Raw genomic sequence first — 115,532 nt, 5'->3', positions numbered from 1 at the left:
CAGACGCTCACTTAAGGGGGGCGTCTACACTTGCATTCCCCTGTCCAAAGAGGCGTGCAAACGAGGGAAATCGAAAATGCAAATGAAGTTTAGATTTACATCTGGCACTTCATTTGCATATTCCTCTTTCAAAAGAGGAGTAGTGCAGCCCCTACTCTTTAAAGAGTAAACCCTGTCTTCAAAAGAGCAGTGTCTACAGTGGTTTCCTTCTTTTGAAAGTATGCAAATGAGGTGCCAGGTATGTAAATCTGAACTTCATTTGCATGCCCCTTTCAAAAGAGGAATGCAAGCGTAGATGCAGCCTTAGGCTGTGTCTACACAAGCCCCCCGCCCCCTTTCAGAAGAGGCATGTTAATGAGGGAGTTTGAAAGATGCTAATGAGGCGCTGCCCCTTCCAAAAGGAGGGGGCTTGTGTAGACACAGTCTAAGGTAGCTGCATTTCCTCCAGCTTACTACAGGACCAAGAGCCTGGTGTGGCATTGGGGGCATTATGTCAAGTAAGGTGCAGTTTTTTTCAGGTATGTACTACAGCAACCTCCTTGAGCCCGTGTTATAAAAAAGTCCCACTATACCTGCCAATGTTAGATTAAAACCCATTTCAAATTCTGGGTCAAGCGTTTAATCAGCCTTCCTAAAACTCCTTACAGTTTACAGCACGGAAGGTCTTCTTCACTTTCCTTCTTTGATACCCCAGAACGGCTTTTTCCCCCCAGTACCAGTTAGTCTGTACCTCCAAAAACAAGCCCTATCACACCTTAGAGACTAACATATTTTGGAACATAAGCTTTTGTGGGCAGAGAACCGCTTCATCAGACTTCTCACAACTTCTTGGACAGATGACTTCTTTTGTTATTGAACACTTTGGCGGTCATCTCATCTCAAAAGAGATGTTAGCATTGGAAAAGGTTATGAAAAGGACAACAAAAATGGTTAGGGGTTTGGAACAGGTGCCATATGAAAAGAGATTAGAAAGACTGGGACTTTTCAGCTTAGAAAAGCAGAGACTAACAGGGATACTACAAGAGCTATGAAACCATGACAGGTGTGGAGACAATAAGGTATTGTACCATAAGAACTAGGGGAAACCAACTGAAATTAATAGCTAGCAGCTTTAAAGCCAACAAAAGGAAGTATTTCTTCGTGCAGCACATAGCCAATCCGTGGATTTCCTTGGCAGAGGACATTGAGAAGACCAGAACTTTAACAGGGTTCAGAAAGAACTAGGTCAGTTGATAGAGATTAGGTGCATCAAGGTCTATTAGCCAGGATGGGTAGGAATGGTGTCCCTGGCCTCTGTTAGTCTGGAAAGGGTGACAGGAGGGATCACTTGATTTCTGTTCTGTTCACTCCCTCTGGGGCATCTAGCACTGGCCAGGACACCGGGCTAGATAGACCTTTGGCCTGACCCAGTATGGCCTTTCTTAGGGTCTCAGTTATCTTACGTTTTAATCCCTGCAGCAACAGCCACATGCTCGGAGCTGAGAAGATAAGGGAAGTGGAAATGTAGCCAGTCCTCGCTCACTATTTGACAAGCTGCAGTACTGTGCTGATTGGTTAGTTTCTACATGGCATTGCATCACATGCACACACCACACTAGTTAGTAAGGACAAGCGTCAACATTACTTCATTTGCTTAGTAAAGCATTTGAAGTGCCAGTAGTTCTCTCCTTTTATGTGTGGGTAAGGTACGATGCACTAGGCCTGTATTTTCCGAAGTGCCGCATGGTGGTACACGAAAGGTACGGGGCAGGAAGTGACTAAAATCAGGAACTAGGCACTGAGAGGGGGTACGCCAAGACGACCCAAGTCCCGAAAGCGGTACGGGAATGTTTAAAGTTTGGGAAACACTGCCCTGGGTGAGTATGTTGGGGCTGAAAATTCAATGGAAAGCTGTCCCAACACGCCGTACGCAGGCATAGTAATAACCCTTTTGGATGGGCTGAGAGCAGCAGGTTTGGCCCCCTCCCCTGAAACATAGGTCCTTGCAGAGCATCTAACCAGAGTGCTCACTGGAGTCTGCAGTAACTCAGTCAGCAAAGGAGGGAGGTGAACTCCCTGCCTGTGCTACAGCTTGCTTCTCGCTAGTACCATTTTTCACACGTTTAAATATCAAAGCAGCAACCGTGTGTGTACATAAAAGCCATTGTTTTTCCAGGGCATGGAGCAGAACTGCTGTTAGTGCTGGCCTCAGAGTGCTTATAGAATGATTTTTCCCAAATGTAGTGTGACCCAGTAATCTGCAGAACTCAGAAATGGGGGAGAAGACTTGGGGCCCATGTCACTGCAACGTGAGGCGGTTACAAATACTAGACTAACAAGAAAAGCCAGAGAACCACTCCAGGCCACAAACATAAATCTTTAATGTGATTAAGACTGGCAAGAGAACAGCATATTTTACTTACATTTTTATACTTAGACCAAAACTCCTCAGAAGCAAAAGTGCTATAAAGAACAAAACGTTCCAAAGCGATAAACTGCAACATACAACCAATCAACGCATGCTGGAGACCCTTCCAACACTTCATTACACTTGTGTGATCAGCTTTAGAGTTTTGTTATTAGGTCCTTTGTGTTCCTGGAAAGGAAATACGCTGAGTCAGGCCCGACCCTCGGCAACATGTACACCCTCCTATTGGTTTCACTGGGAGCTGCAGGTGTAACTGAAGACAAGAGGTGGGCCCAGCATCTCTATCAACTGCCAATCTGTGTGATGTTCCCTCATCACAAATTAATTTATTCTAATGATGACGTTGCAAATAAGAACCCTGAAAACCAGGAGCTCACTGACCGTGATACACAGATTACAAAGCAGTAATTAAAATGCCTATTAGTTGTAAAGAAAAAAAAAACTAGATTCCCCCAATATCTAAACATGCATCTAGAAGGCTAACACACCAAGGACAACTTCTGCACCTCTGCAGAAAACAAAATCCCACTGTCCCCTCAAACTAAAGGAAATCAGAGAACTACGTGAATTATCAGAGGCTCAGCAAGGAAAAAAGGCTGGAAAAATCCCAAAACGCTGGCCACAATAATGCAAGTGTATTTACAAATACCTTATGTTTCCACTAGGGGAAAATGTAAGTTTTAACTGTTAATTTCAGATACCTGCCTATCAAATTAATCAGCAGGCTGAGAAGTCAGAACTGGACAGGAGTGTCTAGAGTTACGTTGCTTTAGTTCCTGATTCTGCACATACTAACTGCTGCAGCTAGCTCATTCTGTGAGCAGTTTCATAACAGCGCGATCCTTGTGGCCACCACTGTGGCTGGCACAGTGAACCGAGAAGTCTTTCCTCCCTCATTTTAAAATTCACCGAGACCAGGTTCCATTTGCTTCAGTTGTAAGCACCGGTAAGTCCGTTCAGTGTAAACTGATATACACAGAAACTAGGCCAAGCACCCACCCTTACTAGGCAACCCCCTGTCTTAAAAGGCCACAGCTCAAGGTGCCGTCACATGTACCAAGTACAATTCTGCTCCACCCTGACTGGAAGGCTACCTGCACCAAGCGTGACTGAACTCTGCTATAAAGAGATCGAGCCGGATATTCTGTTTCGCTTAACATGGTCTTTTTATACTAGGTGGCTGTAAATATTGCTGGGCATAGGCCCAAGTACTTTGATCATCACCAGGAAGATGACTCGGAGTTGTTTAAGAGGGAAAATAGGGAGTGAATTTGTTTGTACTAAATTAGCTGGAATACTGAGATGTTTCTCAAACACTGGCAACACAAAATGAGCTGCTAAGCACTTTTAAAAAAAAAAACAACTTTTAAATTACTCCAAATGTGCACAAGCTGAAGGGAAAATGTGAACTGAGGCGGCACCAGTGCTACAGCTGTTCTCAAATTCCAATTGCGTGACGGGCCAAGTGAATATTCCAAAAGGGCATAAGTGTTACATTTCCAACCACAGCCGTAGCTCTAGCTCCTGCGTTCGTTGGGTTATGTCAACCAACACGTATGTAAATCACTGACCTGTGCTGAAGTCAGTTTAGCAGATTTATTTCTTCCTACTAAAACAAAATCCTGGTAAACAGTACATAACTGTGTCTCTACAAACTCCCAGCTATCTGCCAAATAATAAAAATTCAAAACTACAAAAGATGAACTGTATTCAGTAAATATAAATGGGAAATTTAGGCTTTGTGTAGAATGTTTATCAGACTATTTACAGTGCAATACAGATCATTTGAGTTCAGATCTCGCCAGCTTCTCTCTTCTGATCTCTTGCAACAAGATTTGCCATTTGCGCTCTCATGCCGTCTTTCAGAAGAGCTCTTCTCTTTCCTTTCTCTGTCTTGTGACTTCCCTTGAAGATCGGTCTCTAGAGGATCTGAAGTACAAACCAAACCATCAGTGTAAAACATTGCCTCTAAAAGCATTCACGAACGTGCACTTGATGGCAAAGAGCCATTCCTATCAGGAAACAAAGTACACTGCCTCAGGAGGCACATGCAAAGATAATACAAGGTCAGCACCACAAGTCACCCTGCAGTGAACTGAAAGATCAGACAGTCTCTCTTGGTGAGCGTTGGGTAACAGCGTCACCAAGAGCTGACTGCTGCACAAGTAACATTTCTCAAGCGGAAGAGCAGTATGTAGTTATTCTCACCCTGCCCTTAAACAGCTTGTGATTCCCTAAAGTCTGCTCGGCAACTGTTGAAATGTGTGTGGTCCCTCTAACTACAGCTCTATTTCTGTGTCTGTTAGCACTTCTGGGAATTCCGTCAGACAGTAGCTTCCTGCCCGGAGTGCGCCTTTAAGTTAAACTGACTTTCCTTGGACTCAAATACTTGTTCAGTCCAGGGTGTTTGGTACTTTGCCTCTTGAGAAACGTCTGTCTTGCCAGCATCCTCTATTCAAAATAGTGCTGCAATTTTGGACTCAGGGACCACTCTGCTGGCACACATGATCACAGGGTAATGAGGATTTTAATCAAGGCTCAACTACTTCAGGCTATGCAGAATTAAGCATACTGGCTTAATCTGCCCAATTTTAAGAGCCTGTCTTCCAGTAGTGACTATGCTGACTGCTAAGAGCCAGCTAGTCATCAAGCACCCTATTCCCCATCAGGTTCTGACACCCCTGCTACCTTTAGAGCACAGGGGAAGCATTTTATTCCAGAGCTCCAAGGGTACAGAACCATTTCCTTTGCAGCCAAAGGGTTTCACTTAATGCAAAGTGGCTTTTGCCCACAATTCCAGTTGTCTCCAGGTGCCTCGAGAACTCTGCTTTGCTAAGGGGAGAAATCAGCCCGAGGAAACGGTAATTGTCAGGCCACTGATTCCTGTTTAGAAATGGGAATACCACCAGCTTTTCGCCTAGCTTCTGGAACCGCCCCACTTCACGAGCTGTAAGAAATGCTCATCATTGGAACGGCAGATGAGTCAGACAACTCCTGAGGGCACATGTTACCCAACGGGGGGCTGGTTTGGATGCGTTCAGGTGTTCCGAAGTATTCCCTTACCTGCTCTTTAGCAATAGTTATTACAGGGTCTTCCTCACTTCCTAATTGTCCAAACTTCTTTTCTTTAGTTTTCATGTTCAAGACAAATTTAAAAAAGGATTTTAGTATCTCAACCATTTGAGAGTCAACATTATTGTCACTCCCTCCCCTTGTGTCTTAACAGACCTACTTTCTTTTTGGGGCTTCTTTCCCTCCCCCTCACAGATCTGCACAAACCCCTCTTATTCCTTTTAGCACCCAGGCTTGCAGTTACACAAAGCCCGATGTGCATGGAATGCTCTGTAATGTGTATTGTGCTCAGGTGGGTGCAAGAAGGGGATGCACTACCAAACGCAGCTTCCTCAAAGCTGTCCAGAGCGCCGTTCAAGCCTGCTGAGGCAAAAAGCCCGGTGGTGTGCGCACACACAGCATTCAGTGCAAGGGATCACGCTCTTCCCTTGAGGTGCAAAGTATTAATGTTCCTCTTAGATGCCTGTTCCCTCCCAAACTAGGGACTGTTTCAGGGTCAGCTCAAGCTCTTCTGTAATATGGGACATTAAGAATAAAGGGGAAATGCCTGAGCTGCTGCATGTCCGCTAGCCCTCCCAAAACACGGGTTTCCTAGAGAACCTTGCGTCCCTCCTGCCAGAGACTGAGCAGGATGTATCTCCGGCCCCAGCAAACAGTGTACCCCTTTCCCAATGACTGCCCTCCGGAAGACAACGGGTCTGGATCCCCTTAAATGCTGAGATGACACAGACCCAGCCCATGGCACGTGGAGGCCCAACAGCCCTCTTTTAATTGCTTTTAGCAGCCAAGAGGGAAGTTCCGGATTCACCCTAGCAGACTCTCCGGCTGGTTCCTACGTGAGGGAGAGTTTCCTCAACAGCCGGCCACCAAATTGTGCTTCAAGCAGGAAAGCAGATGTTCTCCTTTAGATACACATCCCTATGCTGGGACTTCATTACATGAGTCATGCCTCAACTTGCTCTCTGGCGCTGCAGCTACGGCGACCCTGTGGAAGAACTTCCCAGGCTGGGGAGATGGTCACAGTTTTCACAGACCAGTAGCTTTCAACCTGGGGTTTGTGGATTACGTCTAAGATTTCCAAAGGGGTCCACGGCTCCATTCCAACTTTGTTATGGATCCACAAATAAAAACGTCTGAAAACCAGTGTCATAGATGCTTTCCTTCCCAGCTCTAAAGTCAGCCCTGCTCTCCACATGCCTGTGTGGAGAAGCCATTCACACCAAGCTCTCCCCATGGAAGGAGACCTCCCCCGCCCCGTGGTGCGGTGTGAAGGGAATACATACTTGTGTTTTGAACTCCTGTCTCTGGAACCCCGACGGTGACCTCTGCTGTGGCTGCGTGAGCGGCTCCGGTGGCGTCTGTGTCTGTCTCGCTCTCGGGACCTGGAGCGGGACTTCCGTCTCTCACGGGAAGTAGATCGCGAGCGCCTTCGCCTCCTGTCCCGAGATCGCGATCTGAGAGAACACACAAGCGGTTTCAAACCCTGCAGTTCTGTCCACGAGACACCTCCCTGCCAACGCGGTCAAGACAGGCATTTCCGTGTAACAGAGCATCCGATGAGGCAGCAGCAGCAAATTTCAGCTATGCTTCCGTCACACATCCTTTGTAACGCAGAAAGCAGCCCGGCCTAGAAGGGGCCCATCACCCCGGCACAGAATGTGGTCAAGAACTCAAAGCCGGCAAATTCCAAATGCGGAATTAACTGGCAAGCTCCTAACTTCAATGCCCCTTCGAGCCCCGGCAGCACTCAGAAACGGGATCCGCTCAAAGGCAGGGGAACTGTAGAATAAATGGCCATGGGCAGCACCATGCGAGATCTTTGGAAGGGCTGAAAACGGACTCTTTCCCATGACAATGCTGGTTTTTAAAAAGTAAACTCATTTCGATCTGTCCTAAAACAAGCAGCCAAGATGCCAATACACTTCAGAAGGGGGGTTAAGTGGTCACCAAATTGTTCCTGGTATAGAATGCCATTGTGTGGAAGCCAGATGTCCCTGGCACATCCACCTCGAGTTGCTGGAATCCCAACAACTTTGTACTTCCAAGTGCGTTCCCATCAGAGACAGCAAAGCCTTGTACGCACAAATGATGCGGACATTCTACTGCAGTCGCGTGTTAAAATGCTGGAATTAGTGTGCAGAATGGCCCGTTCCCTGGCAGCCTGGAGTAGTCAGCACTCCTTCGCTCTCAAGTTCCTGCCCTCCTCTGCCCACACCAGATCGTATTTAAAGACTAAGGAGGTGTAGGGTCCGGAAAGTGACTGTTCCCGCTTTCGTTCAATGAGGGCATCAAGTGGGTCGTTGCCGTTATGGCAGTTTGCACAACTATATCCAGCAACCATACAAATTAAATTAGCCAAGAACAAGCACATGCTACACTTGAAGCCTTTGCAGGATTTACATCCTCACCTTCTGCGATCTCTATTTCGGGAGCCAGACCTAGAGAGAGAAGCAAAGATTATTTCGGAGTTAACGACAGAGAAAACTTATGACAGCACTATGGGACAGCACTTGCACCCTTTCTAGAACAGAGCTATTTGCAGGGACACTGCAGCATATCAAGTAACTTGGCCCCTCAACTGGGGCCACTAGCACAGTGGAAATGAGACGTCTATCAACGGCTCGTTCAACTTCCAAAAACCACATTGGTTCAATTGGTTTTGGGTGCTCCATGAAACAATTAAAATGCAAAACCAACAAGCCCCATTTGCTCAGTGCTGAGTATACATGCTGCCTTCTGTCATGTGGATGAACACCTCAGTTTGTCTAACCCCTTAGACCAGCGGGTTTCAGTCTGTGGTCACGGACCCCTAAGGGCTGCAGACTACCTCAGGGGTCCATAAAAGGTTGTCATTAGTATAATAGGGTGATTCTGAACCTGGGGTCCACAGACTATATCTAAGATTTCCAACTGTATCCATTAGAAAATTTTTAGGGATTTGCAAATGAAAAAGGCTGAAAACCCCCGCTCCAGACACAGGCAGCAGTGATTTCTTGGGACTGGGAATTTGTAAAGCTATCATAAGGAGCTGCATAGCAGCTCACGCTTAAGACTACAAGTTCTCCCTTTTGGCAGGTTAACCTTGCACCCATTTATTCACCGGAAATGACATGGAAGAAGTGCTGAAAGCTGAAAAGTCTGGTTTTAAATGGACATTATTAAGCACCCAGTACTTGGACAGAACCTGGTTCCAAGGAACAGCAACGAAGGGTCCTGTGGCACGTTATAGACTAACAGAAAAGTTTTGAGCATGAGCTTTCGTGAGCACAGACTCACTTCATCACTCACGAAAGCTCATGCTCAAAACTTTTCTGTTAGCCTGTAAGGTGCCACAGGACCCTTCGTTGCTGTTACAGATCCAGACTAACACGGCTACCCCTCTGATACTCGGTTCCAAGGAAGGGGCTCAGAGGGAGTATTTTACTGAGGGCAGTATGTCTCATAACTCCTTCACAAGGCAATGCTTTCATTCAATTATAGCACTGAAAGATACAAAGGGGATTCAGCTCACAGAACAGTAACAAGGTTGGAACCGAGCTTGGAGCTAGACAGGTTTAGCACATGCTGAGCTGGTATTGACAAGTTGGGCTCACAGTGCAGAGGGTACATAAGGAAATGGTAAAAATCAATGCTGTCTTACTCCCGTCATCTAACAACCTGAGAGATGGAACAGCAGCACCTTCCTACAGGCGGGCAATGTTTATCATCATAATTGGTGTTTCCTCCTGTATCTTCAAATAAAAAGTGTCACACTAACAGGTCTGAAATCTGACAGCTTTAGGGAGCAATGTTTTTGAAGGGATCATCATCAGACTCCACAAGAGGCCTGATGGGTGGGTACGTATGCTTCTAAGGGTCAAAGCCTGAAGAAGGGCTGTGGTAATTGCTCAGGCAGAGCAACATGGGCAGCCTGCTGGTAGCAAGCCAGGTTCTAGGAATACTTTAGGCAATTGGCACAGGTAGTGTAAAGCTCAGAAGCACCACGCTCAGCTGCCCCAGTGTGGGGTCCAGCACTCAGCTGGCACATGAGCAATCCCACACAGAAGAAAACTATTAACCGGTCTCTCTTGGCCCTCAGGAACCAGGCTTTTGGAAGGATGTAAGCCAGGAGGAGCACAGAGGAGACTGAACCTCTTGGGAAACTGAGCCAACACAGCGGGACAGTGACCAAAGAAACTGAGCATTTTCTCACGGAGAGGATCATGGCCCAGGGTGCGTCAGAGGGAGAGGTTCGCAGGAGGCAGCTTGACTATAAGCCGTGTAGGGCTTTGTTTTAGGACCCAGCACCTTGCATTTCAATGGGTACGTTCCTGGCACCCAGCACACTGACCTCCTCTCCTAGGCAGGCCCTCTGATCGGCCCGAGGAAAGCGCTCTGCAGCTGTGCTTCCTCGGTACCACAGAAGCAGGCCAACTGCAGCAAAGTTTTTGATGAGAGCCCAGCACTCTATTTCTTGGCACCCAAAGACAACGAAAGGGTTTTCTGGACCCAACGGGGGTCCTGATGCGGAAGCACCCTGAGACTGCAGACCATTACAGGCTGCTCACTGACAGGGCAATCAGATGTTGCCACTTGACCCAGAGGCTGCCACCTGCATACAGACACCGTCACTCTGTCCAGGCTGTGCTTAAGCCACATGGTTTCATATCCTAACCTGTCAATCGTACTGGCAGAAGCAGAAAAAGAGCCTCTTCTGGGGTCAGAAGACAGCAGGCAGAGGCGAGTGGTACTAGCATACGAACTCAACAGCCCACCTTGTCTCGCTCCCCCCTAGAGCATTTACAGCCCTTCTGAACAGCAGAGCGAACACCCTCTGGGTTTCCCCTGCTGTGTCCCAAAGGCAAGTCCCTGAATGGCAAGGTACGACAGGCTGATGAATCCGTGAAGACCACTGCCGTCTGTTCACTGCCTTGCCAGCTTCACGCAAAGACAAGTGCCATGTCCTAACCTGAACTCTGCCCACGGAACTTGCGCATGGCAGGAACTACCTGAGCAGACCCAGCAGCACCATCTTAGCAATTTAAGAATGTTAGGCTGTCAACACCGGAGAGTTTTGCTGACAGAACCCATGGAGTGTCCAGATTCCCAAGGCGTTCTGTCGACAGTTAAATCGGTGGAATGTGGTCCTTTTGTCGACAGCGGTCTGCTGTTCCCACGAGGCAGAATGCCTCTGTCGGCAGAGCTCTGTCGCCAGAAAGCCAGCTGGACGTTCCAGGGGGCCCTCTGTCAACAGACAGGGCTTCCGGGATGCCAGCAGCCCTGTATGCTGTGCTTCCGGTCGGCCATTTTGTAGAAAGTGCGGCCAGGCAGTCTGGCTGCGATCTGTTGACAGAAGTTTTGTCGGAAGAAACCTTCTGATAAAAACTTCTATTGACAAATCCCTGTAACCTGGACGCAGCCTGAGATACTGGGCCATAGTTAAAGCCTATGTTCAGAGTTGATTTCTTAAGCACGGGATAAGTCACACAGGCCTGAAACTTCCCAGGAGCCTCTAACCTCTCTGTGATGCAGCCAACATATTTCGCATATTTTTATCAAGTGCACTCCTAGCAGCTCACATAAGGATGTTAACACAGCGCCAGGAATGAGCCCAACACAAGGCTGACCTGCTTTATTGTGGTTATTTCCCATTGCCTATGCTACAGCAGATCGCTTTCAACCCCTAGCGACAGTATTACTTGTGAAAGGATCGGTCTGTCGTATACAGGGCTCTAGTCTTAACAGCCGCGTCCGTGAGATCTGTACACTTTTACAGCCCAGCCCTTGCAGAGGGGCTCACTCGTTTTCACTCACCGTCTGCCCATTCTCTCCTCTCTCTCCCTCTCTTCCCTCCGCCGCAGGCGATCTTGGTTTCTCTTCTCCTGTTTTTCTGCCACCATTTTCTAAGTTGAGAAGGAATTCACATGCTGCATTAGACACGCAATAAGGGAGCTAATGAAGAGGACGGAAAGCTCTTGCAGTTGGAGGCAAAATGAAATGCCAAAGATTTGTGCAACACTTGTTTTTTTCCAACATGTTGTATGGCTCTTCATTGGCCTGAAAAGGGTTCAGATTCTAAGGCCAAAGAAGAGCATTGTGACCATTCTGTCTGACCTCCTGCATAACCCAGGGCAATGACCCTCTCCACAGAGGTCCTTTTCAAGTAGACCCCATTTTAAAAAACACACGAACAATCTAATCTTGTATGATTGCTAGTGATGGAGACTCCCCTACAATCCTTGGTAGACTGTTCTGGAGCTTACATACCCTCACCGATAAAAATGTATGCCTAATTCACACTTGGCTTTTTCAACTTGTGCCCAACAGCTCGTTAGATTGCTGTTTGCTGGACTGAGGAGCCAATTAAATAGACGCTAGGGATGGTGCTCGGTCCTGTCGAGAGGGCAGGGGACTGGACTAGATGACCTCCTGAGGTACCTTCCGGTTCTAGGAGACATGTATCTCCAATTATAAGTATTTGTAGACTGGGGTCTAACGATACCCTTCATCTTCTCTACATTAGACCACAGAGGCCAGCCGATTTGGCTTATCGCGCTAAAGGTATGCTTTTACTCTTCCTCACTCTCATGGCTGTTCTGTTCAACCCTCTCCAATTGGTCAACATCTTTCTTGAACCATGGACACTAAAACCGGCCACCCTTCCAGCCACAGTCAGACCACTTCCAGACAGAGGTAAAATAACCTCTCTGCCTTTGACATTCCCCCGCTCCCGTAGCCAAGCATTGTATCAGCCTTTTGGCCACACAGTTGCATTGCCAGTTCATGTTCAGAATCTGTTCAGAAATACCTGGGAAGTTCACATTTGGCCCTCAGGCAGCCTACTGACTACCCCGGCGCACAGCCGTGAACCAATGCCCCCACTAGAAACACCCCTTTTAACGAGCCTCTTCAGTCACAATTTCACTTAGAAACCAATCAGCTGGCCCTGTTAATGTAATCGTTTGAGGGGTTTTTTAATCAAAATGCGTTGTGTGGCATCATGTCAAACAACTCCCTGAAGTCTCACTATAACATCAACTTCCTTTATCAAACACACCTGTGATCTCAAGAGAGACATCAAGTAAGTTTTATATATCTAATTTCCATAAACCCATCCTGACTGGCATCAATTAATTACCTTCCCCTAATTTCACTAACAGGGTGGTGAAGCTCTGGAATGCGTTATGTAGGGAGGTGGTGGAATCTCCATCCCTAGAGGTTCTTAAGTCCAGGCTTGACGAAGTCCTGGCTGGGAAGATTTAGTTATGGCTGGTCTCAATGACCTCCTAAGATCTCTTCCAGCCCTAGGATTCTAATTCCTTATTAATCAAGTCTTGTTTGTGCCCCGGTACTATGGACTCCAGTTCAGAACAAACCAAGAGCTCTGTTTATGGGTTACAGTAATTCTTTGCCCGGTTCTCTATGGGTACCGCTACGTGGGCATTGTAGAACAGAACAAGTGAGGCAAACCTCCATTTGGAAATTTCATCGATCTTGAATTCAGAGTGCTGCAGAATAAAGACTGTAGTTTCCATACAAGCCAAAGACAGCAGGTTACAAAGCCACTTAAATGAACAAGCAGAGAGCTGGCCAAGACAGAGGGATGGAGTTTAAAATATAACTAGATTACCCTCAGCTGGTCCAATTTTTCACGGATCTGAATGAAGCCCAAGTGTAATTTGCCGCCAAAGTGATCAGCGAGACGCCGGTCATTGTCATGGAGCCCAAGATATGCTGAGCAGACCTCACAGACGCGCAGCTTCTGCTGCTGGAAACTGGATGCAGGCATGGAATTGCGGTATTCTTCCTGCAGAGAGGCAGAGACAGCTCAAACCTGGGGAAAACCACCACCAACACCCCTAGAACACGTGCCACCCTCAGAGCTTGGAGGGAGCGTTTTAAATTTAAACAGAAATCTCATTCTCAAAGGCTGAACCACTTCTAATGCGACAGTGAAATCTGTGCAACAAATTACTATTGCTATGCAACCTCTTCCTTATTTTAAAAAAAAGTAAGAGAGACGCTAATAAGCACCTACAAATAAACACACAGGAACTGCCAGACTGAATCAGCCCAAAGGGCCATCTGGCCCAGTAACCACTCTGATCAGGGCTAGTACCAGCTGCTTTACACAAAGAAACCCTGCAGCACACATTGTTAGATGGATGAAAGCTTCCAGAGAACATTTCATCGCCTTTCATTCTTTGAAACCAATCACTTGCCAACCCACTGTGCAGAAGGAGATGGGAAGCTGCCCAGCTGGGTGCTATGTGCTCCGTTTAATAAGTCAGTTCACCATTCCATAAGCCATAGGAAGTGAGGATATTGGCAAACCTCTGCTTCTTTCTTCTTTGCTCGGACCTTCTCCACTTCCATCAGGATCTTTTGGGATTCATCCACATTGCCTTCAGCTCCCAACTGTTCAGCTTTAGCCAGCAGTTTTCCTATGTCTTCATTCAGCTCATGAACTTTTTCTGCCTAAAGAGAGGAGTTTGCTTTTAGTAAGACAAAGAACCTCTTAAAGCTGGTGGGATTTGCAAGTGAATCCTTTACTTGCACTTACAATTACAGATCCACGGGCCCTACATTTAACTCCTCCACTGCAATCATGCCCCAGGGCTGGTTCCAATGGCCTGCAGTCCCCGCATCCCAGAGAGGGAGAGAGAAAACTGTCCTTTCCTTGCAGGTCCCAATCTCTCCCGCTTCTCTTTCCACCTGTCTTCCACTGCTATCCGGGTCTTTAAACAAGACTGGAGCTTCCCCCCCACATGGACGACAGCTCCCTTGGGGGACTCCCGCCCCCCCTGCTACTAACACCCCAGCCCAAAGTTTTAATTAGTGGGATACAACAAATGATTACGATGAGACGAGCCTAACATCCAGGTCTTTGAACCAGCCCTGCAAGTTGCACTGACTTTTATATTAACCTGGAGCTGGTTTAAATGCACTTCCTGCTTCAAGCAGCAGGGCAAGCTTACGTTGCTCTCTGCATCAGTATTTGTGCAGGAGAGTGCCAACTGGCAGAGCCTTTACTTTTAGAACACAAAGTCCTTTGTCACGCTCCAGTACAAGGCATGCCACCTACTCAGACTGATCACACTTTCAGTGAGCTGGGCTATCGTTAACCCCACATACAGAGAGAAAAACCACTCTCACCCTCTCCACAGGAATCACCTGCATTTTCAATTACACTAACTAATCAAATGCTGTTAGAATGAGTTTGTCTTTATGGCGGTGTTTCCCAAACTACGTGAATAGGTGTTCCATGAACAAATGGCCTGTGCTAGTGATATTTTTCCTTCTAAAATATAAAATAAGAAATTATGTGCATATCAAAAACATAAGAACGGCCATTACTGGGTCAGACCAAAGGTCCATCTACCCCAGCATCCTGGCTGCCGACAGTGGCCAGTGCCAACTGCCCCAGAGGGCGTGGACCGAAGACAATGATCAAGAAACTTGTCTCCTGCCATCCATCTCCAGCCTCTAACAGAGGCCAGGGACGCTGTTCCTACCCCCTGGCTAATAGCCTTTTATGGACTTAACCTCCGTGAATTTATCTAGCTCTTCTTTGAGCTCTCTTATAGTCCTGGCCTTCACAGCCTCCTCTGGCAAGGACTTCCACAGCTTGACTGTGTGCTATGTGAAAAAGTACTTTCTTTTATTAGTTTTAAACCTGCTACCCGTTAATTTCATTTGGTTTCCTCTAGTTCTTATATTATGGAAACAAGTAAATTATTTTTCTTTACTTGTTCCCATAATTTAAGAACTAGAGGACACCAAATTAAATTAAAAATACACTGAGGTATATTTATAATGCATTCATAATATAGTTATGTGACTTGTGCAAAACAGACATGCAAAAACACTCTTCCCATTAAAAACTATCAAATGTTTTTATTATTTTTCCAGTACATTTCTGTAAAAATAAATTGATAAAAATCACAAAATTTAAAAATATTTTTCCATACCTAATTTATTTTGCATTTCCTTTTCACAAAAAAATGTTTTTTGTGCTTTAAAAACAGTCTTTTTTTTTAAACTATATTGTCCTTTCTATTTTTGTACAAAAGACCGATACTAGCTATCCTTCTTTTAGCTGTTATACTGATGTCTTGGTTTGAGTTTGTACTTCATTTTCAATTTTTATACTTAATTATAACTGTTATATCAGAAGGACATTAGTTAATTCTGATGATTTTCTCTTTTTTTCCTTAGCAAAATAAAAGACAACTAAAAAAACTCTTTCAAATCAACTTTTGAGCATTATGTGCAACAATTTTTGGGTATGAGACCCTCCCCACCCCAACATGTGTGTGTTCTGTCAATATATTCCAAGCCCGGAAGTGCTCCACAGCCAAATTAGTTTGGGAAACGCTGCTCTATGGTATTCTGGCTTCACTGGAGCGGATGCCTATTCCCAATCTATTAGGAAAGCCAGTTTTTCTGTGATCGAATGCTCTAGAGAACTGGGTCAGCAAACACAATAGCAGCATCCTTATTTCTTCTTCACCCCACCTAAAGGTGGTTTATCACTATCTACAGTAAACTAATCAAAGCTTTCAAACGAGTCCTACACTCGCTCGCGGGATTCCAAGAGGGAGAGTAACTGGCTGGTTACAAATTTAAGCAGCCCTGGAACGGAGTTGAGGAACCAGACACCTCAGGTTTTCTGCCTCAGAACACATCTTCCCAAGAACCACAAATGGTGTGGGTTGAAATCAAAAATACTAATAATCAGGGTGGTTAATGGGGATGGGAAGCTCGGACCATTGCTGGTTCTTGGACAGCACTGGCAGACCAAGATCCCAGGACATCTGCAGCCTGAATGCCTCAGGCTTGTAGGGCTGGATAGGGTAGTCTCGAGCTTTGTTAAAATACAGCACTAATATTTATACATCGTATATTAAATGCAAGATGCTTTGGCATATTGGGTTGATTAACACGACTTTAGCGCATTACTCACTAGCAGCGAAGCCAAAAGCAAGTTATGCAAGTCACTTTGAGCACCTGTCAGCCACCTCACCCCAGAGGCATTCAGTATCTATTTGGCGGGTGTTACAGGAAAAAGGGGAGACAAAAATATGCCCAATGTACTAAAGCACTCTAATGTTTTTAACCCTCTACTTATAAAGACAACTGTCCCAGTTACCTGGCGTCCAAGTGACAGGGCTCAGAGGAAGACACAGCAACCGCAACATTTTAAAATATGAATATTTTAGGATCTGATAATCAAGACTTTCCAGGGCTGGAAGCAGATGTCATGTATCCCAAGTGAAAGGTGGAAACATCCCTGTTCTGCCTTGGTACACTAAGCCCCTGCGCTCACCATGAAGGGAGAAACTATGAAGGCACATCCACCCGGACTACAGAAGAGACCAAGCAGCAAAATATACACTCTACAAACTCCAGGCCAGAGGGGTGGGAGAATGGGCCAGGTATGCATGTGTACCTGTAAAGATCTCCTGTCTAACGACGGACAATGGAAAGTTAATGGTCACAGGGAGTGTATCTAGGAGCCATACGATGAATAAGGAAACAGGGATCTTCTAACATGGATTAGAGGTGGCAAGAAATCACTGCTTAAATTGCCACTAGCGCAGGCTGTTTCAGGAATGTTCATGCCACATTCCACTAGAAGACCCCCACCTCAGCCAGTCAACATCCCAAAGGAGCAGGAGACAGCACGGAGTCACCTCAGAGCTTCGGGACCCAAGGGCATACCCAACTGTGAGGGTCGGCAATAATCAAGAGAGCTCTTGCCCTGCTGAGTAGCAAAGGGAAAATGGTGTCATGTAGAAAAACTATGCTGGGCAGAGTCACCAAGCCGAAAAGCCAAGTCACTCAGCCCAGACAAGAGAGGGGCAACCCTGTCCACTCCGCACTAGTAACTCTTTACATGGTTGTGAGACAGGACAGCAGCCCAAACAAAACTAGTTTTCTGTGTGTGGAAGGAAAAAGGTTAATGCAGCAATTTTCATCTTCAGCTTTATCCTCAACACGGTTTTCTTGTCCGTGCAGGTAAGAAACCCACCGCCACCATCACAGAAGGCCGAGAGCCACGTTTCAGTACTATGGCTCGCTTACAGTCTCCTGGTTCAGCAACCACCTTTCGACACAGAGAAGCCCTCCCCACAGGCCCTTGGAACACGTGCTGAAGAGCGATACCTTTGCAGACACTTCAGCACTGATCTCCTCCTGAGTTTCAGCCAGGCGTTTCTTAGCTAGCTCGGTTCTCCGGTCACACTCGGCGATGAAGGACTCCAGGTGATCCATAGCCTGTGCACGTTCAAACCAAGAACAGGCGGTTTTTCCTGCGCTTTGGCTCTCTGACTACTGAGCGCGAGCCAGAGGGATTCCTTTACAAATCACAACTCACCACACAGCTCCCTTTTTTACCTGAGTGGATGCAGGGCAACACTCTCACACTGGTAGGCTGGCCCACTGACCTGATCCAATACAGCAATTCCTACTTTCCACATATTAGCAGCGCCCACTCTGGGGAGCGCACAATTCTAAATGGATGGCAGAGGTCAGCCTGTCCTTTTCCCTTCATCTGCTTGTCTTGTGAAGCAGCGAGACGGGGCGCTTTTAGCTACTGCCCCACAAAAAAGGCTGTGTTCAGCCTTAAGCCACCCATCTGTCCCCATCTCCCCTGCCCCCCAACATAGTGTCGGTCACCTCTCTAAGGGGCCAGGATGCCATGTTTTCTTCACTTAGTGCATACTATCGCTCACTGTGACATAACTTAAATGGCTTGAAGTGTGAATAAGCTGCCTCCCCAACCCTTGGGCATCACTGGGTTATGCTAATCTAAGTGTCGGTGGGACAGCTGCTTCTGCTGACATTCTTGCCACTGACAGCAGGGCCTGGAGTAAGTCACTCGATGGGAGAGCTCTCTCTTGTTGGCTTAGAGCAGTGGCACTAGCAGTTCTTCGGTGGTGCAACTGCATGTGCTGCTATAAGCAGAGACTGTAAAAATTGGATTTTTGCAGACACAGGTACAAGTTTTGTAGCCAGAACCCTGCAAATTTGCAGATATCTGCTTTACATCCATGGGTATCGGTATCCACAGACGCAGACACGGGTATCTGTAGGTCATTGTTGCAGATGCAGATATAAATTTTGTATCCACCCAGGGCTCTGGATGTTAAACTCTGCTGCGTAGCCATGGCATAAGTGTGAGGGAAGACTGACAGGATGCAAAAGCAATGGTAACTGTGATATCAGTGATCTCAAAAGGGGGCAGAGGGAATGGGAGGGTGCCAGTCATTAACGAACTGGTTGAGAAGACCAATTTACAGGTTTAGCTAGGAAAATAATGAATTAAGGAGAAGGAGATAGAAAATGGCTCCGTTATTTCAACAGAAATTAAAACTCAGTCAGTTGCTTGTCTGGTTAAGGAAGGGAATTTCACTGACACCACCCTGCCCTGCCCTTCCCTACCTTTCCCAGGTCAGTAACCACAGCAGGCTCAATATACCTTATTTTGACCATATAAGCGTGCAAAGAGAATGAAGAGTGCCCTGAACAGTTTCTGACCTGTCCCTAACTTGACGTGGTCTCCCCATTGAGATCTAGCGGGGATTCACAGCTGAAACATCAGCACATGGACAACAGGGGCATGCAGACAGCAAAGCAACCAGGAGGGAAGGTTAGCATTGCTTTTACACTATCCCTCAGCTCTAATGGTGTAGAAACGCACACTGGCAAAGGTACGATTACCCAGAGCAGGTTTTTTATATAAGAATTTACCATGTTTGCAGCCCATCAGAGCGTATTTCCAGCTTCGCTGAAGAGCAGCGAGGAATACAGCCAGTTTCCAAAATCTTCCCAAGTTTTGCAAATGCCCTAATTATTTTTAACTCTTCTATTCAGCATCAGGGTGATATGGGGAAAGGGACTACAGATTAGCCAACAGTACAGCAGACAGAGGGGCAGACGTGTCAGCCGGACTTCAATGCTCAGTCTTAAAAAGTTACACTCAGCTGTTTATACCCAAATTAAAATAAAAATTAAAAAAAAAAATCACACTACTTACATCCAGCTCAAAAAACAGGTCTCTCTCTTTACTCGCAATCTCATAATCTGCTCTCAGTGCCAAGTCATGGATCTTCGTACATTCTCCCAGGTCCATGCGCTGTAGGGAAATCAAGAGAAGGTCGACGTAAGAAGCTTCTGCTGCTGCCACAAATACTGATATTTAACTCCTGACTACTATGTAAACGCTCATTTCACCACAGGCCTTCAAAAGCAACAGGAGACGTGCCCACAAGACGTGCCCGGCTGCACCGCTCTGCCGCGTGCTTGTAGAGAACCGCTAATTTCATTAAATTTAAGCAAAATGTGCCACATAACAGTCAGAGGAAGGTAGGAGGAACTAGTCATGACTCCCAACATTTAAGGGGAAAAGAAAAAATGCATCCACGTGGGGATAACTGAAAAACCATCTAGGGAAACCAGGTACAGCCCCAGAGCACTCGAGTGCTGTTCTTGGTTAACAGCCTGGAAGAAGCAAGCATGGGAGCAGTGACCAGTATTGCCCATGTACCTTCTAGCAGCCCCACTGAAAACGCCTGTGCTCAGGGTGAGCCATTCTAACGCAACTGTGGATTTTAAGTCCCACTGGACCAATGGAGGGGCCTCTTTTGCACAAGCCCATATGAGTGACCTGACTAGCAAGCAGGGGTCACACAAATTAAAAAAAACATTTAAATAAAAAAAATCCCATCTGCATTTCAATTACAAGTTTATTTAAAAAATAAACCTATTTACAATTCGAAACGGATGAACTATGTTAAGACCAAGTCAAACCTCTGAACTGATGGAATCACTGGCTAAGCACTTGGAACCAGGGTTTGTTACAATGGTAAGTTAGTTTTGAAAAGAGCACCACCTTCTGCAAGCGGGCAGAGTATTTTCTTCCCTTCAGTTCATTCAACTACTTCAGACCAATAACTAGCTTATTCAAAGAAAACTCGAATTCGAAAAGGCAGGAACGCTTGTTCTCTTCCAATCTATAAATAAAACTAGGTGAAAGAGGCTGAAAGCTACTTGTTCTAAAATCTCAAAGGACATGATGACCAGGAACAATAAGGTAAACTCACTAATTACAACTTCCTTTTGTTTATCAAAACGTATTTGAATGTCAAATCTCTCTCTTCTTATGTAACCAGAATACTTAAAGGCAGCCTTAAGCAATAAAACTTAAAATGTTGTTTGCGTGTTTAGTTGCATTTGCATTTCAATCCAAAGAGACCTTGATGCAACAAACAGAAGTTAGTCCAGTAAATACAAAATCCATCAGTCACCATCTTCTAACATAACAAACGGTAGTCTATAAGGTGCCACGGGACTTCTTGTCGCTTAAACAGAAGTGTATCAAACTAGCACACCCTTCTGGTTAGCAAAAAGGAAGCATCGAATTTAGCATAAAGGGGATGCATTGGAACAGGTAAAGCAAAGAGCAATGACGATGATTAGGGGGCTGGAGCACATGACCTACCAGGAGCAGCTGCGGGATTCGGGCTTATTTAGTTTGCAAAAGAGAAGAGTAAGGGGTGATTTGATAGCAGCCTTCAACTTCCTGAAGGTTGGGGGGGGGGGCTCTAAAGAGGATGGAGAGAAACTGTTTTCAGAGGTGTCAGATGGCAGAACCAGGAGCAATGGTCTGAAGCTACAGAGGGGGAGGTGTAGGTTGGATATTAAGAAAAAACTATTTCAGCAGGAGAGCGGTGAACGGCTGGAATTTATTACCTAAAAAGTGGTGGAATCTCCGTCCCTAGAGGTTTTTAAGTCTCGGCGTGACAAAGTCCTGGCCTGAATGATATAGTTGGGGTTGATCCTGCTTGAGGCAGGGGGCTGGACTAGCTGAACTCCTGAGGTCCCTTCCAGTCTTAGGATTCTATGAGTGCAAGGGACTGAACTCAATGACCTCTTGAGATCTCTTCCAGTTCCATGAGATATTTATCTCTTATGTTTATGTTAGCTGAAGAAGTGGGTCTGCACCACAATAGCTCATCACCTAATAAATGATTTTGTTAGTCTTTTAAGTGCTACATGACTGCTGGTTTGTTTTGTGAAGATACAGACTAACACAGCTACCGTCTCTGCAACTTATGTTTACGTTATGTGCACACATTTATATTAACAGTTACCAACCAAGGGGAAGTCAGTGTTTCTTTTGGAAACTAACTAAAAAAAATAGAAACAAAACTCATAACATGGAATCTGCAATCATTGATTTAATTTCTCTTGCCACCCAAAGACTAAGTAGGACTGTCCCTTTGCTGCAAGATGCTTCAATTGCTGCAACCATCTGCTCCTCATTTTTAAATCTATTTCCCGTTATCAACCAAAAAATTCAGCAGCTTTAAGGTTTTAATTAAAATGTTAACAACGGACCGGACCCCTCTGGTTTCATCCCTGCATTTATCAACGTCTTCTGGCAAGATTCTGAAGTGGCTTTTTTTTCTTTTTTAAATGAAAAAGTATATTTACTACCTGGAGCGCTCTAGCGCCAATGGCCCATGTATGAGTGGCGAACACATTCCAAGCGAGCCGTCAGAGTCACACTGCAGAGATGTCTAACCATGACTCTGTACACCATGATGATTAAGGGGTTAAGCAGACTAAGATTAAAACTAAATCTCTCTAAATTAGCTAGCCAGTACCTGAGGGAAAAACCTGGAGAACTGTCTACAAACGTTTGATCTCCAGGGAATACTCCTGCAGCAGCAGCCGCTGTCGCCCTATCGCGTTGGAGGACAGTCCCGATTTCTGTTATTTGCAAAGGAGAGTAGCAGACGTCACACACACTACCACACACAGGGTTGGGCAATAATTTTTGATGGGGGCCAGTTCAAGGATTTATAATCAGTCAAACACTGCCCTCTTCCATTATAGTAATGGAGGAGGTGAAGGGTCTGGGATAGAGGTGGGTGCAGAAGAGAGCTCTGAGTAGGGACTGGGTGAAGAAGGGGTTTAGGATCTGGGAGGGAGTTCAGTAAAGGAGAGGGCTGTGACTGGAGGTAATGGATGAGGGTGCTGGGTCTGCAAGGGGGTTAGCTAGGGCAAGAATGCACAGGTAAATGAAAATATCTTGAATCAAACAACCACAGAATCTATATGGATAGAAATTCCATGCTTGAATACTAAGATTACAGCAGTAGGAACACACTACCGACTCTGTGGCCAGGAAACTAGAAAACTCAAAAGGTAATGGGGGGTTCGACCATCCGCATATTGACTGGGAACATGTCACCTAAGGAGAGAGAGAAAATTTCTAGACACCAATAACTACTGCTTCTTGGAACAGCTAATCCTGGCACCCAAGGAGGAGACCCAAGTCTTGACAGTCTGAAGTGGCACACAGGATCTGAGCCATGAAGTGACGAAAGAGACCATAATGTAATTAAACGTAAAATGCTTGTGATGCAAAAAAATACCAAAGAACCCTATCACAGCAACATTTAACTTCAAAAAGGAATACACAAAAAGACTAGTCAAATGTTAATGAAAAGGAACAGTCATATGAGTGAAATGCGTGGAAGCTACATTGCAACTTGTTCAACATTATAATAGAGGCTCAAAATAAACGTATACCCCCAAGTTAAAAACAAACAAAAAAAAAAAAAAACTAGAAGACCAGAGAAAAATCCACGATTGATAAACAGAGCAGAGAGACTGATATAGACAAAAAGACATCCAATAGTATTGGGAAGTCAAATCCTACTGAGGAAACCAGAAAAGAGCACAAACTCAAGCAAGGAGGCCTAATTGTGTAATTAAGCAAGCCAAAAAAGAATCTGAAGAGCAATTAGCAACTGACACACAAACCAGCAGCATTTTTAAAGGACATCAGAAGCAGGAAGGCTACTAAACAATCAGAGGGGCCACTGGATGACTGAGGTGGTAAAGAGGCCTCTAGGAAAACAAGGCCTTATGGGACAAGCTAAATTAGTTCTTTTCATCATTTACTCCCGGGGGAATTCTGCACCAGGACAGAATTCAGGTCCCTTCCATACTTGGATCCTGCTGGGCTGAGCCTGCTTGAGCCATACCTAGATTGAAGAGGCGGAAAAGAGCAAGGCTGAGGATGTATGCGAGACCGTCTCTCGCTCCCTGCAGAGCCACAAAGTTGTGCTAATGCACCTAGCGAAGAATCTGTCAAAAAACATTCCCTGAACTCATTTTTTTGCTTGTATTGCTACAGATATATTTGCTGACAGGTATGCTGGTAATTTGTTTCAACAGAATTGAAAATGGCATGATTATATTGTGTTATTGCAACAGCTAAAACATACGTCGTTCTAAAATACCGTCTGCAGGTTTTACAATATTTTGGCACAGAATTCCCCCAGGATTACGTAAAAATCCACCTTTCAAACTCCCCGGGGGTATCTGGGTGGTTACAAACTCCTAACACCTATTCCTCCAAACGAGGACACCCAGAATTCTGAGAATTACCCCTTTATACCATTTGGGCCACTGACCTTGTTCCCATGGAAAAAGCGAGCAGAGGACAAAAGGTCTCTCTTCTGGGCTAAATTTCTGCATGACCAGAGGGGGTACCCTTTGCATTCACCTTCCGCTAGGAAACTTTATAAATTCATTCTTGTCTGGCACACTGTTTCAACTATTTCTCTGAAGTTGAGGCCACTTTCCCCACATCAGCCACATGTCTCCACCTCCCCTCCCTGAAATATTACGATCCCACAAGAACACACAAACATTTGTATTCAAAGCACAATGAATTCCTAAAATACTTGTGCTAGATCCAATAAGATTAGACTTAATGCAGGAAGGCATGCCCCCGATACTGCAAGAAATTGCCATATTTGTCACAAGTGCCAAAACAGCCTTTGCTACAATTGTTCCGACTAACAAAATTATGGTCTCTGAGTTGTACAAACTAAAGATTAAATACACTTGACCTTCCTGAACCCAAAAACCTTGGGAAAGGGCCTATACTAAATTAGGGAATTTTCTGGGCCCTAGGTGCTCATGTATATATGCTTTTTTGTTCTGAAGGTGAAAAAAACATTTTGCAAAGTACTGAATTTTAATTTCACAAGTCACATATACAGAACTACATACAGAGAGGGTGGGTGAGTGAGTGGGGTGGGGCGCTTACCTGGCATCCCACTCTGGGGCAGGAAGGGAGGACACCTGGCTTCAGGGCGCCCCCCTGCCTCCAGGCACTGCCCCCTGCAACTCTGGACAAGCACTATGCTGTGCTGCCACTCCCCCAGCTGCAGGTGGGAAGGGGCAGTGCACAGAGCCACTTCCTCCCTCCCCTGCCAGGGTCCCAACGACGCATGCTCGCTGATCAGGGACCCCTGGATGAGGGAGGTTCAAGTGTACTGAACTTTCCTCTGTTAGGACCAAGCATGCCAATACAGCCCCCTCATAACAAAAGGAAAGGCATTTTAAGCAGCCTAGCTTGACTACAGAAATACAAAATAACTGGTTTTATAACCATTTAATATTTACTGTCAGAAAGCAGGCCTCCAGGAAGATTTCAAATGTTTGGAATCATCCCTAACATGCAGCAATCTAGCTCCTGTGTAGCGATGACGGGAGACAGGCTGCATTTTCTTTTGAACGTTTGTCTCTGGTACCCGTAATGCATAACTCTCTCTGGTGGTGTCCCTCTTCCACAATTAACCTTCCCCCTGCTCCCCCCCGTTTTTTTTTTAAATTCAGACACCTCAAATTAAGATACTTCTAAATGCATAAATCTCTTAATCATCACCAAATTCCTACATCCTCATTTTTTCTCCTACAGAATACATTTGAACTGAACACCCAGCTTCTTCCCAGGAGCAGAGGGAAAATCTAGAAAAGTAGAGAGGCGAATAGGGTTCCTCCTTTCATGTGAAGATTAAACAAAATCTTTGACACGCATTCTCACGCTCTCTAGTCAAACTAGCCCCAACAATAAGATTATAGTGAACTACAAATTGCCATTAATATTTTAATAAATTCCTCATTAAAAGAAAGCTGTTCCCTGGAGAGTTCATTAGGATAGCCCCTGATGCAGTAAGACACCTCAGAGTTACATAGATGGGCTTTGATCCGGTCTGCTACGAATAGCAGATGGGCTGGAAGAGGCTGCGGTCTTGTGTTCCATTTAAAATTCATATAGCGCAAAGCCAGAAGGGACCACTGTAACCCTCTACATCTGACCTACTCTAGAACAAAGGCCTGAGACTTGCCCCACAATAATTTCTAAAGCAGGTCTTTTAGAAAAAAACATCCAAGTTTGATTTAAAAATAGTCTATGCCGAAGAATCCCCCATGATTTTTGGTCAATTATGTCAATGGTTAATTACTCTTGCAGTTAAAAAGTACTAATTTCCAGTTTGAATAGTCTAGTTTCAACTTCCAAGCCACTGAATCAACTTCGAAATTTCTCTGCTAGACTGAAAAATCCATGTTCAAACATTCATTCCCCAGACAGACTGATCATCATCTTAACCTTCTCTTTGTGAAGCTAGAGCGCCTTGAAGTCTATCACCACATGGCGTGTTTCTATTCCTTTAATCAGTTTCATGGCTCTTTTCTGAACCACCTCCAATCAACACACTCCATGAATTATGGACAGCTAAACTGGACACGGTATTCCAGCAGCGGTCACACCAACGTTCCCCATAAGATGAGAGCTTGGGCGCGGGCCACCCACGACAGATTTAGGTGCCACCCACCTGACTGCCCACAGCAACCCACTGTGAGCAACAGGTGTTTTTATGGTAGTGCACATCAGGACTTGCTTTTTTTTTCAACCCATGGATGGAAAACAGAGGGATCACTGTCTATTACTGCTAGATATACTCCTATTTTATGTATCCACTGATCTCATTAGCCTTTTTAGCTGCATCGTCATACCAAGCGTGCGTCCCCACTAGAACTAACTTCGAAGTGAGGCACTACATTCAAGTAGCCAGCAGAGAGTCTACCCTCATCTTCCCTTTCTTGGAAGTTAACTTCAAAGTAGGGAGCCCAACTTCAAAGTCCTTACGCCACTCCTGAGAATGGAGCAGTGCCCTACTTCAAAGTTTAACTGTGAAGCAGGGTGCGTGTAGAAGTCATAATTCCAAGTTGCGTCCTGAAGTTATTTTTGTAATATGGACACAGCCTTGGTGAATAATCACCTGAACGCCAACTCCACGACACCTGAATCTTTTTCAAATCCTGCTCCTCAGGAGACAGATGGCTCTGTCAATGACCTGTGCTCTTTAATATTTACTCCTCCTCCAATCTGTGGGTCACCTGGGAACTTCAGTGATGGCTTCGTGTATTCTTCCAGTGCAGAGGTTAAATATGGGCCAAGAACCAACTCCTGTGGGATCCCACTGGAAACACACCTGTGCACCTCACAAAGCGGGTCTTTGCCCACAAAGCTTATGCTCCAAAATATCCGTTAGTCAATAAGGTGCCACAGGACTTCTTGGTGTTCTGTTCAGTGATGACTCCCCAGTTAGCTACATTTCGAAACCAATCAGTTAGCCAGATTTTAACTCATTCAACGTTTGGCATGTTAATTTTATGGCTTTCTAGGTTTTTAATCAAAATATCACATAGTATCAAGTGAAACATCTCTCAGAGTCAAATACATCACATAAACAATAATACTTTTATTTGCAAACTCATCAACAGGTAAGTTTGAAAGGATCTATTTTTCCTAAATCCTTGTTCACTTAAAGATTTAAATGGGGATAATTACTGTATCTGATATGAGACTTGATTAATAAAGAACACCTGGGTGCTCCATTTTAGCACCGGATACAGGATTACTTTTGACCACTTCCACATAATTCTACAGTCAGACTTTTTCCACCAGCAACGTACACGTGTCACAGAGATCTGTACCGAACCTGACGCATCAGTACGTTCGATATGTGGAGCGACACTCAGCAGATGCCAGTTAGGAAAGATCAAGAGCGTACGTGGCAGGTAGAGGGACATGATATGAACTTCCACGGCCTTTTATTTCACCCTATCTTGGTAATATCAAGAAAGACACTTACTGTTCCTGCCAGGATATCATGAGGGCAGCAGTCCAGAAGATGGCTCTTGCAAACACGATCATCTGTAAACTTCACCCTTTGCCTGGTTTCATCTCCTGAAATTCATGTGTGGGTTTAAATAAGAGTGCATTAGAATGCTGATAAAGCACGAAGGTGCTGGTAGATCATTTCGGCTCAATATGCAGATTAAAAATACTTCCTGTTCCCCAAGATTGTTTGGAAAAGCTTAGAGAAGAATACATTATTCTGGAATTTTCATAACTGGCAATTGAAATATTAATGCTGCATTTAGATGACCAGAGCACCACATATTAAATATGGTGCTGGAATGGCAAACAGTGCCCACGGCCTGTTATCTATGCAAAGAGGCAGCACAGCCAGAGCAAAACAAGACAACCTGGCTGACAGCCATGACAATTTTCTTATTTCCTCATTTAAACATACAAAGGCTAGGGGCAGGAGATGCTGAACCCATGCTATCGGAGGGCCACGAATCACACAACAGGACTGTGCCTGGCAATTTCTACAGGCAACTGCTATTTGCTAATCCAATAAGCTAATGCATCAGTCCCATTGGTACAGACAGCCAAATATGCAATGTGCTTTCCAAGGCCATGAAAGGAAGGAAACACTTTAAATGCTGGCCTGGGACACAAAACATGTCCTTCCCACCCCACTATCCCACCCCCCAGAAAACATTTTACACTTGGGAGCCACTTAAACAAGACAATATCAGAAAAGCAAAAATAAATAAATAAAAAGAAAGGAAGTTAGTCAATACACACTGCGAGCTCCAACACATACTATACCCTTCTGCATTCTTCAAGACCTCAGCTGCAGAATTTTATGCCCACTGTTGAAAAGTTTTAAAGGAAAAGTTTTCTTGCCCACACCTGCAGTAAGGAAGTCAGGGGAATGATACATAAAAGTAAAGGCAAAGTGGCAATGGTATGTGACAATTTTATAGCTAATCTGTGTATATGACACAGGTATGTGTAATACTAAAGTATGAATATAGCTTAGGATTTTCAAAGCATCCAGGATTAATGTAGTGTCTACTGAAAATGGTTCTCTCTCTCTCGCTCTCTCTCTTTTTCGTTCTCTTTTTTCTTTCTAAGCTACACTCTTAAAATTACTTGTGAAAAAAGCAAACACTTTTTTTTGTTATAACAGCTTTAAAAATTGGTTGTGACTCACGGCTCGATGAACATGAGGCTTTTCTGCAACTCCCTTGCAGATTGATGTAGGCAGGCAAAGATACACTGAACCTTTATAAATAAAAGAGGGGCCACAATTGTTCAGTTTGTATGAAATAAAAATATGGGAAGCAATTCAAAAGCAACTCAATACACAAAGAAAGTAAAGGCACTTAATTCACTTACGAAACAAAGTGCAAAGTACCAGGACAGCCCTGCTAATGTGCCAGAGTGAGTTTAAATATTCAGTAGCTCAGCAGAAAAGAAAATACAAACCATAGCAGGAAAATGTTTTGCAAAAGATGCAACATTCCTGTCCTTGGCAACCGGTATGAAGGGCAGTGTCTATGTACACACCTACCTAACATGCATCTGTGTGAAAATATTATGGCTGGAAAGTCTCTCCCTCGAAATATTAAGTCAGGAAAGTTAGACTTTCAGCTCACCTTGCAGTGCAATGGCAGAGGCTTTCAAGGCTGGTTTTAGGGGAGGCTTAGATTGGTCGTGTCACAGAACTGCATGCTAAGCATGTCCTCCGGAGTCCCAGAGAAAGGCTGCACGGGGCTACTCCTAGCCTACTCTGGTGAATAAGGCTACAGGAAGAGGCTGGCAAGGGGCTCCCCGTTCTCGAGCCCAGGCTCCCTAGAATAACGAGTCAGCCAAATCCCGCACGTGGGCTCTCAAGTTGACCCAGAGACCAGCGAGTCCCGCACCGAGCTGCCCGGCGGGCCCCCCCGCGCGAGGCGGGTCTGAGCCGCGAGGCGCCCCCCAAGCCCCCGACGCGGGCTCGGCCTCGGGCACGTGGCCTCCAGCTGCCGGGGCTTCACGCGGACCAGGACAGACCACACAGCCGGCGGCGCCCTGCAGGCGGAGGCGGGGCGCGTCGGCAAAGCCTCGGGCGCTGGGTCCGGAGGCTCCAGCGGGGGCCAGCGAGAGCCCCGGGCTCTGCCCGGCTCGGGCCCGGCGCCAGGCCCCTGCGGGGACGGAAGCGAGCGACGATCAGTCCCGGGAAGCGGCCTCGGGCTCGAGGGGGCTGCCCGGATCGGGCCCCGCCCGGAGCCGGCGCTGCGCTGCCCGGGCCCGGGCCCAGCGCGGCCGGTGCCGGCCCCAGCCAGGCCGCGGCGCTTCCGGCAGGCCCCGCCCGCCCCTACTCACCGTCCCTGGCCGTGCCCATGAGCTGGTCCAGCAGCGCCCGCATCTGGGCCTGGGCCGACATGGCGGGCGGCGCGCGGCTGCTCGCGGCGGAGACCGGGCGGGCGGGCGGGCGAGGGGCGCTGGCAACGGCTCCGGCGTCGCGTCGCGTCGCGTCCGGCCGCGACGGCCCGCGCGCAGCACGCCGGGCGGAAACAGCCCCGCCCGCGCGGGGCATGCTGGGAGGTGTAGTCCTGCCCGACCGGGCTGGGAGGAAGGGGGCGTGTCCCCTACTCCGCCCCCCCCCCCGCCCTTCCCCGGGACCGCCGCAGCCAGTGCCCCGCCCCTCCTCCCACTCACCCGTCTGGACTAGGGGCGCAGTGCGCGGGGGGCTCCCCGGAGCGCCCCACAACGCTGGGGCCTCCCTGGAGATGCGTGTCCCCTCTGTCCCCGCCCGAGGCCTCCCTTCTAACCCCTTCTGTCCCCCTCCAGGGGCTCCCTTCTAACTCCACCTCTGCCCCCCGCCAAGGGTTCCCTCTGCCCCCCCTCAGGGGCTCCCTTCTAACCCCAGGGGTCCCCTCTGCCCACCCACCAGGGGCTCCCTTCTAACTCCACCTCTGCCCCCCGCCAAGGGTTCCCTCTGCCCCCCCCCAAGGGCTCCCTTCTAACCCCAGGGGTCCCCTCTGCCCCCCCTCCAGGGGCTCCCTTCTAACTCCACCTCTGCCCCCCGCCAAGGGTTCCCTCTGCCCCCCCCCCAGGGGCTCCCTTCTAACCCCAGGGGTCCCCTCTGCCCACCCACCAGGGGCTCCCTTCTAACTCCACCTCTGCCCCCCACCAAGGGTTCCCTCTGCCCCCCCTCATGGGCTCCCTTCTAACCCCAGGGGTCCCCTCTGCCCCCCCTCCAGGGGCTCCCTTCTAACTCCACCTCTGCCCCCCGCCAAGGGTTCCCTCTGCCCCCCCTCAGGGGCTCCCTTCTAACCCCAGGGGTCCCCTCTGCCCACCCACCAGGGGCTCTCTTCTAACTCCACCTCTGCCCCCCGCCAAGGGTTCCCTCTGCCCCCCCCCAGGGGCTCCCTTCTAACCCCAGGGGTTCCCTCTGCCCCCCGTCCAGGGGCTCCCTTCTAACCCCACCTCTGCCCCCCAACAAAGGGCTCCCTTCTAACCCCAGGAGTCCCTCTTGCACCCCCCACCAGGGGCCTCCCTTCTAAACGCAGGGTTTCCCCTGCCTACACACACCAGGGGCCCCCTTATAACCCCAGGGATCCCCTCTGCCTCCCGGTGCCCGCCCCCAGGGCCTCCCTTCTAACCCTAGGGGTCCCTAGACAAAACACCTCACGTTACATACTGATTTTCATGGTACAGCCTGTGGAATGCGCGTGTTCTGTTTTTGTGCCTGTACCGTTCTTGTAGGTGAAGTTAGAGATACGAGCGTGGAGCTGGTTATTCAGCCGTGGGCTGCTGCGGCACACCAGGGTCAAGGATGCCCAATTGTGCAGGCCACTCAGCATCCCTGGTTGCCCGTCATTGACTTAAATCCTAATTTTTACACTTAATAAAAGCACTTTTGTTTACTACCAAGTCCAGCGGAAATAATTGTTATTCGTGAAGTCACTGTTTCTCTCTCTTTCCTTGATAAAGAAGGCAGACAGCCCTATCGCCTTTCTCTGTGCAAAGCTTTTACACAGTCAGATGGATTCGATTGCATCCGTTTGGGGGCTTGGTTTCCTGGGTGCTGCTCCCTTTTAGCTGAGCCCTCCTGGAGCTGAACTGGCCCAGCGTCTGTGCAGCTCTGCTGGGGTGCAGGGGCAGGTGCCTCAACCCTGTGGTTTGGCTGAGGGAGCCGGGAGGTTCTGGCCCAGCCGGTCAGGGTGGCGGAGAGCCCCACCCAGCAGGAAGGAGCACACTGGGGGGACAACCCGAAGGGGAGTTCAGTGATTCACCCCGTCACATCTGCATTCTGCCTTTTGACTGGGCTTATGAAACTGTAGGCTGAGGTCAGCAGGCTGGGCAGAACCTGGCTGATGGACATTCCCGTCAGCTGTAGGCTGGCTGTTGAATGTGCAGGTGGCAAATTGCAACCCAGCAGGAAATGGCTGCAGACCAGTTTGGATTCCAGTGCTTTCAGCGCTGCAAGCACTTCCGCCAGGCCGGCAGCGAACCGTTTCCCCTGGATGGGCCTAGGACAGCGATGGGCTGCTGAATTACGACAGCAGTGCGCTGTTATGAACAGCCACGCAGTGCACCCGCTACGGCTGAAGGTAGATGCGTGCGGGCAAGAGAAATCCCCCGCCTCTATTTCCTGAGAGCACCAGCGCCAGGCAGAGGAAAAGGACAAGCAGAAGGAAGCGCCATGGAAAACCCAGCTTGTTTGTACCCGTGGGGCAGCACCCCCCAACCTGTAAGCTCTTAAGCTGTCACGGGGGACTGGTTGCAAGAGCTTGCCTCCGTGGCCGACTCATGGCACCATACATCTGTGGAGCAGAAGCCATGTGCCCGCTAATATTTTCCATCCGTATGTGGAATAAATTTTGTGCACCGAGGCATGTGCGGGTGTGCACCACCAGAACACACGCTGCTGACTGTGGGCGCTCTGCCAATCAGCTGGGCGGCAGCTGAGTCTCTGGCACTAGCAGAGCTTGCTTAGCTGGGAGGGTTGTGTCCTGCCCTAGGCTGAGCAGCTGTAATGCTTGTGTCACCAAATGAGAACAAGAAGTCCTGTGACACCTTATAGACAGGGTTTCTTGTTGTTCTCAACGCTACAGACTAACACGGCTACCTCTCTGATGTGTGTCACCAAATGATCGCTAGATGTCACCCTCGTCCCACCTCACCCCACGGTTTACAGGCCGTGGCAGGTGGGCTTTTTCTCCTGGGGGTGGTAGCGTCACCCATTCCTACAGTCGCTGCTGCTTTTGGCCGTTTCAGTTTCGAACTGCCTCAGGTGGAGCCCTGCAGCCGGACACTCAGCAACTGTCCTGCTCCGGCTGAAGGGCTGGGCTGCCAGCCCCAGTGAGCTTTGTGCTTTCTGGTCTGTTACATAGAGCCCAGATTCCTGCCGGGGTGGGGGGGTGAGTGACCAGTCCGGTTTTCCTTGGCAGGAGCCAGTTTCAAGCCCCCTTGCTGTGGGGAGAAGCCTCACCCAGGGGCCTGCATCAGCACAGCAGACAACAGGACACAACTCTCCGCAGCCGAGCAAGCTCATCCCATGATGCCTGCTGTCCACCTGTGGGCACCAGCAGCATTCCCTGTAAGCTGTGCGTACAGACACAGCTCAGAGTCCCCTGATGCTCAGGTGATTAGCAGATCACCCCCTTCAGGCAGCATGTGTTTTTAGTGGTGGTGCACGTGTCACGTCGCACACAACAAAATTTATTCCGCCCATGGCTGAAAAAAAAAAAAGTTAGCAGGAACACTAGGTGCCGCAGAGTCAAGCTCTTGCAGCCCATCACCAGTGGTGTTTGAGAGCTCCCCGGGGAGGCAGAGGGGCTGCCCCACAGGGCAGATGATGGATACATCTGCCAGGGCATGAGACACTGTCTGTGAGCACAGGAGATTGGCAATGGCAAGCCGGGGCGGCAGCAGGTGCTCAGTGGCTCTGAAAGCCCCCACAGCTGGGTGCCCACAGGCTGCCCAGCTGAGGGGCTGCTCCTGGACTTCATCTTGCACAGAGGACCCAAGAAAGAGTGTTCAATTCAGCTGCCCTTGGCAAGCCAGCTGCGAAGCCTCTCTCTGCCATGGCCATACGCTCCCATAGCTCACCAGGCAGACACCTGCTCCTTTTGCGGCATGAGGGAGCCCCTGGCACGCATCTACCTCGAGTGCGCATGGTTACAGCCCCTCCTCCAGCACCTCCGGCTGGGGTTCTGGCTGCACGTCTCCCCGCACCTTCTGCTCCTGGCACACCCCATCCGTGGCCCCCACAAAGTCACAGGACCTCCTCGTCAGCCTCCTCCTGGCCGCGGCCAAGGTGGCCATCTACGACACAGGGGAGAGGTGGCTGGCCAAGGAGGGAACTGTGGGGCTACTTCTGTTCCACCCTCCGTTCACGAATCCGGCTGCAGCGCCCCTGGGCAGCATCCGCTGGCTCCTTTGAGGAGCGGTGGGCGTTGTCCGGGGCTCTCTGCTCCGTATCCTCTTCTGGCTCCCTTATTTTGGCCCTGTGACCCCCACACCCATTCCTGTTTTTTTCTTTAGTGGACCCCCCTGATTATTTTGGGAACCCATGTCCTTTTAATGGACCCCGCCCCTTAAGGGGACCTTTTAGTTGTGGGCTGGCTGAACCCGCCCACTCCCTCAGTTAGCCCATTAGGCGCTCACCAGGCAGGGGCCTGTATCTCACCCCTCCCCGCTAGAAGCTGTAAATAAAGCTGTAGCGAGCTGGCGGTTGGAAGGGGGCATCTCTGCACTGGAAGCACCCCAGCATGGCTGGCTCGGGGGCACCAGGTCAAGCACCCCTTTCCACACAGCACTGGGGGTGCTCTCTCATGGAGACTCAGCCCCTGGCCTGCTCACTGCACATGCTCCTGAGTTATGTTGATACCCTGGAAGGGGAAGCTCCCTGGCTGCTGTCTCCAGGCCGGTGTCAATTCCCAGGGGCCAGTAGGGAACCTAGGGCCAGCTGCTACTTCAGCTCCCGGCCCACGGACGCTGCAAGCAGCAGCCACAGTCTGCAGAATCTCGCAGCTCTTATCTTCCTGCTCTGCCTTCTCCAGGGCTCCTGCTCCACAGCTAAACCCCTCCTGCGGGGCTGGATTCCAGGCCTCTTGTTCCCAGCTCACTATACCCGGCACAGCCCCTCTGCCTGCTGTTCACAGCCACCTGGCTTTATCCCAGCTCAGCCTGCCCCGTCCAGCTGGGTTTCATCCCCAACGAGCCACAACAATCCAGCCTGGCTCTCCCCCGAAAGGGCAGCCTCTAGGGTTAATTGGTGCCTTTTGAGCCAGCTCACTCGCATCAGAGGTGTGTGGGCCTGTGCATACCTGGGTAGTTTGTTTCACCAAGTTTCGGGCAAATCGAATGGTGGATTCTGGGGTTAGCGGCTGGCGGCTCACAGCTTGCAAATGTTTATCACTTGCCTGGGCAGATTAAGAACAGGCGGACAACACAGTCACGCAGCCATCCCCCAAGATATTAAAATACACACGAAATAACAAGCGGTTATGTGCAAGTCACACTTTTAGTCTTAATAATTAGGCATCTTCAAAGCTACAACCGCCTCATTGCGCACGGACCAGGGAGTATCAGAAAGGCTTTTCACCCAGGAGTTTTAGTGTTAGTTTTACTCAAGCAATCCACAAGCATTTCCCAGCATCTTGCAGACAACAAGAAAAATACGGATAGTTTCTGACCAAATCCAGAGAACGAGGTTCCTTCAACGCAGTCATCAGCTGCACGTTGTCCCACAAGGTTTAAAGACCAGGCAAAACGTGGGGTATCTGGAGCATTTTCATTTTTCGGTTGGCTCGCAGCTTGCGTTCCTTCGCGCTGGCATCTCGGGTTCGAAGCGTTGTCATGACTGGCCACGGCAGTCACACATTTCGATGCCTTTTCCCCAAAGGAAGTTTGAGGAAGTTTTGGGCCATATCTTTTGCAGTCAACAGTGAAAAACGAAAGAAAAATACTGTCACCCTCTCTGATTAGTAGCGTAGTCTAGCATATACCTTACAGGCCACCGAATCAATCATTTTGTGAGTCTTTAAAGTTCTACATTTCTGCTGCTTTGTTTTTTTCTAGGCCAGCGGTTTTCAGTGGCGTGCCTTGAGAACTGGCCAAACGTGATTGCTGCCACCACAGGATGCCGTCCGCGCTCGGCGGGGTGTGGGGAGCAGCTGAACGCTGCTTCCCAGCTTGCAAGAGCTGGTGGGGAGCCCACCCCCCCATCCCTGTTGTGGCAAGGGGGAGGGAGGGCGCTGTTGACGCTGGGACATGGTTTAAATGCCACGTCTTGGTGCCAACGGGCTGGCAGGGAGGGGAGCCTGCTTCAGGGGTTACTCATTTACCCGACATCCCTGGCATGGAGTTGAGCAGATTTTGAAAATGTGCCTGGGCTCGCTGTCGAAGATGGGGCATTCGGTGGCGGGTTTGAAACTTTAATGCGTTAGATCATCATTTCCCTTGGTGTGTGCCTGACAGAGTTGCAAACCTCTATTGTGAGGCTGTAACCAGAGTAGATACAACACTCTGACCAACAGCAATCTTATGTTTGGTTGAAAAACTGAACGTGTCACGTTATCCTGCCTATGTAAACATGGACGATCGGACAGTCAGCTGTTCAGGCTTCAGAGCCATGCTTTGGCAAACTTACTTCCCGCATGCCCGAGGAAAAAAGATCGCGCCCTCGATGAAACAAAGCACCTTTAATAGCAGCATCACTAAATCCCAGTAAAACAAAGTAATGAAATGTGTACTCGGTGACGGTGAAAATCGAGTGACTTTAGTGCAGAGTAATTCAGATAGAGAGTTTAAACACAACACCAAAACTCTGTGTGTGACTTGTGGGAGGGACCCTTAAAAGTCCGGTTTTACACACTCAGCACTTCTTACTGAAATTATTTCTTATAAAGCTGGGGGCCAGAGTTTCTCAGGCTTTTTTTCTACCAAGTTCCCCCTTTTCAAAACAAAATTATGAGCACCCCCAGCCTTCTCTTGTGCACCTCTAAGGGTACGCGGCCATTTGTTGAGAAACAAGTCGTAGTCTGAATGAACTTTCATGCTGTCCTGACTTTATTAGTGTTTTTTATGTCGCTTGTTATCGAACTAGGCAAATATCTAGATAAGTTGATGTACCCCCGGAAGACCTTGGTGAACCCCCCAAGGGTACTTGTACCACTGGTTGAGCAACATTGGCTTATGCTACCATAATGATCAACAACAGATGAACCAAGAACTCAGCCCCACCACCCAGAGACATAGCAGCTAACCCCGGCCTGACACCAGTATTCCCTCTATTGTTTTTTAACATGTGTGAGTGGAATAAATTTTGTTACACGCACCAAGGCATGCACAGACGTGCACCACCTGTAGTAACACAGGCTGCCAGCTGTGGGCGTGCTGGTACTCAGCTCGGTGGTATCTGAATCTCTCCCGGATGGCAGCCCCTGAGCTCAGCTTACAGGCTCGCACACGGAGCTTTTGCCCTAATGGCTAGGGGTGCTTTGTGGCAACCGTCCTCTCCTGCAGCGCCCCTGGAGTGCTAACATATTGAGCTATTGATTTTCCTGCAGGCAGATCAATACAAGGTGTAAGACTCTGAAGCCTCTCAAAGGACCAGAGCAGGAGCAGCCAGGGCTCAGGGCGGGCTCCTGCCTCCCAGGCTGACAGGTGATAAGGCCGAGGCTGGCGGGGGGCTGTGTGTTGACTGGAGGAAGAGGCCATCCTGCAGAAGCATATGCCAGGACATATGCTCCATCCTCCCTGGCTGCATCAGCAGGGCACTGGGCGGCTGGGCTGCCAGCTAGGTGCCTAATCAAACACCCAGAATGACGAACAGGTTGCAAGATGCTGCCCCATCCCCCGGCTCCGGCCGCTCCTCCCCCAGCCAGACCGTGGGTCTGGTGGAGCCCCCAGCGCTGGGCTCCTTTGACTGGGGGCGCAGGGGAATCATGGTGGCACTTGGGAGGTGCACGGCCCCCAAAGCTCCCCCCCAACATGTTCATTGCCCCTCGGGGCGGCCCTCCTGGCAGGGACGGAGGAGCTTAGAAACTTGCATCTTCTCCTGGTGCTGGGCCTGGCCAGGAGCCCCCCAGATTCCCTCCCAGCAGAGCGGCCCACTCCGGGGGACAGCCAGTGTGGGGCTTGGGGAACTGTGCCCAGAGCTGTGCCTACTCCAGCCATGCCACGGCACCGTGCCCAGCCCTGTGCCCACCCCAGCCACGCCATGGCACTGAGCCCAGCCCTGAGCCCACCCCCGCCACACCATGGCACCACACCCGGACCTGTGCCAACCCCATGGCACCGCGCCCAGCCCTGAGCCCACCCCAGCCACACCATGGCACCACACCCGGACCTGTGCCAACCCCATGGCACCGCACCCAGCCCTGTGCCCACCCCAGCCACGCCATGGCACCGTGTCCAGCCCTGAGCCCATCCCCGCCACGCCATGGCACCGAGCCCAGCCCTGTGCCCACCCCAGCCACTGCACCCACCCCCGCCACACCATGGCACCAAGCCCAGCCCTGCTCCCACCCCAGCCACGCCATGGCACCGAGCCCAGCCCTGTGCCCACCCCAGCCACTGCACCCACCCCCGCCACGCCATGGCACCGAGCCCAGCCCTGTGCCCACCCCAGCCACACCATGGCACCGAGCCCAGCCCTGTGCCCACCCCCACCACACCATGGCACCACACCCGTACCTGTGCCAACCCCATGGCACCGCACCCAGCCCTGTGCCCACCCCAGCCACGCCATGGCACCGCACCCAGCCCTGTGCCCACCCCAGCCACGCCATGGCACCGAGCCCAGCCCTGTGCCCACCCCAGCCACACCATGGCACCAAGCCCAGCCCTGCTCCCACCCCAGCCACGCCATGGCACTGTGCCCAGCCCTGCTCCCACCCCAGCCACGCCATGGCACTGTGCCCAGCCACTGCACCCACCCCCGCCACACCATGGCACCAAGCCCAGCCCTGCTCCCACCCCAGCCACGCCATGGCACTGTGCCCAGCCCTGTGCCCACCCCAAGGGCACCTTCCTGTGCACCTTCCCAAGGGCTTGACGCGGGAGGCTGCAGCCAGGGCCCCGCGCTCTGTCCCCTCCCTGGGGCAGCCCTGCCTGTGACCCCTCCCACGGGGGGGGGCTCTGGTCACAAGGTCAGAGGAGCGCTGGGGGGTGCTGCCCACCCGCAGGGGCACATCCCGACCCACAGCCCAGCTGCCGGGGCGGGCGGCGAGGCGCCAGTACCATGGCACGCCTCCGCAGGGAGATGCTGAGATGCCCAGGGCTGAGCTCCCCGCACTAGTACGCTGAGAGCAGCAGCGGAGCCGTCCTGCCCAGAGGGCAAAGGTGGGTGTCTGCCCCTGGCCCCTCGCCTCTGGGGGCCCTGCGGCCACCATCCCGGCCGTGGCTGCGAGAAGCTGCCTCTGCTGCCCACGGCCTGTAATGTGGGGCTCAGCAGGCCGGGGGGGCGTGGCAGAGCAGAGCCGCCTGCCGCTCGCACCGGGGGGTGGCAAGGGGGGGCGACCCCCTGCTGCTGCCCCCTGCCCCGGTCCTCCCCGGCCTCAGCTGGGCAGTGGGGGGTGAGGTAGGGGCAGGGCCTGCAGTTTAGGGGGAGTACTGCCCCCCCCGTCTGCCCTGTCCTGCCCTCAGGACAGCCCTGACCAGTGGTGTCACTGCAGGTGCCCAGGAGCCACGAGTGGGGCACCTCCCGCCCCCCCGCTGCCAGCCCAGCCCCTATCCACAGCAGGAGTACGGCAACTCCAAGTGGGGAGGGAGCCCTGGGGTCCTGCTAGGGGGAGAGGAAGGCAGTGTGGGGGAGACAGCTGGGGGGTCAGTGAGCTGAACCAGCTCTGCTTCAGCTCCCTCGCCCTGTTCCCTGCAGCTTCTTCAGTGCTTTGGGGGGTGGCGGAGGGGCCGGGCTGCTCTAAGGGAGCCACTTCTGCTTAGCTGGTGGTGTCTGGCTTCCAGGCTTCCCCGGCCCTCCGCGGAGCATGGCTGGGCTGATTTCCCCAGACAGGAGCTTCAGTGTGGCTTGGGCGTGCCTAGGGCTGCCCCCCGCATCGGGGCCTAGCGTTGTACAGCTCTGAGCAGCCCCCTGAGTGAGGGAGGCATCTTGCGACAGGCCTACATTTGAATGCATCACCTCTGGGGTGGAACGTGGCCCTTGTGGTGGTGAGATTGGGGAGCGAAGAAGAATTAGCTGCCTGGGGAGATCCTCTGTGTTGGGGTCTCCGGCATATCCAGCTGTGAAAGCCCAGAGCTCGGCTGCGGGTCGCTCTGGAGCGACTGGTGCCCCAGGCCTGGGTGGGGGCCGAGGTTGGCTGCATAGCCCCCGCAGCATTCGGAACCCGAGGAGGAGGCGAAGCAACAGTGACGTCAGGGGGCCATTTTGAAGGCTTATCAGCTGCGGCTGCTGGGATCTCGCTGGAATGAGTCTGTTTGCCGAGCAGGCAAATGGGTGAGGTGGCTGCTATTCTGGCAGGGGGGTTGCCAGCGCGACGGTTTGGAGAAGAGAGGAGCGAGTGCTCCTGCGGGGTGGACGATTCTCTGCGGAGGAGGCGGAGAATGGTGGCCCTGAACAGCAAGAATGGCTTCCTCCACTCTCTGCAGCTATGCAGCAGTGAGGGTCTGGTTCCCAGCATGCTACACCTGTCTATCTGCAGAGGGTCCCGATCCTAGTATTGCAGGGCAGACACAGCCTGGCTTCCAGGGGACGTCTCCACCAGGCTCCCTCTCTCTCAGGGGACTTTACGTTTGTTCTTTTTCGTGTCCCTATTTTCTCTGTAATCCCCAGAGAAACGAGAGGGAGGCGTCTGGAGCTCTCTGCTGCCCCCTGTGGGAGGAAGGGGAAGAGCCAGCGCTGGGAAGATCATTTACGAAATTGCATTTCCCCCGGGTCCCAGTTCTGGAATGGTGGTAGCCGCCCCAGCGTGGCGGGCTCCCACGACTAGGCCGGTGGTGCAGAGGAGGTGCTGGATTGGACCATTCAGAGTAGCCTGTATTTTTTTCCATCCTTGGGCAGAATAAATTTTGTTATGTACACCAAGGCATTTCCTGAAGTGCACCACTAGCGGAAACAAGTGGGAGCTGGTCCCCTCCCTGTGAGGGTCTGTTTGGAACCAGCACTGTGCCTGGCCCAGCGAGGGTGGGGGTGGCCTGTGTGTATGCTTAGCCCCCTGGGCAGGGAGGCCACACCTTCTCATTCCATGGGGACTGGAGGGATGCTCCAGACAGTCTTTACCCCAAGCTCTGGGGCTGAAGCAGACTGAAGTCCCACTGTCTATTGGCCTAGAATGCATCTGCAGCCACCCAAGTGCGGGACAGCAGCAAGGAAGGGGGACCTGGGCCCGTCCTACTCTCCTGGAGGCCAGCTCAGGGCACTAGCCACGGTGAGCCATCCCACCACGGGGTCAGCGACCACGGAAACATGCTGCTTGGCTGCACAGCTGGTCCCCCAGGCTACATCCTGCCCCACATAGTCACTGGTGCTCCATCGAGCTGGAGGCTCCGTCTCCTCACTCACAGTTAGGCAGCAGCCACGTCAGCCCCTCCTCAGGGGCTTCTGTCTCCTCCAGCAGCAGGTGCTGCTCTGGGATCCCATAGAAGACACAGGTCCCTGGCGGAGACACCTGCTCCCTCTGGCAGTCCAGTCCCAACTGAGAGCCTGTGCTCTCCTTTTATACTTCCCGTCCTGCCCCGGCGCTAGGGGTGGGGCAAGATTTGGCCCCGCCCACCCTGGAGAGGTCCCTGCCTGTCCAGTTTACACCTCGCTGCAGGGAGCGGGCTCGGTGCGTGGGGATCCTTTGACTACTCTTGTGCATGTGTTGTTGTGTGAGGTCACAACGGTGTGCAGGCTGCTCCCCTGGGCGCAGGCCCTGGCGCGAGGGCCCCCCTGCCCTGGGGTTGGGGGAAGGGGGGTCTCATTAGTGACAGATGGCCTCAATAGTGACAGATGGTCTTGCTCCCACTATGTGGGCTTCTTGGGTGGCTGGGAAAGTTGCCAGCTTTCTGAGTGCCCCAAACTAAACACCCCTGTCCTGCCCGTTCCCCGCCCCTTTTAGGAGGCGCCACCCCGTTCCCTCCCTCAACCCTCCTGCTGGTCCTCATTCTTCCCCACCCCGTCTCACTTTCCCCAGACTGGGGCATAGGGTTGGGGTGTAAGAGGGGGTGTGGGCTCGGGGCTGGGAGCCTGGGTTCTGTGTGGGACCAGGAAGGAGGGGATCGGGGTGCAGAAGAGGGCTCCAGGCTAAGGCAGGTGTTTGGGGTGTGAGAGGGAGCAAGGGCTCCAGCTGGGCTCTGGGACGGGGCCAGGGATGGGGGGCTAAGGGCACAGAAGGGAGCTCTGAACTGGGGTTGGGGGAGCGCTCTGGCTAGGGGCCTTTCGGCTGTAGGTTCTGATGTGGGGGCCAGGGCTTAGGGTTTGAGGTGCAGGAGTTAGCTCCAGGCTGTGGAGGGGGAAGCCCCATGGCAATCTAGGTTGCCGTTAACGACTGGAGACTCTAACAGTGTGATGGGGAATTACGAGGGAGGCTCAAGTTGGACATTACGGACTAGTGAGCAAGACACGCGACACGGTTCTCCTGCTCTACTCTGCGCTGGTCAGGCCTCAGTTGGAGTCTTGTGTCCGGTTCTGGGCACGGCAGTTCAGGGGAGAGGTGGTGAAACTGGAGAAGGTCCAGAGAAGAGCAACAAGCATGAGGAAAGGTCTAGAGAACATGAGCTCTGAGGGAAGACTGGAAGCATCGGGCTTGTTTAGTGTCGAAAAGAGAAGACGGAGAGGAGACAGGATAGAGGTTTTCAAGCACCTCAAAGAAGGTTACAAGGAGGAGGGAGAAAAATTGTTCTCCTTGGCCTCTGAGGACAGGTTAAGGAGCAATGGGCTTAAACTGCAGCAAGGGAGGTTTAGGTTGGACATTAGGAAAAATTTCCTAACTGCCAGGGTGGTTAAACACTGGAATAAGTTACCTAGGGAGGTTGTGGAATCTCCCATCGCTGGAGATATTTAAGAGCAGGTGAGATAGACACTTGTCGGGATGGTCTGTCTAGAAGGTGCCTGGTCCTGCCATTAGGACAGGGGATTGGACCTGATGACCTCTGGAGGTTCCTTCCAGTTCTAGTGATCAATGAGGTCACCCTTAGGGGTACGTGAGAGAAGTCGGAATACTTTTTCTTTGGAAAAAGGGGGCATTTTATAAAAAAAACTTGAGAAACGCCGTTCTAAACCTTTAATCGTTTTTGTTGCTCTTCCCTGGACCCTCTCCAATTTCTCCACATCTTTCTCGAAATGTGAGTTAGAGGTAGGACAACTGGTTACTCAAATAAGCCGGGAAGGCCCGCAAGGAAATTTCCCCTTGGAAATCAAAAGCTGTGGTGTAAAAATGTTATAGAAGGGGAGAGACAATTAAGCATGGGTTGAAAATTGGCAAATTTTACCCGAAACAAAGCTCAGATGGTTCTAGCCACACATGTAATAACTGCACACCCCAGCTTAACCATTGCTACCTAAGCAACGGTACCTCTGGAAATCCAGCACAAAAAAATCTCGTTCTGTATTCCACTGATCATCTCTCCTGGGCAGAGCAAATGCTTTAATATCTGACAGCTCTGGGCCCAGGAGGCTGCTGGATAGTCAAATATTCTGGATAATGGAGAGGTACGCCGAGGAGCGCATAACACTAATGAAAACAAGATTAGATATTAAGAAGCAAAAAAAAAGTATGCAGAGTACTTTATTTACCAGCTGTAGCATTGTACACTGTGAATTTATACTGTATTTGCTGTATTTATTTGTATTTACTTTCACTGTACTGTACTTACGGAGAACATAACGAAAATTTACTTATGGTTAAAACGCCGGTTATTTGCGAGGTCCGGGTGATAGAATGCGGGATAAGAGAGAGCTTACTCGATAAAGAAAACCACCAATGGGAACTCATTGACATGTTTCAGTGCGTGGCTCGTGACAATCTGGGTTGCGTGTGTGAGGATGGAAACTGACAAGGAAGAGATGAATGTTTCTAGGTAGAAGACAAAGGACCCCGGCGATGTCTATTTCACGCATTCATTGAACAAACATCAGCTGTTGTAGCTGCAGGGAGTGGTTGTGTTAGATGTCCCAAGCCAATGGCAGCGGTAGGCTACAAGGAACCGTATTTTATCACTCATTAGTTAATTGCTGTCTTGCGATATTGCAAAGATTAAGAGTTGTGATTTCAAATGGACAGAAAACTACTGGGAGTTTAATATACAGCTGTCTCCCAATGTGCTGCCTGCGACCTGAGGCATGCTTATGACTAGAAGACAATGGCTAATCCATCCTATGTTACATTCGTATTTCCAGTTGTAAGGGTGAGAGAGGGAGGCCAGGCAGGGCAGGCGTTAAACCGAGCCTGTTGGCCCCATCGGCCCCACTCTGGTTCACCGGCAGCCAGTGTCAGGCCTGGAGGAGCATAAAAGGAGGGAAGCCAGCCCAGCTCGGGGCTGACCAGCCAAGAGGCAGGAGCTGGCTCTGAGGCAAGCAGGGCCCGAGCCAGCCCTGCCACCGGGTCGGACGCTGGAGGGTGCAGCCTCAGGACCCTCCCCCAGGCACAAAGGGAGAGGCCCCCCACCACCCCAGAGAACCCCTCTCCCTCCAGAGGGGAAACTAGATTCTCAGAATCATGCCCCAAACGTATCCTACAGCCTCTAGGGTGGGGGCTGAAGACCCACACCCCAGGCCTGTAGGCCCCTGCAAGGGGGTGTAGCCACAAGACCACCCTGCCATGGGTGGGAACCGCTCACACCAGTATATTGCACAGGCAGCACAAACACAGACTGAAGTACAGCACGATAACGCAGCACCCACTCAGGTACTGAAAACTACGTCCAAGGCAGGACACACTGTTGTGATCGCCTTCTGCAAGTGAGATGCTAAGAACAGCCAGACTGGGTCAGACCAAAGACCCATCGAGCCCAGTGTCCTGTCTTCCAACAGAGGCCGATGCCATGTGCCCCAGAGGGAATGAACAAGACAGGTAATCACCAAGTGATCGATTCCCTGTCGCCCATTTCCAGCCTCTGGCAAACAGAGGCCAGGAACACCCTTCCTAGCTCATAGCCATTGATGGACTTATCCCCCATGAGTTTATCTAGTTCTTTTTTAAACTCTGCTATAGTCTTGGCCTTCGCAACATTCTCCGGCGAGGAGTTCCACAGGTGAACTGTGCGTTGTGTGAAAAACTATTTCCTGTTGTTTGCTTGAAACCTGCTGCTTATTAATTTCACTGGTGACCCCTAGTTCTTGTGTTGTGAGGAGTTAATAACAATCCCTTATCTATTTTCTCCACGCCGGTCATGATTTTATAGACCTCTAGCATATCCCCCCTTAATTGTCTTTTTTCCAAACTACAAAGTCCCAGTCTGATGAATCGCTCCTCACATGGCAGATGCTCCAGACCCCGGATCATTTTTGTTGCCCTTTTCCAATTCCAATATATCCTTTCTGAGATGGGGCGACCACATCTGTACACAGTATTCCAGATGGGGACATCCCATGGATTTACACAAAGGTAATATGACGCTTTCTGTCTTATTATCTATTCCTTTCTTAATGATTCCCAACATTTTGTTAGTTTTTTTGACTGGTGCTGCACGCTGCGTGGATGTCTTCAGAGACCCATCCACGGTGACTCCAAGATCTTTCTTGAGTGGTAACAGCTAAGTCAGACCCCATCATTTTATGCGTATAGTTGGGCTTGCATTACTTTGCATTTATCAACATTGAATTTCATCTGCAAATTTCTTCCTTGCGGGCTGGCCGGACGTCAGGCTCTTTGGGGCTCTTTCACAGGGTCTCTGCTCATGTGTGTGAGGCCTTGGGGGCTGGGCGGCGCTCCCAGATCTCCAGTGGAGATCCCTGCGCCTGGGTCATAAGCTTGGGGGAATATTAGTAGCGCAGTCACAAAGTCAGGAAGCCCCTGGAAACACCTCATCTCTAGAGCTGATGAGGCTGGGCTCTGCCATACCGCCTCTCAGAGGAGGCCCTGGGGAGGCGGCACGGACCCCTGGCTGCTGTCTGTTCTGGGCTCGCCAGCCAGGAGGTGGCTGCTGCTGGAAGCAGCTGGTTCCCCAGGGTTTGGGCATGCCCTGGAGCTGGGCTGCTTCCTGCCAACAGACAGTGGCGATGGCCCCGCGGCAGAGGCTCTGCACAACGGAAAGAGGCTGAGATGAACGCTAACAAGGCCGCCGAGTCCTCCAGCCGGGAGGGCACGATATAAAACCATCAGGCGGTTATCGCTGAGCCACCCCTGCCAGTAAATCACTTACACCCGGTGCTGAGTTTTCTTAGGAAATCCCCCACTAAACCATTAGCCCTGGGCTTCCTATCACAGCAGCGGAGGAGGGGCAGCCAGGCAGGCCAGCGAGTACTTCGGCTGATCGTTGGCCATGGCACTTAGGGGTGACTGAGCCTTTCCCAGGGAATGGGTGAATGAGCCATGCTGGGGTTTCTCAGGAACACGTCAGAGCCAGCATCTTGGGCGGTGGGGTGTGATGGCCAGTGATGGGCGTCATTCCTGGCAGGGGAGCCGTGATCCGTCTCCCGGCACGTTCCCTGCAGCCCCCAGGTACCACGAATCAGCTGGTTACACCGGGAGCGTGCAGAGCGTCAGAGGGCTGTGGGTGTTTCCTGCCAGTCTCAGGGAGCCCATGGCAAGGGAGCTGCCCCTGTGCATGGAAAGGAGCAGAGCTAGGGTGATGGGGCACGGACCATTTTGCAGCCCTACAGTCAGCTGACCCAACCCTGCCAGTTTGCCATTCAAGGTGGCCGTTTCCCACCGCTCAGGCCGCAGGTGAAAGCCAACACCAGCACCCGAAGCTGCACCCTTCTTCTCTGCTGTTCTCTCTTCCCTGGGGTGGGTCTTGATTTGTCTTCTAGGAAACGGGACTGGACTTTCCCAGCAACGACCTCTGCCTGAACGAACTCGCCCTTGCCCCAAAATAGCGACGGAGGGATTCTCTCTTCGGAAGACTCTCTCCAGCTAAGGGTGTGGCTCAAATTAAACCACGTTACTGCTTTGCATTTGCATTTCGCTTGCTTTTACTGGCTTTCCTCCTGCATTTCTGATCAAAGGCACAAACAATGGGTTCGCACCCGGTGCCCAGCCGGTGGATGTCTCTGTACGCCAGACCCGGAACCTTGTTTAGCATGGTTAACGCTGGCCTGTGATGGGTTGTGTTAACCCCTGTGGGCCCCGGCAAGGCTGTTTCTAAAGGGGAGGCCCGCTTCCAGGGCCTGGGCCTTGCCCAGCATGGCTGCTGTTTGCACAAGCCTTGTTTGATGAGCATTATGTTCTTCAGAAGATGCCTACTCCAGGAGTCAAAATAGCATGAAATTTAATTTTCCGCCTGCTTGACAGAGCCTGATTTGGCCCCCCCGCCCCGCAGCAGGGGAGATAAGAGCCCTCCGCACAAGTGCGCAGGGCGGTTTGGCAGCTGGGACGGCGGCTTTAATAGGTGAATCGACCGGGGCGACACTTCACAATCCCCCGGGAAGTCAACCATTAAGGGGAGCCCTATCTCCCATCCCGCTGGCTGCCTTACTGCGCTCTTCTCTGGTTGCTGGGCGCCGCAGCAAACCACAGCTCTGTTTACCGAGCCTACTAGTACAATACAGCTACCAAATGTTTGCTAGGCGTCAGCCCAGCTCCACTATAAATACTTCAGCCCCAGGGGGAGGGAGGGCCGGGAGAGACACCCGCCCAGCGTGGCTGCAGCAGGGAGGTAAGCGCCAGGAGGGGGTTGCGGTGGCAGGGCAGCCCCTTGGGGCGGATGGCAGCCGACACCAGGTTGAAGGCACTGGGGCGGTGGTAGGGTCACAAAGGTGCCTCCTCGCCCCGCCGGCTGGCTCCTGCCTCCACAGGCTCCGACACCAGGACTGGGGGTAGTGACCACGTGGAGAAGGGGGACTTTCCACCTGGCCACAGGCAGCCCCCAGCCCCAGGTGCTCCCCAGCCTGCTGCAGGGTCTGACAGGGCAGGGGCTGGCGGCTGAGCCTGGGCAGCAGGAGGCGGGTGTGACCGAGCCCACGTGAAAGCGCTGTCGGTCCAGGACACGGCCGGCGGGTGACAGGGCAGGATTGGGGCTCGCTGTAAGTGAGGCGTGATGGGCGTAGGCGCCGGAGCGCAGGATTGGGTCCGTTCTGTGTCTCCCAGTGGGGCCCCCTGCAGGAGCTGAACTGGCCCAACACACCGGGTGGGGGCGATCATCCCCAGCATCTGGGCACCTCCTCCCTCAGCACGAGCCCCTGTTCTTCAGGGGAGCCCCATGAGTGCCGGGGGACTCGGAGCATCGCATGGGACGCTGCCTTGGCCCTGCTAAATCTCCCCTCACCCAGGATGGGGCATCCTGCTGGTGGGGGGAGGGCACCGGCCGCACCCCTGGCTTTGTGGCACAAGGGGAGGGAGGCCACCCACACGGCGGCGGGGGATCAGTCCTACTTTGCCATCGTCTTCAGCACATGGGTGCCTTCCGCGCTTCGGCGGCGTCACGCCTGCTTTAAACACGGGGAAGCCGAGGCACGGGCCACTTGGCAGGTCACTGGGGAAACCAGGAATTGAGCCCAGGGATCCTGAGTCCCAATCACCTGCTCTAACCACTAGTCCCTCCCCTCCTGCCTGCTGGAGCCTCTCCCGGGGCCTGGCTATTTGCGCGGCTTTCCTGGTCGTCTCCGTGTCGTGAGGAGAGGCCGGAGCCGGGCTCCCGCTGATGTTTGCCTTCCATGGGCGGATTAAATTTTGTTGCGCGCAGCCAGGCTGTGAACCACCCGCAAAAACCCAGGCTGCTGGCGTGCTGCTAACTACCTGGGCTCCGCCTGCAACTCTCTGGGGTGGCCACCCGAGTGCTCAGCTTACAGGGAACCCTGCTCCTGGCTCTGCCTAGGCACAGGGGAAGTGATTTGTCCTGTGTCTCCCCAGGGTGGGGCACCGTGGTCGGTCTCCCTGGGCCCTGCGGAGGGCGGGGCTCTTTGCCAGGTGCTGCAGGATCCTTGCAGGAAAGGGCCCGGGGTTGTCAGCCTCTTTGTCTGCTGGAGACACGGGCGGGGAGCTGGCTGTAGGCTGGGGCCTTGCGGCTTGTGGGGGAGCCCCCTGCCCAGCCCCCTCTGCGAGCTCAGAGGTGGGGCTGGGGCCGCACACGCCTGGCCCTGGCGCCGGGTGCGATGCCACCAGCCCTCCCGGCTCCCTTTGCTGGGGCAGTGAGTGCGACGCACGCTGGGGGCTGCTCTGCTGCGCGGGCTGGGGGGTCCCACGGGCACAAGACTTGCTGTGGGGCTGAGTGCAGGGGTCCAGGCCTCCTGCCTGCCCTGCCTTTGTGCGGAGCCCAAGGCCTTCCCCGAGCTGGGCTTGCTTGGCCCCCGCGGCGGTGTCCAGGCTGCAGGGACAGGCAGCCCTTGGACCCCGGGGCCGGAGGGCACGGCGGGTAACTGGGCTGGGGACTGGCACCTCCCCTCCCCCGCACCAGCACCGTGAGCGCCATGCCCTGGGGCAGGGGCCGGCGGCGAGGCTGGGCCTGGAGGGAGGGAGGGAGGGGCCCTCGCTTTTGCCGGCTCTCTGGGCCATTGCAGGCCAGCGGGCTGGGCTGTGTGTGGCTCCCTGCTGGCGACCTGCCCGGGCAGTGGTCCCTGTGCTGGGTGTGCCTGGCAGGAGATGCCCAGGCCCATGGCTGAGTCAGACCCTGCAGGTCCCCGGCGGGCTCCTCTGCCCCACTGAGTGACTGGTCCGGGGCCAGCGGTGGCAGAGCTGTGCAGAGCGGGCGGGGGGTGCCTGCACCGCAGGACCAATGCCCAATGCCTGGGCTGTGCCCACGCCCTGCTGGAGCTGCCGGTTGCTCACGCAGGCCCCAGCCAGGGCAGCTGGGGGGCAGGTGTTGCCCGAGGTCCTGAGTGAGCTGCCAGGGAGGGGAGCACCCAGGTGTGCAGGGAAGGCGCCGGCAGGAGCTCCTCCGTTTGGGCACAAGGCAGGCAGCCGCCCCCGGACCGAGCCCCTGGGGAAGGGAGACCGGCTCTACACAGCCCAGCCCTAGGCAGCGGGCGCCAGGCCCAGCTCACTGGGACGTGAGAGGGAGGGTCCCAGTGGTGCCCATAGGAGCCGGCCAGGCCCAGTAGAAATGAGGCCAACTCCCCCAGGACGGGCAGGCAGCCGGGAGGGACGGTCGTGTTCTGTCACCTGCTGAGAGCGTAGCCAGTCCCCAGGCTGCTTTCCGGGGCATGTCCGTGGGGGTCGCAGCCCTGCGTCCCCCTGCGCCGGCCCAGCAGCCGCACCGGCCCCTCCCCGCCTCCGGCGGGCGACTACTGAAGGGACATCCTGGCTGGGGCCAGCTGCAGTCCCCTGCTTGCCCCCCAACCGGGCCAAATCCTGCCCCTGGCACTGAGCATCCCACCCCCGGGGCTGTTCAGCGCTGGAGCGTGGCCCTGGCCCAGCACCAGCAGCCTGGCGCTTTGCTGGGGGAGCTGAGCGGGCCATGCTCTGGCTCAGCCGGGCTGCCCTCCCAGCAGGCCTGCAGCGGGGCAAGACGGAGCCACGGTGCCAGACGGAAGATGTGCCCGGCTGTCTGCCAGGTCTCCCTGCCCCGGCCGGCTGCATGGCCTTGTGTGGCTCAGGCCCGGCAGATGTGTGGGGGGGGGTTGTTTGCTCAAGAAGCATAAATCCCATTTCCAGTTGTACAATAAAACTGTTATCCTGCATCCGACCTGCTCTGCGCACGGCAATACCCGGGGGCTCTGCTGACAGCCCAGGGAAGAGGCTGCCCACGAGGGGCCCTGCTGCGGGTGCCGGTTGCGGGGTCGGCGTCACCGCGAGCCCACGCAGAAAAGCAGCCGCCTCTGAGCTGCAGAGAGCAGCCGCTAGTCGGGGCGCTGCAAAATTTTCCCTCCGTGCGTGGAATAAATTTTGTTCTGCGCACCCAGGCGTGTGCTGATGTGCACCACCCGTAGAAGCACAGGTTGCCGGCTGGGGGCGCTCTGCCAATCAGCTGGGCAGCCCCTGTGTCTCTCCTGGGTGGCCGTCCTCGCGCACAGCTTACAGGGAACACAGCCACTAGCCCGGTACGGCTTCCACCACGCCTGGCCGGCTGTGCACAAAGGCGGGGGCGTAGGACAAGACCGGGGGTGAGCCTGGAGGCAGTGGCCCCGGCGCCAATCCTTCAGCCCCGGCAGACCCAAGCGCTGTCTGTTTTCACCAGCGCGGGGCTCCCCACGGCCCCAGCTCTGCTGGGCTCAGCCCCAGCACTGCTGCAGCCCTGTCGGAGCCAGCCACGCTGCGCCCGCGTGGTACGGAGCCGCCTGCGCCAGTCCCACCTCACTGCCCGGGCAGACCCGCCTCCTCCAGCCAGAGCCCTGGGGCTGTGAGCACAGCTCAGCACCGGGGCTGGGGCGGTTCTGAGGGGCACCGGCGGGCAGGGGGAGTTAACACCAACGGGGAGGGCCGTGTGGCTGCGTGGCTCTCAGGCCTGCCCCGTGTCCCACCGGCACGGCCCTCACCCTGCCTCTCCTTGTGCCCTCCAGCCGGACGAGATGGCCGCCGGCGTGATCCGCAACCTGGCCGAGTTCAGGCTGCCCACGGCCTTCCTGCAGCCGCCCGCCCCGCAGGACGGGGACTTCCAGGAGCTGTCGGAGGAAGAGGAGGAGGCGGAAGAGGAAGAGGAAGACGGGCCTGGCCCGGAGAGGGACCAAGCCCCGGTCGGCTGCAGCCCGAGCGAGGCCGAAACCACCCGGCAGCTCCTGAAGTTCTCCGAGCTGATCAGCTGCGACATCCAGCGCTACTTCGGGAGGAAGGCCAAGGCCGAGGACCCCGACGCCTGCAACATCTACAACGCCGGCTGCTCCCCCCGCCGGTCGGGGCGGGAGCTCTACTACGCCGACCTGCTGCGGCTGGCCCAGGGCGGCTCGCCGGACGCCGAGGAGGCCGGGGGGCAGCTGGACCCGCGGGTGTGGAGGTCCATCTGGAACAAGGACGGGGCCCAGCAGCTCGGGCCCTTGGCCGAGCTCTTTGACTATGGCCTGCGGCGTTTCCTCGCGCACCGGGCAGCCGATGCCCGCAGGCCGCGGCTGGAGAAGTACGCCCACGTCACGCCCATGCATAAGAGGAAGCTGCCGCAGTCCTTCTGGAAGGAGCCGTCGCCCGCCCCCTCCTGCGTCCTCAACACAAACCCGCCCGACTTCAGCGACCTTCTGGCCAACTGGACCTCAGAGCCCGGGCAGGAGCTGCCTGGCACCGACAGGGAGCTGGCCAGGCCGGCCTTGGAGATGGAGCAGTTCGGTGAGCTGTGAGGGATCAGCCAGAGGGCCTCTGTGCTGGACAGAAACCCGGTGCCCAGCGGCCAGGCACTGAGCTATTTCTCTGGGCGGCGGTTCCCACCCGCTGCTGGCACCATGGCTGCCCCATGCCCCCCTGCCACGCTGACTCCAGACTGTTTCAAGGCCCCGTCACAGCAACCAAACTGCCCTCCGGCGCACGCCCCTTAAGCCTGACCAGCCCTGGGTTCCGCCCAGCTGCAGCGCCAGCCTCTGTGCCCGGCCCGTGAAACCATCCCCGTCGGAGCGCCCGGCGAGGCTGTGGGGCAGTGCCAGGCTGTAGCGGCTGCTCCCAGCTGATAGCTGCATCCTCGCCATGTGCCACCCTGGTTAATGATAAAACTCACTCCCTGTTTACGAGCCAGGGCGCTTTCCTGGCAGCCCAGCGCGGGACTGGGGCAGTGGGGCCTCAGAGTCCATTGTCCAGGGCTTGGGGTGGCACCAGCTGGGGCAAATAAATGCTTCTTTTCAGCTCCCACATGTCGGCTGTGCCCTTCGCTTGGCCATGCCCAAGGGGCCTGGGGGGCTCAGGCCGAGGCTGGCCCCAAGGCTAGCTCATAGAGCGGGCCCGCTCCTGCCCTGGCACCACCGAGTTCAGGCTTGGACCTGGCCCCTTCACGCTGAGGGTTGGAGGGGGCGTGTCCCTGCCCCTGACACACACTGCGCTACAGCTGCATGGTGTGCTCGTTGCACTGTCTGGCAGCGGGATCCCTGCCCATCAGACACACGGCATCCCAGCTGTGCAGAGCGCTCACTGTGCCGGCAGTACGTGTGCTCCTGGCCCATCAGACACACTGCATCCCAGCTGTGCAGAGCGCTCACTGCGCCGGCAGTAGCTGTGTTCCCGGCCCATGACGCACTGCATCCCAGCTGTGCAGAGCGCTCACTGCGCCGGCAGTAGCTGTGTTCCCGGCCCATGACGCACTGCATCCCAGCTGTGCAGAGCGCTCACTGCGCCGGCAGTAGCTGTGTTCCCGGCCCATGATGCACTGCATCCCAGCTGTGCAGAGCGCTCACTGCGCCGGCAGTAGCTGTGTTCCCAGCCCATGACGCACTGCATCCCAGCTGTGCAGAGGGCTCATGGCACTGGCAGTAGGTGTGTTCCCGGCCCATGACGCACTGCATCCCAGCTGTGCAGAGTGCTCACTGCACCGGCAGTAGGTGTGTTCCCGGCCCATGACGCACTGCATCCCAGCTGTGCAGAGGGCTCACGGCACTGGCAGTAGCTGTGTTCCCAGCCCATGACGCACTGCATCCCAGCTGTGCAGAGGGCTCACGGCACTGGCAGTAGGCAGAGGGGGATGAAGGGCTGCAGGCGCTCCGCACCGCTGAGGAGAAGCAGGCCTGAGGCTCTCAGAGCAGAACCCAAACCCGCCTGCCTTTCACTCCATGGCAGGTGAGCAGGTCTCCAGTGCAGCCTGGGGAGCACTGGAAGCCGCCACAGCCACCCCCAGTGGTGGCTCTATGCAGACACAGCAGGGGAAGGGGGGTGGCTGGAGAAAGTAGCTGTGGCCTGGCCTCCCCAGTGCGGAGTTTCAGCCCCTCCCCTCTGTGATGGGGTTCTGGGGTCCCCCAAGCTCTGCACCCCGTCCGCAGGCAGGAGAGTCTCTTACTCAGCAGGAAAACAGCAGGTTTATTAGCCGACAGGACACAGCATTGTACAGAGGAGTCAGTACAGCCGGCAGAGACAGCCAGTCCCATCCATGTTGGGGAGAGGAGGCCCCGAGGGGCCCCCAGAGCTGGGGCCTGGCCCCCTCCTTTGTCTCTCTCTCTCTCCCAGCCCAGACTAACTCCTTCCAACTCCCAGTTCCAATTCAAACCCCTCAGGCTCCACCTTCTCCTTTGTCTGCAGTACAAAGGTGTTACCTGGTCGTCAGGGTTACCCTCAGCAGGGGCCCCACACCCTCTGTGAGCCACTCACACACACACAGGTATCCCCCACTCCATCACATCTCTCCCCCCTTCCAGACCGAACTGAGCGGGGTCACTCAGCCAGTGACCTGGGGAAGTTTGGGGCCCTCCCCTCGTGATTGGGCATCGGCTGCACCCTCAGTGCTCCCCTTGATGTGCACCACCTTCATGTCATAATCCTGCTGGGAGAGGCTCCAACTCAGGAGGTTGGTATTGGCCCTTTTCATGTGATGCAGCCAGGCAAGTCCCTTTAGTTCCCTTAGGTTGGTTGGTCTCCCTGCTTCTGTCTCTTGTCCATCAGCCACGTTCTCAAGTCAGGCAGGCAGAGCCCATACAGATGCTGCAGCACCAACAGATCAAATAGTTCTTTTCTGGTCTGGGCCCTGCCCTGTCTGACCACCAGTCCATACAGCTGCTTCAGCCAATGTTTGGAATTCAGTTACAGTCCAGTAAAGGAAGGTACAAATGCTTCCACCCTTGGCATTTAGCCAGACCACCAAAATGGTTGTGTGCCTCAGTTTCCCCTTCCATGCCACACAATAGGTTTGGAATGTTCCTCCTCATGTGAGAGGTTGCAAGACTAGTTACAGGGAACAATGGTGACATTTCAGAGTTACAGACTCCTTCAACATACAATTCATGCTTCTACAAATGGCTCTTTCCAAACATTTAGTACATGGTACAATTCTACAGCTTTTGGTAGCAGCACCCCTTGGTTACAGCAGTCAGCGTGAGTAACAGAACAACCCCATTGCAACTGCACATTTACGTTGCTCTTTGGTAGACCACAACCTTTGTGCAACATCCTTGAAAATCTGGTATTTTGGGGATAAATGGCTGAGGCCTTTCTTAGCACCATCAAGTTCTAATCTTCTCCCTTGCCCCCTGGGGTGGAAATTTGATCTCTCTGGCTGTGCCCTCCCTTCTAACAAGAGCTGGGCCATTGATGATCTCAGGGAGACGCCCCCTCCCAGCCAGCCTGGAAATTTGCAAACCAAACTGCTTTTTGAGAGTTGTTTTGTGAGTCCCAGACGCAGAATCCACATGAAGGAATCCCTGTTTATCCCTTACTGGCCCACCAGGCCCACAGCTTCTTTGTCCTTTTACCTCCAACTTCTGCCTCCCAGTGGAATCAGAATTGGAGTCCAGTGTGAGAATATAAGTGTTTTTAGCATCTGGAGATGGGGAATTGCTGAACCTCTCCTGCATCCTACAGAGACTGACTGTGCAGCTGTTTTACTTGGTTCTCACAGGGCTGCTCACACTACCTGATAGTTTTCACTTTACTTGCATCAACTTCCAATTCCTGAGAAACTTTTACCCTGCCTGCTTTGGACCCTTCCAGAGCACAGCCAGTGGTTTCACACTTAGGCAGGTCCTGGCCATCAGGAGCTGAAACAAACTTCTCCCCAGGCAAAGGGCTGCTCTGGCTCTTACAGACAAGCACCTTTCCTGTTCACTCTCCTTCACCTCACTCCCATTTTCTGCAGTCCCCACAGACGGGTCAGGAAAAGTTTCAGGGAAATTCTCTTCCTCAAGAGCTCCCCCAAACAACAACTTACCCCTGTCTGGCTCCATAGGGGCACTGCTCCCTTGAGCCACAACCAGCTCCTGGGTTTCACCTACACCCAGGATCACTTCTGGCCCATTAGGCAGATTCCCACGTAATCCCCCTCCAGGCAGACAGCCAGTACCACCGGACAGAAGGTTAGGGTCCCTTTCCTCCCTTCTGCTACCAGCTCCTTTATCTTCATCAGTTAGCGTAACTCCATTGCCTGTTTGTTCTTGTGTCCTGGTGAGAGGATGACTCTGGTAGGACAGAGTCCTCTCACCCCTCCCAGTAACACCTCAGCATCAGGCAAAGAACAAGTACCAGAATCGTCTGGTCTCTGGGATTCCCTGATTATCCTAACTGGATTAGACCAAGTTAAAGCATCATCCCCCCTGAGAGACACAGAGGTAGGCCCACTTCCCATCTGGGCTTCAGCTGCACTCAGATCCAGCTCTGGGATCTTGGCTCCATCTTGAGCCCCCACAGGCTCAGGCAAAGGATTCACTTCCCCAGAAGCAGAAGCACTTTTCTTGCACCAAGGACCAGTGTCCTTAGCAGGGACACCACTGCCCATCCCAGAGCCATTCCCTCTGCTCCAGCCCCCATGGCTGGATTCAGAGACACACCTGGAATGCTTTTTCCTGGTGGATCCTTCTCCAGCCACCCTAGGCTGAGGAATCCTCCTCAGACAATGGGCTAGTTTCCTCATTGGCACCTTTTCCAAACGCAGGCTCTGCTCTCTCCCCAGGCTGCTGCTGCTGTTCAACACAGACAGACAATGGGAGACACTCTCTCCTTTGTCCCAGCCCCCCGGCTGGTCTCCACACACACACAGAAGGTGAAGCAGCTTCTCTCACAGACAACTTGCCATTCCCAGTGGATCAGCTGCTTTCCTGCACAGACACACAGGCACCTTCCTTGGCCCAGGCCTGGAAAACTTTTCGCAGGTCTGTCTTGGCCACTAGTAGATGATGGGTTGGAATTGCTCCTTCCCTCCTTGAGCTGTGGCAGGCCACTCGGTTCAGAGCTCCATGCAGTCCAGGGTTCCCTGCCCCGATCCGGGCTCACCTTTGCAGGATTTTTCTTAACCCTCAGCTCTGCCACTGCACATCCGCGCTGCCTTGTCCAGCTTCTTTAATCTCGATTTGGTTTTCAGATGCTGCCACTTTACAGCGGAGTTGCTCAGCGTGGTTGCAGGCTCTCAGGCTGATGCCCTCTGCACCCCACGCTTCCTGGAAGAATCCCTTCAGTGTGCCAGGCTCCTTGCGGGTCACAAGCTGCCCAGGGTTAGGCCGTAGGCCCCTCCGCCCTCTGGGACCGACTCCAACAGACTCCCAGCGGAACCCCTTCTTCAGTGCGACACCCGCTCTCAGGGACCATGAGCACACTGTCTTGGGAAGAACTCATTCAGCGTCAGCCTCCTCAGGGGTCACTTGTTCCTGGGGGTTGGGCTCTCGGCCCCTCCACCTTCTGGGACCGACTCCAACAGATTCCCAGGAGTAACCCCTGCTCGGGTGTGACACCCCCTCTCGAGGACCACGACTGCAGTTGCTTGGGTTCGGCCGCAGGCCCCTCCGCCTTGGGGAGCTGCACCTCACTGCCCTTCAGCACACCTGGGTCTCGCAGGCCCCACTTCTTCCGGGGCCCCGGTCACTTACTGCTGGATGCTTCATCCTCAGGGTGCAGAACATCCCACTCCTGACACCAGTGTGATGGGGTTCTGGGGTCCCCCAAGCTCTGCACCCCGTCCGCAGGCAGGAGAGTCTCTTACTCAGCAGGAAAACAGCAGGTTTATTAGCCGACAGGACACAGCATCGTACAGAGGAGTCAGTACAGCCGGCAGAGACAGCCAGTCCCATCCATGTTGGGGAGAGGAGGCCCCGAGGGGCCCCCAGAGCTGGGGCCTGGCCCCCTCCTTTGTCTCTCTCTCTCTCCCAGCCCAGACTAACTCCTTCCAACTCCCAGTTCCAATTCAAACCCCTCAGGCTCCACCTCCTCCTTTGTCTGCAGTACAAAGGTGTTACCTGGTCGTCAGGGTTACCCTCAGCAGGGGCCCCACACCCTCTGTGAGCCACTCACACACACACAGGTATCCCCCACTCCATCACATCCTCTGGCCAGCATAAGACAGAGCAGCCTCCAGGCTGTTCTAACACGGGGCAGGGAGCGCCCAGGAGCTCCTGTTGCCGCCTTTGCCGGCTCCCTGACGCTGGCGATGCAAGTGGCCTCAGCCAGCCGACTAGGCTCCAGCAGGGCCGGCCCAAGCGATGCACCAAACACGCAGCCGGGCAGGGCACCGGAGTACTGTTCATGTGCCCCAGCATGTGCCTGCTAATTATTTCCATCCAGGGCAGAATAAATTTTGTGGAGTGCACAGAGGTCTAAGCGGACGTGCACCACCAATGCAGGGCTCGGCTGATCAGCTGGGCAGCACCTGACTCTCCCCTGGGCAGCTGCCCAAACGCTCAGCTTATGGGGGGCCCTGCCCTGCGGCTCTCGCAGGCTCAGTGCTGGGATTTTGGTAGCCTTCACCTGCCTCCCCCCCCATGGGCTCTGGCAGCCTCCAGCCCCAGGGCGCTCCCTCCAGGTCAGTGCCACTCTGGCAGCCCCAGCCCCAGGCCCAGCTCCCAGTCACCGAGCAGCACACGCAGGCAGCGTGGCTGGAAAGCTGGGCATTTGTGCAGCAGCCCAGGAGAGAGCCAGGAGTTAGCAGGGCGCCCACAGCCATCAGCCTGTGCGTCTATTGGTGGTGCACATCCCTCAGGACATGTCACAAAATTTATTCCACCCCGTGTAGAAAAAATTCAAGGGAACCCTGAGAAGGACTCCAGGGGAGCGACCACCCTCAGTCCAGCCCGAGGGGGACGTGCCTGGCTGCAGGCAGAAGGGCTGTAGGCTCCTCATCCCTCTGGAGCACACGGCCGCCAGGGCCCAGCTCTGGCCTGCCTAGGCGTGGCTGGTCACCTCCTGCTGGCTCCCCACCACTGCACAGCTGGGGGGGGCCTCGCTCCTGGTGTGCTCGAGGGCCCCGTGCCGAGAGAAGGTCCCACGCCAGAAGGTCACCCACACACCCCCCGGAGCCAAGGCCCCAAAGCTTCTGTCAGGGGGCCTGTTGCACCCAGGAAGGGGAGTGGCACCGCCCGGGAAATGCCCTTCTGCCCCCCCAGGGGGCACCCTGATTGCAGTGGGATGTGCAGTCCCCTCCACCCCAGCCTGAGCCTGCGGGCTGCCAGAGCCCCGATCTGTTCCCAGGAGCTGGCTTGAGCCACCTGCCTCGGCCCCGTCCCTGGTGTGGGCCTGGTGGAGGGGGGCCGGGCAGCACCGACTCCCTAATGACGCAGATAGGAAGAGACGCCCCCACCGGGGCGAGGGAGCAGAGGGGGCAAGTGATCTCCAAAGAGCAGGTCCCGGGAGGGGGATGGGCCCGGACAGAGCACGGGGGCGGGATGAGGGCATTGGAGGGGGACAGGGCAGGGCCATGTGGCCAGTGCCCCCCCTCCCCGGGCTGCCCCCAGCAGTCACCACTGGCAGTTTCCCTTCCACCCCCTCAGCCGCATGGCAGGTCCCCCTGTCCCTGCAGCTGGGGGGTCCGGCAGCGAGCTGGGCCAGGCCCCGGCCCGCACTGCAAGGGGAAGGCTGGCAGGGGAGGCCCTGCAGCGGGGCCGGGCGCCTGGCCTGCTGCATGGGCCGCGGAGCCTTTCTTGGTGAGCCACGTAACTCAGTAGCCCGCCCAGGCTCGCCGGCTGCCCCCCCTGCAGGAGTTACTCCTGGAGCTAGCCTGCCACGTACAGGCAGGGCCGGGCTTCGGGGGGGCTCCAGCCATGTGCCCTTGCTCCGCCTCTCCCCTCTAAGCACCGCCCCCTCCTTGCCCAGGCTCCTCCTCCTGGTCCTGCCCCACCCCCTTCCCACACTCAGTCCCCGCCCACCCACTCCTGCAGAAGCAACACACCACTTCCACAGGGTCCTGCTCCTCCCCTGGAGCGGTGGGGCCCCCCAGCACTGCCCGCTAGGAAGTACGGGGCAGGGCCGACACTGGGACACATGGACCCGGTGCCCCCCAACGCAGCCCAGCCGCACGGAGACAGCGCGACCCTCACCAGCGACCCCCAAACCTGCGGGAGCCGTCGCACCCGGCCTGCTTGGTACTGGGTTGGGAGCAGACCCAGGCCAGTGGTTGCAACAAGGGGCTGCAGGCTCACGCCACACAGGGCGCCCATCCGGCCCGCTTTGGCTGGGACAGCCCTTGATTCCAGGCCCCGGGACGGTGCCCTGGTTTGTGCAACAAAAGGGCTAATTGCTCCAGATTAGCGACGCCCACTGAGCTGCCCCTGGCTCCTCAGGGGACCTGGGAGCCGGACGGCTGTTGCTGCCCCTGCCCCAGGGAAGATGCGAGAGGGGCCAGTACAGCGGCTGCCCCATTCCCGGCTCCCCACGGCTTGGAGAGGCCAGGAGCTTCACTAGAGCCTGGAGCCACAGCTTTCCCCACCCCCAGGGCAGCCAGCACTGGAGTGGGGGACCAGGCGGCCCGTTTTAGCCAGGACAGTTGTATTTCAGGCACCTGGAGGGCCCCCTCCTCCCTACTGCGGCTGTCCCCTATTTGGCCTAGGGAAATACAGGCACCCTAATGTTACCCCCCATACTGACACAAGGGGGGTGAGGAGGCTGCAGCCCCCCCCCACCCCCGCTGTCTGCCTGTTTGCACAGAGCAGAGCCCCGGATGGCGGTGGGACCTTGAGCAGCAGCAGAGCTGCTGGCTGGGACCCTGGGGCCGGTGGAGGAGCTCCCATCCCACCCCTACAACTGCCTGCGGGCGGCTCAGCTGAGCGAGGGGCTGGCAGGGGCAGGGAGCTGGCAGCACCCCCCGCCCCCCGGGCTGAGGCTCCTCCGTGTCAGCCCAGCAGGGGACAGGTGTGGAGCACAGAGCAGGGCCTGGCAGGCAGTAGCAGGGGGATGAGGTGAGCCAGGGGCTGGCTGGAATGGAGATGAGGCCTCCAACCAGGGCCCCAGCATCTACTAGCCCAGGCCCCCAGGCTCGGGGGTGGAGCTTGAGGCTAGTGGGGTGGCCCTTGGTTTTTCTGGGGGTGCTGCTGACCCAGGGGAAGATGGCTGCCTGGCCAAAGCCGGCACAGAGCGGAGGAGGAGCGCGATTAGCGCTGCCCTCGCGCGACACCCACAGCAGGCGCTGCAACGCTAAACGGCCGAACACCAGCAGCGACTTCTGCCCCAGCCAGTGCCATGGCCAGAGCTTGGGGCTGCCCCAGGCCAGTGCCGGTTGTGCTGTGTCCAGCCTCGGGGGGCCACGAACTTGGCACCCCGGCTCCAGCCCCTGCTGGCAGCAAGGAGGGGGTGGTATAGAGACGTTGCACCTCCGCCAGTCACCGCACGGTGGCTCTCTGCCCTCTCCACGTAGCGAGGGCAGCAGGGAAGGAAACGGTGGGGCTAGGGGAGCAACGCAGATCCCACCAGGGAGCAGCAGCCGTACCTGGTGCCAGCGGTGAGGACTCTGCACCCCCAGGGCTCAGCTCGGGCCCAAAGGGCAGATCGCCCTTGCTAACGGCCCAGGGATGGGCTGCAGGCCCCTAAGGCAGAGACTCTGGTTGTGGCAGTGAGCAAACCAGGAGCCCCCAGGCTGCAGGTGACTTGGTTACAGGGTGGCGCCTCGAGCTCCTGGGCCCGGTTCTCCCTGTGTGCGGTTACAAGCGGGGGCACGGCCAGACTGCAGCCTGGGATGTTTCCTCAGCTGGAGGCTGGCTGTGACGCACCCCTCCTGGGAGCCAAGACCAGCTGCAGCCCCTGGGTCCAGGCTAGTCCCAGCCAGTGGTCCAAGGGTCAGCCAAGGCACCAGCCTGTGCTGCACACTGGCCCCAGCGCACAAGGGCCGGGCAGGGGAGGAGGGTGCTGAATCTGCCTGTCAGACTCCTCACTGGCCCCCCAGGGGCTGGACTGGGCTGGGGGGGGGGGGGGGGGGGGGAATCATCTCCCATGGTGCCCCCGGTCCAGGCTGCTGGGGAAACAGCCGTCGCTGTGGTTAAAAGGAGCACCATGTCCTCGCTAAGATCCCTGGTGGTGGGGGGGGGAGAGGGGCCATGCCCAGCACTCTGCAGCCAGCAGGTCCCCCACTCGGCAGTAACAACCCCAGCCCCAGGCCGGGACCAGGTTGATGCTCACCAGCCAGCTGCCAGCCCACGTGCCAGGGAAGGGAGCGGTGGGGGGCAGCTGGGGCAAACAGCCCGGTGCCCTCTGAGCCCATCGGCTCCCACAAGCCACCCTTTCACCTCTGCCCTACTGGCCAGGTGCAGAATCCCGATGGTGCCTCTGCCCTCGCCTGCCAGCTGGGCACCCCCTGTGGCCTGGTTCAGGCCCTGGCGCGCTAGCCCGGGCCACCCGGTCCCTGGGGCACGTCCCTGCTGCCCTGCAGCAAGAGAAAGCAGCCGGCGCCGGGATAAAAGTAGAAACAGCTTTTATTAAGCACAAAAATCTCTCCCGGCTCAGCTCGCCCTAGGCAGCGGCCGCGCCTGCACAACAGAGCCTTGGGGGCGAAGGCGGCAGAGCAGCAGGGATGCAGGCACCCAGGAGAGGAGCGGAGAGGTCGCTGGGGTGCCGGGCAGAGCAGCACCCCCTCCTTGCCTGCCCCCGTCAGAGCCTGCTCCCTGCCCCGGAGGAAGAGGAACACGCTGGCTTGAGAGGCAGCCGCGGCAAGGCGCGCCCCTGCTGGGGGCGTGCAGGGCGGCGCTCCTAGGAGACGCTGAACCCACTGCTGTGGGGAGCGGGCTCTCTGGGGGGGAAGATCCCAGCTGGAGGCATTGCTAGGCAGCAGCAGAAAAGCACGAGCCCCCCACTCCAGTGATGGCCAGGCCCCGAGCTGCGACCTGACAAGTGGTTTCCCCACAGACCGCCTGGGCCTGGGGCAGCGCACAGGGACTTCCCCTTTCAGCCTGACACGCTCCCCCCAGGGTTACCCAGGTCAGGCTCAGCCCCCAGGCAGCAGAGGGCCGGAGCGCTGGCAGGCCGGCTTCAAGCCAGCCAGGGTGGCAGCCGGCTCTCGGAGCAGCGAGCGGTGCGGGCAGCTGCCACATGCTCTGCAACCCTGGGGAGAGGCACCAGCCCCGTCTTTCACTTGCTGCTTTGCACGCAGAGCCGGGGGGGGGGGGGGGGGGGGGCTGGAAGGGCGTCGCAGCCAGAGCCCGTTGTCCAGCCGCAGGGTAGCGGCGAGGCTGCCGTTCTACCGCCCCCATGTGCAGAGCCGGCTCCCCAGCAGCCCCTGCCCCCCGGCTCAGCCCTGCCCCCACTCACCCCCCCCCAGCTGCCTGGGATGGGGCGGCTCGAACAGCAGATGCGGGAGCAGCACGTGGGTTCCACTGGCTTTATTTCATTTCACTCCCCCCTCCCCAGGAGCACGAGCGGCCCCCAACCCCCTTCACCAGGAGACCGCTACGGCCCCTCCCCCCCCCGCCCCCGGGAGCAGGGGATCCTATTAAACACTCAGCCCCGTGACATCATTTCATCCCATGAGGATTCCTGGGGCAGATTTCGCCCCCCCCCCCCGGGGATGTTCTGCCCCCTCCACCGGCGCCGCAGGCTCAAGGGAGCCAGAGCCGGCTGGGGAGCGGTGCAGACGGGCGAGACCAGGCAGCCCTGCTCGGCAGAGACAGCAGCTGCCCAGGAATGAGCCTGGAGGAGCCCAGCTGCTGCCCCTCCCACCTGGGCAGGTGCTGGGGGCTGCCTGGGCCTGGTGTGGACGCCTGGGGAGGGGAGCGGGCGGGGAAGGCCCAGCAGCCGCACAGCTAGGAGGCCACGGGGGTTGTTCTACAAGGCTGGGGGCAGCCGCCCTGCTCTATAGAGAGCAGCCCTCCCTTCCCCAGCACGGGCCCCACAGCCGCACCAGCCCACGCCCTCAAGAGCCTCCTTCACCCATCACCTGCAGGCCAGGCCGCGCCGGGCAGAACGGGGACCCAAGCCGTGGCCGCCGAGGGGGTCACAAGAGGGCACGGGGCAGGGGAGACACGGCTCAGGCTGTGCCCAGAGGGCCGGAGTCCCAGACGTGCCCCCACAGCAGGGACTGGCGCAGAAAAGGGCCAGGCAGCCCCACGTTAAGGGGGCCCTGTTGCTCAGTGGGGCTGAGTCACAGAGAAGTGCAGCAGCATGGCTGGAGCTGGGCCAGTGGGTCCATGTTCCCTTTGCACTCCTGGTTCACAGCTCCTCAGCGTGGGGGTGTTATGAGCCTGGTCCCCGCATGAAACTGACCGGGGCTGCCAGCCCCGCCCACTGCAGAGCAGCTGTGGGGCCAGACACGTGTCAATGGTGGCCACAGAGGGGCAGATCCCCATGATTCTGGCTCCGGGAGGCGGTTGTGGGGCGAGAGCCCAGCTCCACTGCACACGCAGGCGTCCCCGAGGTGCTGGGCCCAGCGTGCCCCACCACAGCGCCCGCCAGCCTCCCCGCCGCCCTGCGCAGAGGGGGACATCGAGGACCTGCCGGGCGCCTGCTCGCTCGCTCGGGGCCAGGCCAGGAGGCTGCAGCGATGCCCCGGCAGCCAGGAAAACGGGAACACGGCTCCACCGTGGGCAGCTGGGCGTCCTGCCGCTGCCTGCAGGGGCTCGGGGCTCGGCGCGGCCAAGCGTCACGTCTGCGCCAGGGACAGCTCCTCCAGCCCCTCCTTCCCCAGCCGGTATCTGGCGAGATCCTTCCTGGTCACCAGCCCCACCACCTGCGGGGGAGGCCGGAGGACAATGAGTGCCCCACGCAGAGCCGGGGAACGGCCCGGGGCACCCAGCACCGCCAGCCACTCACCTCGTTGTGATTATCCACCACCACCAGGTGCCGCAAGCCGAGCGCCCGGAACAGCTTGAAGACCCTGGGCAGAGACGCCTCCTGCAAGGCAGAGTGAGGCCGGGGGTGAGGCCTGGCAGCTGCTGGCTGAGCACAGGGCGGGGGACGCGGAGGGTGCAGCACACCCCCTTCGGCAGGGCAGGGAGCCCTGGACCGCTCCCCGCTTGCCCTGGTGGTGGGGGGGCCTTTCTACCCATTGGACGGGGGCCCAGCACGCCGCCACGCGGCGGGAAGAGATCCCAGCCTGGGGGAGCAGGCCAGGATGCGCCCCTGGAACCCAGCAGCCCACGCGTGGTACCTCAGGCACCGTGTAGGGCGAGGGGTTCATGAACTCGCTCAGGTCCATCATACACTCGCGCTCGTCCTGGGAGACGTGGATGGACTGGATGGGGGGGAAGCGGGGGTAGGCGTCCCGGAAGTCCTTCAGCTTCAGGTGCCGCTGAACCAGGCCTAGGCTGGCTCTTTCCACGAAGACCTAAGAGAGGGGGAGAGCCTGGCTACAGCAGCTGCGGCTCCGCGCAGGCCCGGGGCTAGCCCGGCCCCCTGCGCCCCAGCCCAGCCCGGGGTGCGGCAGACGCACCGAGGCCCCTGCGCTGGGCAGAGGGCCGGGCAGACCCCAGAACACCTCTCGCCAGGCTCCCCCTGCGCGCGGCCGGGGGACGGACCCTGCGGAGGAGAACGTTGCCCACGGCACGGCCGACTGGGGCCACGTGCAGTACCGACACGCCCACCTCCCCCCGGCGGCCCCCCGGCAGCGCCTGGCTCCGCTGCCCTGCTGCCAGGGGAAGCAGCGGGCTTCACAGCCTGTGGCGCCCACACCGTTGGGACAGCCCAGCCCGGCCCCGGCTCACCCAGGCAGGGGCTGGGCACATGCGCCCGGCCGGGTGCTCTGCTACGGACAGAGGTTCCAGCCCCACCGAGCGTCAGTTACCTTGTGCTTCAGGAGAACAATCAGTTGGGAGCGCAGGATCAGGCCCCGCAGCCCTGCCACCTGCAAGAGAGCGCCAGGTGTGGGCTGGGGCTGGAGGGCAGCCCCGGGGCGCCAAGCAGGCCGGCTTGCGGGAAGGCACAGCTGTGTCCCAGATGTGCGGTGACAGCCAGGGGCAGGCCCAGAGGTGGCCAGCGAGAGCCCTGCCGGCCGCACACATCGCAGGGTCCAGCCCTGACCACAGCAAAAAGCCTCCACGTGGCAGCAAATGGGGTTCACTCCCCCCAGGGACGCAGGGGGCTAGTGGGGGCTGGGGCCAGCAGGGAACCCCAATTCTGCTGCAGCACGGGGGGGGGGGGTCGCTGCTGGCTGGGGAACGGGTCACTCTCCTGGTGTCTGCCTGGCCCAGCTCCTCTCAGCAGTGTCGGGGTCACCCTAGGGGTCACCCCCATCCTGCCCTTCGGCGCCGGCAGGGTCGCCGGGCCCGACCACGCAGGCAACCCAGCTGGAAACGGGGACCGTGCGACCCGCCCCAGCCAGCTCAGCACGGTCCTGCAGCCCCAGGAGGTGCCGGGCAGGACACCGCCCGCCTGAGCGCCCCACGTGGGCTCAGAGAGCCCCGCCCAGAGCAGCCAGTGCCGTGAACCCAGCGCTCAGCGGGACCCGGGGAGCTGCGCCAGTGTGCGCATGGAAGGGTGGCAAAGGCCCTCGGGGGCCAGGCAGCTGCCCGCTCCGGCCGGCGCCCCCACTGCGGCGTTACTTCGGCCCCCTGTGGGCAAGGCTGGCGGCCGGCCCGAGGCCCAACCCACCTGCGTGGCGTCCGGGCTGCTCTCCACCACGGGAAAGCCGTTGTGGTTGGACGTCGTGTCGCTGAGGATGTCCACGATGGTTCCCACCTTCTCGATCCTCCGGAGGCAGGTCACAGGCGCGCTCATCACCTCCCTGCAGAGGCAGAGCGCCAGGCTGGGACGGAGGGAGAGGGGCTGCCCGCTCCGGCCAGCACCCCCCCGCCCTGCCAGGGCCCCGGTCCCCACACTGTCCCGGGCTCATTTCGACTCCGGGAATGCGCTAGGTGGGCCGGGTCGTTCCCTGCCTCCTGCTGCCAGGCCCGGGAGAGCCCCCTGGCAGCAGCCTTCCAGAGCAGCCCCGAGGCTGGGGCCATCAGGGCTGATCGGCTGTCCTGCCCAACGCCCGCCAGGCGCAGCTTCCCCTGCGCAGAGCCCGGACTCGCCCACGGGAGCAAAGGCTGAGCTGTCACGCGCCCGAGAACGGAGGCTCTGCCACGCTGCCGGTGCCCGAGATCCCCGCCCGGGAAGGGACCGTCAGACCTGCCCAGATCCCAGCCAGCTCCCCGAAGTCGGAGCCATCCTGACCACCACCGCCACAGCGCCTCGTGTACCGGAACGACGGCCGGAGGGTCTGCGCAGGGCACAGCTGCCATGGCTGCTCTGGGCTCCCCAGCGCCTGGCAGGCCCCTGCCCGTGGGCTTGGTGAGCCTCTGGGCAGAGCCGCTCCAGCCGCAGGGCTGCTCTCTTCCCGCTAGGGGCAGCCTCCGCCACCCAGCGAGCAGACGCAGCCAGGGGCCCTGGTGGAACAGCCCGAGGGTCAGACAAGCACCAGCGCCGAGCGCCCGGCCCCACAGAGCACCGGATGGGCCTCCTTCGGGGCATCTGCCCAGCCAGGCCAGGCCCAGCCCTCCCCCAAGAGCAGGACCCTCACCCCCGGGAACCTCCCATCCCCTGTGCAGCAAGGGCCCCGCACCCACGCTGCTCCTGCACCCGCAGCCAGCCCCAGTGGGGCCGCGGAGAGGCAGGGAGAGTCACTCAGCCCCCGGAACGGGCCCAGGCTCAGACACAGGCGGCTGGATGGAGCAGCAGCGGCTGCGGTGCCAGCAGCCTGCCGGGCCCAGGGAAGGCAGCCAGCCGCCTGCCGGCCCCGCAGCGCCCAGCTCTTACCTGGCCGTCAGGGAGTGCGAGGTCACCGGCGCCTCCCAGTGCAGGAAGGGCACGCTCTGCAGCTGGATGTGCATGTCATACAGGCCCTGCAGCGGCAGAGGAAGCCCCATCAGCTGCAGGGCGAGCACGGCCTGGAAGCTCCAGCCACACGGCTTGCAGCCGGCCTGGCCCAGGCTCCCCGCGCGCACACGGCCAAAGCCCCTCGAGGTTCAGCTGGAGGGTCAGCTGCTGAGGAAGTGGCGACTCTGCTTCACTCAGGCCACCGGAGCCGGATGAAGACCCACATCCCCGGCAATCATATCAGCCGCCCAAGCCAGGCCCAGCTGGGCTGCGTCGGTTGGGCTGGCAAAGCTCGGCAGGACTCCACCGGCCGCGCTCCCGTCCAGCCCCACACCAGAGGGCAGGGCTGGCCCGGCCCGACTCCCCCACCCGCCACTCGCGGCCGCTCACCTCTGCGAAGTAGTCGCCCACGATCTTGGCCGTCATCAGCACCAGCATGATGGGGAAGCCGTAGGTGACGTTGCCCGTCGCTTCCATCATGATGACCGTCAGGCTCAGGGTCATCCTCACGATCCCGCCTGAGGAGAGGCGCACGGGTTCCGGGCTCAGCGAGCGCCGGGACCGAGGGGCTCCCCCAGGGGCTCTGCCGCCCAGCGCCGGGACGCTAGCGGCTCCCTCTGCCTGCCGAATGCACCTGACCCCGGAGGACGCAGCCACGGCCAGCGACGTGTGACCGGCTGCTTTTCAGGGACGCAGACCCAGGCCATTCCTGGGAGACGCTCCACCCCGCCTGCCCCGGCCCAGGCTAGGGGGAGCCCCCGCCCCCAGGGGCTGCACTTCAGGCTCGAAGTCACAGGCCAGCATAACTGCACAAGTCCCTTCAGCCTGACACAAGAGGCTCTTCCCAGAGCGGTCAGCCGCCAGCTGGCTGAGTGCCGAGCAAGCCGCAGCCGGGGGTCCAGCAGGCGCTCCCAGCCAAGAGACGTTGGGGCGCAGCCCACGCGCCAGCAGCCCAGGTGCTTTCTTAAGGCGAGCCGAACTCACCCAGCTGCGCTGCTGCCCCCATCAGCGCGTACTTCCCAGGGTCGGCCCAGATCTGAGCGGGAGACAGGAATGACGAGTTACACGGGGTGGGACAGAGCCCTCCGGCTACCCACCCCGGCGGGCAGACCCCACTAGCAGCAGCCACCCAGTCTACAAAGGTGGGGAGTCTGCTCTGTACGCTGCCGGGCATCCAACCCGCTGCAGGGCAGCCAAGGGGACAGCAAAATCCACTCCCTCTCTAGCCGAGACCTAAACTAGGCTTTCCTCCTCCTCCTGCTAAACCTGCGAAGACTCCAGCAGCTCCACCCTGGCCTACCCTCTCCCCTACAACTCCTCTGCCCGGCCAGGTTTGCTCTCGGGTTCATTTCCAAATGCCTGAGCTCCTATCCCGCCTGGCAGGGGCAACTCACCGATTCCCCGGTCAGGTGGGACAGGCATATGCCGAAGAGCCGGCCCCAGGCAGCTCCAATCAGCAGGGAGGGGATGAAGACGCCCGCTGACACGGTGAGCCCGTACGTCCAACAGGCCAGGAAGAAATACATCAGTGTGAACATGCCCAGGGTCATGGGATTGTACGAACCTGCGGGAGAATGGAGAGGCCCAGAGGTCAGTTTCACCCCCCTCTCCCCATCCAGGTCTGGCAGCTCCCCAGCCGAGCTGCAGCCTTACATGATTGAGTCCAGCTCGTTAGCAGCACCCTAACGCTGCTGCAACAGCTCTGAGGGGAGCGCCCAGCAGCCCCTCCTGCCTGTTGAGAGCAGCGGCCCTGGCGTGGCTGAGGACAGGCTGAACCGACAGTGCAACCGTCCCCAGAGGACGAGGTGGAAGTTCCTCAGCACAATGCTCCGATGCCCCTCCTGGCCCTTCACGACCCTGGCCACTGTTCCCTATAAGCTGAGCACTTGGGGGGCTGCCCAGGAGAGATTCAAATGCTGCCCAGCATAGTGCCTGCAGGCGACAGCGTGTTTCCTCTCCTGGTGGTGCACAGACGCACATACTGCGTGACATAAAATTTATTCTGCACACGAATGGAAAAAATTAGCGGGAACGCTGCTTGCCGCAGGGTGGCCCCCTCCGAGCTGCGGTAAGAAAACCTGACACTTCCCCTCCAGGAACGAGCTCTCTCTCACCCAGTCCCTTGGCTGGTTCCGAGCGCTCAGCTCCCGGCCAGCAGGCATACAGAATGCAGCCCAGTCCTGTGCAGCCTGGCCCATCCCAGCTGCCAGCGGGCGGCTCGTGCCCTGTGCAGGAGGGCCTACGCCCTGCGACTGTGGCTGTTCTCACAGGCCATACGAGGGCCAGGCCTCCCCAGACTCCGCTGTGCCCTTGGCTGGGGACACCACCAGTTACTTCGGCAGTGCACAAACTCTGCTTGCAGCTGTTTTAATTCAGTCGCCTTTCAATGGCACCAAATATCCTTGCTCCCTGCACTCGCCCGTCCCCGCTCAGTGCCCCTTCCGAAGGAGCTGAGCAGCCCTGGCACGGTAGGGGTATGGGTGGGTGTGTCACTCATCCTCACTCCTAGCCTGGAGTTCTGCTGCTGTGAGCGGAGGCCAGCGCTCAGCTGCCAGGGCACGTTCAGACTCAGACACTTGTTGGAGCAGCTCTGTTCGTCTGCTTGGTACCCGCCTGGTGTCAGGCCTTTCCCCAGCCGCTCGCTCCCCTCCCTCGGTCCAGCCCCTCTACACCTCTCGCAACCGACCCGCCTGTCAACTGCTCTCACTGCTGGGATTCCCGCCAACTTCTTCCCTGCACGGGCAGAATAAATTTTGTGACATGCACCACAGCAAGGGCAGATGTGCATCCGTAAGAGACATACGCCATGTATTTTCCCAGCAGCCTCTCGGGAGGGACCTCAGACACTCGCGCAAACCCCAGGAACTGACGGGGAATGCCGAAGGACTCTGATCTATGGGGCGGGAGGGGGGCAGCTCGCTTTCCCTTGCCGACGCCACGGCAACTCGAGCCGGCGTATCATGGCCCTGGCAGTGATCCGTCCTGCTCTAGACGCATCCAGGGGCCCTTGCGTGGTGACCTGAAGTGCCCCTGCCCAGCACGTCCTGGATTCGCATCATCAGGCAACAGCTGGTTGAAGAACGTTTTGTAGGCGAGTGATTCCTCCCCACCCTGCAAAAGACTCCCAGCTGCTGGCAACCCTGGTTTGAGACAGGAAAGAGGGCGGGCCTGGGCCACCCGAGGTGCTCTGGTCCTGTCCTCTCTCTACAGCAAAGCCACCAGCACCGAGCACATCCAGGGTGGGAATTGCCCGTCCAACGAACTCAAGGGACCACCAGCTCTGTGCCTCAGCCGCCAGCGAGAAAAGAGGCGCCAAATCACACGGCTGCTCCTGGAGGCATTACCAGGAGAGAGGGAATTTGTGCCGTTTCAATTCAACTTAGCCAGGCATCCCGGCCTCTGGGAAGTGCAAACCCAGACAGGCCTCCCCCGGGCACCAGGATCTGACTTCTAGACAACCGGAAAAGTAAAATCCACATTCAAAACACGACCAGAAGGGAAAGTCATTGAGGGGAGAGAGCATGCAACAAACAGGGAACAGCCCAGAACGTTTCCAGAAGGGACACGGCTTTCGGAGCGAGCCCGCCAGGGAGAAAGGGAGGAACAGACAGGAGGGAAATGGCTCGGCTGAGATTTAACGAGAGTGGGACAGTGCAACCTCCTCTTCAAGGTCTGAGCCGCACCCCAACTCTCGCCCTGCAGATGCCCATGGGACAGGGTGTTCGCAGGCTCAGGGAGAGGGAATTTTTAAATATCACTGCCACTGTGCTGATCCAAATCCAGAGCTTTACTTTGTACAGCCTGCAGCCCGCCAGCCGCTGCTATGCCCGAGCCCAGGCCATCCAAGACGGGCCTCCTGCCTCGAGCGGATCTGTTCACCTCCGCCCTGAGCCATGTCTGTTTCACTGAGCATGCAAAGCAGCTCCCCGATTTGCACTGCGAACGGCAGAACCCCTTTGGCTTTTGCGGCTCAGGGAGGACGATCGAAGCTAGGCTCACGCCTCACAGGCTCTGCTCCTCTCGTGAGGGCCAGCAGGAGGGTTTCGGACGTTGCAGGGCCTAACCAGCGGGGAAGTCGGAAGCGCTGCGCAAGGCTCTGACAGCTTGGCCAAGGGATGCGCAGGGGAGCCATTGTAAATGGCTGCGCGCTAGTGCCAGCTGGCCTGGGCTGATCCGCAGGGCTGCTCTTTTTCCTGCTCTAGGCAGGCGCTACCCGAGTTAAGCCACAGCACACAGCTGCATATCTCGGCCGGTCTTTGTTCCGGTCGTACAGCTCCAGCACAACAGGGCCCCGGTCTGCGCCTTGCGGCTCCTACAGTCTAAGGTGATACCACCCCAAGAGTGGAGCACACAGGACACCCCCAGAGCTGCACCCCGACCGTTGCTATTTACCAGCAGGGAGGATCTTCTGACAGGAGCGTAGTGTGACTGGCGAAGTCTCTAACCTGAGGTCTTTACCCCATGATTGGAGGAGGAGGTCGGTAATTCAGGTGGGTGGTAGATTACGGGTGGGGGCCGGGGGGGGGAGGTTTTGAGCGTGCGGTAGGGAACCAGGGCTGAACTAACACAAGAGCTTCAGCCTACTTGCTCCCTAATTCTGCGTCCGCCCTCCTGGATCTGCCGTCAGACCCAAGCCCCACACCCCGCCTGCAGCTCGGCGGCCCCTCAGCTGAGCCGGGACCGACCTGGAGGGTTGTGGAAGAGGCTGACGACGCTTTTCTCCGGCGTGTTGAAGAAGGCGGTGGCCATTGAGTTATATTCTCCGTCGGCGCAGAACAGCTGGGGGAGGAAGGAACACCACTGGCTGCAAGACCCGGCAGAACCCACGCGAGCATCCCTGCACAGGGCCACGCGGCCCACAGGGACAGAGCAGCTCGTGGGGAGCTCGAATCCGCAGCGAGAAGGCGGGAGCAAAAGCCAATCAGCCAACATGGCGAGCTTTATACAGCCCCGTGCGCAGGAGTCGCTAGTGCCGTGCAGCTGGGCTCGGCTAGGCAGACTCTTGAGCCCAATGTCTTTAAAGGTATTCAGAGATCACTGTGGACCCTGGTGCAGCGCCTAACTGATTTAGGAGCCCACGTTTTAAGGGATTTAGGTGCTTGGGAACCAAGAGTGAACTCAGGCTCCATAATCAGCGAGGTGTTGCGACGGGAGCGTGCTGGAGCTAGCTGCTGGCTAACCACTACCGAAGAGCAGATGCCAGCGCTGGGAGCATTACCCAGCCCCGAGATTTAGAGCACGATGGCCAAGTTGGACTCCAGCTCACATGTGGTGGCATCTGGCACATTATTATTTTTCCTTCCCCCTTCACCAGCCAAATGTCGGGCACAAGCAGGGGAGGCCTCCCGGCTGCAAAGGGGAGCAGCCAAAGCAGAAAAAGCAAAAAGATGCTCTGCAATCTCCAGTCATCCTAGGACACGTTGGGCTTCCAAGTCCCGCACCCTGGGGAGCTAAGCGGTGCCGAAACAGAGAATCGGCCAGACCAGAGGAGAAGGACAGTACCGTCCGGCAGCGCTCCCAACGCCCACTGGGCTCTTAGGAGACATTTGGGGTAAGTTACAGCTAAATAACAGCACAGAACCCTGAGAGCCAGGACTGGCGGCTGGAAATGAACTTGACGGGACCACAGGAAACTTGGTTCACTTCTCACACTGGGGCACCCAGCTAACTGAAATGACGCCGAATCACAGACAGGGCCAGGCCCGAGCATGCCGGACTCGAGAGATGTCCCTGAATGGCCGTCGGCAGCATGCTGCCAGAGCCGGCTGCCTTAACAGAGCCCCCTCACTAGAGGTGGGGCTGAAGTAATTTTCGAAGCCTTCACTCCTGCCAGTGCACTGGGGGGAAATTACCCAATCCCAGCTGGATTCAACAAGACACTGGTGAGAGCTCACTGTCCTCAGCACAGATCTTTAACGCTGCTCCCAGCCAGTCTTGTCTGCTCAGTTGATCACGTACTATTCCCTCTCGGCAACCTCACCTACACGCACCACCTTGTGCTACTCGGGCTCCTCTGGCCAGGCCAGAGTCCAATGAAGTTGATCCCAGGCACTTTACTGCCTTAAGGAGACAGTCAGTCACAGTCACATCAGGCTGCCGTGATGCGGCCGCACAAGGGGCCGAGTTGTGTACATGTGACCTTACCTTGGGCATCCCCTGGCCACGTGCTTGGTTTGCAGACGGCCGGTTCCAGCAGCAGCCTGGATGAAGTTCCCTATTTCTCTATTGTAGTCTTAGACTGGGAGTCTCTGGCCAGATCCTGCTGGGAGCGCATCCCTTGCCAGCCACACCCCCTCCCGCCCCCTGCCTCGTTCAACAGCTGGCCCAGCACAGCTAGACGGTCTCTAATGACAGCCCAAGGTGCTCAGAAGCAGGTCACCTTTGCCACATGCAGCCCTGCTTCATTTGCTGGCCACCTCCAGGGACCCTCCTGCCTCCCTCAGCACTCACAACCACCCCCCAGCTTGTAGCAAAGCCAAAGACCTTCCCCTGGCCTGGCCCCTCTGAGGCCAGTTCCCGTCCAACCAGTCGAGCTCCTGCCTTTGAAATCCCTGAGCTCCCGGATGACAGCTGATCCAACTCCAGCAGGCTGTCAGGAGCAGACCGCCCCCCCCCCCCACCCACTGCATGGGGGCTCGTGGGCTTTGCAGTCTAGTCTCTTACCTGCAGCGGATAGGCCACGGCATCCCCCTGGAGGGGCTGGCAGTCAGTAGAGCAGTAGATCATCACAAACCCCACAGAGGCCGTCACTGCCCCCACCAGCATGGCCTCGATCACCTGGAGGCATGGGCGGTGGATATACCTGCAGAGTCAGACGCAAGCCATGTGAACAGAGAGTTTCTCTGCTTCCCAGGGCCAGTTAATTCTCCAGACTGGTTGCAACCGCTGCTGGGAGGTGGGTGAGTGGCTGGGCCAGGCCACCTCCTCCCAGGAGCGGGCACCAGACACGCAGGATTTCACAGGCCCAGATGGAGGAGGAATTCGAAACAGCAGGTTGGGAAGGACCTTGGGAGATCGTCTAGTCCAGCCCACAGCACAGAGGCAAGACCAAGTCAACCTAGAGGAGTCTGCCCAATGTGTCCTTAGAAACCTGTCATGATGGGGCTCCCCAGCGTTCTCAAGACAGTTACGTGCCAAGCAGATTGCGAACAGCCACAAAGGGAGCTCACACAATGACCGGGCAACTAAGTGGCACGTGAAATTCAATGCTGATAAATGCAAAGCACATTGGGAAACGTGATCCCAGCTGTACACATAAAATAACAGGGTCGAAATTAGCTGTTACCACTGGAGTCACCGTGGATGGTTCTCTGAAAACATCTGCTCAATGCGTAGCGGCAGCAGTCAGAAAAACAGAACAGAACACCAGGAACCATCAGGAAAAGGAGAGACAGAAAATCTCAGATTGCCTCAACATAAATCCTCGGTATGCTCACATCTTGCTTGCAGTGTGCAGATGTGGTGGACCCATCTCGAGAGGTATTGGCGCTGAACAAAGTTCAGAGAGGGTAACAATGACAGGTATGGAAGACTGCCAGAGGAGCAGAGATTAGAAAACCGGTCTTCTCAGCTTGCAAACGAGACTATTAAGGCAGCACATAACAGAGGTCCACCAGATCAAGACTGGTGTGAAAAAAGTCTATTAGGACGTGTTGTTTTATTCCTTCTCAGAAGACAAGAACTAGGGCCCACCAAACGAAATCAACAAGCAACAGGTTTAAAACAAAAACTTTTTCACACAACACAGTCAAGCGGTGGGACTCCTCGCCAGAGGCCGTTGTGAAGAGCAACACAGTGACAGGGCTCAAAAAGAACTTGAGGTGGTCATGGAGGACAGGACCATAACAGCTGTTAGCCAGAAGGGGCAGGGATGTTGTCCTTAGCCTCTGTTTGCCAGAAGCTGGGAATGGGGAACGGGATGGATCATGGATGGTTCCTTGGGCTGTTCATTCCCTCTGGTGGCATCTGGTGTTGGCCACTGTTGGAAGACAGGATATTGGGCGAGAAGGACCTGTGATCTGAGCCAGTGGGGTCTTTCTGGCGTTCTTCCTTGGCCACCTGTCCCACTGCTTAACTCCTCTTAGGATTCTGCTACAGTGTCCCCGCTAACACAGAACCCCAACCTTCCTTGCTGCAGATTAAGCCCATTGCTTCTCATCCTCCCGCTGATGGGCGGAGAACATCTGACCACCAACCTCTTTATAAGGCTGATCAGACTCCTCTCTACCCCCACCACTTGTCTCTTCTCAAGACTAAGGGTGTTGCTGTTTGTAACCTTCCCCAAGGAGCGAGAGAGAGAGAGAGAACAATCCATGTTCACAACTCCCCACTTTCCCCGCAGCTCAGGTTTCCTAGAGACGTGAAGAGTTTTTGTTGGTCTTCTCTCTCTCCCAGTTGTCCACAGAAGGTTATCAACCCCCCTCCCTGCTCTGCTCCTGGACGCGACACCGTCCCACATTACACATTTAACAGCCTTGCTGACTTCTGGCTCCACTCACAAGTTCGCAGGACTGCTCACCACAGAACGGACCATCTGCTCTGACTCCCTGAAAGCCAGTCTGTTCCAGCTGCAAAAGCCCCCAAACACTCCCCTTCCCGACGCGCCTGGGTTGTTATTCTTCTGAACTAACGGTTCCTGCAAGATGAGCTCCCACGACTGAGATGCCAGGTCCCAACCGGGGTAGGGAGGTGTATCAACATGTAACGCTTCATCCCTTTAACGGATTCTGGAAACAAAGTGACTTACAGGTACAGTTTTCAAAAGCAGCTCTGCGATTTAGAGCTCAGTGGGACCTGGGCTGCTGAAAAGGAGCATCTGGAGCTTTTGAAAACATTGCAACCTCAGTTCTTAACAGCAACAAAACAAGCCGTTAAGAAAACTTCATTGTCCCCATAAGGATTTGCATGAGAACAATGAAATCCATCTCCCATCACCTACACTCTGTTCCATGGAATTGTTCAAGTCTTTTAACGTGTTGTTGGAATCCAATGTTTCTTCCCAAAGATACTTCCAACGTTTCTTCAAAAAGATTACGCAGAGCTGTGGCATCAGTTAATATACTTATAGGTCGTCAAGAAAGTCTAAAGAAATTCAGTCTGGCTCAAGAAACAAAACCTCCTTCCTGGGAAGGGGGCCTTTGCTTCCTGAGAGGAGGAAGGACATTGACTTTGGAGCAGAGTTACAATTTGATGAAATGTGAATGGCTTTGAGATTAGCAGCTGTTGAGTCTGGCAGGCTGCAAAGCCCTGCATCCTTAACAACCTCCTCCTTGCTGACACACACTGGACTTTTTTGAGCGACCATGTGCTAACGCTGCACGTCAGACTAATCCTTCCTGATCTGAAGCTGCAGGGCTTCACGAACTACCTATGGACCAGATAACTGGACCCAGCCCGAACACAGCCAGTGGTAATACCAAAAGGGTTAGTTTTATTTAAGAACGGCCATACTGGGTCGGACCAAAGGTCCATCTAGCCCAGCATCCTGTCTGCCAACAGTGTCCAATGCCAGATGCCCCAGAGGGAGTGAACAGAACAGGTAATCAAAGCGATCCCTCTCCTGTCATCCATCTCCAGACTGGCAAACTGAGGCCAGGGCCATCCTTCTTACCCACCCTGGCTAACAGCCATTGTTGGGCCTAACCTCCATGAATTTATCTAGCTCTTTTTTGAACCCTGCTAAAGTCCTGGTCTTCACAACCTCCTCTGGTGAAGAGTTCCACAGGCTCACTATGAGCTGCGTGTAGAAAAACTTTTGTTAGTTTTAAACCTGCGACCCCTTAATTTCATTTGGTGCCCCCCCTGCCAGCTCACCGCAGAACGCTTAGCCATTTTCACCGATTTTGAAAGCAAAGCAACTGTGGGAATCATTTTCAAAAGCAGCCAAGTGATTTAGGAGCTTGCTGGGACAGTGATGGATTGTTAGCATCCCTGGGGTTCTTACCTGATTCGGAACATGGTTAACCAGTAATTCAAGGCATTGAAGATTGCCCCAAGAATTCCACCTGCAAGCAGGAAAAAGGAGAAAACTGAAAACATCTTGGGTGGATTTGAAAGAAACTAGTCGCCCTTTATGCTGTTCAGGGTTCTCTCACCTGCAGAGCAGTTACACACATCTTTATAAGCACGCAAAACCCAAAGCCTTTCTCCTGAATCACTGGGCAACTTTTTGCCCTGGTCAGGGACAAAGCCGTGTTTTTAAGCCATCGACAGCAGCAGCTTCAAGTGGCAATTTCTTGTCGTAATACTCGGCACCAACCCACAAAGGAGAGCCAAAGGAACGTCACAGAAGCAGCTGCACAAAGCTACTTCCATTTCTTCCCAGGGGCACTGACCGGGAGTTTCTGGAGACTTCACAGCTTAAACGGTCAAAATTTAACTCTATGCTTTGGAGGGGGAAGAGGGGAGTGAGAGAGAGAGAGAACAATCCATGTTCTCACCTGCCCACTCCCGTTTCTTCTTGGCTTTTCATCAAGGCTACGCCCTACACAGCAGCGTTATTTGGAAATAATCCATTCCAGAATAGCTATTCCAACATAACAGCTATGCACAAGAATGCATTTCACAGCAGCACGTCTGGACGCATAAATGCCTATTTCGAAACAGTGGCTATTAGAGCCCATTATGAATTATTTCAAAATTGCACTATTCCAATAGTCTCTTAACGGCGCCCGTTTCAAAACAGCTATTTCAAAACAGGCATTATTCGGTTTACATCATCCGAAATAAGAGCGTGTGAGTAGCGTAGAGGCTCACAACATTATCTCACAATAACGGCTGGTAACTTGAAATAACTCTGCTGCGTGGCCATAGGGCTAAGGGAAAACCAGCACCCGACCCTTATTTCTAACACACGCAAATCACAGCTCTGCCTCCTGTATTAATGGAAACACTAGGGGTATGTCTTCACTACCCAGTGAATCAACCCGAGCAGGGCGGACCTTGCGGGGTTCTATTTCCTGTGCCTAGGAGGAAACACGAAATCGAACGATCCAGGCTCAATACTTGACCCCTGTACGCCTCAATCTTGTACATAAGGGAGATCGACGGGGGAGTTTCTCCTTTCGAACTCCCTCTGTGAGGACGGCCTGAAAAGTCGCTTGTAGATAAGTCGATTCCAGCTGTGCAGTTGCGTAGTTTGACTTGCATATCTACACAAGTTCTAGTGCAGACGTGGCCTTCGAATGAGACGTTTAACAGCGCCTGAGGCTATTCCGAGGCCCCAGGAAGACTATAACTGCCATGTCTGCCAGCAGGGCACAACTAGGACGTGGAAGGTGGCTGCGCCAGGGTTGCGGTACTAACGGGAGTTGTCAACGCCCTGATGTGCATGTTTCCATGCTCCAACACAACATTCGGAGAGGCTGTCGGCTGCCAGCAGCCTGCCACAGAGCACAGCCTTCCTGATCTGGGTGTGGGGGGAAGGTTAGAGGCTCATCTGCCATCCAGACCCGAGGGCACTGCAGGACATGGGTAACAGCAGACCAGGTCCAATCTGATCCAAAGGGTAGGTTCCGACAGGTTCTCTAGGAGGAAAACCAGTAGCAATTCCTCACTGCCCCACCCCGGCGTTTCCCTGGGCGGCTGGTTCTTTTCTTTTAAATCCAGCAGTGGACTGTTAGCAGCCACCGGGGTGTGCAGAGCACGGAGGCAGAACAAGGCCAGGCTGCAGCTGAAAGATGGGACTTCTAGATGCGTGCAGCAGGAGACGGCCGTGCGGAAACATCAGCAACTGTGGGCTCAACGCCCGTTGGTGTCCAAAGCCTCCCTCACTATTTCCTTCCATCTTTCCCTGTCCAGTGCGGAGCAGCTTAGCGTCTGCAGACTAGCTCCGCACCAATCTACTATCTCATCTACCCGTTCTCTGTGGGGGCTGCCTCTCCTGTTCAAACCGTCCATGATGCCAAACACCAGGGTCTTGACTTTTGGTTCATCATTCATTTTGCAGATGTGTCCAAAAAGGCGTAGCTGCTGTTGTATAACCTTCTGCAGCAGGCTCTCTTTCGGCTGTATCTTCCTGTATAATTCCTCGCTGGTGACCTGCAGCCATCCTCTTCTCAGGATCTTTCTACAACAACTCCTGTGGAACGCCAATATCTTTCTCTTCGACTCTTTCGCTATTGCCCTCCCTCACGGCCCCACAACACGCTGCTGAATACACGTTTTCAAGACGCTCAGCTGCATTCCTAAGCTAGTCGATTTGTTTTTCCAGGTATTATCCATTGCCTTCACACTCGCTCTTGCTTTGGCTAGTCTAGTCGCTACTTCCTTCTTACAGCGTAGAGAAAATACTGCGCCCAAGGCACACGCTGCAAACCTCTTACCCCCAGTATCCCAGCAGGTGGGGGGTTTTGTTTGATACCAGTTTCCTTTCCTAGCCTATGGGTGGGGGGGGGTCACATCTTGGACCAATATCATCTAGCGGCGCTCCTGGAAAGCAGCAGGCTCCCCGAGGACGCTCTGCTTTCCCGCTCTCCCCAGGAAGCGGGCTGGGGCAGCTGTTCAGTGCACCGAGGAAGGCGACTACTCGGAGGCATTAACTCAATGGAACAAGCAGATCCGTCTTACCAACCACGCCCATGAAGATGAAGATGGGGATTTCCTGGAACGTGTAGCCCAGTTTCTGTGAACAAGGAAAAATGGGTCGGGAGACCTTTCGCCATCATGGGGCGCGCCAGGGCCACGCCACCGCCTCTGCTCAAGGCCTCCTACTGCCGGCAGGTGCCCAGAGCTGCTCCTGGGAAACAACAGGCTGCAGCAGGGCCCCCCCCACCCCACGGTCCCAGGAGCCAAGCCCAGCAGCAGCGCTGGTGAGGGTGAGCTCCCAGGGACTGCTGGGCACAAGTTTGGAGCTGAGAGCATCCAGCCTTTGCAGAGCCCCTGCCCCAGCATGACACCTCCACCGGGGTAGCCCCTGCTGTCAAACATTCAGGGGAAAGGCCGAGAGGGCGAATGGTCCCAGCTGCAGCCCTCGGGTCCTGCCACTACCGGCCAGGCTGCCCAGGACGGACATGCGTGATCTGCCAAGCCAGCAGCTTTACCTCGCTGTCAAACCTCCCGAAGTTGATGAGGCCCGGGCTGGAGAGGTCCCAGGGGTTCCCGTGGTAAAAGCTCAGGATGGAGTTCAGGGTGAACGTTGAGATCATGGAGGCGAAGAACTGCAGAGAGAAGCAGGAGAGCCCCGTGGCGCCAGCCGCCACTGCTACCCACCGGCCAACCCCTCCCAACCCTGCCCCGCCCGCTGCGGTCAAGCTCCGCCCCCTTCCTTCAGTGGGGAGGGGCAGGGTTTGGATCACAGCCCCAGCCACGCCCCAGGCCCAGAGCAGCACTGCTGTCAGCCGAGAGCTCTGCCGGCAGGACCGCGTCGTCCCTGGGCTGTGCACTCCGCACTCACACCCGGCAGCGCCTGGCGAGGACTCAGTGCCGGTCCCTTTACCTCCCCTCCCCATTCCCTCTTGCCATCACCGCAGCATGGGCCGCTGCAGGGCTCCAAGCACAACACAGCAGCTCCTGTGGCAGGGGAACCAGCCCCCTCTTCTCGGCCTCAGACTCCAGACCCACGTTCACCCGACAGCCCCTCCTGACGGGGGCGTCTCTACCCAGCACAGGCCCCTCGCTCTGCCTGAGCGACCCGGCCAGCCAGCCGGTTAACCCTCCGGCTCCTGGGTGAGCTTTGCAACGCAGGTGTCCGATCCCACGGCACGAGCCAGGGAGGAGGCGCAGCCTCTGCCTCAGGCTGCTCCGACTTACGATTCTCCACGTCAGGAACTGGTTCCAGAAGGAAGCGCCTTCCTCCAAGCTGAAGAGAACGCCCCCTAGGGAGACAAGCGACAGCGGGGCCATTGTCAGGGAGCAGCTGGGCCTCGCCGGGCAAGTCTGATCTCGCAGTGCCACGGGCTGGAAGGAACCCGCTCTCTGGGTGTGCACAGACAGGGCACAGCCTCGAGGGTAAAGCTGGGCACCAGCACCGACATTCCCAGTGCCCGTCGGTGACCCACGTGCCAGTGCCAGCACTTCCTGGCCACGCCAAGGGGAGAAAGGCAGGGCAGGGCACCCGGCTCCCCCGATGTGTTCTCTGGGGGACTAACTGCGATTAACTTCCTGAACACGTGGCCCTGCCTCGAGATTTCAGGCCAGCGTTGGAGGCGGCGCTCACATGGGTTTTCCCACAGCAGCTGTTACTGACGCCCCTGCCGGGAGGGCTCGGACTCCCTGGGCGGGGATACCGGCTCTCCCCAGGCCTGCCCACCCAGTAGCTCCCTCTCTGCTCCCCAGGGGTCTTGTCTGGCTCTGCAGCACTGGAGCCAGGCAGTAGCTAGGCAGCCCAGCTGTGTCTGTAGGCCAGAACCCGTGTCTCTGCTTTCCAGGACCCCCTCAGCACCAGCCAGCAGCCAGCAGAGGCAGCCTGCTTGTCTGCCACCAAGCTCGACAGGCAGAGCTGCCGCAGTTCTGTGGCTGGAGCACGTGACGGGAATGCAGTTTCCAGCACGGCTGGAGAGCAAACAGCCAGGCACCCGCCAGCCCAGACAGCTCTGCGCCACAGGGCGCTTCCCCTGAGTGCGGCAGGCAAACCCCACCCGTCCCAAGAAGCCCAGGAAAGTCACATGTCTCCGGGCGATCCCAGGCGGACGGCTGCCCCAAGCAGGAGAGGTTGAGCGTCCGTCCCACGGCAGGGGCTAGCCCAGGGAGTCACCCAGCTTCAGAAGACACCTTACCAACCGGGGCACCGAAAGCAGCCGAGACGCCGGCAGCCGCTCCGGCCGAGACAAAGTCCCTCTTCTCCGTGTCCCTGCGGAAGTACTCGAAGATCTGAAACAACACGGGGCCAGCGGCTTGACGGGCTGCGCAGGCGTGAGCAGCACCCCTGGAGAGCAACCAGGCGGACATCCGCCGCTCTCCCCCCCGCAGCTCTCCCTGCACCCGGGGAGGGCGTTAGCACCCGGAATCACGTATCACGCTGCAGGTAACAGCAGCTGGGGACGCACACGGCTCGTCGGGGCAAGGAGGGGAGCCAATCAAACACACCCACAGCGCACTCTGCTCCCCGGGGTGCTGCCGCAGAGCTGCTGGGGCGAACTTCGCTCCTGCCACTGTTAAAACTCAGCCGCCTGCCCCCTGCACAGTGCTGTCCCCCTCGTGCAGCATCCAGGCTTTGGCTTCCTGACCCAGAGCAGCTCCAGCAGCTTCCCTGAGACCACTCAGGCCGTTGTATCAGCTGACCAGATGTAGAACCTGGGCAGCCTCTTGCTGCCAGCCAGCCTGCCCGCCCACCCGCCCCCCAGCAATGCCAGCCCAAGAGAGGGACCCTGCACCGCTCTTCTGTGCCGGCACAGCTGCAGTGGGAGACTAGATTCATTGTAAGCATCTCCCAAACTGCGCTGCTGCTGGGAATTGTGGGATAGCTTCCCAGAGAGCTCTGCAACTGGGTTAGGAGACAGAGGACAGCAGGGAGCCTTCTTCAGGATAGGCCACCAGTATTAGACCTTCGGGCCAAAGGCGTGGCTCTGGGATCCTGGCCCCTGCCACCCTGGGGAGCACAAAAAGGCTGGTAGCGTCAGCTGCACGCTGATCCCCACAGGCCAGGCTCTTCGGGATTCAGCCGAGCGAGCCGGCGGGCAGGGGAGGAGCACTTCGGATCCACGCGACCAGAGAGGGCTGTGCGTCCATCCAAGATCTCACCAGCCAGTCACCACGTCTCCTTCCCCAGCGCACACATCCGACTCCGGGGACGAGCTCGCCTACCTTAAAGTCGTGCTTCAGAGACGTCGACCTCCCTTGCGAGATGCCGGCTGCGATGACGGCTCCCGAGTGGATCATGGGTCCTTCCTGAGGGCAGGGAAGCAGACGTTAGGGGCGAAGAGGCAGCTCCGTGTCTCCTGAAGACGGGAGCTCAGGGCGTGAACTCCATCCATCCGGTCCACGCCCCGGCCCGCTTGATTCCCCAGCAGTGTGCAGCTCACGCAGCCCCATGGTTCTGCCCAGCCTGCCTGGCAGCACAGCCACATGGCGCTGGGCGGGCATCTCTGCAGGAGCGGAAGCCTCGCCTTGCTCCCGTACTTCCTAGTGGCAGCAGCGAGAAGGTCCAGCAGGCCCAGACAAGCCTCAGGTGAACTCTCAGTGCAGAGAATTGCCTGGAGTAGACCCGAGCTCCATTCGTAACCCCAGCGGGCTCAAGTGCCTCCCGCTGTCCTTTGGGCGGGCGACCTTATGGTGCTGCAACAGCATGGTAGGATTCACTCTCTCTGCGGTCCCCAGTAGAGACACTAAAAGAACCAGCTACAGGGGCTGTGTGCCCCCTGCCCATCTCCTCCCAGCCACGTCAGGGCAGCAGACGGCAATGAAGCACCCTGCTGCCGCTCAATGCCCCGTTCCCTGACCCCACAGGACAGCCCAGTTCCCCAGCAGTGCACCTCGACAGCAGCCCGCTGGGGAGGGGCCTCAGAGCAAAGGGAAAAGCAGCCAAGTCACCAAACCTGGCAAACAGATACATGCACGCGTGTGAACTGGACTGCCTGCGGCAGAGCAACTCCGGCTTTGGGAGCACCACAGCTGGACACGTGAGCATGACGGCAGCAGCTCCTCAGGCCGGCAGGCAGCGCACGCCGACAACCGGCTCGGGAAAGCAGCTGAATGAGACTCGCAGCCTCGGCGAGTTACCTTTCCGACAGCCAGGCCGCCGACCACCGACAGAATGACCCCGCAGACTTTGATCACCAAGGTCTGGAAGACAGAGAGTCCCGGGTTAGCTCTGGAGAGCGCGAGCCTCTCTCAGCGCCAGGCTGGTGGGAGACCTGGAGCACTCCAAACCAGGCACCAGACTCTCTTTATACCTAGCTGCTCCCCACAAGCCAGGTGCCCAGGAGAGAGTGAAGGGGAGGAGAAAATTACAGCTTTCTTCCCCGGAAATCAGTCTCCAAAAGCAATAAGTGAGCTGGGTAGCTGACAAGTCAGAGGTCACTGGCTCATCTTCGCTGGCTGTTTCACTGCTGTAGCTGCACCGACTAAACCAGCGGTTTTTGGCCAGCGTGCCGTGAGGCCTGTCCACGTGTGCCGGGAAATTTCGTCAATTTCCTGGCGCCGCAGCCGATCTCCCACGCTCTGGAACTGACTTCCCTCCCTCCCTCCCGCCCGGCCCCGGGGCCGAGTCCCTTCTTCAACTACTCAACATCCCCCGCACGGCGCACGCTCGCTGGCCCGCCTCTTCTCGAGCCGGCGAAGGTGGCACGTTCTGCGGTGGATTTGAAAGATGAACGCGTTTGGGCCTCGTTTAGCTTGCCGCCTGCGTCGCCGACCTCCCTAGCGACACCCTAACCGTCGTAAACGTGACGGCAACGAGCGATCGAGTCGGCTGAGAAAGGCGGCCGTGCCGTGTCACTGAAGAGGCTGAGACCAGTGGTCTAAACTGCCGGCGTAAGACAGGCTGCAGCAGCCTCTCTGCAGCTCCTTGAGTGACAGCGGGGCAGGGACCCCAGCCGTTAATGGCAGTGCTTCGTAACGACCCCTGCTGCACCCAGGGCTCAACAAGTACTCGCGGTGCGAGCTTCCCCTCCAGCCTGCTGGCGCCCGGCTGAGCCTCCTGCAGATCCAACCCAGGGCGCCGTTTTACTCTGCTGGGAGACCTGGTAGGCAGCACCCACAGGGGTTACCCGTTTCGGGCGGGTGTGCGCGATCACTGACCGCCCCTGGAAGGGAGCTGGCGGAAGCATGGCAGCTGGCTCTGGGCTGAGAGCATCGGTACGTCCATCCCCCCAGGCCCTCCCTTCCCCTGCAGTTACCTAATGCGCCAATGACTCAGAGGGTGGACTCTGCCGCACTCTTGGGAGCCCCAGGGGCGTCCCTGCAGAGCGGGGCCGCGGGTGCCCAACCAGGCCGGGCGTAGGGAGCTGGCAGCAGACAGGGCACCGGTGAGGCAGAGGCAGATCGGCTGGGGAAGTCCAGCCTCCCTGCCTGCCTGGCGACACCAGTGGCAGGGAAGGACGAAGGGGCACGGGAACACCCCACGCGCTCACACCAAACCCCGGCCTCTTACCTTCAGGCGGACAACATGAGGCACCTTGACGCCGTTGAGGTAGCACTTAATCTGAGGGATCCCGCTGCCGGCAGCTACGGGCTAGGAGCACAAGGAGAGCGCGTGAGCAGCGATCCGTACAGTCGTTTCCACCCAGCCAGGCGGCAGCGAAAGCCACAGGCCCCTCCCTGCCCATTGCAGCTCGAGCGGGGCAGTTTGAGCGTTGCGCTAACACAGGGAGTCAGGCACTACAGCTTGACTTAAAACAGCCTCACGCCTGGCATTAAGGTGACCCCGGCTAATGGTACCACCACACCCAGGTAACAGAATCAGATCTCGAGGCGGTTAAAGAAAACTTCATTTGGCAGCACTTAATCTGGCAAAAAACCTCTCACCAGTGCGGGTGCTGACCTTCCTGGCCCTTTACCGTCCTATCACTCCGCTCTCCTGCTGTTGGCCTGTAGGAGGCCTGGCTTTTAACTGCTCCTCTCTGCCACCTAACTAACTTTGCCAGGTGCAAATCAAATTGGTCAGGATTGGTTAGTGCAATGTTAATAGTTGGTTACTGTGTAGCGAGGCAGGACTCAGCTTTCACTGCATATACTAGGGCCAAAGAAAGAGACCAGCAGGATGGATCAGGAGGAGGGAAGACCTAGAACTCAGCTCCAAGACAGCCTAAGGTCAGAGCTGCCGTGACGTGCAGCGACCAGAATCCAGATGAGACTGACCTGGGGCGGGGGGGCAACAAGGGAAGTTCACCTGCCTCGTTCTGGATGGGGGAGCCTGGCGTGCTCGGCGCGTGCGTCTCGCCTACTCGGTAAGGGGTACCAAACAGAGAAGGCTCTTACCGCGCAAGGCTTGTTCCCGGGTAAGAGGCGCTGCAAACCCACAGGAAGTTTGCCAAGAATCGGGCAAGGGGGCGTGAGGGGTATTTGCACTAACACCACCACACTGGGAGCCCTGGAAATCGTGCAAAGGTGCACGCCACTGGAGTGGGGAAGCGACACCACTAACTCCCCCTCCAGGCCTGTTCCAGAGCCCAGGCCCTGGCTAGCCAGCAGCTCCTTCCTTGGAGAGGGACTTACAGGCAGCCCCCTAAATCGCCGGCGCTGCCCCTTGTGCTTTCACGGGGGACACCTCTACTGCCTCAAACGCAAGTGGATTGGCCGAGGCTCGGCCGCCGTGCCAGGAGAGCTGAAGCAGGGTGGACTGAGCGGATTTGCACAGGACTAGGGGGCTCCCCTCTTTGGGAGGGGCTCGGAACATGCCAGGCCTTGGGAGGTGCTCTCCAGAAGCCACCTCCAAGGAGAGCACGACCGGCGGAAGCTCAGCAGACCCTTGGGGGGACAGACAGACGGTGCCACGGGAGGGCTTCTCTTCGCCTGGCTCCCTTTAACTCTGCGGAAGGAGCCTGGCGCTTTGACCGGAGAGCAATGGCCGAGCCGTGAGAGAGCTCCGCTGGGCCAAGCTGCTGTTCGATACGACCCAGAGCCAGCGCTCAGACGCCAGCTGCCGTGCCACCAAGAGCCCAGCCCAGCACTTGTCTGCCCTGAGGAACAGCCACAGCACTGTCCATTATCCGGGCTAATCCAGTCCTGCCCCAACAGCGGAGGGTGTGAAAGAGCAAAGCTGCCCACCTCTCTTGGGTGTACACCTCTGTTTTGCACCCATTCTGCTGCAGGGCTAAAGCCCCCAGCTCGGGACATGACCTTTGGTGTTCCTTGCAAGCCCAGCACCCGGGCGACCGCCCAGCAGAGATTCAGGCGCTGCTTGGCCGATAGCAGAGCGCCAAAAAACCAGCAGTGTGTGTTTCTATTGTGGTGCACACCCCTTGGTGCGCACAATAAAATTCATTCCGCCCATGTCTTAAACTTCCTCCCTGTTGCACAATTGCAGCCCGCTAGCCGAGTTGGACTCCGCTGTGCTTTAAAGGGCTACCTTGCTTCCCCATTGCAAAGGCCTCTCACTTGCCCCGTTACTATGACTTGTCCCCAGTCACGCACCCCGAGCCCAGGCCCCTCCTGACTGGCGGAAGGGGAAGGTGGCTGCTGTGTGTTTGTCTCAGCCTCTGAGTTTCTCATCCCTAAACACTTGCACACATGGGAGATTTAGAGACTGGCCAAGCCCAGGCCGGAACTTGTGTAATCAGGGACAGTTCACCACAGGTCAAGGAGGCCAAATCATCTCCACCCGCGGAGGCTCTGGCCAGGGAAGGTGCCGCTATTGCCAGCTCTCTAACATCTTGCCTTCTTGCTCCGCTCTCCCACAGGCTACACGTGGGATACTGTTACGAGGGCTGCGTGCGTTTAGCAAATAAAGGCTCAAATTGGACAGCGAGTGCCCTAGTTTAAGGCAGCCGGCCAGAGGTACAGGCCCTTAATGAGAAATCCTGACATGACAGTAGCAAAAACAACTGTGGCCCTTTGCGCACCCACAGAGGAATCAGAGTTATAAGTAAGATCTGAACTAACAAAGCCACCCAGAGATTTAGATATTTTTGCATTTTCCCCTCTATTAGAAAAACAACTGGCTCTCAAGCCAGCATAATCCTCTTTCAGGGCTCTCTCGTCTCACGCCTGTGGCAGCTGCCTGCTTTACTGGAAGCTATGTAATCCCACTCAACCTCTCTGAGAGAGGAGCGTCTCCTGCAGCAAAGAGGTTTTAAGTCTCAGCTGTTTGGTGAAGTGGAAAACAGGCAGGACGATGCAGCGGGGGACGGGAAACGGGCAAGGAAAGGGCCAGTGACTTCCCACTCCCCGAGAAAGGGTTAACCAGCCAGTGAGTGTCTATTTCACTGCAAAACCGGAAGCAAGCAAACCAGCTTGCCCGCAGCTGGTTCTTAACTCTTACCTCTATAAAAGCAACAATAAGGGAGCCAACCATCACTATGCTCGAGTTCAGAGCGGCCCACAGGAGCAGGGAGAAGGACAGGCCCCCCTTCGCGGTGAACTTGTCGATATCTGGGAAGGCCAGTCAAGAAACTCAGATATCACAGGCTGGGTAACCCTCTTCCTCCCAGCATCGAGCTGAACCATCTCCAGCAAACAGTCGCACACTGCTAAGCGCACACACCCCGCCGCACGCCTTTCACCGAAGGGTTTAAACAGCTTCCTTGATAAGGCCAATGCAGGAGGTAAATTCTTAGCAGATTCAGGGGCTTGTGAACACATTCATGCGAACGCACGCGTGGCAAAGCGCAGGCTTCAGGCGTCAAGGGGTTAACGGATTCTCACACTGCGGCGAGGGGGGCGACAGAGCTTTTAGTACAGAAAGCAGAAGCCTCGGCTGCCGTGTCGCTGCAGGATTCTTGCTGGTGCTAAACACCAAGATCTCCTCTGCTGGACATCTTCCCCCCCAGGTGATTGGCACAGAGTCAGATGCTCCCTCAGGCAGGCTCCCTGCCAGCCCTGCCCCACACACTGCTCAGAGGGGCTGGCACAAGCACAGCTTGGCTGGGGGGTGGGGGGAGGGTGCGCCAAGCATGTGCTGGGGGGTGGGGGTGGGGGGAGGGGCAAGGCACGAAGCCTCTGCCCCTGGCTCCCTCAGTCCTGGTAGCGCTCAGAGAAGTGCACAATCCCTGCACCCAGCTGCTCTGAGCCAGGGCAGGGACCCTGGCTGGGCCACAGAGAATTTTGCCAGGCCCTGCCCAGACGTTTCCTTTTGGAGTCCCAGGGGGGGTGTGATTCACTCTGCTCACCACTGCCCTGATGCCTCTTGTTCCCCTGGCCAGAGACCCTGCACCCCCCTGCCCAGGGCCGCTCACTCCCCCAGCCGCAGCACAGCCGAAGGATACTGTCTTTCACCACTCTGAACTTCAGCCCCGCCAGGTTCTCCACCACGATGTCGATGAAGCAGGCGACGAGGCCGGTGAGAATCCCGATCATGGCACAGATGACCCAGCGTTTGATCTCCACCGTTCGGAATGCCTGCGGGAGACAGGTCAGAGTCCTACTCGCGGGGCTTGGGGGGTGCCTGAGCACTGCAAACCGAACGCACCACGGGACAGAGGACGGGTCACTGAGACACATCCCTTCCCCCAGGAACCTGACTGACACAGCAGCTCCCAGAGATGTACCTGACCAGCTCCATGTCCTCTTCTAACCAGGGACCGTTCCAGCCTGGGACAGTTCTATTGAACGCTACAAGATCTGGTCCCTTCTATTCTTTTTCCAGCTGTCAAGTGACGGCTGGTCGGATTAAACCCAACTCACCCCAGGGGAAAGGACGGTCGCTGAGACAGCTGAAACCAGTGTGTGTTCATTGAGCTACAGGCTGAACCTCTCTCGGCCGGCACCCTCGGGACCTGATCAGCGCCAGACAAGAGAATTTGCCGGACGATGGGTGGCCAGTATTGTCTAGCAGTTACCAGCACTTCCACTGCTTACCGGGCTCTTAGAAAACACTGGGTAAATTAAAGCTAAATAACAGAACAAAACACTGAGAGGCAGGAGTGGTAGCCAGAAACAAGCTTTATGGGACAGGGGGAAACTGGGCCACACCCAGGATAAGCAGTCATCCGGCAAACTAAAATCATGCCAGATTATGGAGTTTGCCAGATCAGAGAGTTCTGGATTGGAGAAGTTCAACCTGTAGCAGAAACCCTGACTTCTTCTCCCCCAGGCATTCCTTGGGCGTTCGAGACAAAGGCTCAACACTTCTCTCTCTTGGCTACAGGCTTAAAAACGCCCTGGCCAGGTAGGCAGTTCTAAGGATGCACCATCGACTCCCGGATCAGCCCCACAGTGCGTCTCCCCCGTTCCATTTCTAGCATTTTTATTTATTTAAAATATTTTTACCCTGCCTCGCTCTTTAAAACGTTGGAGGCCGCTTACAGATTTTTTTTAAACGTACACAGAAATTAAAATACAAGACCCCAAAGGGGCAGAGAACCTAGCAAGGCATCTCGAGAGGAGGGCACAGCCCCTGGGCCCAGACTCTAACACCAATAAAAGCATGAGTGAAAAGGGTGGCTTTCGCCCGACTCCCGAACAATGCTAACGCTGGCGCCAGCAAAGATCCTGGGGAAGAGAATTCTGCAGCCTGGGAGCACCCCGCCTAGACGGGACTCTTCTCTCCCTAAGTGGGGGAACACCGAGCACAGCCTCCCCAGCGAGGCTCATAAGGGTGAAGGTGGTCCTTCAGACACCCTGGACTCATCCCACGTAGGGCTTTATAGGTCATAACCAAAGACCTTTCATTGGCAGCCAACGCAGCTGCCGGAGCAGAGGCAGAATGCGCACTGCGTAACGAGCGCTAGTTAAAACCCGAGCAGCCGCATTCTGGACCGGTTGAAGTTTCTGAAGGCTCTTTAGAGGCAGCCCCAGGTAGGGCGCATTACAGCCATCCAGTCGAGATGGCCGGAGGACAGTTCCCTTAGCCGGGTGGGCAGAGGGGGCTGTTCTCCGGCACGAGGCCCCACTTATCAGTTGGCACCAGAGCACATCCTGTCTTGACGCTTATCTCCTCCACGTCCTTTGCGGTGGAGGCTTATGTAAAGAGGCCGTTTTGCCTTCCTGCCATGTCTCCACCCGCCAGCTCCTGCGCCTCCTGGGGAGAGCAGACCACTCCCCCGTCCCAGGCTGGCAGGTTTATGGGTTATACTGCTGGAAAGCCACATCGATAACCCTCGGACTGCAGGGACCCTTGACCAGTCTCCACTGGAGTGGCTGGACTCTCATCAGGGCTCTGGCCGGTGCCGTGGGCACAGCCAGACTCACCGTGTGGTTGATCCGCCTCTCCTCCTCCAAGAACAGCTGGTTCTCGCAGTTGTCATAGTCCAGGCTCTAGAGTCAGGGAGAGGAAAACGCTGTCACTAGGTAACGCAGCAGAGAGGCTCCTTTCCCCGCGAGTCTCAGCGTCAGCTCTGCCCCTTCCCAATGAGACCCACTTCTCCCCCACTGCTCACTTCTCCGCTTAGATCCCCCGGGGGCCTGGAACCCGGCACACTGCTCTGGAGACAGGTGTCCTGCAGGGCCAGAACAGCCTCCGTGCCAAGGTTCCCTCTGTATCAGGTTATCGCCCCTGGACTCCACTGCCTCCTCCCACCCCCGACCCCACGCACACACTGGCTTGAGCGCAAGCCGCTTTCCAATCAGCCTGAACCAGAATCTTCCCAACCCAACTGACCGGCGGCACGGCTGGGGGGGTGGGGGGCGTACCTCGTATCTGAGCGAGAGCAGCTTCTCGTTGTGAGGGATCTCACTGGGGAGCTGGCTGGGGGCCTCGGTTTCCTAGGGGGACGCAAGAACAAGTGTTAGCTCAGCTGGCACGGCTTACAAGGCACTGCCTCAAAGCAAGACTGCTAGGATCCATCCCTGCAGCAGCTCCCCCCACAGCCCAGCCAATAGCAGCAGGGCTCATCTATGCTTCCGAGGGACCAGCCGTACACTTGCCAGGCATCCAATGACGTCCACATAGCAGAGGAATCCTACTTGAGGTGATGTAGGACTCCAGGAATTAAAGGAAAGGATGGATTTGTTGCACCTGGCCAGCCATCCTGACCACGGAAAGGAATGGCCTCAGCGTGCCATTGGTAAAGATTTATCACCCAGAATCTTGCATCTGAAGTGGATCCAAAGGCAGGATTAAGGCTCCCATGATCACCACTTTCTTTTACATTTGCGCCGTGAAATAAGCACAAGCGTGAGAGTTGTGCTCTTTAAATTGTAATTTGACGTTCCTGCTTCAAATGGCCATGTTGCGTCTGCATCACAGAAGAAACAACCCCGTTTGGGGTGTGCAAACGAGGCAGGTGTGTTAGAAGATACGCATGCAGGCCATCGCCAGTCCGCATGTTTGGGGGAGAAGCGGGGGCCGGGGGAAAGGCGTCAGGAATGGCAGGGTACCCTCACAGAGATGCGGCTCAAGGGCAGACTGACAGTTGTAAAAGATAAGGGTCCCTCTCCGATCACCGCTACCTATCTATTGGGAGGAGGCAGCAGTGATTGGAGAGGGACCCTGAGTAGCTTCACAGTCTCCAGGGGAATGGTTATTGCTCACAGATCTCAGCGCCTGGGAGCAGATGCTGGGACTTGGTTCACTTCAAGGGTTTGGAGAAGAGACAGCCAGGAGGGCCATGCTAGAAGCACCAAGCTCTGCAGAGATTTCAGAAGCAGGAACCACGGCATTTCTAGAGCTAGTTCCTGCAGGGACTGTACAAAGGGCTGGGGTCCCTTTACAGGGGCTCTGCTGCTGTCCTTAGCCCTAAAAATCCCCACAGAGATCCTAGCGGAGAGATGGGGCTGCAGAGAGCAAGAAAAGGCAGCCTGAGAGGAGAACCTCAGCTCTGTTACGCCAGTCCTCCTGCCTGCCACATCTGCTACGTCGCCTGTCGTCTGCCTCCGGCAAGCTCCCAAGCACTCCTGGGCCAGGCCAGAGCTGGGGTTCTGGTCCAGCACCTACTGCAGCCAGACCCTCACGCCCAGCGAGGGCCAGCGACACAGCTAATCAGAAAGGGACTGAGGCACTGCCACCGGACAAGATTGGCTATGGCAGCCCCATTTGGACACTAGCACACAAGGGTTTGGGTGTCCAGACACGGCAGCTCAGCAAACCTCCAGGCCAGCAAGCGTGTGAACACAACCCTCATCTTCCCGCTCCCAGCTGCTCGCACGACAGCCCTTTCTCCTGACATCCGAGGAGCACTCTCCACCGATTGCCCCGAGGGCCGGGCCAGGCTCTGAGGTCTGAGGTTCTAGAGAGGCTCAGGGGGACACTCCTCTGGCCTGTGGGACCTGACTGAAGAGAGTGAGCAGAAGCCACCTGGAGATGCCACATTCAGCCTGTTGTGACAGGACTTGGCGACCCCGCCGGGAAGGGCTCACACAGCGCCCGCTCAGCCTGGCCACTCACTGGCAGGGCCTGCCTCTTCTGCAGCAGCCACGTGGGACCTTGCTGGGCATCACAGCCAGCCAGCCACCCAAGGGGAACAGAGGAAGCGAAAGCCAGAGACAGGACGCGAGAGAGGAAGGGGAGCCAGCCCACAGCTCTGAGGGGGCTGGCTGGAGCACAGCCCCTGGCACCCAGAGGGCCGTTTCCCCATTAGCAGGGTCCGCTCGGTACCAGACTGCCATCCCCCACCCCAGATCAGCCCCTCACACAGGCAAAGCCGGGGCAGATTTCCCACGAGACGCGAGTCCCACAAAGCAGGCCCCACAGCCCAGAGCTGACGGCCTGCCAGGCCCCGGGCCTCTGTCGCAGCCTCTCGCTGGCAACCCCAGGCAGCACGCCCGGCTCCTTGGCGGCAGCCGCCCTGCGGGAGGGGAGGCCCATGGAAGAGAGAGCAGGCCGCTGTTTTACACACAGCCCAGGGGTAAGGCACATCCGCCCCAGCCCTTGCCAGACCCGGTGCCCACACCTGCCCTCCACATGGACCCTGGTTTCCATACTACCGGCTCAGCAGGGCCAGCCATGGAGGTCAGTGATCAGCAGACGGCTGACACCCACCCCCCGGCGTGGAGAGTTAATTGGGGGGTGGGAGGATCCGTCCGTGGCTCGGAGCACCCCGGGTTTTGGCAGAGGACAGGGCTCTCGCCTGCCTGGTCAGAGCTGCAAGGGCACAGCCTATGACCAGGGCTGAGGCGGCAGAGCTCAGCGGGGGGGTGGGAGACAGGCTGGCACATCAGACGGGAGTGCAGAAGGCTGCTCGGGCGAGGGAGCCAGGCCGCACTGCCGAGCCGGGGGCAGCGAGGTTCCCGACGTGGCGCCTCCGGGGCCAAAGGCTCAGCCAGGACAAGTTCCCAGGCTGAAGCAGGCCGCTGGCTTCAGAGCGAGAGGAGCGGCTCGGAGGAGGAAGTCAGGCCGACAGCGGAAAGCCAGCCCCTTGGCAGTGGGTCTGCTTGCCACGGCCCACGCTGCTGCTCGGAGGTGTCCTCTGCCGCGGCCTCGCGGCTCCCGGGGGGAACCCGCCTGCTCCTTTCCACGCCACTCACCAGCTCACGGACATCCTCATCCAGATCCACATTGCTCAGCTGCCCGAGGCGCAGAAAGGGCGTGTGGGCGACCTGAGAGGAGAACGGAGAACTAGGTCAAGGCACAAGTGCGCCACGCGGTGGCGGCAAGGCCCCAGCGCGACAAGGGAGACACCTGGGTGCCCTGCCGTGCCCTCCTGGCCCCGTAACGCCCAAGGGGCAGGGCAGGGCAGGCAGCTCCTGCCCTCGAATCCCTGCTGCGGACACGCTCCCACCGTTCCACGTCAGCCCTGGGCCGGGGCCGGCTCCCGCCACGGATCGCCTCACGCAGGCGAGCTCCCTTGTTCTGGCTGCAGCGTGTGGGGCGCATGGGAACGGCTTCCGGTCAGGCCAGGTGGTGGGGTCCGATCTCAGCCGGAGCCTCTCCCGCCACGCTACCTTCCACTGGCCTATTGCAGCCAGCCAGTCCCCGCCCCACGCCGCTGCCAGGGCGCAGGGAGCCAAGCTGGGCGTTGCTCTTTACCCACACCCCCGGCAGCTGTCCCACCCGCAGGCTTCCCTGGCTAGGCCCCGGGGTGAACCAGCTGCCCCCCCCAAGAAGAGAGGCAGGAAGAGCACAAGCAACAGACCCCAGAGCAATCTCTCCTCCAGCCTCTCTGGAGCCTGGGCATCAGGTGCCGCCCTGAGGCTTCCGGAGCGCCCCCGGCTCTCTGCCTGCTCTGGGGGACCCTCCCCAGCACCACGTGGGGCCCGGCCCTGCAGCTGGGAGGCGCTGTATTCCTCACCCGCAGGCACCATGGAGAGTGGGCGGGGGGGCAGGGGCCGTGAGGAAGTGAGGCACTTCCATGAGGAAGTGCCGCAGCCACGGGAAACCCACTTTAGTGCCTCCTGACTCCGAGTTACTTAACTGGTCACTCCCCAGAGGCGCCTTCCCTCTGCCCTGAACGCCGCAGCCCAACACGGCACCTTCCCCCCAGCCTTCCCCGTTCGAGGGGCCACTCTGCAGGGAACCTCCTCCGGGCAGAAGCAGGAAATGGCGCTTCCTGGCCTGGAACGCGGGATCTGCAAACAGCGGGCGTTTTGCATTTCAGTCTCCCCGCTGCGCCCCACGAGCTGCCCCAGCCGGGGAAACGAGCACACCACGATCTGAGCTCCTGCCCAGACGTTCCCGTCAGAGCTTCTCGCTCGCTCTGGGCCAGGAGCCCAGCCTGCGACGTGCCACCCAGCAACACAACACGAGCGGGAGGCTCTGCGCTCGCAGACAGGACGCAGCCACAGCCGTCTCACAGGGGCAGACCGGCCTGGAGCAGCGGCAGAAAGCCACCTTCAGGGAGCCTTAGCCACAGCCACGCACCGCGGGGTGGGGGAGGAGGATATGAGGAACCCCTGCAAGCTCTCCAGCAGAAGTATCTGGGAAGACAGGTTCTTCTTGTGCAGGGCAAGTTCCCAGAGCCGAGCGCTGTCAGCGGTGTTGCGTAACAGAGGAGTTTGCAAGCTATTCTGGGCCCTTCCATCGCTCAACACGCGCAAGGGCTGGGCCAGTACCCAAGCCCAGAGTTGTGTTGTGATGTTAAAGGGCCCCAGCTTGCAGCACCAGAGACAACTTCCCGTGCCAGAGCAGGGGATAGGCACTTTGGTGGTGCTGACGGCATCTGCCCTGGCCTGTGGCGTTACCACCCCGGCAGGAGGTGGGCAGCTTGCTGCCAATTGGAAGCTGGAGTCATCTTAACTCGCCTCTGCCCCTTTCCACGGCACGACAGGCGCGACAGGGACGACAGGCGCGTTGAGAGCCGCAGCATAGGAGGGAGCTGGCCCTGTGGGCAGGAGACCAGCATACAAAGAAGCCACCCACCTTGTGCCAGGTGGGAGCCTCGGAAATCCAGGGAGAGGCACAGCTCCAGAGCCCTGTGGGCACACTGGACTCTCAGCCCTCACGGCAAGACGGAGAAGTAACCACAGGAATGGGCCGGTGCTAGTTGTCACTGCCCCTTCACGGGCGGCAGGGGGGCAGCCAATTCCAGCTTGTCAAAGGAGTCACGGCAATAGCCCAGACGAGGAAGTCCCCGGGAACCCAAGGCCGTTCTCCCGCCGTAAAACAGGAGGCGGCAGCGGATGCGTAGCCACGTCAGAGGCTGCTCCGGAACCACGGGACCAGGGCTCTGCAAGGACACCAGCCTCTCTGCTCTTGCCAGAGGTCTTTGGGCCGGGCTCGCACGGCCTCCACCAGACGCACTCGAAGAGCAGATGGACGGTTCCAGTTCAGAACAGGGGCATCAACGCCCACTTCATACTGGCCCCTGTGAGCACCTGCAGCAGCAAACGCCAGAGTAGCAGGTGCAGAGGAGGGCCCGGTGGGGGAAGAGTCACACAGACAAGGGCAACAGATGGCACCATTCACGTGCGGCAGATGCAGGCCCCTCTCCGCAGCTTCCAGGAGCAAGACCACGTCTGCGGCAGACAGGAGCCAAGCTGCAATCAGCTGCTCAGGCGGGTGACATGACTGTACCTTTCCCCACCTACCTCCCCGGGGCCAAAGGGCACCGCTGGGGCTCTCGCGCACACAAGGATCGCCAACGGGCCTAATGCAACACAGGGCAAACGTCCAGCCTGACTGCAAACCAATGCAGCGGCTTACACGGCTGGATCTGACCCAGCACTGCAGCCAGCGTGAGGCCTGGGGCGTTAGCCTGAAGCAGAAGCGCACTCCATCCGGGATCCCTCTGCTGCAGGGGAGTTTACTCCGCAAGCCCCAACACCTGCAGCTCTGGGCCTGGCATGCTGTGGCTTTGTGTATGTAAGGATGCATGAAAACGATTGTTTTACTTACACGCTCCCACCCACATACCCATCATCACGTCGAGATTTGGCTAAGCCTTTGATACCTTGACAAGAAGCCTGATGTCACCTCTTCCCCATCGATCACAAGCAAAAACAATGCAGAGAGGAAGATGAGAGTGGCCAGATCTACCTTACTCCCCTACATCATCTCAAACCGTTACGCCACTTGGCATCCCAAACCACAAAACCATCTTTTCTCAAAGTTCTCATCACCGTTGCTCCTCAGGGATTTCAGAGATGAGAGAGATGCTAACAGAGACCTTTGGACCATCTACTCCAACTTCCTCTACGGCACACGGCAGAGAGGTTCACCCTGTTATGCTGCAATGAGCCCAAGACCTTTATGAACTAAAGCCTCTTCTAGAGCAGCATCCGGTGTTGACCCAAAGCCATCCAGAGAGGGACAATCAGCCACTTCTGTTGGTCGTTGGTGCCAAAGGTTAATCACTCTGTTAAAGTGCACGCATTACTTCCAGTCTCAGTCTGCTTTCTACTTCTTCACAAGTTGTTCTTCACTAGATGCACCACCCCTTTATTACCTTGTATTTTACCTCAGGAAGGTACTTCACCATCAACCACCACTTTAGATGGTTAGGGGGATTGTGCATTGTAAACAAATGACTGAGAGTCACACACACTAACATTATCTCCAGAGCTCAAATCATTACTGTGGCTCTTTTTGGCATGCTCTGCAATTTAAATCACCTTTTCCAAAATGCACCCACCAGGACATTGTGCCATTATTCAAGCGTTCATCTGGCCAATGCTACACATGGAGACGACAGTGACATCAACACTCCTGTTTCGTATAACCCTGAGGAAATGGATTTGACTCAATCAGCTTAAGTCATCAGGAAGGAAATCCGAATTAGATTGGGGCGGGCAAGGATGCAGCTCACAAGGGTCAGTCCCTGGTGGGCCACCGGACACCTTTTACCGGCACACCTGCAGGTATGGCTTCTCACAGCTCCCATTGGCTGTGGTTTGCTCTTACTGGCCAATGGGAGCTGCAGGAAGTGCTGAGGGGCTGGCTACCGCTTCCCACAGCTCCCATCGGCTGGATCAGCGAGCTACAGCCGACAAGAGCTGTGGGCTGCCATTCCCACACAGGTCAACAAAGCATCTGGGATCCAGTCAGGGGCTAAGCCTGGTGAACTGCATCCGGCCTGTGGGCCAGTTATTGCTCACACCTTTATTTAAATAAGTGCTCTTCGTTTTGTTTTGCAGAGGTACTTAGTTATATTCCTAAAGAAGGTGGATTTTTACTAATGGTTACCCATTAAGGTCCACTGAATTTAAACCAAATATCGCTTTCTAGAAAACTGGTGCTTTTGGCTGACGAGGATGACACAGCACAGAGATTATTAGTCCCACGAGGGGCCTTATTTATGCACCAAAAGCTTCTGAACACCTTTGAAAAGTCTGCCTCCCGCAAGGCCTCTCATGTTTTTATGATTAAGAGGTCTCAGTGCTCTCCAGCCTGGCTGTTTGTCACAGCATGACAGATGCAAACAAGGTTTCCCGCTAGCTCAAGTCTCAGTTAATTTTTTGAGCTTGGAAGGAACTAATCCACGATAAGATGCATGCTCTCTCTGCATCCCCGAGCTACACTGAAACCAAAAGCAATCAAGGCCAAAAATGTTTTCTGCACAACCCACCCTGACAGCATTTACATTTGAAAAACAAGAAAATACAGACAATTCTCCCACCCCAGCTCCACCTGGTGCAGACTGGAATCAGACACACACACAATGCAGAATATCAGAGAGGTAGCCGGGTTAGTCAGAATGTGACACTGTGGCATATATAAAGCTTGAACTGACAAGTATTTTTCCCTGGAACGTGTACATAACTGAAAAGCAGCACCATTAAATTAGAAGGTGGGGGACTCACAATCTATTAGATAAAAAACCCACTGCTTCGGTAACAAGGGGTAGCCTTTAAAACCAGCTGTCGCCATTTCAAACCAGCTACTTAAAAGAAAGAGAATTTGAGCCTAAAACCCATTTTATCAACCCCTCCTTCCACCTGCACCTCGTTATCTCTTCCGGGTTAGCAAGGGAGCTGGAGCTGAGCTGCTTGTCCACCAGGGCCCCTCCGCCCCTTTCAGAAGTCCCTGCTCTCAGGGATATAAGTGGATATTTGAAGTTACAGATTGATAGGGTATAAGCTGTATTTGAATTGAAAACTGGAGAGAAGGAAATCCCCAGGCTACAGGAGTGGTTTTCCTTTGGGTCCGGATTGTCTCCTGGGTTGGCCCGAGATGGACGTTGCACCCAGGGATACAAACTGAAGACTCTCTCGCTTGCTGCCCCGAGGAAGCGTTGGCAGCCTACCAAGGTAGCTGAACAGGGCCATTCTACAGCTGGGCCCCCATTGCCACTGCCGCGGAATGAGCTGGGAGGTGCAGCCATAGGAGCAGAGACGAGGAAGATCTGGACCTCCCTGGACTTGGTGCCCCAAGTGATGGGAAGAAGTGCCAAGTCCCCCAGCCTCCCAGAGGGGAGACAGAATGGCTGGCTGGGGGGCTCCCCCAGACTCAGCACATGCCACTAGGAGCCCAGCCCAGGGACTGCAACCAGTAACCTGCTCATGCTGACAACTGGGGAGGCTTAACCTTTTCCCTTTGAAAGGAATAGGCACCCTGCCAGTTCTGCTTCTAACAAAGGTCACGCATGGAGCCTTCATTCAACTTCCAGCCCGGTCGCACTATGACTGACTAACTACACGATTACCTGCTACTCTCTCTTGGACAGAGCTCCTGCCTCGCTTGGCACCCAGGCTAGACTCACCCAGGGGACAGAACCCGGGCTGCAAAGGCAGCAGCCATGCAGCGTTTTATGTGCCAGCCTATGCAACAAACGCGCTTTGCACACAGACAGCACGTGGGCAGACGTTTGCAAGAGAGGTGGCAGAGAGAAAATACGATAGACTTGGCTGGTCTGATGTTATCACTGGCTGTTCTGCAACAGACAAACCGTAATCTGCAAGAGCCAGTGAAAGTTAATGGAATTAACTAATTCAGGAAGGATTACTACCTTTGGGGTACGGGGTGTGTGTGTGTGTGTGTGTGTGTGTGTGTGTGTGTGTGTGTGTGTGTGTGTGTGTGTGTGTGTGTGTGTGTGTGTGTGTGTGTGTGTGTGTGTGTGTGTCACTGAGGCACTGGCTGTGCCTCCTCCTCTAGGGAGGCTAATCTAATTTCCCTGCTTACAACCAGATACTGACTCACACTGGTTTCCCCCCAGGCCAGACGAAGAAAGGACTCTTGGATAAACAGCCTGGAATCACCTGGCTCAGGGCCTTCTTCCCCGTCCAGCAAAGGAACAGGTCTTCTGCGCCACAAAGAGCCCCAGTCCTTTGGGAGGGGTTGGAAGGCCCAGCTGCACCGAGGCCCCATTGGACTGTGGGCTGGTTTGGAGCTGAAGCTGCGATGAACTGGAATCAACAAGGAACTCCCCTTTCAGTGGGTGTTTGAAGGATGGCTCCTGCTACAGCCTGTGTGAGGGTCGGGAGGATCCCTGCTAAGGCAGTTAGCAAGCATGGAGGTTTTGTAATGCTCTCCCTGGCGGTCTTGTAATGAAGAGTAAAACAGTCTTGCACAGAAAGTGCTGTGTGGTACAGCTGCACCTCGTAAACCAGCTCCAGAGAGCTGCGCTGGTTTCTGGTGCAAACACTCGCCACGCAGACTTCAGACCTCAGTCGATGTTGCAGAGTAAGGTGCTGCTGGTCTCTAGCACAGCGGGCAGTTCGTTCATTTCTAACCGCAAGTTCCAGAAACAGATGACTCAGGCCACAGCATTGTGGGACCCGCTCCAACGGCTCATTGCTCTGAAAACAACCACATCCCTAGAAGACCCGCAGCAAACCTCCAGTAACAACTTTCATTCGCAAAAAAAAAAAAAAATTGGGAAAACAGTAAATAGCACGTGGGTCATTTCCAACCCCACAGCAGCTGCTGCAGTGGCCACCCGCAGCCAGCACCAGTGTAAGAGGACGTATGAGCAATGAGAAAGTGCCCACAGACACAGTACTGTTGAACCATGGCAGTACTGCTCGGCAGGGACCAACAGAGCTTGTAGCATCTTGCCCAGCAAGGACTGACTCACCCAGCTGCACAGCCAGCATGGCCTACTCACTGCGGAGGGGTTACCACCCCCAACAGTGAGAATCCACCGGGTTCAATTCAAGCAGAAGTAACTGGCCTGTATTCCACCAAACTTTACAACCTTCACCATGCCTGGTAGCGACCGTACCCCAGTTCTGCTGTACACACTGCCTAGCCGTGAAGCAGTGCCTGCTTGGGGATAAGGGCATAACTTCAATCAAAGCTCATGAACATTGACAGAACAAACACAAGGACTGTGTACACAGCAAACTTTTTACAACCTCCCAGCTTCCCCCTGAAGAACCATAAACAAGAAGCGTTTGACTCAGCTGAATGTCTGACTTTGTTGTGGGCGAGTAAAGGAGGCCGCTGGCTGGAAAAGGCGGTTAGAGCGGTTTTAGTTTCTGAAGAAGGGTCACAGGATAGGAATTATTTCCTTTCCTTATCCTCTGCACTATCACGTGCACAACATTAAGAAGCAGCTGGGTCCCCGTTTTGCTTCCACGCAGCAGCCCGAAGGACCACAGATGATAACACACACCAGAGGATACAAGAGAAAAGGGGAAAATAAAGGCTCGGGCCTCGGGGCCACTGCTGGACGCTTGGGTCCCAGCCACACAGGCTAAGTCGGAAAGTCCAATGCTGCTGAGTGGCACCTAATTTGCAGAGCTGCAGTTACAAAAAACTGGAGGACTCTTTTTGACAGAGGAGAGCTCACGATGGTTGCTGAAATACCAGCTGGGAGAGCAAGCTGCCTGCATTTCACTGGCTAATATGCTTCTCGCACAGGCCGCACAAACTATAAACCCGATGGGCCCCAAAGTTCACATCAAACCCTGAGGCTAAGAGACTCTCGCAGAAACCTGGCGCCCCCAGAAAATACCTGCCCGTGGCTCCACCCTCTATGCAAAAACATCTTGTGAGCACCTCTGCAACTGCTGAGAACAGGCAAGGATGCCTGGCTTCTTACCAAGGCACTATCTGGACCACACCAGGGGCTTGTATCTTTAGTATCAGTCTCTACTTATCTAACAGCTGACAAATCCATCCTTGCTCTGGCTGCTGGAAGGCAAGGCCTGGTCCTTTAAGAGGTGACAGCTATTTAATGCACAAAAGAGACAAAGGAGAAGACGTGACAAAGGTCTAGAAAAAAATTATTTATCCTTATTTACCTTTTCCCCACAACTCAGAAGCCAGGGATCAGCTGATGAAGTTAACAGACAGCAGTTTTAATACAAGCCACAGGAAGTACTTTTTCCACAGTGTGGAATGTAACGTTAACCTGTGGAACTCCTTGCCATGGGGTGTTGTGATGACTAAAACATGGCTCAATTAAAAAAAAAAAATATTTAAGTTTACAGCAGAAAGGTCTATCAATAGCGAGTGACCACAATAGCACAGGACACACCACCACACTCTGTGTGTCTCTAAAACAGTCAGAGGCCAGGGAGGAGAAGAGAGAGGCCCATCGCGCCAGCTGCCCTGCTCTGTGCACTCCCAAGGAAGTTCAGGTGCTGGTCACTGCTGGAGACCTGAAGATGGACAATTGTTCCAAGTCTGCATGGCAGTCACGGTGTTCTTCAGACCTCCCACAGCCTCCTGGTAACTACCCATGAGGTGACAAGATCAGTTATCCAACACTCAACCCCTCCTCCAGGTTTGGAGTCCCTCTCTCTAGAAATATTTTGTCCCTGGCGCTCGCCTGACCTTTTCTCAGCAGAAGCTTAAACCTTGAAGCAGTTCTCGTTGTTTCACCCTTCCCTCCAAAGCTGAAGTGAAACTGACCCTAATTTTGATAATATCGTGTTAGGAAATTGCCCCAGCAACCTGAAACTGCCTGCAGATTCAGGAAGTCAGCTCAAGGTCGGCTTTTCAACCTGCCGGCTGAAGGTGGCCCCTTCTAGGGGCCTAGATTCCCACCACCCCCTCGTGCCAGGGCCTGGCGATTCTATCTCACTTCCTTCTCCTAGGAGAACATGCAGCCAGCCCCCTTCCAATTACCGCCAGCAGGCAGACCTCTGGCACAATTCCCTGATTGCAGCAATTGACATCTTGTTATTGGAGCTTCCAAACAAGCATGCAGAGAATCAATATAAGCATTCCTGGATTATCACAGAGATTAACCTCCCAAGGGCCCATGAATTCATGCAACAGTCTTACACCTGCTGCTGGGTATTTGGGACCAAACACACCCCTGTATCACGCGACTAATCCATCTGCCAAGGTAGCCCTTCTCCCCTGCCAAAAAAGTTACTCTCCAAGTGAGAGGAAAGATGCTTTTGAGCATACACAGAACTCTTCACCAGGTTTAGAAAAGCTCTGCGAGCCTCACAGCTAAATAACAAGGTGAGACAGCCAATTCAGCTTTAGTGGTTAACGATCTGCAGCTACGCCATCAGTTCTCATTTTTTCCATCTGGTGCCTTCCACGGCCACAGAATGAACATTTGACGAGACTGGGTGCACCTCAACAGTATCCACAGCTGTGTGTTCTCTCCTTGGGTCTCCGCTTCCTTCAGCAAGCTACCCAGGCCTAGTCTTCCGTCTCTATTTGACTTGCGCACAAATAGATTTTTGTTTCTGAATCTTCCCTAATCCTCTTATCTTTGTGATCTTGTGCTCAACTCTAGTCTCCCTACTTGAGGCAGATGACTATCATTAAGTTGTACCATGCAGATACACTTGCACTAACAACCCATACCCCATTGCTCACGTATCCAACCGAGAGTTTTCGATGGCTGCTGCGCGCGTAGCAGAGGGTTTCACTGAGAAACACCTGACATTCTCTAAAACTTAGCCAGCCACATGCTCTGACTCACTCCTAATCCAGAGCTTGCTACAGCTTGTGTAATACACACCAGGAAACAACTCGCTTAGGGAGCAGTGTGCCCTCCCTGGGAAGCATGCAACACTTCACAGCCTTCCTTCCAGAACAGGCTGCACCGACAGCCATCCACCAGCACACCGGGAGAGATGCTTCCTGGCGAACGAAGGCTGAACCTACTGTAGGCAAGTGAGGGGTTTTACTTGGTATGGAACATCGCACACACCAGGTACTGCTGCTGGAAATTCAATGAGTTGCCATGTAAGTGGGTCTACTTTGTGTTCGGCTGCACAAGCCATTGCTTCATACTGCAGATCAGACCCAGGACCAGCCTGCTAAATTACTCTCCCCCACCACATAAGCCTGCTTTTAAGTAGGAAAGGGGATAGTCTCCCCAGGCCATTGCTTCTGGCCTGCAGCTGAGTGCGCTCTGGAAAGCTGACAGGCCACTGCGGAAACGGGGAAGACAAGGACCCCATTTAAAGGGTCTTACACAATGTAGTGGTCCTCCTCTCCAAGTTCACAGATCTGCTACTTCTTAGGGGTCACCCCCTGATCAGGCAGAGATTCCAGGTTACCCATCAGCAGAGACCATGACTTGAAACGAAGACTTCCTTTGCCTGTTATGTTTAACAAGAATCATCACCAGTGTTCCCCATTAAGCTGAGTGCTTGTGCTGCTGTTCAGGAGGGAGGCCGTGGAATCTCAGCTGATGAGCAGAGCACCCACAGCTAGGTTTTCTTTCTACTGGTGGTGCACATTCATATGTGCATTGGTGCACAGTAAAAAAATTATTCCACACATGGCTGAAAAATAAAATCCACACCTGGATAGAAAAGACTAAAGAGAACATTGATCATCAGTGGTTAGCTCCTGCAACTATTCTTCTTCTAGTTTTATTGCCAGGCCTCACAGCAACACCGCTAGGCGCAGCCACCAGTGTCAGTTGTGTCTGAGTACAGCAATCAGCCAGGCACACATCACAGGGACACCAGAAAAACATTGCATGAATAAGCCCCACGCGCCGAGAGTTCCCCAGTTAGTTGTCCTAGCCTCTGCAACCTGCCCACAGCCCTGCTCTGGGATTGCTCTGCAATAGTGAGCTGAGATTTCCTATCTGGTGACCTCTGCAGTTCTGCTTTTTCATCCAATTTCCCAGCTCAGTTGACTCAGACGAGAAACGCTGACTTGTCCACGACTGATCGGTGAATAGGAACCGGCACGCCAGACTGTGCTGTACCCGAAGGCACTGTGTTTCTCTTCCCCAAGGAAGAGCACAGCAGAGCGGCTCGTCTTCCATATTTCTTCAATTTTTGCTTGATTTCCCCAGTCTCGGACCATTGCTGGCTAAGCATACCGAACAAGTGCATGGGTCCAAATCCCAGGCAGCACAATCATGAATTACGAGGGGGTGCCAAATTTCCGTGTGTAGATTTAGATTTATTTGTAGAGGTGTCTGTAACCTTTGGGTTTTAGGATTAACAACCCTATCCATAAGCCAACCCCCTTTTACCTTGGGGAGAAGTGCTCCGAATTTGTCTGGTCTCTACCCTGTGACCTCTCCAGCCTAGGCGACCCTCGTAGGAGCTGTAGGTCCTGCTGGCATAGCTCTCTGGGTCATTGAAACTTAGAAGCCACCTCACGACAAAGAATAAACCACGGGGCAGATCACTTGGTGTTCAAGTCAAGGGAAGAAAGTGGGGATGGCTAAGCCACATGCTCAGCAAACCATCATCCAGCCTCGGCCGGCAAGCTCTCCAGTAGAGCCCACGTGAAAAGGCAACAGAGGAAGACCTCAGACAACTTGGAGGAGGTCTACTGAGATCGTAGGACAACAACTGGGGTACTCCTGGGGTCAGTGAGAAGTTTTGTCCGGAGACAGAGTGAAGTGGAGATTTTCGGATGACCTACTCTCCACCCGGAGTGCAAGAGTTTAATAATGACGATGGGGAATCATTTTGACACCTAACAACTGCACAGAGATAAGAAAGAATAGTGCTGCTGTTCAGTTAGCCACTGCTTGCTAGAGTTACTTCCCAGTCCATCCGTGTCCATGCTGAGGGCTCTGGAGACGCTTTCAAACTCTGGAGAAAACGCAAAGCTCTCCGAAGAGAAAGCAAGAGGCAAAAGCCAAAAAGGAGATGAAAGGAGGCAGAAACTGGTTGCTAACCGTCACGTGAATTCTCTGCACCCTGAACTCACTCCACATAAAAATCCCCTTTTTAAGGCCACATGTTAAAGCTCCCGCAAACCTTGGGCAGGGCTGTGTAGAGCCTGCAGCAGCCATTTGCTCTCAAGAAGGAGCCACCAAGAGAATTTATTTTAAACCCTGGACTCTTGTCACTTCCCCACACGTGTTGCATTTGCAGGGTTTCAGTGTTTGTCCAGACCCTGCCTGAGCAGTCTAATGGCCCTCTCAGGGCTCTGCCAGATTTCATCCTTTGAAAGCAGCCTCCGTTCAGTTACACCAGAGATTAGTGCAGCCCTGGACGAATTCCAGCAAATGAAGCACACGGAACTCTGAAAGGCTCTGCGATGTACTGCTGCTCCCAGACAGAGAAGCAGCTACAGCAAGCCTGGCTGAGGCTAGGCAGAGCACAGCTGGGACAATAAGTGGGGATGAAGCTAGTAAGTAAGGATGTGTTGGAGGCAAGACACATACACACAACTGGGCTCCAAGCTTAGTGGACAGGCTCTGGCCATAGGCCAGGCCAGCAAGATGCAGCAGGCCAGGTAGAGAGAGTCCGATCTTGCAAAGGACCTGGTCTTGCCTGTTCCCCACAGCACAGCCCCTCAGCAAGTTCCCCTTCCCTTGCTGACTCCAAACCCACTGACACCCACCCCTCAGCCAGCCCCCCATCCCACTGACACCCCCCCCTCAGCCAGCCCCCCATCCCACTGACACCCCCCCATCCCACTGACACCCACCCCTCAGCCAGCACTCCCCAGACAGCCCCCCACTGAGCTCCTGCCCCCGCACAGCTCCCGGCCCCACTCGCTCACCGGGCGGGAGTAGTGGGGGCCGCCCGCCGCCCCCGGTCCCACGCCGTTCAGCAGCGGCGTGGCCTCCCCGACGGCCGGGGGCTCGTCCTCCTCCTCACGGTCCCGGCCGGACCAGGACACCTTCTTGGCGACGTTGGCCATTCGGCCGGGCCGAGGACACTCGGCGGGGGCAGCTGCCGCTCACGGCTCTGCATGGGACTCCCAGCGGCTCATGTGACCGCCGGGGCGGGCGGTGGCGCCGGTCACGTGACAGCGGGCTACGGCGGCCGCCGAGCCCGGCCGCGCTGCATCACGGGAGTTGTAGGCCGGCGGCGGCGGGCTCCCCTTTCCCCCGCAGCCGCACGTGGTCCCTGGAGGGGTCTCGTGTGCAGCCCGGTGCGAGGCTCCGCGGGGCAGCGATTTGTGTCCGCCTGGCACATGCACGTGCTTCCCCGCCGTCCCGAGCCGCTGCCTGGAGCCGGGCCCTTCCCCCTGGGCTGGTACAGAGCGTGGCCCGGCGCTCTGCTTGCAACCAGCGTGGGCCGAATTAATCCCCCGGGGTCTTCATTTACACGCCCCCGAGCGCTCGAGACCTTTCGGAAAATCACGTGGACGGGGCGGCCTGATTCTGGTGTCAGTTGTGTGGGTGGAAATCCCCAGGCACCCCCCCTTGGTGGGGGGAAGGAGAGTAGATACACGCACACCTCATGGAGCTGGGGGTCACTGCGCCCAGTCCCCTACTCTCCTAGCACAACCAAGCACCATCCCGGCCAGATTTTTTTTTCTTAAATCTATTTGCCCCAGAGCCCTAAATGGCCTCCTCAAGGATTGAGCTCTTAACCCTGGGTTTAGCAGGCCCCTGCTCAAGCCACTGAGTTATCCCTCCCTAGAAGAGTTTCGCTGACCTCTGTGGAGTTACTCCAGAGTCATACCAGTGTTAGGGCAACCATATCTCCCTGTCCCAAATACAGGACAGGGCGATATGGAAGGGAGGGAGCAGCTCCTTCCAGCTCCACCAAGCCCCAGGGAGCCCAAAAGGAGATGGCAGCCACCGGCCCTCCCCTGGAGCCCTGGGGAAGCAGCAGCCCCCAGCCCTCCCCCACTTCCCCAAGGCTTAGGGAAGTGACTCCCGCCAGCAGCAGTGTGGAAACGGTCAGCCCTCGGGAGGGCCCAAATACAGGAAAATGAGTCCCTGTTAAAAAGTTAGCAGGCTTCCCTGTTATACAGATAAACTACGCAGGATCCTTTTCAGGGGACAAGGCAGGATGCCACCTTTATTATATGAATATAGCCAATATCTAATGCCTAATACACACACACGCCATCCCGCCCGCCCGCCCGCCCGCCAAGTGTTCTGCAGCTGCTATATAGTTACCAGTCCTGATCATAGCCAGAGCCTGTAGCTGGAGTTCACAGCTCGTGGCGGCTAACTGGCCAGGAAAGCCAGGCAGGAGGAAGAGCCGGGTTGCTGTCGGGTGCACACCGATGCTCTTTGATGTTACAAGCGGAACATTACCCAGACGTCTTCCCTTCTCACCCGTTCTTTTATAGGCTTCAAGTTAGATGTCAGCCTGTGGGTCCTGCTGTGTCAGGCTGCCTCCATGTTCAGACACAACTTTCATCTTGTCCTTAATGGGACTTTGTTCTTTTGTCTTTGGGGTGGATCTTTTTCTCACCCTCAGGGAGTTGTCTGCACTCTTCAGTCACTGGTGTCTGATCCTCAGGACAGGCTGGTGGAGTTGAGGATCAAGCATTCACAATCACACGCTCCCCATTCACACCTCTAATACAGTTCACACCCTAGTCACGCAATTTAGGTACAGCTGGTTTCAACAGAGCTTTACAAAATGGAGTATGGGATCAAAATGGATCCTTGGTTACAATATGGAGTCTGGTTTTGTCTTTAATGATATATATTACAATACAACTTGAATGATACATATAAATTACAAACGTAAATTGATAACATCAGACTAATTACAAACAGTTTCATTTTTCCTCGATACAGTATTCCAGTTTCCTGTGAATCTTTCTACTAATTCAACCTACATCCCAACCACAGGAGCATCCTGCCTAATGTGGAACAGGTGTCACCCTAACCCATGCAACTGAGCTTAGGACCAGGACTGCAGCGCATAGGTGCTAGAACTTGGGTTGCTGCAGCATCCCCTGACTTGGAGTGGTTTCCATTAGATCCCGGGCTTACAGTGGGGTTCAATAGTGGTCATCACCCCCATTATAAAAATTGTTAGAGCTTCCCTGCTACCCATCCTGGACAATGATCCCCCACTTTCACAGGCCTTGGGAGGCAGACCAGTCCTTGCCCACAGACAACCTGCCAACCTGAAGCAAATCCTAACCAGCAACTATACACCTCACCACAGTCACTCTAACTCAGGGACCCATCCATGCAACAAACCTCATTGCCAGCTCTGCCCACATATCTACACCAGCAACACCATTACAGGACCTAACCAGATCAGCCACACCATCGTGGGTTCATTCAGCTGCACATCTACCAATATAATTTGTGCCATCATGTGCCAGCAATGCCCCTCTGCTATATACATCGGACAAACTGGACAGTCTCTACGTAAAAGAATAAACGCACACAAATCAGATATCAGAAATGGCAATGTACAAAAACCCGTAGGAGAGCACTTCAATCTCCCAGGCCACACAGTAGCAGACTTAAAAGTAGCTATCCGACAGCAAAGAAATTTCAGGACCAGACTCCAAAGAGAAATTTCTGAGCTACAATTCATCTGCAAATTCGACGCCCTCAGCTCTGGCTTAAACAAAGACTGCGAATGGCTGGCTAAATACAGAAGCAGCTTCCCCTCCCTTGGTGTTCACACCTCCAGATCAACTGCTGGTAGTAAGCCTCACCCTTGCTGACTGAGCTAACCTTGTTATCCCCAGCCTTGCTCTGGCTTATTTATACCTGGCCCTGCAGATTTCCAAGACCAGAATCTGATGAAGTGAGTCTGTGCTCACGAAAGCTCATGCTCAAAACTTTTCTGTTAGTCTATAAGGTGCCACAGGACCCTTCGTTGCTGTTGCAGATCCAGACTAACACAGCTACCCCTCTGATACTTCCCTGCTACAGTGCTTAAACACCACTTCAGCACCCCTGTGGTGCCTGACTCCTTAGTACCGTATGGCAATCCAAGACCAGGTTGTCAGTGAATCCAGCAGCAAGCAATTGGTAGTATCCAGCAGAACACACAAAGTGAGGGCTGAAGAAAATGCTCTTGGCTGGAAGAGCCACGGAGAGCTGGGGGAATTTGATGCATTCTCCTTGGCTCTGCTTTACTGTACAAGTCAGGTCGGGCCTCGTACGAGCAGCAGCGTTAAATGATCCCAACTGTTTTCTTCTGAATCATCTGTTCAACATGGTTCAACAGAAGTGTGCTTTGCACAGCATTTTCGCTGACCCCGAGCGCCTGGCAGAGGTGGATAATACACTTTCCAAGAAACCAAACTAATGGGGAAAGAGAAGAATCCATATGAAAAAAGATTAAAAAGACTGAGACTTTTCATCTGAGGAAAGAGGAGGCTAAGGGGGCATAGAAGTCTATACAATTATGACTGGTGTGGAAATAAGGAAGTTATTTATTTGGTCCCATAGCATAAGAACTAGGGTCACCAAATGAAAATAAAGGGTAGCAGATTTAAAAGTAAGAGAAGGAAGATTTTCATCACACAGCGCACAGTGGGCCTGCAGAACTCCTGGCCAGAGGAGGTTGTGGTGACTGAGACTTTAACAGGGTACAAAAAAGCACTAGATAAATTCATGGAGGTTAGGCCCATCAATGGCTGTTAGCCAGGAGGGGTAGGGATGGTGGCCCTAACCTGTTTGTTTGGAGGCTGGAAATGGATGACAGGAGAGGGATCACGTCAATCACCTGTTCTGTTCTCTCCCTCCAGGGCACCTGGCATTGGCCACTGTTGGGCTAGATGGACCTTTAGTCTGACCCAGTACGGCCGTTCTTATGTTCTTGTTCTTATGGAACGGAGAGGCGCAGGCAGGAAGGCAGAGGTGAGGAAGGAATCATTTTAAAGAGCCATGGCCACAGAGACGGACATCGGGCGCTTTGGCTCCAGACAGGCCACTAGTGCTTGGTCCGAGCTGGGCTAGACGACAGTTTTCAGAAGAAAGAGGCTTGTCATAAAGCACCCCCCATAAGGGTCAAACCCGTTACAGGGTCAACAAACCTTTCACCCAAGCACGGACGGGTTTCCGGGTGGTTTCCATTCTGGGTTCCAGAGCCCGTGGCCCTGACCGGGCGGCCGTGTTGCAAAGACTGCTCAGGCTCCCTGCCACACAGGGGGGAGTCCGCTCTCCTGCCCTGAGATCCCTGATTGGGCCCTTTTCTCCATAGCAGAGTCCAGCGGGCTGTGGAGCTAACCTCTGCTGGAGCCAAGGTGTTAGGGCTGGCAAGGCTCCTGGCTCTGCCGGGCTCCCTGCAGTGCAATGGGGCTCAGAGAAGCCCTGGGAGCCCCAGCACCAGACTCCCAGGTCTGCAGTTCTCCATGGAGCCAAGAGCCTGGAGGTCCAGGAGAAGATACCTGGAAAAGGTGAGCATTCCCAGTGGTCACAGTCCCCTGCATTGCCCTGCCCTGCCCTGCCTTTAAGCAGCAGTGCCAATTCAGTGGCAGGGCAATGGAGGAAACAGTGTTCACTTAGAGGGCAGGATCAGGGCAGGGTGAGGGGACCTGAGCAGAACAGCTATTCTGGGAGCCCAGCGAGTGCCACTGGGGACAGAAAAAGAGGAAAAAGCAGCAGCTGAGCTGGAGTGACGGTGACTAAAGGCCCCAACGCTTTCCCAGTCCTTGCTGCCAGTTTCCATCCGGATGATCTTCTGCCATTGCTGAGCCATCCGTGAATCATGTCAGCGACGAGCACCTGACAAGCTCCCGCCAGTGGCAGGGTTTAGGGCTTGATTCTGCATCGCGCTGAGCAATTCCTGAAGGTGTCACGCGCCTTCACTTCCCACTGACCTCTGGGGGAGTTTTAGGGACCAGCACCTTGCAGGATGGGCCTTTGGCTGCGGAGCTAGCCCATGACAATACCCTTGAGGTTGGAACAAGCCTCCGACTGGCCCTTTGATGTTAGGAATAAAATAACCCTCAAGCTTGGAACAGGACTGAAAGCAAAACAGTCCATGCCCTTGGGCGTGTTACTAACAGCATCTTAGATGATTAAAGGGGCCAACCATAAGTGGCTCCTTCCCTGCTCCACACTTCGAGTACAGAAAGGGGGGCCTCAAAGAGCCTTAAAAACGCCTTGCTTATGCACAGGCTTTACTTTAAAACTTCCCAAGGTCACCAGTTTCCTGGACTCTGGAAGGTAGGCTGCTGCCACCGAGTGAGAAAAGACCCACTTGGATGTCTTCTTGTGGGGGGACCCCAAGCTCGTAATCTCCCTTCAGGAGAAAGCTTGCACACAAAAACCTGTCATTCAGTAGCTGACCATTTGGTCTGAACCACAGACTCTTGTTAGGACGCAGAAATCAGACCAGTTGCTTACAGCAGTGATTTATTCACAAAACAAGAGAAAAGTAAATCCTGGGTTGCAGGCAGAGAAAAATATTTCCCTGGGATTCAGCTTAAAAGTTACTGGGGGGAAAATCTCAAGTCAAACAACAACACAAAAGAGAAAAACCAGAGCAGCCAGCAGCAAAACAAGGTAACGAGCCAAGAGTCCATCCAAATGTAAAATAACCAGAAACCTGAACGTCTCTGCCCGTACGTTTCCCTTGTACTTACACCTCTGTGGCTGATTTTTCCAATGGTCAGGATTGTTTTGATTTTATTCCAGTTGCCTGGGAGCCATCTCCCCTGTGGGTCTTTCTCCCTGTCCCAGAGACAAAAGCCGGGGGAAACTGCGGTTGCTCTCAGTTTAAACAGAATTACTTCACTCCCACTGGCTCACTTGGGATTCAGGTTAGCTCAGGAAGATTAACCCCTTCCCTGCACTCATTCATGACGCATGCTGATCTTAAAACCATCATTTTCTCTGGAGCGTTTTACCTGCTTGCCAGAAGTGGCAGCTAACGTCACTGTAACGGGAGAGATTAGCCAGAAATGAGGCCCTTTTCCCAGTTGGTTTTTGGTGCCCATTTGCCAGCACTCCTTGCGTCATCCCTTCCACCTTCCACAATACAGGCTGAACTTCTCTAAATCTAGCACCCTTGGGACCCGACCGGTGCCGGACGACAGAATTTGCCGAACAATGGGAGGTCGATATTGTCTAGCGCATGACCAACTCTTCCACTGCTCAGTGGGCTCTCAGAAGACCTTTAAGGGTAAATTACAGCTAAATAACAGCACAGAATGCTGAAAGCCAGGGCTGGTGGCTGGAAAAAAACTTGATGGGACCACGGGAAACTTAGCCACACCTACAATGAGTGGTCGTCCGGCGAACTAAAATCATGCCGGATTAGAGTTTGCCGGATGAGAGAGCTCCAGATTACAGATCCTGTAATCAGTTTCCTGGGTCGCCAGGGAGAGGTTTCATCCAGCACCAGGAGAAAATAACTTACTCTAAATGGAAAAGAGCTGAATGTCAAACCCCCTCCGTCAGCTTCGACGTCGCGTTGCGAAATGGACGAAATGCCCAGCTGCCGCTGTCCTTTCCACGTGGAAATCTGCGTTACAATCCCCTGCCTGGCCCCACTTTTGCGGTTTGCTTGGGCACCAGGCACTTTACACACAGACCCAGCAGACTGTATCCTTCTTCATTTGAAATGGTGCCGGATCCCAGACGCAAGACACGGGCCTTGTGTTCAGGACAGAGACGCAGCACAGCTTTAGCCAGCTTCAGCACCGCACGCAGGTGATTGTGGAGGCACATGATCAACACCACCGGCCCACACAGAGCCTCCGTCCTCCCCTCCCTACATGCTCCCCTGGCTTCCCAAGGCCAAGCTCAATGCAGTAGGTCCCTGTTGTACTGGAGCAGGTAGCTTATTGCAGCTGTTTGGGGTTGCGACCACAGCAGCCAGCCTCTCCAAGTAGGGTTCCCTCTAATCTTTGCATCCACGCGCAGAATAAGTTTTGTTATGTGCACCAAAGCATGGGCGGATGGGCACCACCCATAGAAACACACGCTGCCAGCTGCGGGCGCTCTGCTGATCAATGGGGCAGCACCGGAATCTCTCCTGGGTGGCCACCCAAGCGCTCAGCTTCCAGGGAACACCGTCTCCAAAGCACGTGAGACTCGTGCCCTTGCAGAGAAAGCACGTGGGCACCGTTGCTGCCTCTGTCCAGTTTGACTGTCCAGCTCTCATGCGTTCGCTCAAGACTGTGTGGTCTGGTGGTTCGGCCCTACCGGGGAATGTAGCCGGGGCTAGGGCAGAACAAAGAGGCAGAGCTCTCCTGGTGACCCACCTGTCAGCCAGGTTACAGCCCTGCACAAACGGGGGACCTGCTGCTTTTGAACTTCCCCAGTCTCTGAGCAGGGGTGCGGCCCTCCAGTCCAGGGACCGGCAATCAACAGCCCACAGTCCAGACGCAGCTCAGCAGGGTTCACCCCGGTGGGCCGCCAGATGCTTTATTTCCTGCAGCATCCGCAGGTACCCGCTCGCAGCTCTCACTGGCTGCGGTTCACCGTTCCCAGCCAATAGGAGCTGCGGGGTGTGGGGTGGGCTAGGCCACCACTTCCAGCTGCTCCCATTGGCCAGGACCAGCAAAGCACAGCCAACAGGGACTGTGGCCTCTCGGGTAAATAAAGCACCTGGCAGCCCACACAGGCAAACCACGCCAGGACTATAGGGTGCTCATTGCCCACCTCTGCTCCAGAGAGAGAGAAGTGGGGCTAAGTCCTGAAGGAGGCCTAGGAAAAATCCAGCCTGGGGAGAAAGCTTAGGAAAGGCGTCTGCTCGGTTAATTTCCTCCAGTTACTCATCAAGCCCAGCCCCCCGGGAAGGGTAAGCCCGACCCTCTAGAATCCGGACGCCCATCATCTGGCTCTGGGGGAGATGCCATCTCATCATGGGGCACAGCTGAAATTTACCAGCCTAGACTGCAGGCCTGGTCTGTGTCACCTGGACATCCTTCCTCTGCCTGCCCCTTCCTCGGGCTTGGCTGGGGAGAATTAGCTGTCAAAGGCAAGTTCATTTCCCCATGAACGTGAAATGCAACAGTCATTTGCACCTCTGGCTGGGAACAGCCTGTTTTACTGTTATACTCCTGGGGCTTTTCCCTGGGTGGCTGCCCTTCTAGGCGGCAGCGACACCACCTCGGGTTGGGCTGGTGCCAGCTCTGTGGGGTTTGCTTAGGTCGGTATTCAGAGGGGAGTCAGCCCCTTCCCTCCACCTCTGGGCACCACCCACACCCAGCACGATACTACAGGGCTGTCTCTTGGATGAGACATAAGACTAGGCCCAAACCGCTGCTGGGTATTAAAATTCCCCCAGCCTTTTCTGGCAGTTCAGAATGGCTGCGTTCCAGTTACATTGCTCCCGTTCTGTCTGCCTCAGTCCTGGCTGAGGCCTTCGTCTCTTGGTCTAGTCTGGTGCGTGACGCCGCTGTGCACTGTTAAATGGCTGCCAAGCCTTCCGCAGACCCCCAGAGGTGGCTGCATTTCGCAGGTGAGCACAGAGATTGCTGGTTTCTGCTACGGGGTTCGGAAGGCAGTGCAGGAGGGAAGGCAATACGCTGCTGAGGCCAGGAGTAGTTTTCCCTGTGCTTTTTTTCTCTCCATGGGTGGAATTATTATGTTCGCTGACATGAACTGCCCCATAAACACATGTTGGTGGCTGTGGGCTCTCTGCTAATCACTCAGCTGACAGGGCCCACTGGTCAGGTGTCAAGATGAGCTGGCCTCTGGCT

The 115,532-nt window shown here is 55.5% G+C and overlaps 3 protein-coding genes across 6 annotated transcripts; 1 reads left to right on the top strand and 2 right to left on the bottom strand.

The window, feature by feature from the left end:
* Positions 1-4,133: 4,133 nt before the first annotated feature.
* Positions 4,134-30,005, bottom strand: LUC7L (LUC7 like). Of its 3 annotated transcripts, none has more exons than XM_075010691.1 (11): positions 29,841-30,004; positions 28,687-28,757; positions 27,490-27,584; positions 19,500-19,598; positions 17,627-17,737; positions 13,793-13,936; positions 13,089-13,265; positions 11,273-11,361; positions 7,888-7,917; positions 6,763-6,933; positions 4,134-4,336 (listed from the first exon to the last, which is right to left on the bottom strand). In XM_075010691.1, exons 4-11 carry the CDS (start codon positions 19,593-19,595, stop codon positions 4,270-4,272), a joined length of 885 nt encoding a protein of 294 aa, XP_074866792.1. In that variant the 5' UTR covers positions 19,596-19,598; positions 27,490-27,584; positions 28,687-28,757; positions 29,841-30,004; the 3' UTR covers positions 4,134-4,269. The 3 variants fall into 3 exon arrangements, with proteins under 3 accessions (XP_074866792.1, XP_074866790.1, XP_074866791.1); XM_075010690.1 differs by lacking the exon at positions 28,687-28,757 and adding an exon at positions 5,471-5,532 and having other exon boundaries at positions 4,201-4,336; positions 29,841-30,005; XM_075010689.1 differs by lacking the exon at positions 28,687-28,757 and having other exon boundaries at positions 29,841-30,005.
* Positions 30,006-51,015: 21,010 nt separating this feature from the next.
* Positions 51,016-52,267, top strand: PERCC1 (proline and glutamate rich with coiled coil 1). Its single transcript, XM_075010998.1, has one exon. The coding sequence runs from the start codon at positions 51,016-51,018 to the stop codon at positions 51,769-51,771; it is 756 nt and encodes a 251-aa protein (XP_074867099.1). The 3' UTR covers positions 51,772-52,267.
* A 10,452-nt stretch (positions 52,268-62,719) lies between these two features.
* CLCN7 (chloride voltage-gated channel 7) lies at positions 62,720-106,932 on the bottom strand. Of its 2 annotated transcripts, XM_075010264.1 has the most exons (25): positions 106,716-106,932; positions 93,968-94,039; positions 91,196-91,267; positions 90,755-90,820; positions 88,831-88,963; positions 87,888-87,997; positions 85,059-85,139; positions 83,687-83,749; positions 82,772-82,855; positions 81,745-81,838; positions 80,780-80,844; positions 80,071-80,187; positions 79,598-79,652; positions 76,974-77,034; positions 73,694-73,832; positions 71,716-71,809; positions 68,425-68,594; positions 68,015-68,066; positions 67,421-67,548; positions 66,971-67,056; positions 65,825-65,957; positions 65,019-65,078; positions 64,386-64,562; positions 64,049-64,129; positions 62,720-63,965 (listed from the first exon to the last, which is right to left on the bottom strand). In XM_075010264.1, exons 1-25 carry the CDS (start codon positions 106,854-106,856, stop codon positions 63,879-63,881), a joined length of 2,421 nt encoding a protein of 806 aa, XP_074866365.1. In that variant the 5' UTR covers positions 106,857-106,932; the 3' UTR covers positions 62,720-63,878. The 2 variants fall into 2 exon arrangements, with proteins under 2 accessions (XP_074866365.1, XP_074866366.1); XM_075010265.1 differs by lacking the exon at positions 93,968-94,039.
* Between the last annotated feature and the right edge of the window lie 8,600 nt (positions 106,933-115,532).

Source organism: Carettochelys insculpta, chromosome 16 (assembly GCF_033958435.1).
Source record: "Carettochelys insculpta isolate YL-2023 chromosome 16, ASM3395843v1, whole genome shotgun sequence".
In the NCBI taxonomy this organism is placed as follows: Eukaryota; Metazoa; Chordata; order Testudines; family Carettochelyidae; genus Carettochelys; species Carettochelys insculpta.
The sequence above is the reverse complement of the archived record's forward strand: the minus strand, read 5'-3'. Positions and strand labels throughout refer to the sequence as shown.

What these genes read in the sequence shown, in the direction of transcription:
- LUC7L (XM_075010689.1), bottom strand. Translation starts at nt 29,901, where the DNA reads ATGTCGGCCCAGGCCCAGATGCGGGCGCTGCTGGACCAGCTCATGGGC. An exon ending in CATGGGCACGGCCAGGGACG is followed by an intron (nt 27,585 to 29,840) that starts GTGAGTAGGGGC and finishes CATGAATTTCAG; the next exon opens with GAGATGAAACCAGGCAAAGG. An exon ending in ATGATATCCTGGCAGGAACA is followed by an intron (nt 19,599 to 27,489) that starts GTAAGTGTCTTT and finishes ATTTCCCTACAG; the next exon opens with CGCATGGACCTGGGAGAATG.
- PERCC1 (XM_075010998.1), top strand. Translation starts at nt 51,016, where the DNA reads ATGGCCGCCGGCGTGATCCGCAACCTGGCCGAGTTCAGGCTGCCCACG.
- CLCN7 (XM_075010264.1), bottom strand. Translation starts at nt 106,856, where the DNA reads ATGGCCAACGTCGCCAAGAAGGTGTCCTGGTCCGGCCGGGACCGTGAG. An exon ending in TTAACCATGTTCCGAATCAG is followed by an intron (nt 73,833 to 76,973) that starts GTAAGAACCCCA and finishes CTGACTCTGCAG; the next exon opens with GTATATCCACCGCCCATGCC. An exon ending in GCAGCCCGGACGCCACGCAG is followed by an intron (nt 65,079 to 65,824) that starts GTGGGTTGGGCC and finishes GCTCTCTTGCAG; the next exon opens with GTGGCAGGGCTGCGGGGCCT.